The sequence below is a fragment of the Acomys minous genome, assembly GCF_964271855.1.
Source record: "Acomys minous genome assembly, chromosome: 5".
Taxonomy (NCBI): domain Eukaryota; kingdom Metazoa; phylum Chordata; class Mammalia; order Rodentia; family Muridae; genus Acomys; species Acomys minous.
Genome location: NC_140494.1, coordinates 60,259,108 through 60,403,286, shown reverse-complemented (window position 1 = coordinate 60,403,286; position 144,179 = coordinate 60,259,108). Strand labels below are relative to the sequence as shown.

Sequence of the window (144,179 nt, the reverse complement as noted above, 5' to 3'; positions counted from 1 at the left end):
GCCACCATGCCCGGCCATTGATGCTTTCACAGCTGAATGAATTATTCATCAGGTGAGGCCTGGTTGGAGGAAGTAGGTCACTGGAGGAAGCTTCTCAAGGGTGTAGTTTACTCCTGTCCTTCTCTGTGTCTCTCCGCGCCTTAGCTCTCATGAGATGAGCAGTCTTCTTTTGCCAGGATGTTCTTGCCTTGCCGTGGCCCTAAAAGCAAAGGCACTGACTCGCTGATCACAGACTGAAAAACCTTGGAACCTATGAGTCAAAATAAATCTTTCCTTTCAAGTTGTTTCCTCGTTGGTTTGCGGTAGCAATGAAGAGTGGCCCATGCCTAGCACGTGGCGTTAGGGTTTAATAACATGGCACACCTCCCAGGGGCATGTCCACACTGCAAGAGCTGATGCGGATGGGAGAGCACCTTGCTTCAGGCATCTTTTTCTAGACACTTCATTAACATTTAACCCTTCAAAACAGCGATTTTCTGTAAATGTTTTACTATTCTCATTTTCCAGACTGATTAGCTGGGGTCAGAACTTGACCAGGAGTTCAAGATGATTCTCTGACTGTAAGTCACAAAGTGTGAGAGAGAGAGAGAGAGAGAGAGAGAGAGAGAGAGAGAGAGAGAGAGAGAGAGAGAGAGAGAGAGAGAGAGAGAGAGGAGAATGTTAAAAGGGAGAATACAAGACAGGAATTAGGTCAGAAAAACCAAAATATTCAGAAATCTTTCATCAGAGAGTGTTGCGGAGAGGGAGTTGAAAGATATCATGAGCCTGCAAGCTAGTCAAGATTCCAGCAAGAAATTCCTGGGATGTGCGTGTGCCTGTGCGTGTGCGTGTGTGTGTGCGTGTGTGTGTGCGTGTGTGTGTGTGTGTGTGTGTGTGTGACACAGCATTGTGTGTATTCTCTTCTTCCTTCCTTGGTTCTGTATAAATCAGTAAGAATGGAGTATAATTATCAATGGTTCTGGTTTTTTTTTTTCACATTAAATATCTTATTTTGGAGTCATACCAGCCTGTACCAGCTGGAACCTGCCTCTATTTGATAGACAAGTAAAGGACTTAGGATTAGACAGGAAAGCTGGGATCAGAGTACATCTAAAGACATAAGAGAGGGGGGTATCCCTATACTGTGGAGGCGCATGGAGCTCACAGCAGGGATGCTGAAAGAGAAGATAACTGTACTGTGATGACGGCTCTTAGGATCCGAGCCCAGAACAGCAGCTAACTCTGTAATCCAGTCCCCACCAGCGAGAGGCCATTCTTCCAATAATTCAGGTGGAGAGGCAACTATTGAATTACTGCAATAATTATCTCCATTTCCTTTCCTTATTTGGAAAGGGCGAGGGAGAGGGGGTAGGGAGAGAGGAACAGAGGGAGAAGGAGGGAGGGAGGGAGGGAGGAAGAGAGAGAGAGAGAGAGAGAGAGAGAGAGAGAGAGAGAGAGAGAGAGAGAGAGAGATTATTTGGCTGATGCTTCTTCCTAAATTAACTTTTTAAGTAAATATTTTTCTGGGTCTCTATGAACCTTGGCAAGATGTGCTCCTGAAACTGATCCCTTTCACCTGTCTCAGCTACCGTTCCCTCTCAATCGCTGTCTGGATAGATAATAGGGTGGGGATGATTTGAAGAGAAAATGGCTATTTAGTGACTCAGGTCATTTGCAAGTCACAATCCTTCTCTAGATTAGGAGTGATTGTACAGTCTTAACTGATGGCAGAGGGATGAACAAATCTTCCAAATTCTAAATCGACAGGTAGGTTGTGCGATGGATAGGTTTGGCACAGTACTCAGTGCCCTGTGTAAAATGAATATTTACATCTGCCAAATAGGGTTGGGTGTTGGGAACAGACTTTGGAGGAGGGGTCTGATGCTCTCTGGCCAGTTGTTCCTTTGAGAGACACTCACAAAGACCTTCTCTTTCAGGCAGAGTGATTGCTCCAGAGACGTTGGGAGTTTCAAGACAACTGAATGCAAGCTAAGAAAGAGGATACCTTGAAAAAGATAGACTGGTCATCCCCACAGGGGCTCTTCTGTGCTGCACATTATTGACTTCAAGGCAAGAGGCCATGAAAGTGCTTTTCTTCAAGACAGTAAACCCTCTGTTTAGGAAGTGAATGGAAAAAAAAAAGAGGGTGTTTTGGTTTCCCCATATCAGTTTTCAGAAATGAGTAAATTGGACAATGCATTTCAAACTATAATGGTACCAAATCTCACTTACAGGTACCTGGATGGCTTAGAAGCTCCTTTGGGGATCTCATGAAGATAAACAGAAAATCTTCTGTACTGCATCAGGGAGAAAGGGGACATTTCTTGATGACATCAAGCAAACAGAAATAAACAAATTACTTTTCCTGGCCCACAACTATCATAGGGTCACAGCAGATAGGCGGTGGGGGAGGGTAGAAAGGGGCTTACAAATAGTCACCTTACGCAGGATCTTTTCTCATCCCTCAAGGTAAGAAGCCAGTATTTGGGATTAGTTTAGTAGATCTGCCCCCCCCCCCAGTGTCCACCTTACCTGCCTCCTAATATGGCTCTCTGCACTGAGGAGCCTGGAGTGTTGACACCACAGTTCCCAGACTCCCTGCCTTCTTTACCTGGATTGGATTTAAATCTAACTATGACGTTGTTTGAGTACAAGGCTTGGAGGACAGATTGAAGTAGGGGGCCACACTTTTGCTGTTTCTATTATTCTTTTGCTTTAAAAAAAATTAAAGTACAACCAGTCACAGAGGTCTTTGCACCCTGGATACCAAGAGGCAGGCCCTAAGGATCTCATTTTGTAGGTGAGGATACAAGCAGGTCTGGCCTGGTGTGGAGCCAACTTCTTATCCAGGAGAGCTTCCATTCTCTGTGACTTCGTGACTTTGACGGTGAGGCTGTGGCTTAAGAGGTGGCAGATTCATAATCTTGGGGGAGCTAAAAGCTCCCCTTGTGACCCATTTCTGCCATGTAGCTGTGAGAGTTATTTCTGAAATCTCAACCTTAGCCTGTTTCCTTGGCTCTTCCAATTGTTAAGTGAGTTTTTAAAATGCCCTATAGCAAATCACTTCATCCTCAAAATTGCTAGAATAGCTTTTGTTGTTTTCAGTAGAGCTATGATTATACTTCTGTTGGTACCAGAGGGCTGAGAACAACAGACTAAAGAAATTAGAATGCCAAAAAAAAAAAATTAGAATGTCAAATGTGCTATGGATTGTAAATTTACTGTCTTGAGGGTTAATCAGAAGAATGGAGAGAGTAGGGAGCCTTTGTGAGTCCCCAGAAGAATCTTTTCCTTTGATCTATCTGCAAGATGGACGCATTCTAATGACAACCACAGCTTGATTCTATGGGGTTGACAGCTACAAGACAAAGGGAATCCAGGTCTCTGGGTCTCTCATATAAAAGTTTAGGTATTGACTGGGAAAGAACAAGACTCTAAGAGCTGTGATGGGGTCCTTTTGGGTAGGTCCAGTCAAATTGGAGTTCATAAATCAGTAAAATTCCATCAGCTGTCTCTTGCAAGAAGTATCTTCTAGCTAATGGTGATCCTAGTCAATCAGGTGCTTGGAGACTTTTATCATCCTAGATTTGTAATAGAGTAAAACCCTAGCAGGCCTCACTCAGAAGGATAGGGTTTACATACCCAAGGAACTACAGGATCTTGCTCATTTATATCAGCAAACCCCTGGAAAGGCCAGATTATAAGAATATAAAATAGAAAGAAGCAAAAATTTTCATCTAACTTGAGTCATTGGTGTGGGGCCATTTGCAATTGACTGAACTCATTTCTCTAGTTGGTACAACTTGGAAAAATGGTTATGACTCAGCCTGTCTTATTGGCTGGACACAGAAACAAATGAGAGTGTACCTGGAAGGCAACTGTGATATACAGGGAGGATTGCAAACATTTAGAATGGTTATTTGTACACACAGGTCATGCATGGACCAGTAACCCACCACAGTGGCCCTTTCACCAAAGCATTGTGAACGCAAGGCTGAGGTGTGTGTTCTGGGGCGGTGTCGCAGCTAAGTCTGTGCAGTACAGGAGCAAAGATACAAACACTATTGAAATTCAGTGGCTCTGTTGAGATGCTGTGCTGGAGAACAGTGGAAAAGAAGAAATACTCAATGCCAGAAGAAAGCATTTAAGAAATTCAATTCTATCCTCTATGTGAAGGCTTTCTGACACCTCAATTTCCTTCTGACACCAGTGGGTCTTATTTCCAGTGTGTCAGGCAGCTCTGGCAGAAGGACAGATTGTCATTTCATCTTTGTTGGTAGTCAACTGATTATTGAGGCTTTGGAAATTAAGGGATATCCATTTTATCAGGAGGACATACTTGAATTTCATATAATTATATCTATATGCATGTGTGTGTGTACACGTGATTTTTAAAAAATATGTTTTATTAATTTATTCATATTACATCTCAACTCACATAAGTGATTTATAAAAAATACCTTAGATCTGGTAATCATTGTCACAAGTTGAATTGCAAGGGTAAAACTGCAACGGTTTTAATCCAATTTTCAGACCTAAGAAGTTTATAAATAAACTTGGATCCATTGAATGAAGGGGAAGCCAAAGTCTTGAGTCCCTGCCAAGATGAGCCACTGTAAATTTCTCAAATAGCTTGATAACTGAACTCTACCCTGTGAAAAGGGAGAAATCAAGACCCAGAAGAGGATATTGGCAAATTAATGTCCTGAGACCCAGAACAGCACAGAGGTTCTTTAGCAAGTGAAATGTGAGGGACAACGTGTCTTGTAGGTTTATGAAGCCGTTTTGTGATTGTTTTTCCAACTTCTGAATAGTTTAGACATATCAGCTGTGTGGGCACATTGGCGTTGTGGTGTAAAGACTGTTAACAGTTAGGTGACAATTGGTCACAACAGGGAAACACTCACACTATAAAACACTATAACCCCTCGGAAGTGGGAGATCAGGGCCGCCCAGAAGGGTTTGGAAACATGGATAGCTGTTTTTCTCGAATTTGCGTTTAAGCCATCTAGTTGGCCTTTACACGAAAGCTCTGGGCCTTGGGGACTGACAGTGGATCACTTACACTTCATCAGATGGGGACACAATTGTCCTCACTTTTCTACATGTCAAGTCGGTGTAGCTTCTGGGATTCTGTTCCTGGTATGCAGCTATTAAACTGGTAAATATTCTGTTTTTCCTGTTTCATTTGGTACAGAATACTAGAATCGGTTGTTTTTTCACCTCACAGAGACAGTAGTTCATCTTATCATCTCTGGCCTGGGCGAACTATAAGACTTTCAAGGTGATTTTATGTTATTATTTTATTTATTTTCTTTTATATTGATTGATTGATGAGGCATGGCAGGGCAGACATGTGTACATCACTATGTAAGTGTAGTTCTTTGCTTTCACCACGTAGAGCATCCAGTGTGGGTTGTTGGCCTTGGTGGAAGATGTCTTTACCTGCTGAGCCACCTCACTGATCCTTCTCATTTTTATTTGAGCTTGAAGGGGCATTGTCATCACACTGCCATAGAACACAACTTCTTGAACTGTGAGCTGTCATCCTTCATGGGGTCATGGAACTAAATATAAAGTAAAACATTCATTAACCTACAATGGACAAATGCCAATGTAAAATCAAACACAATTAATCCTAGCTGTTTCTGGCAGCACTTTGCCCGTGACGCATCGTGTGGCTTCAGCGAAGCCTTGGTTCTGAGTGCAGAGCATGCGCACTTGGCACTGTGTATGCTACCAAGACGTGGAACGCCAGCGAACACGCCTGAGACGCTGTGGTCAGAGATTGTTGTATGCTATGAACTGACTGTTTTTTAACCATACTTAACAAAGTTTTCTGTTCTTAGAGAAACATTACGGTTAGATTACGAAAAGCAAACAAAGGCTGTTCGTCTACTTGTGTCTTTGGATGTATCGTGTTCTGTGTTTGACTCTAACAGTTGTCATTTGAGTTGCTGGCTTGAGTTCTATAACAAATCGTCATTTTTTTTTTTTGGCTTGAGGAGTGGATAGGTTTTTCAACCATCTCTGAAACTGCCTAGCCATCTATCTACTACTTTATACTTTGTGTAAAGTGATGTCCTGAGCACGGATGATTGTCAGAACACGGCCCACGAATGGAGTTGTGAGAGCAAAATTCTGAGTGCTTGTGCAAAAATCCCAAGAAAACAGACACCATTCTTGTGACCTCAATTTCTTCAAAACACAAAGTTGTTCTTGGAATGTGTTTTTGTGTTCTTCCTAGGTGTAGTGAATAGAAATGAGTTGGCTTTAGGTTACTCAGTACTGCTTGCTGGTGTTTTTGGTTTTCTTTTGTTTCTTTTGTTTTTTTTGTTTTGTTTGGTTTTTGAGACAGGGTTTCTCTGTGCAGCTTTGGCTGTCCTGGACTCCATTTGTAGACCAGGCTGGACTCCAACTCACAGTGGTCTGCCTGCCTCTGCCTCCCAGGTGCTGGAATTAAACGTGTACACTACCACACCAAACTTGTTTGCTGGTGTTAGTAAATTAAAATTTTAAACTATCCTTTATATGCTTCTATGCAAAAACATGTTTGGCAAGGTGCAGCTCAACCTGTGACTGCATACTCTACTCATGTGATTTAACCCTCAGAGTATAAACTGTCTGTTGCTCTGAATTAAGCTGGATAGCGCATGAGACTTTAGTACGCCTCAACTCTGAAAAAATGTGAAGGTATCCTACATGCTTCTGAATCAAATATGCAAGCATGATTTTTACATTAAAACAAAACAGAACTACCTCACTAGTGTGAACATTTACCCTTATTTTTAATAAACTACACGTATATCAACTAATTGTTTAAAAATAATTTTCATTATGATTTAGTATTTGTAGGTGTTAGACCAGTACATCTACTTTACAGACTGATATACCTGGGATCATGTAAGAATTTCTTGGGTGAAAATAAGTTGTGAGTGAAGAAAACTTAAGCTCTGACATAGACCAACAGACCTGCCCACTGTGTTGATAACACAATTGAGTGAAAGACATCTCATGTGCTCTTGGTCCATGATATAAACTTTTTCTACATAGGTTTTCTCTGTGTAGTCCTGGCTCTCCTGGAACTCACTCTATAGACCAGGCTGGCCTTGAACTCAGAGACCCACCTGCCTCTGTCTCCCATGTGCTGGGATTAAAGGTGTGTGCCACCACCACCTGGCATGGCCCATGATTTAGAGTATTTTTTTTTTAATCATAAAAATGTAAGTAAAGCTGATGGAAGTCCCTGCCGGCTTGAGTGACAATGGTCCCCATTAGGTCATATGTTTGACTGCTTAGTCATCAGGGAGGGGATTAGAAGAAGGGTTAGGAGGTGTGGCCTTGTTGGAGGAAGAGTGTCTCTGGGGGTGGGCTTTGAGGGTTAAAAAGCTCAAGTTAGGCCCAGTTCTATCTCCCCTTCCCAGTCCTTTTCTCCCTTCCATCCCCACGCCCCCTCTCCGTCCCTCCCCCTCTCCCTCCCTCAGGACACAACTCAGGTGCTGCCCCAGCACCCAGCACACTGCCATGCTTCTGGACATGGGAATGCACTAATCCTCTGACACTGTGTGCAAGCCTCAGTGAAATGTTTTCTTTTATAAGAGTTGCCTTGGCCTTGGTGCCTCCTCACGGCAGTGACTAAGACACTTGCTCTGTCACATTGCCTGGTGGAGGAGAACTAAGGTTGAAGGTAGAACAGTTGTTAACAAAACAGTTTCCATAGGGAAGACTATCTTCGTGGACACAATGTAACTATGTGATCCATTTTGTTTTGTTTTGCTTTGTTTTAGTTTGTTTTTGAGACCATGTGATCCTTAAACTCAGAAGAGGGAATGTTGTATTGAAATCCTCTGGCAGGCTTTTAAAACACTCAGCCCTAAACAGCACATTCAGAGAATTTGGTGTAGTTCGGCAGCCCAAGAATTCCCCTTTGCCTTATAACCTAGCATGTTCTTAGGTTCCAGGGACTAGGATGTGGCACTATTTTACTTACCCTGAGGAAATAAGAGACGGGCACATGGGGGAACAGACACTTCCTTCACACTTTTTGAATAATAAGAGACAAATGGAGTCTATAGTTCTTAAAGATGGTTGCGCTATTAACTCAGGGGTGGTGGGCTCTCTCTGTACACTGAGTATGGGAAGCAAGGTTGGCTGGGATAGGCCGCTGTGAAATCAGACAACTGTCTCCGGATCGTTTTCTGTTTATATTTCCATCTACTTACAAAGCCATATCACAGTGTTTGGGTGTTTAGACACATCTCTTAGATTCCAGCCATAGGGACAAGGGCAGCACATAAACCTTCCAGTTAGTTCATTTGTTTCCTCCTATTAGATAAAAAAGGAACCCTCTCACAAACAGGCTATCCTAAAAAAAAAAAAAAAAAAAAAAGACTTGCTTTTGTTTTGTTTTGCTGTCTAAAGAGCCATTTGGTACTAAAAGCCTCACCCCAGAGAAGGTCTCCATATGCACTCCAGGCTGGCCTTGAACTCTCTCCACCCTTGGCCTCAGCCTCCAGTGCCAGGATGACAGCTTTGCACCACCACACCTGGCTTAATCATTTTAAAATGAAAACCACTTTCAAACGCCCAACTTCACGGCCAGTCTGCTAGTCCCATCTGCTACAGGCTAACTCACCTAGCTCCTTTGGGGGTTAGTGCACAGTAATCCATCCAGACAGGTTCCCTGGGAAGAGATTGCTCACGAGGGCGCTTCTGAGACTTTTTGTTTTTGTTTTTTACCTTGCAGCATGGCTGGTGACCCGTGCTTTGACCATTGTCTCTGTCAAGAGTGTTAGAGTTAGCAACCGTGATCCAGGATGCCAGGAACTTAGCACTTCATTGCTGATGTGTTAGGTGCTAAGCGGTTCTCCTGGAAATCCCCAGCTTTGCCCACAGAGGTTCTTTTTGTTCTTTTGCCCACCTGATGTCAAACGCATCTGGACCCACCCTTCCCCAGCATCTCTATCAGCACACTGAGCTGCGGCAGATTGGTCCTCTGTACCTGTCTGGAGCCATGTTGAGAACCATAGGGCAGGGTCGAGGTGGGGTGGGGTAGGGGGGTTAGTCTGCAAGGATGGGGGCAAGCCCCACCCCTACACCGCTGTCCTGATGCAGACTCCAGGCCTCCTGGTCTTGTCCTATTGTGTGCACATACTTGCAGTCTTCCCGGCCATCCTGGCCACTCTTGATGTCCCTTGCTCTCCGGTCTGAGGTGGCTTCTTGGGGTCCAGTTCCTGGGTTGCTACTTTCTCTAGTTGAGTTGGAGCACAGTTGTGGCACCATGGACAACCAGAGATTTTCTTCAGTTTTGACGTTCTATTTTTATATCTTGCTGTTTTTTTTTTTAACCACAGCTTACCATCTATCCTACTAGTGCATATGTTATTGTAGAGGAACTCTTTAAATCCTTTGTGGACCAACACATGACACAATGAGTGCTAGGACGTCAGTGGTTAGTGCCCAGCCCCACCCCTGGGAGAAAAATTAGAGATGAACAGCACCTACTTATCTCACTCCACCACACTAACAGGCCAGAATGGGGGGTGACTTAAATGTCACCCATTTCACTGTGAAGATCAAGGGGTGCTTGGTTGCCTCATGAGAAGGGAGAAGCGCTACCGGACCAACCACACTTTCCAAAAATTACAGATAGGTAAATGACCCACGAAACCAGAGTACCAGGATTGAATCTCAGGGGTGAGTGGATGAAAAAGAAAATCACCACCTGGGACTTTCGTTTTTATTAAGGGAAGAAAAATAAACAACACTAATTGCATCTCCAGCCTTAGACTGTGTTTTCTGATCTGAATGAAGAGTATAGCAGTTTTAACTCAGTTTGCGGCATTAAAAGCTAGACAAAAGTGCTCATTCATTTTGGATGGTGCATCCTGGGAGTGAGTTCATACTGAGGAAGCTTGGAAGCCCCGTCTGTGTCTCTCTTATCTGCCGCCTGCTTTCTTCTGCACCCCTCATTGTGCGTTTCTCCCCCTCCCGCCCCTAATTCTGCACGGAGTTGCCATGTGGGCCCCGCTGTCATGCTAATAATAGCGGTAGCTGCTATTAATTAAGCCAGTACTTCTTGCCAAGTGCTACGTGGACACCCTGGCGTCATCAGCTCACTTATTCTTCAATACAGCCTTCCTGGAGTACAGTCTTATCTGTGTAATAAGCCCTGTCTGACGTGTTTAGTTGCTCCATTACGTCTTTCGTCAGCACTGCAAATAATAAAATTATCGGTATTCTTAATGTGTTCATGCTTGGCTTAAAATCTATTGTTCAATGTAATGCTGGCCACCGGGAAAATTAAAAGTGGCAGGCAGGCTATGGGCAATTGGGGTTATGTTTCATTATTGTTTTAAGAAGCCTTCCATTGTGTAACAATTGCTGGTGGCAAACGAAAGCTCTGGAAGTGGTTGTTTCGCATTGAGATGTAACTGATTCCTTCTCTGCAGTAAAACAGATACCAGTGAGTAAGAGCAAGAGGCAGAAAGGTGCTGAGCTGTGAACTCAACTTCTCCTGGTAGGTTTGGTATTAGTCATCGTTTTCAATGCCTCATCTCTTGAGAAAGCAAAACTACCTCTGCTCTGTTCTGAATTCCCCAGGGGAGACCCTCTAGACTGTCTGGGCGAGCCAGCCTTTGGGATGGAGACAAGTGACTCTGGAGAGGATGCAGCCAACAAAAGCTGGGAATTTTGTCCCTTTCTCCCTCCTGGACTGCACGTTACCTTGGCTAGTCCCTACACTTCGTACGTAGGATTCTCCAGAATTGTACTTCTCAGATAGAACTCAGAAGGCTGCTTGCAAAGCCAGGGCTCTGGGGACTTGTGAATGTTCCACAGTCAGGCCACCCAGTTGTCACACAGGGGCACTGAGCCAACTTGCTCAGGCACAGGGCCCCAAGAGCCCGGCCTTGCATCAGCTGGTAAGGAGCTTTCATCAGTTGCTCTGCCATGGAAGCTGGAATCTCTGATGCAATAGGACAGAAGGGGCTGGGAGACTGGGACTTGGGCCCTCTTGCCCATGGGAAAATGAAAGGCAGTGCCTTTTTTTAAAAAAATAATTTCTTTTTATTTTATGTGCATTGGTGTTTACCTGCGTGAAGGTGTCAGATCTTGGAGTTACAGACAGTTGTGAGCTGCCATGTGGGTGCTGGGAATTGAACCCTGCTCCTTTGGAAGAACAGTCAGTGCTCTTAACTGCTGAGCCATCTCTCCAGCCCCAGAAAGGAGGTATTTTGAGGTGCAGGGTTTAACTTGCCAGCTCATATACCTGGGAGCATCCTACACCTTCCAAGATGACCATAAAGGGAACCAGACTAAATGGAGAAAAGTGATGAGGGCTGTTAGAGAAGAGAGAACTGCCAGGATACTTCAATTTGGGTTTGTGTGTGTGTGTGTGTGTGTGTGTGTGTGTGTGTGTGTGAGAGAGATTAATTGTAAGGTGAAAAGCTTCATATTTTTTTGAAACTTAACTCTAATAGGCTAAATTTACAATCCTCAAGGACAACAAGTTTCAAACCTTGGAACTAAGTTTGTCATAGCAGCCACAAAAAAAATTAGTTTAAATAACTTGAACCCCAATGAGTGTGATCGCCACAGAGAAAACAGCAAATAGTTAATAGGCCTCCTGTGTAGGCTGGACAGTAAAGTGAGCTGGGGACGATACTTCTGTGGTCTACTTTGTATGTTTTCCTAGCATTCTATTCATTGCAAAAGGAAAATTCATGTTCTACTGAAAAAAATAATGACACATTATTTACTGCATCTCTTTAGGGTAACTCAGAACAGATAATGGCAGCAGAACCCTAAGGGATTTTTCTAGCATGTTTCTGGGATGCATTATTATGTGTGTGTATGTACATATGTATATGAATGTATGGAGATGAAAGGTCAGCCTTGGGAGGTATTCTTTTTCTTTCTCTTTTCTTTTCTTTTTTTTTTAATTGAGAGAGAGTGTCTGGCCTGGAAATTCGCTGGCTGATGTAGGGTGGCAAGCTAGTGAGCCCTAGGGATGTGTCTGCCTCCACCTCCTCACCACTAGCACTGCACACATGCACCTTTGCACCTAGTGTTTTATGTGGACTCGGGGGACCACACTCAGATTCTATGCTTGAAAGGCAAGCACGTTACCGACTGAGTTTTCTTCCCAGCCCCAGGATGCAGTGTTGATCGAGTCTGATGTTGAAGACTAATGAGGAAGACTGTTGCTCTTCCACAGCAAAACTAGCTGTAACGCCACAATCTGCTGCCAAAGGTTAGGACTGTAACGGACTTGTAAGTCTTACCTGCTCTGACCATTTTTTTTCTGGGTGGATTTTAGATTTCTGATACACAGAAACAACGTCTTTCCAAAGCTAGCATACAACTGTTCTTAATACCATTTGAGGATTTTCTTGCTTTCAAGAAACTTGGGAGCTTGGGAGCTGAGATGAACAAAAAGAGGCAGCAGATGATGTGTTATATATATAAAAAAAAGGTAACTCCGTAAACCTGTTGTATGTGTGATTAAATTGTAAAAGCGTCAAGCGTAGGAAGGAAGGCCTCCTATGGATGCCGTTGACGCAAAGCTGGCGGCGAGTGTAAACAGAAAACACCTTCCGTTATTCCTCCGTGCAAGTGGCTTGAGGTCTCTCTTCTTACCATTTCCAAACCGGTACTGTAAAATCAACTGGCAAATGTGTCTCCTGAACACGAGAAGTGTAAATAGAGACCTACCAGATGACTGTGGCTCTCACTCCAGCTGCAGTGCTGCTATGCTCAGTTCGAGCTGCGTCACATCCACACTCCTTTGTCGCGGGAGAACCCAGCACATGCGCTCTCACCTTGCCAGCAAGGCGGCAGTCAGAAGCCTTTGGGAAATGGAGGGACCCAGTGCCTGCGGAGTATCTATTCTCTGCCAGGCACAGTTAAAATGGTTTCCCTCAGTCTTCATGCTGGGCCACAAAAACAGCTGTCACAGCCCCAGGCCTAGGGCTACGGATGAACTTGGGGGCTTAGAGAAGTTAGGCGAGTCATAAGGCTGGCGCATGGCGGTAAAGCCAGGCCTCAGAACCTGGTCCTGACTCCCAAATTCATGACATCTCATAATCTTAAGAAATAAAGATAAACAGATTTTCGCAAAGGAGCGCTAGGGGGACTAATTAAAAGCAAAATGTAACCAAACAGTGCTTTTGTCGGAACTCTATACACCCTTGCTTGCTTTGCTCTGCCCTGGGCCCCTCTTGTCAGCATTTCTGTTCTCGTAGTTTCCTCCACTCCCTGCCATTTCTCTCCTGGGTTCAATCTACCCATTCATTGATCCCCTCCCTTCACCTTGAGCCACTTAGTGACCGCCTCTCTAATTTCCGTTCATAATGCCCCGAGCTCTTCCATAGCGCTCTCCTGAAGCATCGTGTCTCCCACTGTCCCTTGTATGAAAGGGATTCTGTAATGAGTGTTTCTGGTTCTTCAGTCCTGTTCTGGATTTACCACTATTGATCTTTATTTTTCCGAGGTTTGGTTCAGCGATCAATAGTTATTTCCCCACTTGAGTTCCCTTCTGGCTGTTTTCTAACACCCACTGCGGTCTCCCTTCCCACATCACCACAGAATTCCAACTCTCCTCTCTCCGTATGTTCGTAGAGAACTCAACAAACAAGGCTTTCTGCCATGAAAGCAGTGTTCTACGTAGCATTTGCATTGTCTGACGTTGTAGCCACTGGCCACTTGTCGGCAATTGTGACTGAAGAATCAAGTCGCTTTTGGGGAGTTGGGGAATGGTTTGGAATTAAGAATCAGCTTTTAGAAGACCAGGGATACAGATTGGTAGGGAACATGCTTGCCTCCATGCATGAAGTTTTGGGTTTGCTTCTTCATACCGCATAAAGCCGGAATGGTAAGACAGGAATAGTGGTGTGTCCCTGGCCTCTCAACACTCAAGGCCATCCTCAGTACACAGGGAATTTCAGGTCTGCCTGGGATCTTTCTCGCTCTTTTGTATGAAAAAAAAAAAGATGAAAAGAATCAAATTTAAATTTATTTATTTATTATTTTGTATACAGTGTTCTGCCTGCATGTACACCTGCAGGCCAGAAGAGGGCATCAGATCACATTACAGATGGTTGTGAGCCACCATGTAGTTGCTGGGAATTGAACTCAGGACTTTTGGAAGAGCAGACAGTGCTCTTAACCTCTGAGTCATTTCTCCAGCCCCAATTTATTTATATATTTATGTTTATTTATTTATTTATTTATTTATTTATTTATTTATTTATTTATTTGAGGCAGGGTTTCCTCTGTGTAGCCTTGGCTATCCTGGACTCACTTTATAGACCAGGCTAGCCTCGAACTCACATCGATCTGTCTGTCTCTGCCTCTCTGAGTTCTGGGATTAAAGGCATGTGCCACCACACCGTGGATTTAATTTTCTTTGAAGTAATAGCAACTGTTTAAAAAACTACTGCCTATCGGATAGCACAATTACCCAAATGGATCAACCTAGCCGCTCTGTCTGAAGCCACACACCTAGAGATTAGAAGCTTGCTGAAGGTCCGCAGGAGCACAATGTTGCGTTTGTATGAACCCTGTCTGATAGAACGGCGTACAATTCATCTCCAGGCGAGTCATGGCTCAGGCTTACTCTCAAACTGTTTTGAACAAGTCATCCTACAGTCAGGCTGGGGACTAAACTGTAAGCACTGCCTATTGCCCATAGGGTGGCAACTCCATTAAAATGACATTCACATCTATAAGAGAACGTGACAAGAGGTTGAAGCGGGCTGTTATTGAATTGCCCTAAAATCTCTCCAGAGACATTGAGATGCTAACTGGAAAAAAAATTTCCTTCTCTTTTTCTTCCCCATCATTTCTGTCAAATTTAATTTTCTTATTTTCTTCTTCTGAAACTGTAGTAGCTGTCAAGAACGTATTGCTGGAAGCCAAATTTGTCATTTTATCTCCGGTGCTTGGAGAACTTTGATTTTCCTTTCGAGGAGTAATGTGTCTCCACTTAGAGGGCAGCTAAGTGAAAGCGCTCTCCGGAAACGAGATTTGTTCTGCTGGCTTCCTTCAATTTGTCAAAAAGACAAAAAAACCTCGGCAGCCTCTCTTGGTAATAATGCCTGGAAATTACTTAGAGTCATCTTCTGCCTGCTTTTCGTGTCTCTATTATCTTGCACATGTAGTGGAGAGAAAGAGCCAACGCGATGTTCTGCTTACAGGTAGATTGCCGAAGCTAATTGTTCTCAGTGAGGTGCTTTATTTATAGTGAAGTGATCCAGCGCCTATGAGTCCTGAAGAAATAAAGATAGAGTTTTATGCTTTTTCTGTGGTGGTTACACCTTTCACGTGCTGACATGGAAAAGGGTGATACAAGGCTTTGCATAAGTAGAGGTTGCTCTTCATACTGGAAAGCTCAATGGTCTGCTCATTACAGACCTTTCTACTTAGTTTGAAAAACAGGTATTCAATGAAAACCTCCATTGGCAAAGAAAGACACCAGGGCTACCTATCATTCAAGGATTTCTACTGACTGGGCGCCAGCCATGCTGAATACTCATCAGAACCTTTAAACCCTTTCAAATCCCAGCACAGGCACCACTTTAGGCTGCCCATTTCCTCCCAACCCAAACCTGCTATCTGTAACTGGTGTGTCTAAAGTTCACAGTGACAGTGTGGAATGGAGAATCTTGAAAAAAAGGATTTTTGTTGTTTTCACAAGGTTAGTTAAGAAGAAAAGGGTGGGTCTGGCGATCAGACATTTCTGTCTGTGTGGATTCCTCCTACAATCCTGCCCCTTCCTTGTGGTGGGAAGGCCCCTAATGCCAGCGCTATGCCTGGGCAGGACAATCTCACTAGCACCCAGGAGAGTCTCCAGGAAGTTATAGATGAGGTGTGACTGAAGAAGCTATAGTGTTGGACACGGAATATTAAAAACAAAGCAGAAGCACCATGACCACACCTGACTCTAAAAAAAAGTATAGTCTATCAGAATCAGAGCCACCGTTTAGCTATAGTGGTTCTTGACCTGGGGGGAGATTCTTCCCAGAAAGACAGCTTCACCCCGAATTCCAATAGTCTGTATGCTAAAAGACACTTGTTCTTTCTTTCTTTCTATCTATCTATCTATCTATCTATCTATCTAAATTTTATTCTGTCCATTGTGAAATGAAATACCCTCCCCCAAGAAAAAATTCATGTGTGAATGAGGAGGAATTTTTTTTAATAACTTCCGTAGCAGTAGCCTGGGAAGCCAAGACAGAAAAAGAAACAATCTGGAAATACTTTCTGAGGGATCTGCTGCCCCTGCTGAAGTGAGTGGTCAGGGAGAGCGTGGGCAGCTCTTGGAATGGAACAGACTAGTTGGAGTGGGAAGTGACTTCAGCACAGGTGATCAGGCCTGGGATTCAGAAAGCCCAGTGCCACTGGGGTGAGACAGGAAGTCAAACCTGCTGCCCCTTCAACCTCTACCACGGCAAAGGTTTGGGATAGAGATGAAGAGGGAGGGGTCTGGATGAAGGACGTGGAACTCTGTAGGGATGTGGGCTTTATCCTGGACCTGGGGGAAGCCAATGAGGGGTTTAAGTCAATGGTGACAGAAACCTGTGTCAGTACTGGGCTGCAGCGTTTAGAACTTTACTGACATCAGTATCATCACTGTCTTTACCCAATGGCCAGGGACCAGGTCCTTCCTTGTTTATTACTCCTTAATGTAGGGATGTGGTACAGTCATAGGGCTGGGTGGACCTCTCTTAGTAGCTTGGTCTGATTGTGGCCCATGTCCCCAACTGCCAGGTGACGAAGGAGTTTTTTGTGGACAGACAGTTCAGTCTTCATCACAGCTGGGAGGCTGAAATTGCAGGACTGGCTATGGCCATCAGCCTTTCTTGGATGGAACTCCAAGTTCACCATCTGGTCATTCTACTACTGAGGGCAAGTCCGTTAGCCTCAGCTTTCTCACCTATAGGTGAGAGTAAGGGCTGTGTAACCATCTCATAGGACTTTACGAGGATTTCACAGGAGTATACATGCAAAGAGCCTGGCACTTCACTGGTGCTCTATGAGTGTTGAACAGTGTATGGAACTTGACATTGAAGGAGCCATTGAAGGGTAAATGAAATAAGACACCCTGATTCTCACCATAGATTATTTTCTTCTTAATATGATGTCATGGGGGAAATCTTTCAGAGTTTGAGTAGCTTGCTCAGGAGCACACGACAGTCTGACCCCGTATGTGAGCTTATTGAGCACAGCTGCATGGAGAAGCAAGGTAGTGTAGGAGGAATAAGGACATAAAGAGAGAATTCTGCTGGAGTTGGGGTTGGTACCTTTCCCCTGGATCTGTGCTTTGAGTAGGGCCTTGACCTGCTGGCCTCTCCACAGCCACAGATGTCGGTGCTGGCAGGGGTTGCTCCAGGCTTCTGTCTTAGAATTAGTTCCAGAACGCACTCTGGTCTCCACTGAGCAGATAATGCAAGCCTCTTGGTGGTGACCATATCCCACTTACCAGAGTGTAGGATGCTTTTCATGGGCGTAGACCAGACGACCATACCAACAGAACTCAGGACTGAATCTGCAAAATGTGTGGGAGGAAAGCATTTGGCTTTTTAAAATCCACAACATTTGGGGCTGGTGAGTTGGCTCAGAGGTTAAAAGCACTGACTGCTCTTCCAGGAGTCCTGAGTCTAATTCCCAACAACCACATGGTGGCTCACTACCATCAGAATGGCATCTGATGCTCTCTTCTTGTATGTAGAAGCACATGAAGACAGAGCACTCATATACATAAAATACCTAACTAAATACATCTTTCAAATCCACACGTCTTCTGAACCTGCCTCTAAAAGATGAACCTTTGAAAGCGGTGAGTTCTGGAAACTAAAAGGTCCACAAACTCTTGCGGTTCATAACATGAACAATTATTGATCAGTTATTAGTTACTGATCAGCAAAAGCTTCGATCCAAAGCTTTAAACTTGTGACTTATGAAATGTAACTTAGAGTAGAAGCCTGTGCCTGAAAGTAATTGAACAGTTCTCAAAATGAGGCTCTTGCATGTGTGACTTCATATTCTTTCATTTAAAAGTACTACCTGGGCCGCCTAACCTCAAATCCTATATAATGTTTTCTTCTTCTTCTTCTTCTTCTTCTTCTTCTTCTTCTTCTTCTTCTTCTTCTTCTTCTTCTTCTTTTTTTGTTCTTGTTTTGAGACAGGGTCTCTCTGTGAAGCCTTGGCTGTCCTGGACTCGTTTTGTAGACCAGGCTGGCCTCGAACTCACAGTGATGTACCTGCCTCTGCCTCCCAAGTGCTGGGATTAAAGGTGTGTGCCACCACGCCCAGTCCCTACATAATGTTTTAAATGAAGTCCCGAGTGTGAGGTATTTACCCAGAGTTAGCTTCCAGGGCTAGAGTGGGCCACGACAGGGGAATACTTGCTTTGAGTATAGACATGGTTTAAATAGAAACTTTACCTTGAATAAACTATGTATCCTCTAAGCCTCCACTTTCTCATAGTCAAGTAAATACATTAAGGTCTTTTTACAGGTTTTTTGGTGAGACATTGCTATATAACAAGGCTTTAGCACATGCTTTCCCCTTCCATGTGTGAAGGTTTTTATACTGAACATAACTATAGAACATTATAATTTAACTAAATGAGGACATTTCTGATGTGCAAGGGAGACTGAGTACTAAAACCAGAGCCCAGAGGCACACAGGCATGGAGTAGTCCTGCTGCGGTCCGTATGCCATGGTGCCTGGGGCAGCACACTGCACTAAGCACCTCATAGCGATCTGAAGTGATGAAGACAGACCTGGCTCATACTGTTGTTCCCTGGGATGCCCTGCCCTGCCTCATCCTCTCCTTGTACTTGTTGCATGAATATTATTACTTATTTCTTTCCTTAGTAGGATCTGTGCTTGCTGAACAAGGACTAGGCACACCACATATTGATGAATCGATGCATAATTTTCATGAGCCTGGTTGTGGGTCAGATGTCTTGCCTAGAGGATTATAACTAGGTAGTCTTGGGTGATGGGAAAGATCTGGGAGGACTGACATTAGGAGTCTAGGATTTGTTCATAAGAGTTTATGTGAGGTTTTTGTTTGTTTATATTGTTGTTTTTGTTTTGTTTTTGAGTTTCAAGAGTCTCGTAATTACCGGAGGAAGCAAGGGATTTTGTTGCGTCTGACTCCTTTGAGCCTCATTCTGTGTCACTGTTTTCTCATGATGTATTTATAAATGATCCTCCTCACCGGAGCGTTAATTCCCTGGACCTGTCTTACAGAAATATTCCAACTAAGTAACTCATTTCAACAGACTGATCTGGCTTTAGCGCTGGGGAGCACAGTAGCGACGATTTGCTGCCATCCTGTGGCGGCACTGTTCCCTCTGCAGTCGCAGGAGACCAAACACAGGAAAGAAAACACTTAGTGAGGACACTGATGTCAATAACAGGCAGCAAAGTCTTTTGGGCTGCTGACCTTTCAGAGGTGACATGATCACACAACGCCCTTTGTGGCCAGACTGGTGAACTGATGTTTCATTTAATTACAGCCCTAATAAGGATATACTTATGTGATGCGAGGCATGAGCCAAGAGTGTCTTGATTAAATCTCCATAATCTAATGTGGATTCCCCAGAGGAGGAGGAGGAGGAGGAGAAGGAGGAGGGGGAGGAGGAGGAGGAGGAGGAGGAGGAGGAGGTGGAGGTGGTGCTGGGTATACAGATGGAAAGCTACTAGTGCAGTAGTAGAGTGTGTAAGAAGAGGATGGCGCGGTGGGTAAAGGCAGTGTTGTCAAGCTGCATGACTTGGAACAGAGTAGTGGGAAGAGAGACTCACACACGGCATCCTCTGACCTCCACACATGTCTTTAAAAAAAAAAAAGGGACAATGTGAGTAGGACCCAGTGGACAAGGGAGATTTTCATTCTCCCAAGATGGACCCCCGATTTTCTTCTGCCCAATGGGACTTTGGTTAGAGATGCCACCCACCTCGGCTTTCCCATCCGGGCAGTGCTTACGGGCTTTGCTATCTCAAAGTTTGCCTCCATCTTGGAGAAGACTCCTGTTGGCTTTATGTGAAGCCACCTCCCCTCACGAAGGCTCTTTCATGAGGAAAAACCAGATGAGATTCAGGAGAGATCTGTGCCAGGGCTAGAAGTTGGGGTCAAGCTGCTTCAACACCTGACATCTGGCATGGCCTCTCTCCTTCTCCAGTGAGGACTAGGCCTTTTATCTTATGGGGCCTCTGAAGTGCAGGTAGTCCAGGGTGACCTGGTGGCATAACCTGCAGTGGCCTGTAATTTCAAGGGAGGTATATGTGGAATAAATTATGGAGGCAAATTCAGCCAGACATAAAAGGGCCAAATAGTTTGAGTTTCATTGGCGAATAAATCTTAGAGGAAGAAATAGGAAGCGGGAGATGAGTTTGGAAAAAACTTGTATAAAAAAAAAAAACCAGAGAAGATTTCTTTACTGCCAGGCCTCATTTTTTTCCCCTATAATAATGACATAATATTTGAAGAAGAGCTGATGTAATTTTCTTTTACTTGTCAGAATACACTTTCTGCCAAGCCAGCCAAGGCTACTCATTTGCCTGAAGAAATTGGGATAATTACAGTAGAGAGAAACTGACAGAAATCAGGTTTTGGTTCTCAAAATGGGATCTTGTTTCAAGGCTACAGGCTTGAGAGCGTGTATTACAGAGGAGCCCCATTTGCTAAATCCCCTCATTTCCCGCCTCACTTATCATGCGCCAGACCGCAGGGCTTTCATGCGAAAGGAGAAGCCGTCGATGCAAATGCAGCCTTCTCAGCTGTGGGCACGGCTGGTGCCACAAGGGAATCGCCGAGGAGAGTGCTGTGTGCCCTGACCTCGTTCCCTGCCGACCAACCAAGGGTGCTGTGACTTCCACATCTGAATGTTTATCATTCCTGTGAAATGGGGAGGGCCGGTTAAGAAACAGGAGGTCTCATGGGAGGCTCTCCCTTGATGGTCAAGCAAGACTGCCTGAAAAACGCAGAGAGAAGACGGAGCAGGAAGAGCAGAAGGTGGTGCTGCAAGAGGCCAACCATTTCCATAGAAAATGGTTGAGTTACCCAGAAGATCCCACGTACAAGGGCAAAAACTGGGACTGTCACGCTGGAGGGCAAACAGATAAGTCACATATTATCTTAGTCCCATTTTCTGTAATCAAATACCTGGCACTGGAGAATTTATAAAGAGCAAAGGTTTACTTTCCCACAATGCTAGAGGCTAGAGAACAGACGGGAAAGGCTCGGTTGTCCGGCGAGGAACTCACTGTCTGGGAGGGATGAACGTTGTTCTAACATGGTGGAAGGCTGTGGTGAAAAGCCCAAGGCTGCACTGAGCCTCTTTTCCCAGTCACTGTTTACGAAGGGGAGGCACCTGTGGCCCACTCAGGTCTTAAAGGCCCACTGCTCTCTATCACCAGGCTGTCTATGCGTGGGTTGCCGAGGAGGCCCATGCAAATTTAAGTAAAGGATCTTTTGGTCCGTGTACACTCTCTGAGCCCTTCCCTTCCATGTGGTTTGTAAGACCCTCCCAGGCACATCCTTGGTCCCTGTCTGACTCCATCTCTTTCATCCAGCCACAGTGCCTTCCTAGACAGCCCACACTGTAGCTTGAGGTGCTTTGCCGCCAGTCTTTTCTTCCCTCTGAGTCCGGGCTGAGGCCTTCCTCCAGTAACTCTCTTACACAAGACTTCCCCAAGTAGCTGTTCCTAGAGCTCTCTCCAGGGCCACTCCAGGCCTCATCCTGCGCTGTTGCTCTTCATAACAGTGACCATACTTATCCTGTGTCTTAGTCGGCTTGGGCTGCCATAACAAAACACCCTAAACCGGGCAGCTTAAAGGACACACGTTTATTTGTCACCATCGGAAGCTGAATGTCCTTGGAGTGTCAGCACAGTAGATCTCTGGTGAGCGGCTCTTGCCTGGCTCTCAGACATGTGGTCTTTGCTTTGTGCACACTCTCTTTCCAAATACATGTCTTTGGGGCTTTCAATATATAAACATTGAAGGTGAAAGGTAGTTTAGTCCTCAGAAATCCTTTTTTTTTTTTGGTTTTTTTCGAGACAGGGTCTCTCTGTGTTAACTTTGGCTGTCCTGGACTTGCTTTGTAGACCAGGCTGGCCTCGAACTCACATCGATCCACCTGCCTCTGCCTCCCGAGTGCTGGGATTAAAGGCGTGCGCCACCACGCCCGGCCAGAAATCCATTTTTATACCTGAATTAAATAGAGCTGCACAAAAGGGAGGGGCTTTATCTATAGTGTCCATTGCTGTGCCTGGCCCATGGTAAACACTCCATAAATACTTGTTAAATAAATGAATCAATAAACAAATAAATAAATAAATAAAGGACCGGAGTTTTCTCTGTGGATTGAGCAGTACCGTGAGCAAATTTCTTACCTCAGTATAGCAAGACCCTGAACAAGTAAGCGTGTATACATGCCGGCGACTTTTCCTTTGTTTTGTATCTATTTCTCCAGAACCCTAGGAAATAAACGTGAGCAGAGAGAGGCGTGGGAAGGGTAAGCATAGGGGCCGGAGCTCCCCTGCTGACTCTGGATCAGTGGCTCTAAACAGTCTTGTTAAAGCGGACTGCTGGGTGCTTCTACCTTCCAATGTTTGACCCGGCTCTAGGACGGCACCCGAGAGCTAGCTAGCATTTCTAGTAAGTTCCCAGGGTCGCTTACATCTATCCCGTGGTACACTTTGGGAATCACGCCACAGACACAGACTTCTTCGAGTTCAGTTTTCATTAGGACTTCTGTGCTATTCCTCGCTCCACAGCGTTCCTTAAGCCCATCAATAATGAGTTTCTAGAGAATGCTGGGGTTTTCGATGCCGTGTGGGCAGCTCTGGGCCGGGAAGCCCTTGCCACAGGGTGGCAGCAATATTCCAGGCTCGGGGTGACCTCCCTCTCTGGGCTGCTTTAGCGTCGCATCCCCCTGGTTCCCACCGAGGGAAGGCTTGATTGGCTTTTCCATTTCCACTTGGCTGAGGGGACGGCAGTGGGAGGGGGCCAGCAGAGTGGGGAGGTCACCGGCACACAGAGGGACAGTTTTGTTCTCTGGGAGACTCTGGGAGAGGAAGCTGGGTGGTCTCCTCAGAGTGTCGAATTATGCGCTTCACAAAACCACCATGCAGCGCGGGGCTGCTGAGAGAGCCAGGCCTGACAAAAGCTTCGCAGACACTGGCAGGGGCTTCTGGTCTGCCCCGGTGCACTGCCCGGGGCCCCTCCTGAAGAGTTCTGGCCGATTTTGGAGACTCTGGTTTCCAAGGGTGACGGACTCCTCCCCCACAGCCTCCATCCCAGAAGACGGAGTTTTTGCAGCCTTCTCATGAACTTCCTTCCTGCACATTGCGGACTCAGGTGGAGCCTAGCACCACTCTCTCTCCTCTGTCTGTCACCCTGAAGCCTCTTCTTGCCTTTATTGACCTATTTTGTTATAAACATATAAAGAATCGTCCCAACGGCCAAGAATTGAGCTGGGAATTTGATAAATACTCATGAGTACAAATGATGTATTTGCACTCCATTTACTCCGTCGCTGTCCCTGTAGAAGAAATGATCAATTATATTCATTTAAGATGAAGAAGATGGACTTAAATCATGTGACAATCTTAGATAACCATTTAACTAAGGCTCACTTTATGAGCATCTATTCTGATATACGGTAACCCAATGTGAAAGCTAGTTTGGAGATGATATCTTTATCCGACCCCCACAGGTCCTGACGGGATCACTGAGGTCCAGAGGCTTTCCCAATCCCATTGAGAATTAAGGTATTAGCCGAGCCTGGAGGCACAAGCCTGTAATCCTAGCACTCAGTGAGGCAGAGGCAGGCAGATTCCTGGGAGGCCAGCCTGGTCTACAAAGCAAGTCCAGGACAGCCAGGGCTAGGCAGAGAAATCCTGGAGAGAGGGAGAGAGAGAGAGAGAGAGAGAGAGAGAGAGAGAGAGAGAGAGAGAGAGAGAGAGAGAGAGAGAGGGAGGGATTGATTTTAGGAAATATGAAGGTTTCTCTTTCTTCTTTCTTTCTTTCTTTCTTTCTTTCTTTCTTTCTTTCTTTTTTCTCCCCATCACTTTCCCTCTCTTTGCTTGAGGCACGATCTCATTAGGTAGTCCAGATTGGCTTCAGTTTTGCGATACTCCCAAATGCCAAGGTCATAAGAGGCATAAGCTACCATGCCTAGCATCACGGTTTTCTTAGGGTAGCTGTGTTTTCTGTGAGTTTGGTTCATAGTTTTTCCAGGCTGGAAGGCAAGGCTAGCTTTGGGATTGTGTGACTTCAGCGCAGTGAATCTGGGTGACAATTTTCAGATGAGTGTTGCTAACAGAATCTTGCCTGGTCACATTCTCCCGAAGGCAGGTCATCTGAACTGAGCGGAGCCCTAAATGGTCTCTATTTTCTCTTGCAATGGCTGTATCGAAGCTGCTGGCTGGACACTTTCAGAACTTTTTATGATTTCCCCAAATTGACAGAGTTAGAGAAAGAACTCCTAAGTTGTTACCTGATGCTGTTTTCCAGCATGTTTACTGTCATCTTGAACATGGCAGTATCCCTGCCATCACCGGGAGAATGTCATTCCGTCAATCTGTCCCTTCTTGTTTCTCCTGGTCACCAGGCCTGGCTTAATGTAGGGGCTTTTGTGCAGTAACTGCCATTCACGGAGTCTGGAAAAGCTTTTGGGAAAAAAAATGCCCCATTTCCCTCTTTCCAGCCACTGGAAAATGGTCAGATTTGAATAAAACACTATGTCGGTTACATAGTTTTCTAAAAGTCACCCTCAAGAAAAGAAAAATGCTATCTTTTGGAAGTGACACTAGTGACATTTCTGTATTTTAAAGGATTACCGATAATACTCTATGTTGGAGTTGGGACGGAGAGGGAATAAGGGAAGAGAAGGGAAGGAAAAAATAAGAGGCAAATGTGAGCCTTAAAATAATTCAAGCACGGATAAACTAAACATCAGTTAATTTATTTAAGGCAGTTGTGTGGGGAGCCTCAAACGTGATTCATCAGGCCTTTAAACAGTGACCATGAAATTTACAAGGACATAGTTAGTGATGATATCCCCAGGACAAGTAAAGAGTAGAAAAATCTAGATGTGGGAGTTCTCAAGAATGTTTTTGCTTTCATTTATCAATTAAGATGGAAATGATTATAGTGAAGACCCTTCCCCAACACATGAACTTTCTGCACATAATATGCCCACTGTACTAAGGCAAATTATTCTCCAATTTTCATTTTGCCTATGTGTGGGCTTTCCATTATTACCACCTAATAAGGACTATCCATGTCCCACTTTTCATACTCACTCTGTTATTAGTACTTAACACTAAGACAATATCCCTTACTTATCTAAAGTTCAAGTTTAATGAATGGGGTGTCATATTTTATCTGACAACCCTACTTACAGGGTTAGAATTTAGTGAAACGTGACTTCTAAAACTCAGTTTGGTGGGCAGGATGACTCTGCCCTGCTGTTGGACATGTTTGTGTAAGACAAAGCATGTGAGCCTGAGACTCCTCTAGACTCTACAGTCTTGAGCAGTGATTCTCAACCATCCTAATGCCTGTGACGCCCTCAGGTTGGGGTGACCCCCCCAATCATAAAATTTATTTTTGTTGCTATTTTATAAATGTAGTGCTGCTCCTATTAGAAGTCATAATATCTAAGCAGGGCACACTTGTGATCCCAGCGCTCAGGAAGCCACAGACAGACAGACAGATCTCTGGGAGGTCAAGGCCAGCCTGGTCTACAAAGCGAGGGCAGGCCAGCCAAGGCTACACAGAGAAACCTTGTTTCGAAATAGAAAAGACAGAAAAAGAAATCGGAACACTTGCCCAGTGGTCTTAGGCAACACACAGGCTGAGAACCATAGGTCTAGCGGGTTCTGGGGAAGAATGTTCAAAGACGCCTAATGGGTATAGGTAGTGCTAGGATTCTGCTTCTGTCGCCTACCTGTGATATCACTGTTTACATGCCATGGTGGCGTGGCCCTGCCCAGGGCCAGATAAAAGGACTTCCTCTTACGCTAGTCTCTCTTTTTATGCTTCCTGTCTCTGTCTCTGTTCTGTCTCTGTCTCTTTCTGTCTCTGTCTCTTTCTGGGGGTGCCCCTCCCCCCTTTCCTTCTCTCCCTATGCTCATTTAATAACCCTCATATAACATAGTATCTGGTACCTTGTATTTATCATTATCTTATTCTTATATATAAAAGGTAGGGTGACAGGAAATGACGACATGGGGGCCTTTATGAATTTTAAGCCACTTGATGGCTTTTACAGTTTACCGTCTTTTGTTACTGTAGACTTTAGAATTAGGCATTACTCAGGTAACTTCTCAGGCAGCAGGCCAGCTCCACGGTGGGGGTCCCGGCTGGGCTTCCCCCTCCCCCCCATCGCTACAGTGGACGTACTCCTCACTTCGCCTCTTAGGACACTACTTGCCAGTTCCGTTCCCTCTCCTGGCCCCCTTTTGCGAGCTTATTCATTCAAAGCGTGCCCTAGTCGTGACACCTCTCAGCTGCCCTGGTCCCAAGAGGAGGCCACACAGAGCTAGGCATTGTTGATCCAGATCGGGGACCACCCGGGTGGGAGCGGTGGAAACACATCCTAGAAACACAGAGGCCGGATGACTGACAGCAGCTTCGGGTCAAGTGCCCTGCGGGCTGCCCGGAAAGAGGCCGTGCTCCGGGCCCCCTCAGGGTCTTCCCCACAAAGCACCCCTCCAGGGGAAGCAAACCCTTCCTCCCAAGCTCCCTTCAGACTTGTGCAATCAGCCGTGCTGGAGTCCCCTCAACCCGCCTTAGGAAGGACTGCTGTCGCTTCAGACAGTGAGAATACAAGAAAAAAAAAGAAAAGGAAAACATGGACCCTAACTTCTGACAGAGGGAAGGAGGGAGGGAAGGAGGGAGGGAGGGAGACACGGAGGGGGAGGGGTGGATAGACTAAATATATTTGCTTAAAAACAGTAAAAAATGTTAGCCTGATTTTTTTTTCCATAGTTCTGTTTGTAAACAGATTTATGACTGTTAGGATTCTGCTTCAATTTGCCTGCCTGTGATGTCATTGCCTCCTACCTGCCACAGGGGCGTGGCCCGCCCAGGGCCATATAAAAGGACGGACCCTCCTCCTGGTCCTCCCTCTTACCTCTCTCCTCCCTTTCCCTCTTCCTTCTATCCCTCTCTCCCTCTCTCTCTCTCTCCACCCCGTTTCCTTCCCTCCCATGCTCATTTAATAAACTCCGCTATAACAATATTTAGCATCTGGTACCTTATTATTTTATCATTGCCTTGTCTTATTTATTAATTATAAGAATGACCACCCACGTGGGATCTCTCCCTGTCTCCCTCTGGTTCTGGTCCGACTGGGGCTGAGATAAACTCATGGCTCCGCCACAGACTCGCAGGAACCAGCTACTAAAGATGGCTTCTGTGGCCTTCACAGACTCTGCCTTAGGTTTCAGAGTGAAGAGAAATTGGTTAAAGAGCAAGCTTTTTTTTTTTTTTTTTTTTTTTTAAAGCAGCAAGTTGAGCTGTGGTATTTCCCAGAACAATTTCCAACATCCGGAACATCTCACAGGCTGGCAGGTATCGCTGTCTTTGTGATAAACCAGATTTTGTTCTCTCCTTCCTATTCCCAGATTGGCCAAGGGAACATCCTCTATGCCATGAAAAAAGATTCAAATACAGTGATTTGTGAAAACGTCCTAATAGCCTGTTAAGAAACTGATGATGATGAAGAAAAATTCAACTGTGCGAGACCTCACAATTTCAAGCGCTGTACTTCCTAAGGGTGGCCTAGGCTCCAATGGGCTCTGTTTAGGGAAGATCATAAATCTGTTTACAAACAAAACTATAAATTGTTTTTCTGTAGGTGACTGCCCCCTGCTGGTAGCCGGAGAGATGAAAGGTCATAACAGCTAGAACTTTAAAATGGAGATTAAGGAGATGGAGGGAAAATCTCCCAGACGTGGTGATTAGTACCCAGGGCTGCTTTGGAAATACCCGTTAGGATCTAACTTAGCTCTTTTCCTAAATGCCAGAGGTAATCACAGAGATAAATCTGCTTACTTTGAAGGTCAGGCAAGAAACCCCCTTTTCCAATCCCAGCACAGAAATGATTCCCTTTATCTGAGAAATCCGAACCCGACCTGGGCAACAAGGCTGTGGCGGCCCTGTGCGCCTCATCTCTTCCTCCGTCTCACCTCCTGGTTTAGCAGCTGAGCGCATCATTACATATTGCCTCATGGGTAACTGCGCCAGCTGGTTGTTTACTCTCCAGAACACCGTCTTTCTCCAGCATGCCTTGAGCTCACAATCATTTCCATAAACAGCGGCGGGGGTGGGGGGAGGGTAAGGGGGGGGGGGAGAAAATAACAACAACATGCAAACACATTAATGTAAAACTATTTTTTTCTTTATTGAAAATACATCTACAAAATGATGTTTTCCAGTCCACAGTGGGTACACGTACGTATATGCAGAGCCTGTGATGGACTGGCAAAAGGATCATCCTAGCCGACCTGGTTTTGTAAGAAATGGTTAGTATAAAAATAATATCACACTGGGTAACAGCATTAATTTGACGTGATTAAGTTTTTTTCTACTAGTCTTGCAAAAATGACTGCCACATACATTAACCGTTGTAGTGTGTTTCCCAAATAGAGCTTGTCATTAAACGATCACTCCACCGCAGCCTAGTGTTAACCTTTTATACACATGTAATGCTCAAGATCTCTATAAAATATCTCTAATTATAGATTGGGAGACGCTAGACACTCAGTTTGTTAGCACAATTATGTTCATTCATCATTTTCAGTCTGGAAGTCTAACACAGCTGGGATTCTCTATGGCTCCCACTGGCTGTCTTTGACTGGATATTCCGAAGGGGGTCAAAATAATCTCTTTTGAACCTGGGAGCTGCCTTGCCTGAAAGTAATGCCCCTGCTGCTGTCTTCTCCTCCACTCTCGGTGACGCTATTTTCATGCTGACTCATCTACCACATTTTGTAGGGACACGAACAAAACGAAAGCAAATCCCTGCTCTACACGAGAGTTTTGAATGACTTGCCAACTGGCATTTCTAGATAGAGAAGTAGCTGTTTCTTCCATCCTAAGAACTTCCGCTTAAAAGAGCAAAACAAAACAAATGAACAAACAATTCACAAGTAAGAGCATCCACCAAGCACATAGATCTGTCCCAGAGACCTCATCTGTTTGACTCGAGGCGTGAAAGAAGTAGCATTATATGTTATTTTTGAGGAATTGAAGCAAAGTTTTCAGATTTAAGGAAAAAAAAAAAGCTAAGATGTAGCTCTCCCTTTTATTCTTCTTGGAAGAAGACCAACTATTCCTGATTCTTAAAAACAAACAAACAAACAAACAAACAAACAAACAAAACCCTCCCTTTGAATTGGCCATCCTCTATTCTTTCTCAGTCCTTTAGTGTTCCAAAGTAAGAGCATGAGCAGGCTTTCTAGTTGCCAGTCTCCTGTTTGTTTCCTAAATGTCTAATTGTCAGTTGAGGAGTGGTGGGAGGCTTTCTTAGAGCCATCCCCTGAGATGGGGGCCGGGGGTGGGGGTGGGGCCGGGGGTGGGGGCGGGGCCGGGCCGGGGGGGGGGGTGGGGGCGGGGCCGGGGCGGGGAGGTATGCTTCTAGCATTGGCAAACAAAACAAAAACCAGGTAAAGGGGCCGCACAAACAATCCCACTCCTGGAACGGCCTTCCACCTGTCTATTTATATAACCAACATTTTGGACCCAGGGATCTAAGGAGCCTCACAAAGTGCGTCCCTAGAGAGAATGTCCACTCCCATTAAGTGTCCTTTTTGAGAGCCTCATGTTATACAGGACTCACTCAAGACCATATGGGAACTGCACTTGCTGTTCCTCCTCACAGGTGCTGTGTGCATGTGGGCACACATGACCCTGATGAGTCAGACGGGGCTGGGGAGATCCTCTCTGCTGCCCAATAGGTACCAGCTAATAACTGCTTGTCATGTGGTTGTTTTAAGACTTAAAACTCAGTTGTGTTCTGAAGGGTTTTAAAATTTTGAGTGTTGATTTTAAAGTGTTTTTTTTTAAACATATCATTTGTTTAATGCTTTTTACTTATGAAACAATCGCATAGGATCATCTAAATTTGTAATCTCTAAGCCGCGCTTGATTGCAGTAACTTAACTGGTAAGTAGGATAGGAAATGCTTTAAAATGTTTAAATGTGGGGCTAAAACCTATACATTTTGGCTGCTACAAAGCCCTCCCTTGTGTTTGGACATTTTTTTTTCCCCAATCCTAGCAGAGTAGGGAGGAAAGAGAAGGGCTCACTGCAGGGGTGAGCTCAAGAGATTGAGACACATCGCGGAATAGTTTTCCAACACCTGGTGCTCAAGAGAGCACTTCTGGGCCAGGCTACATCTTGGTCTCACTGTCAGCCACGGGTTTCTCAGGCTCATTGTCCTGGGCAATTAGCTGATACGGCTTTTTCATTTCATTCTCCTCAATCACAGAGTTCCCCATTTCAACATCTCGGCTCTTCAGTTCATGTCGTGACAAGTGCTCAACAATGCCCGCTCCGAGGGAGTCGCCCAGCACGTTGGTGGTGGTTCGGAGGCGGTCCCTGCAGGTGGGCAGGAAGGACGGAAGGAAAAGAGAGGGTCCCATGAGTACCACCAGGTCCTAGCTTCTACTGTGACCTGGCTGGAGCAGGCTTTATTAGCATCTTTTAAGCTCTTCATAGTGGGCCCCAGCAATGAAATGACCTCATACTTGGACACACAACAGTGACTGCCAAAAGCTACAAGGACAAGTAGATGACTAGTTTCCAGTTAGTCTGGCTATAAACAGAAGGTGAACAGTGAGGGTTGACTTTTCTCTTTCTCTCCGTGTGTGTGTGTGTGTGTGTGTGTGTGTGTGTGTGTGTGTCTGTGTCTGTGTGTGTGTAGCAATGTGGAGGCCATCAGTACAGTCTTAATTATTTTCCGCCTTGTCTTTTGAAATAAGATATCTCACTCAGCCTGGAGGTCACAGGTTGATCTGAGTGACCTGGGACCTCACATTCTGTCCCCTGGCCTTGCCACATACCGTTGGACTCTCCCTAGCTCTAGTGATGCCATCACACATGGACTTCAGCATCCCGTGCGTTCTCCTAGGTTTTCTCCTTGAGCATCCCCTGAGCAATTTTCGTTGCTCAGTAGAAGGGAATTTAGTTGAGACAAGGGACAGACAATGTCCCTGGAAGGGTGAAGGAAGAAAGCACAAAGACAGGCTCTACCTGGTGGGTTCTGAGGATGTGGAAGGTACACTTCTTGGGACTTTCCTCAGAGCCCCAAATCTATTTCATTTGATAATAAGGGCTCTCCTCCCACTGTCTGCATGGCTCTCCCTCACCTCCCGGGTCTCAGACACAGACATCTGCCCTGCATTACCCCACTTTAGCAGGAAGCATAGGGAAGAAGGGCCTGAACTGGCATGTGGGGTCTGCAGCTGCAGCTGCCGAGGGGATGTGTTGTGCAACCCAGAGAGGCCTGGCTGACCTATGTCAGCTCTGCAGACAGTAGGTTTCCCAATGCTGAGTGGCTTTATGGAGTGGGAAGGAGAGTTGACAGATGTGTCCTGCAGGCTGAGAGATGGAGGAGTTGGTGTGACACGTCAGGCTGGGACCCTACGTAAGGGTGGGTGGGTGGGGGAATCTGGTGATGAGGGTGATTCCATTACAAGCCAGTGTGTCTTCTGCTCAGTTCTGCAAGCCCACTAGGCTGTGTTATTCTAGAATTATGGGGGTGCTAAGGGGGAATGGGCTCGTAGGTGGGAGCTACAGTGTGAGTCAGAACAGAGTCCCCCGAATACTCACAAAAACCAGTCCACGGCGATGATGAGTGTGATGTCGTCTGTGGGCAGGCCCACAGATGTCAGCACAATGACCATGGTGACCAGACCCGCCTGAGGAATCCCAGCTGCCCCAATGCTTGCAGCTGTGGCTGTGATACTGTTGACAGAAGGATCAAAACAGAGCCGTTTACAAGTCTTTCCCAGAGGAGAGTACCTTGTAAACCTTATGTCCCCATGCTTGAGTAGAGGACCTGCCGTAGAACAATGGAATTAAATGAATAAATAAAAACAATTCACCGAGTTAAAACACTAATTAAAATTGCCCATGCATGTTTATAGTGTGTGTTAGCTGGTAAGTTGAGCATGGTTTTCCTCATTTGACTGTCACAGTGACCCTTGTGAAGTGGGCTTTATTTTTATGACCGTTTTAAAGTGAAGAAACCGGTGGCTATAGTCTTTTCTATGTCTTAAACATCATTTTGCAAGGTACAAAGAGCAACAAAAGGGGATGACTCAGTGGTGGAGCATTTTCCTAGCATGTGTGAAGCCCCGGATTCACCCCAGCGCTGCACATGAACTCGGAGGTGAGTCTGAGCTTTCAAGTGCCGTAGTTACAGTAACAGTTTATTTCTAGTAATTGCCTTTTTCAAGGGACTGAGTTTCTATGATTGATGTGGCTATGAAATTTTATTTATTAATTCAAAAACAGAATGATTTATGAATAAGATCGTGTAGTGTTATAAATCTCTGTGTGTGTTCAGTACAGACCCAGTTTGCATGCATGTTAAGTGTCTAAGACTTATTTGGTAGAGTGATGTGAGAATGTGACACTGTGTCCTCATGAGTGAAAGACCTACAGCGGCGCTGCTAAGGCGGTGAGTCTGCGGGTAGAACACTAAGGAGTCTCCAGTCTCCTTCCCAGGCTATGGCACTACAATGGCTGGTTGGTACAGCCACCTGGAATGAATCTACATTTCCCATCCTCCTTTGGGGCCCGGACTAAATTCTGGCACATGAAACACAGATGGAAGTGACTGGGCGAGCTCTCACTTCCCATCTTCCCACTGTCAAAAATTTGAGCGTGGCGAAAAGCCACGATAGATCACCTGGATGAAAGGGATACCTAGAAACGCTGGAACTGCAGCCTCCATCCCTTACCTCCTGGGTCACCTGCCAGCCTTGGCGGCTTTATGGAGCAAACCTTAAAGGGAAATGTATTTGTACCCTGTTTAGGTCAGTGATACCATTTTTATTAGTGGCTCACACACAGCTGAACCTTTGTCATAACTCGGGGCTCTTCAGCCAATCTGCCAAGGTATGTGTGCGAATGGGTCATAGTGTGCCGAGACACTGCTCTCCAGCCTCCGGTGTGGTTAGACGGGGCCTCCGGGGCCCTGGCCAGCCGTGATGCCTGCTCACGGCACCCTAACCTAATCATTTCACGTGCACTACAGCTATTACCCTTCTAACTACACAGTGCATACACAATATAACACACTGCTAAACAAACATCAGGAAAACGTGGCGTGAGTGATAGAGGTGAAAAGAGACCAAAAAACATGTTAGATTGTAAAATCGAAATCTGATCTTGATCTGAGCAACAACAACAAAACAACAACAACAACAACAAAATGTTAAGGACATGTTAGGGGCATTCTGAAAATAAAATCGGCATTCTGGAAGTACTTTTGAGATTCCATTATCGTGGTGTGTAAAAGAATATCCTTATTCTTAGGAGATGAGTGCTGAATGGTGTACAAGTGAAATACCATTACAGGAATAGGGAGGGAAGAAGAAAAAGAAAGAAGGAGGGAGAGAGGGAGAACACAAAAATAGCAAAATGTTAATTTTTAGATCCAGGTAGAGGATATTGTAATATTGTCCTAACTTTTCTATGTATGTGCCACCATTCTTGGCTCAAAAGTCTGATTTCTAATATTTCTAATATTAGCTAAAGCCAAGCCCACAACAACAAAGGGCGCAGCTGATCTGAACTAGGAGTCTTAAAGCCTCCTGTTGCCCTTGGTCCTGCTGGCTGCTTGCACTTACTCTAGCAGGCAAGAAAAGGCAATGTGTCGATCTGCACGTGTGCATGGACTGTCTTTGCAGGATGCAGGAAAGACTGCTAGGAGCGACAGCAGCAGAGACTTAAGGAAAGCACAAGAAGGGAAATTACTCTTCCCTGGGTATCCTAAACATTAGTTAAATGCATCTGCATCAGATTGAGTTTTCAGCCTTACTTGTATGTACACCGCCTAAAAATTAACCCAAGAGAATAAATTAATCCAGTTTTCAAGTGTATTTTCATTTTCCAATATTGCCTATAGATAGTTTAATGTTTTCAAAATTTCAGTGTAATTTAAAGTTTTAAAAACAGATTTATCCATTCTATATTTTTTGTAGATTTAAAAAAATGAGCTAGATGCATCTGTAAGTTGTGTATTGATTAACAAACCAATCAAGGAGTACACGGTACGTGTAGCATGGTTAATTATAAAAAGAAGTGTGTAAGCATCCTCGCATTGGAAAAGGTCTTTTGGGAATTGGTTATGGACAATGGTTATCTACAGAAAGATTTGCAGTGATGCAGTAATAGGTAAATCACACGTTCCATGACATACATGTCTGCATTATTCGAATGAGTATTCACAGTGAATGAATATGAGACTCACAAGAAATGATTATTAAAAAGCTGAAGAATAGATTCATCTAGATCCAAAACTGCTCCCTCCAAGTCCAGCCTCCTATTTATGCGTGATCCCCCTTCTCCCTGTATCTCTTCACCCAACCTCGCTCATCCTCTCGTCGGTTAGGACCACTGTGCGGAAAGTGATGGCTAGAGACCTTCCCTTATACCTTATTGTAATAATCTGTCCAAAGTTCAAGTCAAAGTTGTTAACTTGAGCAATGAAAATGGCAGCCAGTGCCTCGTAGAGGGCGGTGCCGTCCATGTTAATGGTGGCGCCCACGGGGAGCACAAATCTGGTGATGCGCTTGTCCACACCGTTGTTCTCCTCCAGGCACTTGAAGGTGATGGGCAGCGTGGCCGAGCTGCAGACAGCAAAACAGGTCATGTCAGCAGGTTCCGCCCCCCACCCCCACCCCAAATAGTTCTGTGTTCTGTCTTTGGTCTTTTGCACAGACAGTTCCTTCCTCTCTCATGTCCTAAGTCAGCACTTGTCTAAATAGGGCGTTAGGAGGCGTGTGGTGCCCTCACAGGGCCACTTGGCCTCTCTTCTGTGTCTGGACTCCTGATTATTTCCATACCACAGAAGCCTGGGACACATCCTTTTCTCTCAGGCAGATTGTCAATGAAAGACAGGAAGCCAAGGCATAGGAAAGGACTCTTCCCTTTCCCTTTGCCCCCAAAAGGATTTTATTTATTTATTTATTTTTAATTATTTTTATTTTTATTTATTTATATTAATTTATTCTTGTTACATCTCAATGGTTATCCCATCCCCTGTATCCTCCCATTCTTCCCTCCCTCCCGTTTTCCCCTTATTCTCCTCCCCTATGACTGTTCCTCCGAAAAGGATTTAACGATAGCCATTTCCTGGGTCCCAAGGAGGTACTTTCAATATCAGAGGTGAAACAAAACAAAACAATTCAGTATGCCTGAAATTTAAAACCTAGAACAAAATTTCTCTACATTCCTCCTATCCCGGAAGGCCCAGGTCCAAGGTGAAAGTTTAGATAGACTTTCTTAGAGGAGTAAGCCACGCACATACCTTGAGGAGGTCCCCAGAGCTGTGATGAGCGCTTGCAGCAACCCTCCAATGAAAACCCAGGGGTTCTTCCGGGTTACCAGGAAGTAGAGGAGCGGCAGGACGATGACAGCGTGAATGAGGAGGCCGACAATGACTGTCACCGTGTACATGGCCAGCTGCCCCCCAATCACACCCATGTCCTCCATCTCAACAATTTTCCCTGCGATCAAGAAGAGGATGCCCAGAGGTGCATACCTGCGGCAAAGCAACAGACGCTCAGTTGGAAGTGGGATTTCCTGTCAGTTGTTGTATGTAAATTACCAAGTAGGAGGGAGAAAAGCAAAAAGGGAAAGACCGGAGGTGGGGTGGGGTGGGGATTGGGGGGTAGGGGGTGGGGGCGTGGGGGTGGAAGGGTAGGGGGTGTGGGTGGTGGGAGGAGGGGGGGGGTGGGGAGTTGCCAAACCAAGGCCTGAACCAACTATTGGCCTTCTCTGTCTAAAATACGAAATTCCCTAGGTGTTTCTAAATCAGGCCTTCCTTTTATTCGAATTGCCCTAGGACACCGCACCCTATTTCTTCTGGCCTTAGACCTTAGGAAGGAGAAGTAGTTTTGGTCTTCATCTGCATTTTCCTAGACACAACTGCAAGACCCATTTCCCTCTTGACTCCTGCTAAACACCTGTAAGAAAACACTATAATAATATCACACTTCAGAATAGTTTTCATTCCACAGCCTGCTTCCCAAGCAGAAGCCGGAAGCGGGTTACGGCATGCCAGTATGCTATATATGCAGTCAGCTCCCGTACCCTAGGGCAGTGGTTCTCAACCTGTGGGTTGTGATCCCTGTTGGTGTTGAACAGCCCTTTCGCAGGAGTCACCTAAGACCATCGGAAAGCACAGATATTTACGGCATGATTCATAACAGTAGCAACATTACAGTTACGAAATAGCAATGAAAATAATTTAATGGTTGGGGGGGGTTCGTGTCACCACAACATGAGGAACTATGTTAAAGGGCTAGGTAGGTTGAGAGCCACTGCTGTGGGGCCACTTTTATTGCTTTCTTCCATAGCTGTCTATGGTCCACTTAAACTATTACTTAGTCATTTTTTTTCAAGTCACCTTTTATACTTGACTAAATTTCCCTTCACAGGAAATTTTATGTTACTATGCAAACTAAATACTAGTACCACTTGCCATAAATAGAAGACCATAAAATAAACCCAGAGCTATTAAAATTCATAAAGTGTGTGGATGGACGACTGCAGTCAGGTTATAGGCATTCGAATTAAGTAATTATCTGCAGGCTGTTACTCACAGTCTGCAAGAATGGGCAACTGACCGGACAATGACTCATACATACTGAACCAACCCTTCTTGCTCAAAGGCCGGCTTTCAACTTCCTTTGTGTGATGTGTGTACTAAGCCACAAGGCAAAACACTGCCAAAGACAGAAGCCAATCACCCTTAAAGAGAAGGGTCTTCTGGGAACTGTGGGGGACTTGCTGCAACTCGGGGAAACACAACACTTCTTTCAAAGGCCCTTTAAAAAAAAATGCAGGCCAGGAAATCACAGGAGTTACCCGTTCTCATAAGTGTAATAATTCAATGTTGAGTATGTAGGCAAATGCAGAGCTAGGAGAGCTACATGTGAGGTTCACTCAGTGGCCTTGAATGGGCTCCTTTCATAGAAGAGGAGAAAGGTGGAGGCATTTTAATAAAATGAAGATCAATGTCCACTTTCAGCCCGGCCAGGATTTCAAAGGAGCCTTCCAGTTGAAGGCTCCTGTGGGGACCACATTTTGACCTGTCTCTGTGCCAAGTTCATATTCATCTTGTGCAAACTCCTGAAAAAGTGGATTTCTATGGGCTTTGGGGGCGTCGGAGACAAAGGATATTTTTAATCATGTTGGCGAGTGAACGCTTTTCTTAGCGATTGATGCCTTCCTGCCCCAAGTGCCAAGAAGGACCCTAGATATTAAAAATAAAGAATGAAAGAAAAGTGACTCCCACATAAGGCCTCCGCCAAGCAAGGTGTCTCTCTCCCAGAGGGGGCTGGGAGTTCACTTCCCAAAGGGAATGCTCCCCCACTTGGATTTAGTCTTTCCTTTTGTCTCCTGCTCTGAACTGTTATTAAAGGAAGTTTTTTTTTATAAGTTATGACTTAGCGGTCCATGACACTTCCTTTGAGTCCTCCTGGATGTTGCTACAGCTCTGTCACATATATTTCTCTCTTAGTGTTCAAACAGATGTGGGAACTCATTCCTCCCGCTAATCTGGGTCCTGTGTTTGTTTTGTCTCCTACTGGGACTGCTCTTTTTGTAAGGAATGCCTAGTCATTCTGATCTGAGCAAAAAAAAAAAAAAAAAAAGTCATCTCAAGCCTTTCTGTACCATGGTGTGCCTTCTGCCCCTTTTTGGTTTTTTTTTTTTTAAACCACACTTATGACTCAGAAATCGTTTATGATATTGGTTTGCTTGTTCACTGTTATTTGTCTTCCTTAAAAGCCTCGTGTGTTCTCTTCTGCTACGGCGAGTGCTTGGGCGGTCTGTTCTTATCATAGAGTAAAAACTCAGCAATGTGTGAATGAATAACCAAGTATGTGTAAAATGGGTGCATAGGGTAAGAACCTTTCCCAAAAAAAAAAAAAAAAAGGAAATTAAGGTTTAGGGCCTCTGCAGTGCCGGAAATGCACCGACTTTCTGGCGGCTTCCACAGGAAGAGCACTGCAAGTATCCATCTTGGTGGCATCTTTCTCAGGACAGGACACATCAAGTGCAATAAGGCAGGAAGTACATACCACATTATCACCGCGACCAGTCTCATGATGGCTTCGTTCAGAGAGTCGAAGAACTCTCTGAGAGCTTGTCCCTGCTCCTTCATGTTTCCGATCACAAAGCCGAAGCACATGGAGAAAACAACTAGGCCCAAGGCATTGACCCCATTCACAGAGCCAGGAACTGGCACCATCTCCTCCCTCATCCGGGTCAGAGCCTCCATGGCCTCTGACACGTTGTTGATCACGGCACCCAGGAGTGTCTCGTTGGGCTGGATGGGCACTTTAAAGCTTCTCTTCTCATAGCTGGTTTTAAACTTAAAAATACGAAACACAGTAGGAATTGGGTGATTTTTATGCCTGTTGGCTGTCCACGTTTTCTATCATGATCTATGTTATTTTTGTATTCAAAGGATAGTGTTGTAGACAGATACCCACTTACCTAGGTATGCTCTATCTAATTTGTCCTGTTTCTCAACACAGGCATACACATTGAAATACGTATGAGTCACAACACACACACACACACACACACACACACACACACACACAGATACCCTCAAGTACGTAGCAAATTGCAATAGGGAGGGGGTCTCTGGCTAAAGATGTCAGACTTAACATGGACATGTTCCTTTGCTTTCTTCTGAAATCTTAGTAAAATAACTATAATGAGATTTTTCAAAGAGCCACAAACTCAAATTATTCTTGAGTCCTTTGCCTTCTATGAGATCATGCACACACACACAAAAAAAACAAAAAACAAAAACAAAAAACAAAACAAAAAAGAACCCCTAACATCCTTCATTTCATGCCCCACAGCTATGAAACAGGATAAACACAGATTTTACCTCACAGGATTGTGGAAATGGCCAAATTAAGCTCCACAAGGGACATCATTATGTAAAATGTGAAGTGTATCATTAATGTGGACTAATGGCTGTCAGTGACAATGGCCTTCAGGATTAGCCTGGTTAGAACCTTCAGAGGGTAGAGGGGGAAAGTCCTCAAATGACCGGTCTTCAAGTCATTCCTGGTGTTATAAATACCAGTCCTTTATAGCTCCCTGCTTAGCAGCGGTGATGATAACCTACTTGCTCCAAGTCCACAGTGTCACTTCTCTCCTAAGCCAAGGCAGACCCTCACAGCTCCTGGGTAGAAATTCCAGTCAGCAAATGCTGAGGACTCACCATGGCTGAAATCAAGTCTATCTCCCTTTGATCTCCAGAAAAGTGAGGTTCCCGCCCCAGCCTTGATAGCTTTGGTAGGAAAGCATCCATGTAAACGCTGACTGGGTTTAGAATCCAGGGAGGAAGGCATGGCCACACATGAAGTGCTTGGCTATTTTTGTACCAAGAGTGAGCAGGAGACTTTCTGGTCTACTGGGAAACCACTGTCTCCAAACAAGGAACGTGGTCAGCTGTCAGCACTGTGGACTGCTGGTGACTTTAAAAACACATAAAATTCTATTGCAGTTTGCCCTCAGCCTCTTGGGTGTTTGTGGATGCTGTGGGGGCTCTGGGGCACATTTCCAAGCCTGCTTACTATGTCTTAAGCCTCCTGCTCTTTACCTTTACCCACAGTTTAGAGCCTGCTCAGAAACTGCGGCCTTGCTTGCATTCTAGTCCAAGCCAAATAGATCTTAGGGCATGCATTTGCTTCCCCCACAGGGTCCTGAAAATGTACCCAAACTAAAGGCAGCTCTGTAAAGGTCAGCACATTATCCATCTAAGAGATCTAGAAATCAGCATTTTTTATATCACCCATTGCCAGCTCCTGAGCAGGCAGGCTCATGGTGCTGGGGTGGTTTGTTGGATTGAAAGGGATTTATTATTTATTGTCCCTGTTGTTTTTGAATAAAGAAAATTAGAGTTTTGGCTAACTGCACATTTTTTCACATCTGTGGTTCTGGTTACTAAACTTAGGGTCTTGTAGGTACTCTGTAAGCACGCTATACTTAAACTGTATCCACATCTCTCTTTTTATTATATATTTAATTTAAATGTTATTTATTTTTAATTACTTAAATTCATTAAGAACTTAATTATCATTGAATATATTTAGTTAAAATTTTGTTGCATTTGCCAGGTGTGGTGGCGCATGCCTTTAATGCCAGCACTTGGGAGGCAAAGGCAGGTGGATCGCTTTAAGTTTGAGGCCAGCCTGGTCTACAAAAAGAGTTCCAGGACAGTCAGGACTACAAAGAAAAACCCTGTCTTGAGAACAAGCCCCCCCACTACCAAAAAAAAGTTGCTGCATTCATTTATTTAGTAGGTGTGGGGCACAGACTGTGGTGCACATGTGGTGGTCAGAGAGAAATTTGGGAGTTATTTTTCTCCTTCTAACACATGGGACTCAGGGATTGATTTAAAGTCATCAGGGTTGGGCGTGGTGGCGCATGCCTTTAATCCCAGCACTTGGGAGGCAGAGGCAGGCGGATCACTGTGAGTTCAAGGCCTGCCTGGTCTACAAAGTGAGTCTAGGATAGCCAGGGATACACAGAGAAACCCTGTCTCAAAAAACCAAAAAAATAAAAAATAAAAAAATAAAAAAAGTCATCAGGCTTGGTGGTAAGTACCTTTACAAGGTGAGCCATTTGCCAGGCCTTTGCTTTATACATTGAGACAATGCCTTATTAAATGACCCAGAGTATGCTTGAACTTACTCTGTAGCCCAGGCTAGCCCTGGAACTCTGCTGGCTGGCCTTTCTTTCCTTTCCCTTTCTTTTCCTTTTCTTTCTTTCTTTCTTTCTTTCTTTCTTTCTTTCTTTCTTCTTCTTCTTCTTCTTCTTCTTCTTCTTCTTCTTCTTCTTCTTCTTCTTCTTCTTCTTCTTCTTTTTTTAAAGAAAGGAGTGTGTTTGGATCTTGCAATCTTCTTGTGCATTAGATTTTACAAATAGTCTAAGGGGCGGGGGCGGGGTGAGGGTGGGGTGGGGAAGATGGTATCTTACATGTGTAAAACCCAGTTCTCCATGAGGTCAGGGTTTGACTTTACTTTGTATGTCCTAAACAAAAAGATTAGGTGACTAGACCCCCGCGTGGGGGAGTGTTTGGGAAGTAGCATTTCTTTAATCTGCTGTATGTTTCCCGTTTCACAACGTGGGCAACAGAGCTTTTCTAACCAAGTGAGGATAGAAAAAGACTGCATCTCCCAATACTAAAAGATACTTGAATCCGCCGTGTATCGAGCCAAAAAACTGCTTAGATGTGAGGCTGCAGGGGTTGGACACCACCGCGGCCTCCAAGTGGAGCTTCCGGGTCGCTTTCCCGGAAGCAGGCTGGAGTGGTAGGACGACGACGAGGGAACACAGGGATCTGAATTGTGGGTCTGCCATTTACTACTTGTGAGAGCCTGTGCTCTGCTTATTACACAATCATCACTCTCACAAACGAGCAGCCTCATGGGTGAAATGAAGCTGGTGATACTCATCGCATCCACGTGAGGACTAAATATAACATTGGTGCTTGGCACACAGCGGGCATTCCATAAATGATGACGCCATTCCTTTCCGATATGCTTCTTCTTTAGAATCCCCAAGGCGCTTCAGACACTTAATTAGTAGGTCAATGACTTTTAAATCAAACCCAGAAACTAGAATAGTGTGCCTAACTTTAAAGCAAGTTGTTGATGCATTTATTTATATTTGAATTTGCTTGCTCTGGTGAGTTTTTGCATGGGAACTCAAGGAGGGGAAGAAAGAAGAGGACCTCCCAATTAGTCCTCTTAAAAATAATATAGGCTCAGTGTGCTGTTGGTGTGTAAGATGAGTGTGCCTGACAACAAGGCCACCTTTAATACAAGTAAAGGGCCACTGTCACCAAAGTTCCCCATGTAGCCCTAGTGCCTTCCATATGGGTGGCCAAAGAAGTATTTCTTTTTTTTTTTTTTAAAGATTTATTTATTTATTATGTATACAGTGCTCTGCATGCATGTACACCTGCAGGCCAGAAGAGGGCATCAGATCACATTATAGATGGTTGTGAGCCACCATGTGGTTGCTGGGAATTGAACTCAGGGCCCCTGAAAGAGCAGTCAGTGCTCTTAACCTCTGAGCCATCTCTCCAGCCCCAGAGAAGTATTTCTTACAGGAGAGAGACGAGAAGGCAAGAGAAGAGGGTTCTACTGGCTTGATATGTCCAAGAGGAATTTAAATTTTATTACTATTATGATGATGATGATGATGATGATGATGATGATGATGATGATGATGTGTGTGTAGGTGCCTGAAGAGGCCAGAGGTGTTGTGAGCCACCGGACTTAGTGCTGGAAACTGAGCTGGGGTCCTCTGGAAGGGCCATCAGCGCTCCTAACCACTGAGCCATCTTTACAATCCTCCCCACCCCACCCCAGATTGCAAGAAGAATTTAAAAGGTGACTTGGTAGCTGGAAGGCATTTACCTGTTTAAAGCAGGCTTCCACCAGATTGGGAGGGAACATGTTCCTGCAAGGAAGAGAGCAGTCATTTGCAAAACTTCCCCAATAGTAACTGTGTTTCTTAAATACTGCTTCATTGTGTCAACGGAAAAGAATGCATTGAATCAAGTAGCAAATGGAAAAACAGATATTGTGACTTGAAACTGGATACATGATTGCTCCTAGGTATGGACCACACAGTTCATATATTTCAAGGAAGCCAACAGCTTACAAAGCACTGAGGGGAAAATAAAGTCCTTATGCATATTTTATCAGCATCCTGGTTCAATTGACTGAAGCTCCCTCTCTCTCATTGTAGTTAGAGCTCCTACTCTGAGGCCTGTTTCTTGTGGTTACAGCTCTTTCTCGCCTCAGCTAACAGTTCCCTTGCTGTGGTCTTTCATATCCAGGGACAATGACAAAACAGGTTCCTTCTTGTCTCATTATACGTTGGAGCCTCCCAGAATGTGTTTAGAGGCAGGGGCTTGCTATGTGGCCCATGTGAGGCAGGCCTCAAACTCATGCGTCCCTCCCACAGTCATCCAATGCTGAGATTACAGCATGCACTGCATGCTGACTTCCATGTTCCTTTTGTAGATGCAGTGTGCTTCTTGTTAGGGCTTGACTGATGCAAGGGAAGGTGTGGGGAAGTGAGGTGGGGGAGAGAAAGAGGAAAGGGGGGAGGGGAGAAAAGCCAGGCTCAAACTTTGGGTTACTTTGGTGACCATCAACTCTCCCGCAAATGTTAGATAAGACTCAGTTGTAATCAGTGTCTAGTTTGTTTATTAAACACTACTGCAGAGCATCCTTCCTTCATTGTTTTGAAGATTTATTTATTTATTTATTTATTTATTTATTTATTTATTATACAATGCTCTGCTTGCATGTACACCTGCATGCCAGAAGAGGGCATCAGATCTCATTATAGATGGTTGTGAGCCACCATGTGGTTTCTGGGAATTGAACTCAAGACCTTTGGAAGGGCAGTCAGTGCTCTTAACCTCTGAGCCATCTCTCCAGCCCCCTTCCTTCATTTTTTATTTCTACTCTGCCAACGCTTTCTTGGCAAATAGTGTAAAAGAAGGAGCAGGAGTCAGGAATGGTCAGGTGACCTCTAGAGCAACTGCTGAGCCACGCTGCTGTTTGCAATGGACAATGATAAAGACTACTAATTTTAAACCGGGAGCCTACGAGACAGGCCATACTTTCTAAAAACTAGCCTTACAGAGCAAGACTTAGAAAAGGAACATTAAGAACTATCCAATTAGGCCAGGGCGAACTGCGCAGTGGAGAAAACAGCGCTGAGGTTTCTGACTCCTACAGCAGGGTCATGTGCCTCTTGTCCCTCTCACATCTTTTATATGAGACCAGGAGAGACATCCTCAATATCACATTTCTGCTGGAGGAAAGCAGAGATGCGACTTTCATCTCAACCCTGACAAGGCTGGGTCTGTCAGGTTCTTCTTTGAGAGTTTGGTGGGCTCCCCCACATTTAAGAGGGATTGGATGGTCATAGCGCACCCCAGGGTTGGTCTACCGGGACATACCTGATCAAATCCAGGAAGGCATCTGCAGCCGTCACTTGCACAACTTTACCTTCTCGGTACATGTTTTCCTTCGTGCCCTTTCCAGGATGGATGATGATGACAATGATTATGCCAATCACCACAGCGATGATGGTAGTAGTCATGTAATAGACTACGGCTCGCATCCCCATCTTCCCTGATGCCTTACTATCTAGGGCCGCCATTCCTGGGGAAGGCAAACAGAAGAGTTTCAGCAAGTCAGTCCAATGGGGATTTTCCAGTGGAGGATGATGGGAACAGCATTTCCTTCTACACTTGCTTTCCTTCATCCCTCCCAGAAATACTCACTGTGAGAACTTGTCAGTGAGCATGTGGTCACCCATGTTCTGTCCCAGGGGTTGACACCAACTTCTTAAAAGCTTGGGGTGCAATGAGTTTCTTCCTTCAATTATTACTAATTGGGAAACCTACACATGTAATTAGTATGTGCTTGTGTGTGTATGTGTATAGAACTCCTTGAAAAGATTTCCGTCAGGAGAGTCTAAGGCCACCTAAGTCCAGGCACCGTGGCAAGTGACATACCTGAGTGCCATTGAATTTCTTGCAAAGAATTATTATTTTATATGGGTTTTGTGGATTCTTTTGGGTAGCATTTGTTTTTATTACAAGCACTTGCCAGTCTATTTTCAACTTGTATTTCATGCAAACATTTGGGTCCTAAAAGCTAAAGTTCTCACATTGTTTCTCTGCTGTTTTATTTCATCTCATTTAATGCAGTTGAAAAAAGCATTTTTTTTTTTTTGTGGAGTTCTCCTCTTTTTTGTACCCTGTCTCCCTCTTCCTTATCCTATAGGATGCTCATGATATGTTAAAGAAGAAAACAAAACCAAACCTCTTCTTCTTGTTTTCAAGACATATTTAGTTAAGGTAAAGTCTATAAATGTTAATCAAGGTGTAAAAGGACGTTTAGTTTTTAAGGGCTCCTAATGATGCAAGCTAGTGGGACATACCTCAGGGCATGTGGTCTGTAAAATAATGGGGACAGAAGCTCTTTCTCCTCTTCCTTTCTTTATCCTCTCCAATCCTATTACAACACTGACATCTAATTATTATATAATCTAATCAGACTATTTTATTTACTGCGTTTAGAGATTTATTTATGTGTGTGTGTGAACATGAGTGCTCACGGAGGTCGGAAGAGGGCATCAGATTCCTAGGAGTTAGATTGGCAGGCAGTGGTAAGCTGCCCAATATGGCTGGTGGGAACTTGGGTCCTCTGGATGATCAAAAAGCACTTTTTTTAAAAATTTACTTTTTATATTTTAATATATTTTATTAATTTATTCATATTACATCTCAACTGTTATTCCATCCCTTGTATCCTCCCATTCCTCCCTCCCTCTCATTTTCCCCTTATTCCCCTCCCCTATGACTGTGACTGAGGGGGACCTCCTCCCCCTGTATATGCTCATAGGGTTTCAAGTCTCTTCTTGGTAGCCTGCTATCCTTCCTCTGAGTGCCACCAGGCCTCCCCACTTAACCGCCGACCCATCTGTCCATCCCTATGGTTAACTATTGAAGATGTGTGTTTATAAATGTATTAAACGATAGTAGTGTATTTCTTTTCTAAGTGATTTATTTATTTTTATTTTATGTGCATTGATGTATGGCTGCATGTACATCTGTGGGAATGTGCTGAAATCCCTGGAGCTGGAGTTCCAGACAGTTGTGAGCAGATAGTAATTGAACTTGGGTCTTTTAGAAGAGCTTTTAACTACTAAGCCATCTCTCTCCAGGGTATTTCAGTGGTGTATTTCAATGACAGATACCAGTGTACACGTTTATACAAACATATTTAGGATAAATATTAGAAAAAAGTATTATTGTTAAGTAACTTATTAGATTTGCCTAAAAATGCTGATACAAAGGCATTGAAGTTATCACTTTCAATTTATAATTCAAATAATATTTTATTATATCATTTCCTTAATAGCACCTAAAGTCTAAGATCTTAGTGGATAGTAAGTAGAATGGCCTAAGGACTCTAACTTAGACCTTCTGTTACTAAGTTTGGTAAAGTGCTGCCCCTGAGACAACCAGCAGCAGCTCTGACAGCGAGGAGGCTGCCTGGCTTTAGCGCATGAACTTGACCTCTTATCTTTGAAACCCAGGGTTAATTATCCACTTACTGAGATGACACCACTCAGTGCTTCAACTAATTATAATTGTGCTAATCTGTTCTCAGCAGACGGGGCCATCCCCCATTTTCCTTCTCGGGCCTGATTTCATATGTCAAAAATATTTTACTTTGCTGTAATTGCAATGGTAGCTCCACAAAGGGGCACGTGCTCTAGCAGGATGGCCTGAGTTGACAGCACTGAGCTTCCTCATCCTTCGGGGTCTTCCCCTGCCTACTCGGTGAGTGGGATAAGTGCAGTGCTGATATCTCTGCTAGGAGGTACCAGGCGGCAGGAGTTTCCTCCTCCCAGAGGAGGCTTTCTCTTCCTCTGCCTCCTATCCTGAAGTCCTTCTCAGATGTCTTCTCTGATGCTTCTGCCCATGACTGCCAACCTACGAGCTATTATAGAGAGAACACGGGTGGTCAAGACAGCACTGGGTCCAAAGTTGCAGACAGAGGAGGAGGCGTTCGTATCCCCTCCCCCGCCCGGCCAGAAGGACGGGATGTTGTCATAGTAGTACCCATGGCTACTGGGACAGTAACAGCAGGAAATGGTTTACAGGTTTAAAAAGAATGCTTTTGAATAAAACAACAACAACATGAAAGTATCTTTTCATACTTTCTAATTCTGAAATAATGGGGACAACCATCAGAAGGCATTTTCTTAGCAAGGAGTACAAAATGAATTAATCAAAGGAGACGTCTTGTCCACCTCTGCATATTGGCCCTTTAGTTTTTGAAAGAAGATAAGCTGCTATTGTTTCAACCAGAGAAGATACCTCCATTAACCAATTCTCCAGGGAAGCCCTTCTCCTAAAGGGAGTCTGATGCCCCACACAGGACCTCTTGCTCACTTCTGCTCCAGCTTGTAAAACTAAAAGACACACTACCAAGAGCAAGGTCGTGTGTCATTGCCAGGGAAATGGCCGGGCAGAGGCGTACAATTTGTTCCTCACACAATGGCCTTGAAACTAGTGGGGCCACGGAAAATGAGAAGAGAATTCCGGAAGACAAAACCTCAAGTGAGCAGGGATTGGTCCTCCTGTCCCACACCTGAACTCTGTAACCATCTCTCTCCCCCACGTCATGAAACATGAGAGGCCAAGTGGTCTACAGCAGAGACTAAACACACGTGAGGAGAGTCTGGGGGCGAGGCTATGGCACTAAATCACTGTGAAGAAGACAGAACTTGGCCAAGAATGTCCCAGATGTTTAGAGAGGGAAAGTTTGCATAGATTCTTGTCATTTGGTTTAAAATATAAGGGAGAAAAGGGCACTGAGGCTAGGGGAGGTGGGAGTCACTTGGGGGTGGGGCTATGTTCCAACAGCCGTGTATTCATCTAACATGCCTGAAAACACACAGTCCAGAGTGAGTTGTAAAGAGAGGTTTTTTTTTTTTTTTGCTCCTTGACATCCCAACATCGTTCTTAGCAAAAAGCCTTGCCACCAGAATCCTGGAATCCAAAGAAACCCTATATTGTGTTCTTGCTAAAGGACCATGATGGCTCCTCCAGCTACAATGATGTGCCCGTATGCTTTGTATGCTTTGAATTAACCTCTGTGTCCACCCACAGGCTCATTCATTAAGGTCTGATGGCGTCTGTGTATTTAATTCCATCACATGCCATAATGTAGATATCATCAATACTGTTTAGTAGGTAAAGAAACAAGAGCTCAGAGAAGTGAGTAACTTGCCCAGTGTCTCACAGCTAATAAGCCTCAAGGTTTATTTTATTTTATAAAGTGGCAAGATCAAAACCATGCTTCTGAAAGACCATGCTTCTGAAAGACCATCTTCTGCTTTTCAGACTTGCCCCATAACACTTGCTGCTTACCCATGTTCACTCTCCCCCCAGCTTTCATGCGTTGACTTGAGATAAAATCCTTGGTTCGAGAAACACGCTATTATTTGTTTTTCTTTTTTTTCCCTTTTTTTTTCTTTTTGGTTTTTCGAGACAGGGTCTCTCTGTGTAGCCTTGGCTGTCCTGGACTCGCTTTGTAGACCAGGCTGGCCTCGAACTCACAGCGATCCGCCTGCCTCTGCTTCCCGAGTGCTGTGATTAAAGGCTTTCGCCACCACCACCGGAAGCACGCTATTATAAGGATGTGATTGCGAAAAGGCTCTGTTCAATTCCTCTACATGCCTTAGATCTATCTGAGGGCCGAGCTGAGTACTCCTAGTCACTGGGAACAATAGCTAGAGAGCTGATCTGGCAGTGAAAAACAGTCCCTCCACCCCTAGAAAAGCGACCCAGAGCAGGGAGGCAGGCATGTTGTAATGGAGAATGGAGGGCAATCGATTTTTCTGGCTGTGAGCAGATTTCACGTCTGAAAATCTATTCATCAATAAGCAGTGATCTGAAAACCTTTGATATATTTAAGGCTTAAACCCTGAAAAGAGATCAAACAAGGTGCACTCTAGAATAGCAAAGATTTTAAAAAAATGCTACAAATACCTGCTTGTTTTAGGTGGTAGCCACTTGCAGAAGAAAACTTTTTTGGGGGTGGGGGGACAGGGTTTCTCTGTGTAGCCTTGGCTGTCCTGGACTTGCTTTGCAGACCAGGCTGGCCTTGAACTCACAGCAATCCACCTGTCTCTGCCTCGCGAGTGCTGGGATTAAAGGCGTGTGCCACCACCATACCCGGCGTGAAGAAGAAAACTTCTTGAAACAAATATAGAATATAGAAAAAATTAACTTTTTAAATCATGAAGAAAGTCTTTTAGTAATCAATTTAGCACAATGAATATGCACCAAAATTCGTGGGCTATCTTGGAGGGGGGAAGAGAGGGACCATTTCCTGCATACTATGTGGTATGTGGAACTCTGAATTGTAAATTAAATTTCTTTTGATACAATGTTTTGTATGACTTGGATAAATGAAATATGTCTCCAGCCGAGTTTGAAAGGGGACATAAATAACGTCATGCTCCTGAGGCTCTGTCATTTTCATGGATTCCACTCTCCCATATACTAAAAATTCTATGCCTTACAGAAGAACGTGCTTCAGTCCGCTCCCCCTTACAACGCCTGCCTCCGGTTTTGGAATTAGAAATCCGAAGCAACCTTCTGGTTTGAATTGTCTTTCCACGTATCCTCGTGATACTTCATTGTTCTTCTAAAGCCCCTGGGCCAGGCCCAGGAGGGCTAGGAAGGGGCGATGGCAGCTGCTGGTTCAAGAAGATCATTCTGCTTTGGTTTTGAGTTCTTTTTAGATGTGCTCCATCTCCACAATACACTCTCAAACACTCGTCTAATGAAAGCCGCCTGTTTCCAGCCCTCCTAGAATTTCACGATGGACAAACATACAGCAACGAAATCAAGGATGAACATGTACCATGTTCACGGGAGTACACAGTGCTGTGGGTTTTAACGATAGTGAACTTAAACTCTACAAATAGTTTATTTTGTATTTGTATAGTAGGTAAAGAAAGGAGTCCTAGCGTCTTGAACAGCTTCCCACTGTGGAGTATTCGGCAAACAGTTGCCTACAAGGAGGTTGGAACCAGAGTGCCAAAAGCTCACAGAAAAAGGGGCAGTGTGGTTAGGGAGTGAGCAAGTCATTTTAAAGCCCTGGCTAAAACTATGCAAACATCTTTTGTATTACACCACTTGTCTCTGTAGATTAGACAGTAAAAGAACCACAAAGTTCTCTGATTCTATTTACCTTCGGGTTTTCACATTGTTGGTAAAGAGTGATTGTGCCATGCTGGGCCTGCTGGTATAGAGACTCTAAATTCTATCTACACAGGAGCTCAGGATTGCAAGTTCAAGGTCAGCCTGGGCGTCTGTCTCAAAATGCAAAGGGTAAGGTGGGCTGGGGCTGCAGCTCGGCAGCAGACAGAGCATTTGCACACTCTTGTCTTAGTTTCTCTAGCTGCTGATATTTTTCATTCTTTCAGGTGCACACTGGGGTAATTGCTATTGTCCTATCTTTCCATACTCTGACAGAAGAGTGAGTGAATTAACAAACAAACAAACAAACAACAAAAGAAAAGTAGACAAGAGGGAAAAGGTGAGTTCTAAGGAAGTGCTTACTTCTAGCATTGTGAAGTCAATTTAGTAGGTGGGTCATGACTGCATTAAAAAAAAATTAACAGAAGAGAATAGCACAGAAAATACTAGAACGTATTGCATGTGATAAAGATGAGCAATATTTGCTGGAGATGTTTTTCAGCTTCCTACCCATCGATACGAATGTGCCAGGCCACACTGTAAGATGCGTTTGTCATTCAGGTTGAGATTTACAGCAGGGGCTTTAAAAAGGGACCATAAGCTGTGGCCTTCCCTTCTCTTCATCCTTACTGCCTGTGACTCTGGCCTCTTCCTCAGACCTAAGAACTGGCTTCTTTTCATGAGGGGAGGTCAAGGGAATCGGGTGTTGGTTTCCAGTATCTGGTCAATTCATTTGAACCAAAATCTTACAGACATTTATGATAAAGGGAAATAGGTTTTAGAAAAGTTTCACTTCATGGAATTGTCTATAATTTCTTCTCTGTGTGATATATACATGTATGTGTATATTGGTGTGTGTGTGTGTGTGTGTGTGTGTGTGTGTGTGTGTGAGAGAGAGAGAGAGAGAGAGAGAGAGAGAGAGAGAGAGAGAGAGAGAGAGAGAGAGAGGTGTGTGCTTGAGTGTGTGGAGTCCAAAGACTCGAGTGTCTTGGCTTGTCACTCTCTTTCTTAATCCCCGAAACAGGGTCTCTCACTGAACCTGGAGTTTGTGAAGTTTTGGGGGGCTAGGCTGGTACCACCAAGCCTCAGTGATCTCTCGTCTTTGTCCCTTGCTATCATAGTACATAGCACAAGTACATATAATAGTAAGGTTTTTAAATTAAAAATGTGATTTCATATATTTTGCTCGTAGTCTTTCCTTTCTCCAACTCCTCCCAGATCTTCCCCACTTCACCCACCTGACTTCACATTTAGTCTCTCTGTATCACTTTTTCTCATCATCAAAATAACCCCCCAATCAAAATTAACAAAACAAATAAACAATTAAAAAAAAAGGAAACCAATAAGACAAAAATCTAAAAAGTAAAAGCACTTTTTGATTGGATTTAAGGCACAGTCATGAGACAGAATTCATAGCCGAGAACACTACAGTGACCACGAGCCTGAGGTGAGACGGGTCACGGAGCTCAGGAAAGCCTGATGCTATTATTCCGCTAGACGAACAAAGCAATAAAATGAGAGGTTTTTGGGTTTTTTGTTTGTTTGTTTGGTTGGTTTTTTTTTTTGAGACAGGGTTTCTCTGTGTAGCCTTGGCTCTCCTGGACTCACTTTGTAGACCAGGCTGGCCTCGAACTCACAGCGATCCACTGTGCTGGGATTAAAGGCGTGCGCCACCACGCCCAACTATAAAATGAGGTTTAATGACACATCGCTATACTGTAAGTCAGTCCCCTGATCAACCCTCATCAGAGAAGCTCCCTTTGTGCAGTAGATAGGAATTAATGCAGAGTCCCACAAGTAGACAATGTGCCGAGAGTTAAGAGTTTCTGGAGCGCCCAGCACTTCCTCTCAAAGCTCAGAGACTGATGGAAAAGAGAAGGCAGAAAAACTGTAGGAGCCAGAGGTGAGAGATAACCCCAAGGAAACAGTGTCTTCATGGCCCAACAGAACTGGCAGCATGCACAAGACCTGCGCACGTTCACACCGGACAGAATCCCAGCACTGAGAAAAGGAAGTCCGCTCGGAGCGCCATGCTTAACCGAGAAGTCGTTTGCAATTGGTACCTGCGAAAATCAGTTTTGTCGAGTGGAGTGTCACTAGGTATATCATCCGTACTCCAGGACAGGCCTCATGCCCAGGAGTACTTAGCCAGCTCAGAGCACACCCCCATAGCCAGCTGTAAAGTGAGTGCTGGGGAATCCAAGTTTGGGTCCCCATCCTTATGGTTTGTAGCAAGCTTTCTTAGTAAGTCATTTCCACAGAATTTGCTTTTGCGCTTGTTCTCTGTCTGTCTGTCTGTCTGTCTGTCTGTCTCTCTCTCCCTTTTGATCATGACAGCCCTTCTCTCTCAGCCTCCTGAAACTGCAGGCTTGAGCATTCATGAGAGTTAAATCATCTTCACAAAGGCTGACAAAGATTCTGTAGTTTTCTCTGCCAGGCCAGTTATAAGCATCTTCACGCCAGCCAAAGTTTCCTTCCTAATGACAGCTGGTCATATAAAAAAAAAATCTGACATTTTGTTACCCTGGAATGCCACTTAGCTTTGGGAGGCTGTATACTTGAGAGCCACGGGCGCATGACGCTCTGTTGCGAGTGACCGCATATGATTTGTCAGGAAAATTTATTTTTTAATTTGACCTCGAAAACTTGTTAACACATCTTTGAGCTCCAGCGTTCCCTAGAAAAACGGAGTGCAGAAAAGTAAACGAGAAACACTCTTTTTGAAAGATTGGTCAATGGAAAAGTCAGTGGAGCGGACAGTATTATTAGTGGCAGAAAAAGCCAAATAAATCACTTTTCTCCTCATACTGCGAGGACTAAGCAGACAGTCCTTTTTCTTTTTCTCCTGCTATAGCTGTGGCAAGATTGCTTTCATTTTCTAAAGTACATAGAAGCAGAGAGGGGAAACTGAGGCCATCATTGCCACCTCTAATACAGAGCCAAAGTCCCCTTTGGCTTAAGCTTGGGTTGGAAGTGTCCTCTCTTAGCTATTCAGGCAATGAGGTCCCTCGGGGGCCACACTTTCCCTCTCTGTGGTCTGATCCTGATCCAGTCCTGTAAGGCCGGAGATGCTGTTTACCCTGGAGCCAACCCCAGGGACTTCCTGCCACTCTCGGCAAGGTCACCGGAAATGGTGGAGATGGTCGTAGGGGGCAGCTCTGAAATTCTCGTCTCAGAGGCTCCCAGCTGCGGGGTGCGAGACCCCCTGTGAGGTGATTTAGATACCCATTTACCCTTCACATTAGCCCATCCTTTGCTCACAGTATTGGAATGTGCCACACAATATGCTTTTTTAAAGAGGAACCAGAGGGTAATTCATCTTCTTTATGTGTGCTAAGCAGAGCAAGAGGGAGAGGCGAGTGGCCCCGCGACAGGCAGGGGAATAATGATTAGTAACAGCTGACAGCCTCAATTTCTTTGGTTACCTCATTGTAACAGGCCGGCACAAAGGAATCACTGTCTTCCTGCCAAGATTTAGAAACCCCAGGACCAAGGAAAATAGCAGGAAAAAGACAAGTATATGTTGGCTAGAGGGGACAGCAGGGCGACCAGAGGCTCTCGGTTGTACCTGTAGAACTGCCCTTGAAAAGAATCCTCAGTCTTGTGGGAAGGTGCACCTTCCTCTGCAGGGTAGGCATCTAGTGGCACCCACCAGGAGCCATAGTAGTGGGAAAGTAGGTGAATTCAGTAATAGGAAGAGCCTGCGGAGGCGGTCAATAGCTTTGGGTTAATGAGAGGAAGTCCTTTGAGGGCCAGGGCCCCAGCTGAGGGCCTTCTCTGTCTCTTTCCCCTTCCCAAATCACAACTAGCAACCAACCACTGGATGAGTAGTTTGGGATTTTCAATAAAGTCCTCTTTACAGCTGAGGACTGTACGTGTTTCCTGCTACGGAATGGAACTTCCTGTGTGCCTTTCTTATGAAGATGACCAGGACACCGTGTCTCCTAACTGCCAGAATGCTGAATGGCCGCGAGCAGATTCTACAACTGGGCCCCGCTTGTCCGAAGTTAACCAAAGGATGTCTGCAGTAGAGTGCAGGACATGTCAGGCGTCAAGGGGGGGAAGTGCCTTTTCTTCCCACACAAGGCTTGTCCAACCTCACAGAAGAAAAGGAAACGCAATGAAAGCCCCACAGAAGCTGAAAGCAGCATGGATGCTAAAAAACCAATTTAACCTGGCCCAGTTTCCCAGAAGAACAGCTGAGGCAGGACAATGGAGCAGGCCCAGTCCAGAGCACATCCTCCTGGGGTCAAAAGAGCTGTACGCACCCCTGCAAACCCATTTCCCATCCCCAGCCTCCGGCCCCATTTCTTGACATGGCAAGATTCTGGAACCAGGACCAAATTTGGAATAGACTTAAGGTTCAAGTTCATGGCCTGAGCCTGAAGTTAGAAAAATTTAAAAGATGCATTAAAAAAACAAAAAGCAATCAAAATAAACCTTGCTCTCCTATTTCCTATTAAGATTCAAAGCCAGGACAAGCAGCTGAGGTGCCTAGAGCATCCCTCAGACTCTACCCATTACAGGGGAGGGCTGGCAAATCCTGCCCTCTACCAGGAACTCTTCTGCCCTGAGGCTGGGCTGCCCTTCCTCCAGAGGCTCTTCCCTATATACACCAGATATTTGGTTATCCATCCTTTTTTGCTGGCTGCCGTTCTTGATTCTCCTCTCTCCCTTCTCTTCCCTTCCCCCTCTCTTGACGTGACTCAGGGTCGTGACCACTCTGGATTCCCCTAGATGTGCCTGCCTCTCGCTAATGCTCTCTCACACATCTCCTTCATCATACATAGGTGCTGAACTGTGGGAGACAGGACACTTACTGAGAAGTCGAGAAGTGATGGGTGGTTAGACAGGTGGAAGGAAGAAGCAGCAGAAGAGGGGGACTCTACAATCAAATTTGGTGGGTGGAAAAGCCACACCTTCAGGGGTCCGTCCTGCCTGGGAGCACCAGCACTGTGACCGTGGGCCGTGGGGGACCACGCGACCACATCCGGCAGCAGTTCCAGAGCCAAGGTCTTGGTGACCTCAGACAAAGCACGCCCAAACTTGCCTCAAGGGATTGCCTCCAGGGCTACACAGCCAGTACCTCACGGCCCCGCAGGACTGCTCCCTCTGCTCACGCGGTTCTGAGGAGCTCCGGATGCGGCAATCATGGCTGCCGATGGAGTGCTAAGGAATTCCCTGAGCAGCATCCGCAGCCCCAGCCAGCCATACCCTGCAAATGTAGCGACTGAGGGATGCTGGGAGAACCTGGAGGCCAGGTCTGCTTTTATGTGTTAAATAGGCACCTCAGCTGCTTCTCCTGGGTTTGGAACTTTAAAAGAACATATTTAAAGGCCAAATTTCTGATCAGTTAGAATGTGCCAATTTCAGTCTTTGGGGATAGAATTAATGCTGGGGGACGGCGGCGAGTAAGAGAGTGTAGAGAGAAGATAGTTGACAAGAAGAGACAAAAGAGAAAAAACAGATTGGAAAGGCAAAAAGGAGAGGAGAAAAGTTGAGTAGGTGCCTTTATCTTGGTGTTGTTTCTTGGCTGTAGCCAACATAACTCCCTTTTGGTTTTGATTAGCTTTCTCAGCATTTAAAAGCTCATTGATTGCTCTTATCTAATCTATAAAGGAATAGACCCACCCAGGGAGCCAGAGATTATATTCTCCCAGCTACCTGAGACAAACAATAAAGCAATCTCAGTCACAGTGTAAAACAGTCCTCAGGTCTGGACCCAGTCGGCTGTTGCAATCTCTCTCTGTCTTTGGCACAGTATGGTCATTTCCCCTCTGGTAACAGAAAAAGCACAGGGCGACAATGCATTGACTGCTTCTGGATATGTTGCCCAAGCCGTGGCCAACACTTTCACACCTTCTTGCTTTCTACAGAAGCGAGCTAGTTCCCTGACTTCTACAGAATTCCTTTTGCTACTTTAAAGGGTTTTCAAGGGGTGATTAGGATTCTTTAAAAATTCTCCAGGAAAATTGGACGGTTTCTTACATTAAAATACATTTATTACCTATGGACCAGGATCCTAGGAGTGACTGAAGAACACCTTGCAGCCTTGGCTGTTCTGAATTCACTATGTAGCATAGGCTGGCCTTACACAGGCCTCCATAAACTACATTTATTACCAACAGACCAGGGATCTACGAGTGTGTACAAAGAGAAAAGATAGAAATGACATTTGGTTGACTTGAGAGTGATAATGTCTGGGGCTGGTTGGTAGAACAATTTAATTTAACTTAGAATTCAGCAATTGGGTGGATGTTGATGTAGCCGCCGGAAGTGCATTGGGGACATTGTTGCTAAAAAGGAATATGGGCCTTAAAAACAAGGTAAAGAAAAACAAGATGTGGACATGGACTTTACATGCAGATTCAGGGCTGTGGCTGCCCATTACAATAATGAAATGAGTTGGAGAAGTGGCAAAGTTATATTAATAATATCTTTCTCTTTCTTTAGTGGTGTTCATTGTTGAAACAATTTCTTCACATTAATTCATGCCTGAATTAATCATGAAGACTCTCCTTAATGTTCAGGCTGGGGTCTATCTGTGGTGGTACTAACACTCAAGCCCTGAAGTCCACTTCACCTGGGCAGATAAAAAACAAAATATCAAACCAGTGCTTAGGAGCATTTGAAATCCTCTGAGACCATTTTTCCCCCCTCTTCTGGAAGTACCTAAAGCAAGTTGACCCACATGCACCAGAGCAATTTGGCCATCTTCCCTCTTGACTAAATACCCTTCTCTAAGGGTCGTTATGTGTCACTATTTCCCAGGGCTCATTAATCGCAATGTCTTTTCCACTCCCGCCCGTGTCCTCATGCTCGGTCCCTAAGCTTTTCTCAGGTCACGTTGCTCCTCGGGCTTACCCTGCTCTTCCAGCCAACCTAGACTGCTCAGTATTCTTCAGCGACACCATGAGTTTTCCTGTCTCTGCATCTTTGCTTTCAAGGCTTCCTCATTTCCTGTACAAACCCTACAGCCAGCCCAGCCCCCAAATTCCCACAGCACAGCCTTTGTGCAGCTTGTTTCCCTCGTCTGCTTTGTTTCACCTTCATGTGCCCACCTGTCTGGCTCTCCGCTTATATTTCCAAGTGCTTGAGGTTAGAGACCACCGATGTCTCTTCTGAGCTTTATTGCCTGCACGAGTTAGCACATTGCAGGCTTGAAACAGGAGCCCCATAAATGTATCTTGGACTGGATTCAACACCCTCTTAATAGCTTCTCTGCATTGTCAAAGTCCCTCTTGAATGTGCTTGGAGCCCGGCACGTTACTCCCAAGTCAGTGTGACCGCTGCAGAGTAAAGTGAACTATTAATATTTCTACCGAGGAAGCACTCAACTATATTCATTCTTTTTTCGGCCATCACTTCCTACTGTTGGTTCATATTAAGCTTTTAGTCACAGGAACCGCTGCCAAGCTCAGTTGCTCCCATCCTGGGATTGCGCAACTGCCTTTTGAATCTAAAAGTAGAAGTGCACATCTCTTGCCTGCTCCACTTGGTCTTGTTGGTTTCCATCCAGCACTGCAGCCCGTTGAAGTAATTTTCATTGTGAGCACAGGCATTTGCTGTGAAAGCCATCTTTTTGGGGAGGGGGATTATGCTGTCTGGAACACCAGTAGGTGCTTTCCAGGTCTTTTGAGTTGTTGGTAAAAAATGGAACAGGATAGGCTTTTCTGAGAAAAGTACACCCAGGGCATTTCACAAGGGATGTTTCCAGGCTAACGTGAAACCTCAAACACTAGAGATACAAATGTCCACCCAAATTAAAATCTAGCTCACTGCTTTCGTTATTGTTTATTTCCTTATTTGTCAGAGACAGGGGCTCAGTATCTAGCCCTGGCTGTCCTGGACTCACTATGTAGCCTAGGCTGGCCTTAAGTGTGCCTCAGCTGTCCTGTGTCTACTTCCTGATTGCTGGGATTACACGTATGAGCCAACACATCTGGCCATGTCACTGTTTTTTTTTTAAAATCAAACCCCATCTTACTGATAAAGGTATCGGGGAAGAATCTACATGTTTCAGAATAACTGAAATAAATTTTATCAGGAGTCCCACAACCAAACATCACTATAGTAAAGGAGTATTTTTTTTTAAAGATGAAAGAATCCTCATAGTACACATACCTATTACAAGATGTTTTGTGGGGGCAAAAACATTAACGCCGAGCTTATAGCTTTAGGAAATAACTTTTGTGGAAGCATCTTAGTGTATACACTAAGAATTCAAGTTCAGTAGCTTGTATGCTTTTCAGTATGTACCCAGTAGGTGCTAGCAGTTGTGCCAGGTTAAAATACGATGCCATCCGTCAATCAGAATGAGCCACAGTGAAGAAAACCATTTTATTGGAGTGATCTGCGGAGATCTGAATGAACTGAATGACAGTAACACAGGCCTCAACCCTGGAGGCTTCAGCTACAAGCTCCAGATCACGTAAGGACTCAGAGCTATCGGTATCCAGGCTGTTCTATCTTAAGTCAGCCACACGGTATGGTTAACTTGCTCGAAACTATTTTATTTTAGGTGCTGGGGATTGAGCTGAGAACAAGTTGAAACAAGTGCTATCATAGAGGCACATTCCTAGTCCTGCCCTCATTTTGATGCAGGAGGAGCTGAGTTACAGAGAGTGTAAACCCGCAGGGAATCCACAAACACCCTTGGAAACCGAGTCTGTCATCAGAAAGCCAAAATTAGCCATCTAAAATCACGGCTAAGTATGAGCAGAGGACCTCCTGGTTTGGCAAAGCAGTACCAATGACCCCAAAAAGGCTCATCGGGGTACAAAAATGACACCATTTGTTCCTGGTTCAGCCAGGACTGAGTGAAAGCTTCATGGCCTTTGCTAACACAAGGTAGCTTAAGGGCTGTTTTAAAGAGTACTAGTGTGAGCCTGGCGCACACTTTTAATCCCAGCACTCAGGAGGCAAAGGCAGGCGGATCTCTGAGGACAGCCTGGACTACAAAGTGAGTCTAGAGAGGACAGGGCTGTTACACAGAGAAATCTTGTCTTGAAAAGCAAACACAAAAAACAATAAATAAATAAATAAATAAATAAATAAATAAATAAATACTGCTAGTGTGTAACTGATTACACTAACAACGTCAAAATAAAACAACTGGAAATGTTCCCTGTCTTGCTTTCCCCATTTCATATTTCTCTTCTTTCTTTTTCTTTAACCAAATACAAATGTAGAAATAGAGAGGTACTGCTTGCTTACTTCGGGGGGGTCACAAGAAGTAGCTTTCCAGTGAGCAGCATCCACAGGCTGCAGTCAGCAGGACTCGCTAGCTGAAAGCAATGGAGAAATACAGAGAAATACACACACTGGCATCTCTGAAACTGGCCAGCAGTGGCCAGTGGGGATGCCAGGAGGACCCGGGCCACAGCTAAAGAGATAGCGCTCTCTCTGCTGACTCTACATATGAGTGAAAAAAGAGATTATGTCTGACACTTTTCACTAAGGAAGACAAAAAGGGTTTTGAAGTTGATAGTAATGATGCTTGCTGGCTTTCAAACCTGGAACTCCTAAGCCTGACCCTGTTAGTATACAGGCATTTCCCCTGGCCTGCTCTCAGGGAACCAGCAACTGCTTACATCATCAGTGGTGTGCCAGGTAAAAGGACCCACCAGCTCAGATCTCTGTCTCTGTCTCTGTCTCCCCCTCCCTCCAAGCCTCCCTCCCTCCCTCCCTCCCTCTCCCCCTCCCTGTTCCTCCCCCCCCCCCTGCCCATCCCCTCGCCTCCCTCCCCTATCTCTCTCTGCATGCACTCTCTCACTTCTCTCTCTGCTCTGCACCCCTCTCTGTATGGTGATTTCCTTTGTTCTCTGAGACCAGTGAACCCACCTAAGAGCTGCCCCCCATAAACCTTCTTTTATACTTTTAATTCAGCTTGAATTAACTCATTTCATCGGCAGAGAAAAGCCTATTAGTGCTCAGACAGATGCTAAGAGTGGTGATTATAAATGACACTAGGCCAGGCTCTGGTAAGGAGGCTTTATAGCCAAGGTCTCCACCCGGTCCACCCGGTCCGCCCGGTCCACCTCGCGGTGCAGCGAGTCTTTTCATTCTTCTCACTGCTAATATGGTTTCCATTGCACAAAGGAGCCCCAAATGTAAAAATGGCTTCCTCGGCCAGCCACGGCTCAGTCTAGTATAGAAACTAGTCTGGTAGCCCCTAAATTTATTTTCTTTACAACCAAGCAGGAACCACAAATAAGCCATGGTAAGCGTGCATGTTCTCTGTACCTCTCACTGGGGCCTAGTTCAACTCTTGCCGCGGATGAGGGCGATGAAGAGGCTGGAGGCTGAGGTTAGCAGCACAATGCCTTCCCCCATCAGCGTCTGCCTGAGGAGTTCAGTATCGCACAACCCCAGCCAGGCAGTTGCTGCTGTGCAAGCCTTGGAGCACAAATGCGATGGGGACCAGGAAGAATGAAGCGTGAACACACATGCTGTCGAAACTGCATCAGCCGACACCGACACCGACACCGACACCGACACCCAAAGCCCAGAGCTCTATAAGGTTTGACAGGGCAATAAGGGGAAGGCGGCAGTCCAGGCGTCAAGCATAGCAGCTAGCTGTCTTTGGGAAGCCACAGTACTTTGTAAAACCTCCTGAGTGCTCCGGGATATCTTTTAAAAGAGGATGAACACAAACTATTTTAAATTGGGAGGTAGAAGAAAGGTAAATGGGACGTATATGACCGAGGAATCACCATAGACGGGCAGATGGGCCTTAAGCTTTGTTTTGCAGCGTAAGAACACTCGCACCTGCGCAGACAACCCACAGGGCGCTTTCTGCGCACCCGAGCAATCTGGGGTGTGCTTCTCAGCAGCTCCGGGAGGGGACCCAGGTCCCCTTTAGAAGGGATTCTGTGTCTTCTGATGCTAAGTGGATGAGGAAGAAGGGCCTTAACACTTGTCATATTCTTAGCTAACCCTCCTTGGCTCGTCTGAGGTACATGTATTGAGTGCTTACTGTATGCTCGCTGTAGGGGAGTAGCCAGAAATACAGCATAGCGTGATCTCAAAGCTCAGTCTCGCAGGGGAGTGCAGTGTCTTGTCTGATCTGCCTTATAGATGTCAGGGTGAGAAAGGAGGAGTCTGCGTGTGGCAGAAAAAGAGGGGGAAGGGAAAAAGAGGGGACCAAGGGGAAGGGAAAAAGAGAAAGCACACAGGGGAAGGGAAAAAGAGAAAGCACACAGGAGAAGGGAAAAAGAGGGGATCCAGGGGAAGGGAAAAAGAGAGGGGGATCCAGGGGAAGGGAAAGAGAGAGGGAACCCAGGGGAGGGGAACTTGGAACTAATAAACAGAAAGTTGGTGTTCTGGCAACACCCCTGGGGCCGCTAGAGAAGCTCAGCTCAGGAGGAATGATTTAAATGCCAAGTCAGATCAGTTCATGAGTGTTTACCAGATTTGACGGGGAGCCAAGGATTTAGCAGTGGTCTTGTCAGAGCCAATGACTAGGTTAGGAGCGTTAGTAAGAAGAGGAACACGGAGCTAGCGGATAGTGTTTTTTGAGAATATGCGAACATGGGAACACATGGAAAGCCTAAATGGTGTTGAAATTCTAAATATGAGACATGAGATAAGCCACCTTTTGAGGGCTAGCATCTCGCACAACCCCTAGCGTCTGTTCAAGCTATCTCCTTGGGGAGGAGCATGAAGGGATGGAGAACAGCTGCAGAGAAGTGTGAGGAAGTGTTTCCTTACTGCAAACTTATCTGCAAACAGCACATGTGCGCAGTCAGCATCAAGGTTCTATGAGGAACGGGGAAACTTAAGGAGCCCATCTCGGGAAGTGCATCTTTGGAAATGAGATTTCAACCTGAGTTCTCACACAGCTTTTCCAAAGCTGCCCCTGTGTTCTCCAGCAGAGGCGCTGCGGGTCCCTGCACTTTAACCCGGACCACTTCACAGGACGTAGTGCAGCCATATTAATCTCTTCAGCTCAACTTTCGGAGGTAGTAACTTTATTCTGGGGTCTGGAAAACGCATGCATATAAGATTTCTAAGAGCTGATCCTGGTAAAAGCTTCTCGCATTGTGCACATCCACCCTATGATGACTCTGGAAGAAGCCATGCGCCGTACTGCAATGTTGCTAACACGTAGCCAGATCAGGTTACTTCCTTTTTATTTTACTGAACATTCAGGCCCAGTTCTTGCTCTGTGGGGAACTATGGGAATTTTCCGGAGGGCTACAGAAGACATGAATCTGGCGCTTTGTGTCTGTAACTGTATGCCTGTTATTGATGCAGAGGATGAAAAGAGCACACCAATCACACTTTGTTCTATTTTTAAACAATTGTACTCGGCTCTGGGAGAGGGAAAGATGACCCTTCTCCCCTTGAAAGTTACTGAGAGGTAGCTACTATGTTGTAGGGTAAATGCAACTTCCAAACTTTGAGGACATGTAGTCTTAGGTACTGAGGGTGAGCAAATGATGTGTGTATGTGTGTGTGTGTGTGGGGGGGAGCAGCATGCACGCACATGTGTCCTCATGCCCGTTCTAGTTGGAGCTGCGATGCCAAAATATATCTTTCTTCACATCAATAAATGCCCGTCAAGCAGGCGAGCTCATTGGCAAGCAGAAAACTCCCATGCCATGCTTACCGTCTTTCATGGCAGGCTGACACACTCACATATCCTAGGGCGGATTGCGTGCCATGGCTTTAAGCAGACATTCCACCAATATTAACTAAAAGATTGAGTCAGTGAATCTTTCCAGGAAAAGCACTACAAAGCTCTCTGCCTGTTGGAAGGAAGGGAGAAAAGAAGGAAGGAAATCCAACTGGGTAAATTGGCAGTAGGACGCAAAATATCTCTTAAGGTCTCTCCTGGCCCCCTTCCCCGCCCCATCTCTATCTCTGTCTCTCTCCCTCTCTGTCTCTCCATCTCTTTCTCTCTGTCTCTCTCTCCTTCTCGGTCTAATGCCACTCAAGGAAACAGTACCAGACCTGAAACATTAATCCCTTCTCCTCCTTCCAAAAGAACCTCTGTAAACCGCAATGCAGTGTAGACGGCTTTCGAAAGTGAAAGTGGAGACATTTACAACACTGTAAAACAACTTAAGACTCTTAAGAATCTCAAAAAACAACAGTTGCTAGTTCTTAGGGATGGAATGTTGAACAAAGTGGTTCTTGCCTTCAGGCCACGGGTGGTTGGAAGAGGTGAAGACAGACCTCGGGACCACCTAATTACAACGCAAAAGTAGAAGGGGATTCCTGGAGCAGGTGCCAGGTAAAAGCTGAGAGTGAGGTAAAGGTGCAGGGGAAGAGGCACTGTCAGGAGTGCGGCGAGGCTGCCTGCAGTGAGAACTGAAATGGGAAGGCACAGACAGGACCCATACCAAACACGGTCAGAACTTTGGACTTTATTCCAGAAGCAATGTGAGGAATATCCCCAGGGCTAAGCCTTGGAAAGATCGTCCTGGCTTCATGTAACAGAAGTTGTCAGCAGAAGAGCCAGACCCTGGAGAGAGGGGCTGGGAGACCCTGGAGAGAAGGGCGGATGAGGGTGCAGGAGGCCGCCACAGAACTCAGAAGCCAACAATAGAAGTAGCCTCAGCTAGCTCGGCCAACCAGGAAGTAACCCAAGGATGGACCAACTTCCTGCCTTCACCCTGAGTTTCTGTATTGACTTTTTCTTTCTTTCTTTCTAAACAAACTTTTCAATAGTTCTCTCTTTTTTCTTTCAAAATCTAAAATAGGTGACTTATCCTACATGTTTATGTTCTTTTGTAAACGCACACGCACATACACACACACACACACACAATACACACACATACACACACACACACACACACACACACACACACACACACACACACACGAGAGAGGGGGGGGGGAGGGAGAGAAGGAGGGAGGACTGGGCATGCTGCCTCATGCCTTTAACCCAGGAAGCAAAGTTAAGTGAATTTCTGTGAGTCTGAGGCAAGCCTGGTATACATAGTGGGTTCTAGACAGAGCTACACAGTGAAACCCTGTTTAATAAAATAAAATTTAAAAAGAAAGGAAGGAAGGAAGGAAGGAAGGAAGGAAGGAAGGAAGGAAATGGGTGTGTGTGTCTTTTTTTCTGTTTTGTTTCATTTTTGTTTGTTTGTTTGTTGACAGGGCTTCACTATGTAAGTCAAGGTGCTCTCAAACTCAGTATGTAGACCAGGCTAGCCTGAACTCAAGAACTGCCTGATGATTATAGATAGATTCCATTGTGCTAGGCCTAGAGATGGAGATTTTTTAAACTGGACTGGCTGATAATAATAAAGGTTTATCAGTAAAATTAAAAAACCAATATAAATATTATAATACATTTAGGGAAAAAGAAAACATCCTTAAAATTTTTTTTTTAGCTTTGGAGGAAGGGAAGTGATTCCAGGAACAGTCTTTCCACCAGACCCTGGCAGGACTGTTCTACGTTCGGGAGAGGAGGCCCCCCCCCCCCCAGACTCAGCAAGTACACTCTTACCAACATTTGTTCTTGCTCCCCCAGAGGCCAACAGGTGGAGCAGCAGTTGGCTTCCTAACTGTAAAACGCACAGGCATCTCCAAGCTCAGCTTTCACAACTGCGCAGCAATATTTTCCTCAAGGTAGAACACTAATGTTCCGGGAACTTCTAAGTTCCTTAATGTGATTGTGAAGGAACCTCATTACTCTCGGGGAGCTAACACCGACAGCTGGCGCAGGGGCGGGGGGGGCAGGTGTCACCCCAGGTGTCACCCAAGTGTTGAGAGGAGGATATTAGAGTAACTGCCGAAGTCTTTAAGACCTGCGTCTGCACAGCCCATCCTGTTTCCTCCACGCCATCAGTAGACACGGAATGAGGGGCTACATTACTGTCAGTAACTGAGAAAAGGAAAGGTGAGCCGTCCTGTCCTGTCCGTGTCTTGGGACTGGCACGTTTTTGAGATGCACTGATCTGGACTTTTCCTTAGGCAATTTTCTCAAAGTGGACTATTCCTTGTCCTTTCAACATAGTTAGGGGTTATTTCAGAATAAGTCTATTGGAATGAAGCTCCTGTAGACAGAAATACTGTCCTTTATAACAGGTATCAAATTATAGAAAAGGTGCATCCCTCTTTTTTATGCCTTTAAAAAAAATCCTAAATGCCTCCATCTCACAGCGCTGTCCCACCATGCCCACTCTTGTGCTGTCCTGAGGATCAAACCCAGGGCTCTGTGGATGCTAAGCAAGTACTGCGTGACCACTGAGCCACTCCCCTAGGAGACGGTGACACTTAAGGAACCTCCTGTATAAGCATCTAGAAGAACAGAACACTATTCTCTGCATCTCTCTATGTGCATCTCTCTTTGGCCCTCAAAGAATCTCACCTGTACGAACCAAATAGTCAGCTTAATGCCAGTGTGTGTCTTCATCAGATGAAACACTTAAATGGTCACGTGAGGCATTTTCAAGTCCGGTGCTGCAGGAAAGTACTAATGATCCAAATAACAGGGCTCCATAGCCTTTTCCCAGTCTCCGCGGGGAATGAAAGAAAAGCCACGGAGTTACTGGGATAAGTGGGCATGAAGGAAACTGCTATAGATGAACATAATTGTAGCACTGATGCCTTTTCTAAAAACAAAAAACAAAAAACAAAAAACAACTCTAGCTATTAAATAAAACAAAACATCTCTGAAGTCTGGATTCTTAAGAGATTGTCCTTCATTTAAGAGACATTTATAAAAATATATAGAATATAATTTAAGAATATGTATAGAGTATAACATATATAGACTGTAAATCTTCCCTTTTTCTGGAGCTAAAAAAATCATGATTAGGAGAGTCACTGACATGTCTTCTATCTGTCTGTCTAACATGGTTTCACGTCACTCATGCTGGCCTTGAACTCCTGATCCTTTCGGGTCTTTCTCCCAAGCATTGGGATTATGGGTATTACCACCACAGCAGGCTTTGTCTTAAGTTTACAGTGGGTAGAAAGGCAGAATTTGCTTGCCAAGGAAGATTTTACTTTCATTGATGCTTTTGCTCTCCTGATCTCTTCTTTCTTTCTGAAAATTCCTTTGGGCAATGTTTGGAGTAATTTTGAATGCCAAAGGAAATATTATTTCCTTTAGTGAGCAGCCCATCTGAACTTGAGTCTGTCTTGATGGGATGTCAAAAGTGAAAACATTTGTTTGGAAGGATCAAGGATACTTTGCTCCAGTGAAATCCATGGCAGCTAATTTTGCCCTTTGTACATAGAAAATAGGCAAATTATTTCATTTAACTTATCTTAATAGGTTGCATTGGGAATGGTATGTGGCTGAAAATGGAAATTGGTCAACAGTGAGTGTTTGCTGAGAACTTGCAGAAACCAGAGGTGTTTTAAAAGGAAAATGATCAAATTTTAACTCTTATTTGAAGAGAGAGAGAGAGAGAGAGAGAGAGAGAGAGAGAGAGAGAGAGAGAGAAGCAGTTCACATTTCCAATAGAGTAATTAAAGGAAAACAAATGAAAACGTATTTCACAATAGATAAATGTCCCCAAGCCCCTACATTTTACTGGCACAGATAGATAGAGTGCTCTTGACAATGACCTGAGGGCTTTGGAATGGAGATCATTTAAACTAGAAACATCCCATGAAACAGTTCTACGCCTTTGCACTCCAATAGCACAATCAATACAGGTGAGTATAGTGTGCTTTTAAATTCCTGCCAGCCCCCTGCCTCCGCCCATACCTGCCACTCTCTGTTCTCCACTGAGGCACGATTAACTTGCACCTGTGGCCTTCAAGATATACTTTTTTAAAAAAATCAGAAATAGCCCTTTCAATATTGTTTTTAGGACCAGTTGAAAGAGAAAAAATTCAAAGACTTAGGGGAAACATGGAATTTCCTCCTCTGGAAGCCACAAAATGAAACTGAGAAGTATTTCCCCCCTTTTGCACTAGGAAGGTGAGGCAGCCGAATGAGCCTTTACGGGGGTGAGGGGGGGGGCAGCAGGGGTGGGGGGGCAGCGGGGGTGGGGTGGGCAGCGGGGGTGGGGTGGGGTGTGTTGCTGGGTACCCAGCCATGGTTGCAGGTTGCAAGGCCAGGCTGGCTGCAAAGCTCAGAGCAGAGTCACTTCTCTGCCTTCCAGGGGCTTGTGCTTGAAGAAGCAACTGGTGCTGAGCCAGTAAAAGCAAAGCACAGGGCAGAAGAACAAAGCCAATGCACACACCAGAGAGTGGCTTTGTCCCACCTCAGCGGCGGACAGTTGAAACAATGCCTAACATGCAGATTTCAGAAAAGTTTGGGTTTGGGATAGTGCCCCCTCCCCCAGCTCACGCTCACCCTCTCTCTCTCTCTCTCTCTCTCTCTCTCTCTCAGGGTTTGTATTTTATTATGCCCCCATGTAGATTTCAGCACAGAAAAGAGAATCTACAGAAGCAAAGTAAAAGAGGAAACCAATTGTTAGCGAAACAGACGTCCCTTGTCATCGAGGACAGCATGCAAGATACCGTCAGAGTGTTGGGTGGTGGTGGTGCACACACCTTTAATCCCAGTACTTGGGAGGCAGAGGCAGGTGGATCTCTGTGAGTGTGAGGACAGCCTGGTCTCCAGAGTGAGTTCCAGGACAGCTAGGGCTACACAGAGAAATCCTGCCTTGAAAAAACAAAAACCAAAATAGGCGATACAATCAGTGGTTTCCCCCACCCCCCATCCCTGAGACAGGTCTCTCTGTGTAGCCTTGGCTGTCCTGGATTCGCTGTGTACACCAGGCTGGCCTCGGACTCACAGCAATCTGCCTGCCTCTGACTCCCGAGTTCTGGGATTAAAGGTGTGCACCGCCATGCCGGCAGTGTTCTTAATATTCCAGTACATCCTTGGTCTCACTGATGATCCATCTTTTTTCCTGGCAACTGCACCAGCAGAGGGTTTACAGGTGACAATGTGGCCCTCCTTGACACCAACTTTGGAAGACGCAACCATCTCTCATTTTCCCCTACTGGCACAGCTCTGTGTCTTTAAAGATCATTTGGCAGCTTACATTTCAGTTTTACTAGGGGTTCCTCCGGGGTGTTTCCTTGAATGGATATAGTGGAATGACCTGTTATCTACACATGCACTACAGTCAAGCTTCTATATCTATGAATTTCATACCAGTGGATTCAACCATCACGTATAGAAAACATTTGGAAAACACTTTAATTTTTCAGGAACATGTACAAACCTTTATAAAAGTCTCCCTGAATTAACAGTGCTTAAATATTAGGTCCGTCACAGGAATTATAATCTACAAGAAAGAAGGGCTGTTTAGGTTGCACGCAAACGCTAGACTATTTTGTCACCAGCTAAAGTAAACACTGAAGACTGATTGGCTTAGACGGGTGCAGCGGCACACACATGTAATCCCAGCACTCAGGGAGGCAGAGGCATGTGTATCTCTGTGAGGTCAGCTTGGCCTACAAAGTAAGTCCAGGACAGCCAAGGCTACAAAGAGAAACCCTGTCTCAAAACACCAAAATCAAAAAAGACTGGCTTCGTGAGGCAGGGTAGAAAAACAGACAAAATGGTAAAGACACGAGAAGGGAGAGAGGCTCCTCGCTCCAGAGTCTGATTGAAGCCTCTTGGTACCTGAGAATCAAGAATTCTAAAACAGTTCATGGCATATGCTTAAGGCCTCTTTGCCTTCCAGCTAGCTTACACTTTCCTAGGACTCTTACCAGACTCCCCCTCCCGTGTGTGTGTGTGTGTGTGTGTGTGTGTGTGTGTGTGTGTGTGTGTGTTTGTGTGCGCGCGCGCATGTGTGCATGTGCGGTTTGGTCTCCAGTATCTATACCATGAGTCACAACTAAGTTTTAGGGGATTGGACACCCCTTCTCACCTCTGTGGGCACAAGGCATGGGCACAGTGTACCTACAGCCAATCAATTGCAGAGCTGTGGAGCCCAGTCCCTACGGACTCATCTACAAAGCGACTCTCAAGCCAAAGGCTAGGATATCACTCTGTAAGAGGGAGTGGAAAGCCTGCGAAAGCCAGAAGATCAGGGAGTTTGCTGTGAGATTGTGTCTCCTAATAATGTCCGAAGCTCATAGGGTATCAAGTCTCTTCTTGGTGACCTGTTATCCTTCCTCTGAGTGCCACCAGGCCTCCCCATCAAGGGGATGTGGTCAAAAATGGGGCACCAGAATTTGTATGAAAGTCAGACCCCACTCTCCACCCAACGGTGGAGAATGTCCTGTCCATCGGCTAGGTCTCGGTAGGGGTTCGAAGTTTACTGCGCGTATTGTCCTTGGCTGGTGCCATAGTTTAAGCAGGACCCCAGGTACCCTATGAGCATATACAGGGCGAGGAGGTCTCCCTCAGTCACAGACATAGGGGACAGGAGTAGAGGGAAAGCAGGAGGGAGGGAGGAATGGGAGGATACAAGGGATGGGCTAACAATTGAGATGTAATATGAATAAATTAATAAAATATTAAAAAAATAAATAAAATTGAATAGGCTTTGTGCTGAGTCAAACAAACAAAAAATAATGTCAGAAGCAATGTTCATAGTCTCACCGACATGGCTGCCTAAAGAGCCAAACAAAGACAACAGCCAACACCACGTTAAAACGGGGACAACCCTCTGGGAGGCCTCAACCCTAGACAGAACCACGGGTAGCTATGGAATGCTGACAGTAGGAAAAATAGTTTGCCCTCAGGGAAGAGCGCACTAATTGGTAACCCAATATCAATGGTCAACTCCGCGAACACACGGGCAAGTAACAGAAGGCACACTGGGCAGGTTGTGTTTATCTGGGAATATATGTGTGTATATGGATGTAACAAACAATGAAAAAGGAGGCCGTGAATTTGAGAGAAAGCAAGGAAGGGTACATGAGAGGGTTTAGAAGGAGGAAAGGGGGAAATGATGTAACTATATTATGATTTCAAAAATGAAACAAGTAATTTAAAAAAGGGAGGAAGATATCAGATGTTGACATCTGCTCTCCACATGCATGCACAAACAGTAGATACATGTGTGTGCATACTTTCTCACACGTGTGTGTGCACATACACATAAATGCACAGGGCTTTGGAGGTCATCTATTTAAGATGCACAGTATAAGATTTGGGTTTGAAGTGTTATTTATGTTTTCAAACGAGAAAGATGATAGAAGAATACCAATTGAGGATCTTTTCTGGCAGACACTTAAAACAGAGACCTCCAGAAAACAAATGCGTACTTTCTGAATTGAAAAACAACAGATCTTAAGCTGTACCTCATCAGAAACAGAATTTTACAGACTATTAATTCAATCGATTTTCAATGACCCAAACAGAACTTGGGGCAGCAGAGTCATTCTATAAGTTGAGCTGTACCAGGAGAACAGGCAGCCTGCAACATCCCCTTCATACCAATGAGAGCTGCGTCAGCGCTCTGCTCTTAGCATCCACAGTCCTTGGTGGGAACGCCTGTATAATCCCGGGGTTTTTATGCCAAATGCTGTGCCTTTCCCCACACCTACTCTGACCCCCAACCAGCTCCTTAGGTCAATCACGGGGGCAGCAGAAGAATGTTGTAACTAAGAGACAGCAATTGATCACTGCCTCCAGCACTTACTCTGGGCAACTCAAGTATTTGAATGACTCATCTCAGAAAGTAAAACCAGACTGGGGAGAGCTATCTAGCTCAAGGCAGCAAGTGAAGAGCTTTGAAAGCTTTTGAAAAAAAAAAATGAAGACTAAACAAAACACAGAAACAGTAGTAACAAAACTAACTGTAGTACATTATATTGATAGGCTGCGTGAAGTTTTCTTTGGCCACAAAAATTAAAATTGCCAAGTGTGATGGTGCATAGCTGTAATCCCAGGATTGCCAAGTGTGATGGTGCACAGCTATAATCCCAGGATTGCCAAGTGTGATGGTGCAAGGCTGTAATCCCAGGACTGGGAGGCAGAGGCGGCTTGTGTCTGTGAGTACACACAAAATGAATTCCAGGCCAGCTGGGACTACACAGTAAGATCTTGTCAGAAAGAAGGAAAGGAAGGAAGGAAGGAAGGAAGAAAGCAAGAAAGGGAAGGAAAGGGAAAAAGGAAAAAAGGAAATGGAGAAGAATCAAACTACAGTTGTTGTTTGCTGGAAAACATACGTAACTGGATAGAGATCATCATATTAAGGGAAAACAAGACAGGCATCATCTTTTTTCCCCTTTGCAGATCCTAGATTGCCTATAGACACAACACAACACATACACACACACATACACACACCCTTGCACACATAGTAATTGCTATGTAATTTAGTGTAGTCAACATTTATTTATGTATTTATTTAGTATTTTTGTTTTGTTTTGTTTTCCAAGACAAGGTTTCTCTGTGTAACAGCCCTGGCGATTCTGGAACTCTCTTTGTAGACCAGGATGGCCTCAAATCCATAGAGATCCTCCTGCCTCTGCCTCCCTAGTGCTAGGATTAAAGGCGTGCGCCACCACCCCTGGCTCATGTATTCAACTTGTAAGATGCAGTTTTAACATGGAAAGAAACGACTACAGTTCATTAATAGGAAAAAATATGACTAAAAATGGATATGGAATCTGAACAGACATTCTTCCAATGGAGCTTTAAAATGACCAACACAGATGTACAGCTATGTACATGAGACATGAGGGCGGCTGCAGGCTGGGAATCAATGCGAATAGCTAGTGGGGAAGTTAAGGGAGGACGGGCATACATAATATGCCCCTATGAAAACGTGCTTATGTGACCCATCACCATGTGTGACAGTGAAGCTTACATTTAAATTATAGCCTTTCCATTCTTTATTTTTGAAATTAAAATATAGTTACATCATTTTCTCTCTCCTTCCTCTAATCCTTCCTGCGTACTTCTTGTTCTCTCTCAGATTCATGGCTTCTTTTTCTTTCAGTTGTTACACACACACACACACACACACACACACACACACACACACACACATTTCTAGGTAAATAAACACAAACTGCTCCATTTGTATGATGTGACGTGCACATATTTGATTTCAGGGCTGACTACGTGGCACTGAATAACCAATTAGAGGGGCTCTTCCCTGAGGAAGGTTGTTTTTCCTTCTCCCAAAATCCCTTAGTTGCCCATGGTTCTTTGCCTAGAGTTTTGGCTTTTAAACTTTAGCTGTATAAAGTGGTATAGCACATTCACCCACCTTAGTCTTCTTAAGGCATATAGTTCAGTAGACTTAAATGCATTCAAGCTGCTGTGCTATGGGCATCATTTTAAAATTAACTGCCCCCCATTTATTTATTTATTTTTAATCTATCTATCTATCTATTTATCTATTTATTTATTATTGGAGACAGGGTTTCTCTGTGTAACAAGCCTTGGCTGACCTGAACTCACTTTATACACCAAGGTGGCCTCGAATTCACAGAGATCTTCCTGCCTCTGCTTCCTGAGTGCTGGGATTAAAGGCGTGCACCACCACTGCCTAGAGACACACTCATTTTTGTTAACTGTAACTGAAGAAGGCAACACATGCTGTATTATAACATAAAAACATGCAATTGACAAGCTTAGAATCTATATTTCAAAGGAGTTCAGCAAAGTGTACATGTACCAAGACTCCTATCCAACAGGTGCCGAGGGCTTAGCTAAAACACAATACACATAAAACCGTGAGTCTCCCTGCGCTTTAGATGAACAAAATGTAGTTTAAATCACATGTCACCATACTGGACAAAGGTGTCCAGTTACGTACTTTTCTAATGGAAGAGATAAGTTTTGTTTCAAAAGTAAGTGCTTATTAGCATAAGCCCACTAACTTTAGCAAATATTTTCTTCTTTCTATCATGTTTGGTATTTGGTATTTAGGAGAGTTTATATACACCGTTAACTAAAAAATCCTTCTCAAGAATAGTCATGACCATCTTATGACAAATTATGCACATATTAATTGCTATTATCATCTAGCATATGGAGCATTTTTAAAACATACTTGTAACACAGAAGGAGCGTACAAGTCAGTACTTAGCAGAAAGGACCTGAAGGGGCATCTCTCTGAGGGGACCCAATGGACAATGAGACAACATTCAATATCACCTTCTGGAAATCCGAATTAAAGCACAGGGACATGGCCTTTTGCACTGGCTTTGATAAAAATATATATGTCAGCAAAATCCTAGTTTCTCACAAGTATTGGCAAGAAAGCGGCAAAAGACAAAACAGTCCTACTCTTGGTGGATAAAATAGTGAAGCCATTTGAAAAAAATAGCTTGGATTTTTTAAAAGGCAAAGGAAAGTTACTATAAAGGTCAGTAATTCCATTTTTAGATACTCAGGAGGAAAAGATATGCCTATAAATATTCATAGCAGCTTTAAAAAAATAATAGTTACAACCAAAAAATGAAAACCAAAAATGAGAGCTATTCAAATGTCTACTGATGAATTGAAAACAAAGTGTGGTATATCCATCAATGGAATATCAATCATCTATAAAAAGGAACAAAATACTGACATACAAAAAAAAAAGACATCAATGAACCTTGAAAGCATGCTAACGTTAAAGAAACCAGTCATAAAGGAATATGCACTGCAGCATCTTCTATCCCCATGATGTGTCTAGAGCATCGTGTGACATGTAGATGTGTGAAGAGTAAATGATTACTATGTGACATAGCGCTGAGAAAAATGGAGAGATTTGAAGGTGTTGGTCATAGAATACAGAGCTTCTTTCTGAGTTGATGAAAATTGTTCTAAAATCAATTGTGATTATGACTCAGTTTTGTAAACCTAATAAAGGTTACAACCTTATAGACTTTCAAGTGTATGTATCAATAAATTAAATGCAAACCTAAAAAATATGTGTGATCAAAAGAGATCTGAGTTTACCAATACCAAGAAATAATCTTAGAGAATACATATAAATGAAGGGACTTGGCTTTTAACTTTGAAGTAAGTTTTATATCATTCAAAGAGTAGAGGGAAAACACGCGGCTGACAATTTTGGCAACAAAGTATGTTCTAACAATAGAAGGTCTGACACAATTTGATACAGTCACATCTGTCACATAAGGAAAATGCGCTCACTGGGCATACATGGCACTTTCCAAGCACCTGATCGCATTCACTAAAGTTCAGAAGTTTATTTAATGGTAAATTATATAGTGACTGCAAGACATGCACCTATAGACATCAGTGCGCTATAAGCTACATGCAAGTTTTCTGGTAAAATAAAATAATGAGACCCTGTGGCCACTTCAGAGGAGAAAAATAATAGATTAAAGGTAATATATCAAATTGTCTCAATCTCAAGAGGTTTTTTTCACTATGGAATTTTTCCTTCCCTTTTGTCCTTCTAATTTTTTAAAAAAATCCTAATAGAAAAGGACTTGACAGATCTGAAGCATTATACTCAATGACACCAGAATATTTGAAATTGTCAACCACACTTAGATTTAATAGCTTTACAATCATGGAAATACAGCTTTGTTCTTGTGCTGCATAGGAGTTACACGTTCCTGTGACAAAGACTTCTTCATATAGAATTCAGTATATAAACATTTTTAATTGTTTTCACAACAATGTAATAAATTTTTATTGTGATTAAGTATTTCTACATTAAAGTTTGGTCTGGGGGCTGGAGAGATGGCTCAGAGGTTAAGAACACTGACTGCTCTTCCAGGGGTCCTGAGTTCAATTCCCAGCAACCACATAGTGGCTTGCAGCCATCTATAATGTGGTCTAATGCCCTCTTCTGGTATGCAGGCACACATGCAGGCAGAGCACTGTATACATAACAAATCAATGACACTTAAAATAATAAATAAAGTTTGGCTCGGGGGAGGTCCAAGTCAAAGGAATGAATGTGGATGAATATGGCGCATCGAGTCCTGGGTCCCAGACATGACTCAAACTCTAGTCTCAAGGGAAAAGAAGCCAAGAGGAAATATAATGTAGAAGCTGCTGATGCTTCTGGGTTTCGTTTTGTTTTGTTTTTCATAAATACTCAATGTGTGGTATAGGAATGGTGACACTTAGCGCTTGTGTTTTATATATACTCTGATATTTCAATTTTGGAAATTTCTGTAATATAGTCCAAGCTTTAAGATGATGACAGACCAGCTGGTAGCACACCCTTAAAACTGTGTTCAGATCGCAGTTCACCTAGAAAGCATTCGCTGCTAACAAAGTGAAGTTGGGTTTTACTTGTGTTATCTGTTTACTCATCATTATTTCAAACACAGAAGCTATTTGATTAACTAAATGCATTAGAATCACTTGTAATTCTCTGCACTAGAATTTCCAAAACTAAGTTTAGCGCGCGTGCACACGCGCACGCACACACGCAAGCACGCGCACACACGCGCGCGCACACACACACCCACACACGCAGTAGTTACTCCAGGGAGAGAATCCTTGCTTTCAGTGGGAGCCAGGAAGGACATCTTTGTGCAAGTTCTGAAGGCTGAGCTGGGTCTTGGGGGGACAGTCAGAGGTCTTCAGTGGGGGCTGAGGAAGAAGTTGTGTCAGAAGGCAAAACCCACAAGGAGGAAGGATAAAGTGCTGAGGGTACTAAACATCGAAAGAGGAATCTGTGTCTGTCCAGGCAGCCGTGGGCCACAAAGCTGGCACAGTGGCTCTTGAAGTCTGTCAAGGGTCCTGTTTGCCTTGCCAAGAAATCAATCTTTAGGCAGCACGAAGAACATACAGGGCAAAGACACAGCACTCTCCTGACGTTTCTGTTGAGAGGAGGAGGCAGATGGTGCTGTGGTAACTATGAAACAGAAACAAAGCCGTGCCTCTGGGAACTAGGAACTCTGCTAGGGCGGAGGTCACCGGAAGCCAAAATGGCTTCCTGGAAGAGGGAGCAGCTAAACTAACTAGGGCTGGAACTGAATGGCCGCGCTGGGGACCCCAGCCCTAAAAACCAGAGGGCAATTCTAGAGAAGTGATAACACGGTAGCTCTCCATCCTGAGTCCACAGGAGAACCACCTGAGAACTAACTATTAAGAAACCACTAATTTCCGGGCTCCATTTTGAACCAATCAATTGAAGGACTCTTATGGGAAGAGGGGTTTGTGGCTGAGTGTCACCTCCAGATGGTGAGACAGATCTACCTGGGACAGTCAGCCTTCTCAGATGGCGAGCTTGGGACGCCAGAGGATCTACGACAGTTATGATGGCTGCTTTTCTCAGCCACACGATACATCCCAGAACCATCTGGCAAGAGCCTCATCGAGGGACTGTGTACATGGGTTGACTGTTGACACACCTGTGGGGGTTTGTCTTGACTGCCATAATGGATATAGAAAGTCCTACCTTAAATGTGGGTGCCACGCTCTGATGGCTGCCCAGACAAAAGGACATGGGAGAAAAAAACCTTTTGCTTTTTGCTCGCTTAGCTTTTCCCTCCATGCCCCAGTCTATTTGTTACTGACACTTCTGATTCCTTTGCTGGTACCAGGATAAGCTTCACCACACTTTCAAATGGACTGAAGGCTCTCCAGGAAGATTCCATATTGGGACTCCTGAGGCACCCAGGCTCCCGGACAGGCCAACTACTGCCTTCTTGGCCTCTCAGGAATGAGATGCCATCATTGGACTAATTGGACGATCTTGTATAAGCCAACCCAACAAGTCGGCTTTACTACATAGTCACTTTGGTGGTGTTTCTGCTGGACAGTCGCGACTAACACATGGCGTCTCACTTTAGGAACATCCTGCCCTCTTTGTCTCTACCACTACATGCAGGGCTCAAGCACAGAGCTCTATGACAGGGTTCGGTCAGCTCGTATTTGCTTCAGAACTGTCACAGCATCAACTGCTCGGAGTCTTCTCTTCCTCATGTATCCACAGACCCATGTGGATACCCTCTTAGAGAGGAAAATAGGAGGCATTTACAAATTCAACAATGTTTTCTAAACCGGAAATGACCTGAGCCACAGGCTAACTTGGCATTACTTAAGATCACAGACAGGAATTTCCAACTCACACAGTATCCCACTCTGAACCTTCAGCCTCTGGCCTCTAGGTTTTCAAATGAAGAATTGTTTCAGATTCATCATGAAAAAAATAAATCTATCCACATCATCCAGTTCTGTGGGACTGACTAGGCTGTTGGAGCTGGGCCAGATCACTGTCCCCCACTGTGTCACCCCGCAGTTGGAGCAGCAGGGTCAGTTCTGGGTACGCTGGGTGTGGTAGGTGGGCAGGAGGGTGGAGAACACGGGAGGGGGGAGGCAGGCCCATCAGAAGTGCTGGGACACCTTTCAGAGGCTCAGGTACACAAGAGACGCCGTGTGAAAACTCCTCTCTATTCTCCACATGGCACAGTTAGGGTCAGCGGGCAGCGTTTGACAGAAGCAAGCTTCGGCCCAGGACCCAGAACATGAGCAAAAGTTGGACAGCCCCTCCCACGGTGCTGGGTCAGGGGACTGCCTCTCCAAGTAAGACAGCCAACATTGTCTCTAGTCCCTTTTTAGCTCAAGGGTTCCCATCTCCTACCTCCCCCGTGAGAGGGACAGTTTCTGTCGTAGAGACCTCGTCGGGACCCCCTTCTCCCTGACTTCCTGTTTGTGAAGCCACATTTCCCATGGTGACTTTTGGTGGGACTCCAAACTCCTTTCTTCTTCAGGACTCATAGGGCGCCAGCCCTGGCTCTCATTTGCATTTTATAGTGAGTGACTCAGGTAACCAACAGAGCAAGCCCTTTTCCCTACTCAGAACTATTTGCTGGTGGGGAAAGCGAAATGCTAGAGAGGAAAAAGAGAGTTGGTAGCACTGTGCCTCCTCCACAATGTCCCCCACTGGGGTCACTATCACCCTCCACATCCCAGCTGTGAACTAAGTTCCACAAACCAGACTAAGAGTTCCAGGGGACGGGACCTTGCCTTCCCCACTTGGGTATCCGTAGGTCCTGGTGATGTAACATCTGGCATATACAAAGACGCAGCAACTGCTTACTGAGGGAAATTCTCATAGTGGAAAAAGCATTTCTGTGACAACCAGCTTTCAACTACTGTCTATACCTCACCTCTACCTAAACTCATGGACAAAAACATCACCCTTATTTCCTTTCTACCTGATGCAAGAAGTCAGGAGGTTGCCTTTTGCCTTGGATGCCATCCTCTTAATGTATATATATCCGAGGACCTCCTCCTCCAGATAGGCACTGCCCAGCTTTCCTACATCTGTGAAGAACTTCCAGGAGACACACAGGAACAGCCTGCGGGACTCACATAAAGCGCCTTTATGGCGAACTCCTTCCAGGTCTCCATGAGTGGGGTTTGAATGTTAAGGTAGAAGCTGGGTTTGCCCCAAGAGGTGAGCCAGGAAGACTCTGCTCCTAAGGGTGGTGGTATTCATGCCCCAGTGGAACCAGGGAGCTGGACACGGCATGAGTTCCTCAGGAAGACCGGGAAGTTGTATAACCAATGATAATATTTAGAATTATGCAGCTGTGATCAAGGAAATCGAATCGCATGCTGCAGGGCAGAAACCAATCGCCTCCAGTGGTGAGGGAAGGAATTCTCTGTGGCCCTGTGCTGTTTCTGGATTAACTTGACGGGTTATTTAATTTACTTTAAGAAGAGAGTGGTCACTGCAAGGGTCATGGACAAAGGAGGCCTGTGGAAGCTGCAGCCGTCATTCCAAGCCCGCAAGCTTGAGTTCTCGGAACTTGTGGAGTTTTCATGTATGCAATGAGCATATGGCTCTTGCTGTTGCTGCTCTTACTGTCAACAGCTACCGCTAGCTGAGCACATCCCAGGGGTCAGGCTGAACCCTCATACCGAGCCCACAACGTACATGGTCTTTAGAGTGGTATCTTTTATTCCAACTAATGGAAATGAGTAGCCTGCCTGAATTATTGTCCGTAAATGCCCAGAGTATTCAAATTGGCCTTAGAGACACACCAGACGCTTGGCAAACGAATAGTTCAAAATATTAAATTTCCCTTAACTGACCCTGGCTCTCATTTTTGCAAGCACTCAATGTTTCAAAAGGCCGAGAATTAAGAACTGTGTAGCTCAGGTTTTTGGTTTTGATCCCTTGTGTTAAATGACAAAATTCAAGTTTGCTTTGGTTGTAGCTGTCATTTTCCTGAAGCCAGAGTGCCACAATTTGAGGCAAATCACTTACTGCTTTCCTTTTCATTGTTTTCTCTGCTAGAAGAATCCTTTGCTGGCAATTCCAGCTTGTCTGCTTTGCGCATTGTCAGTTCTTACTCCCCGCAGGATTCGTTGGTCTATGCGTTTGAAAGGAAAATGTCTAAGCAATATTTGACCACAAAAGAGCTTGTCATAGGGGGCATGGGATTACAGGCAAGTGGGTGTTTTGTTTTCCTGGTTTCTTAAATCTCTGCTTGTTTTATTTTGGGTACAAGAGAACCATTAGTTTTACAAGTACAAGTGAGTTCCAAGGATCTCCTGTTCCTGGAAGTGTCTGGGCTGAGGCTGGACAATCATTTGGAAGGGAAACTGTAGTCATGGGTGAACAACACCAGTGTTTCCCAATGAGGGCTAAGTGAGGATTCTGCAGGGAGAGAAAAGCTTTCCTCACCGGTGTGAAATCACATAGCAGGTGAGAAAGCTGTTCTTTCAAACCCTTCTGTACTTTGGGTTAGAGGAAAGAGAAAGCCCTCAGGGCCAGGCTATACTTAGCGTCTTATGGACACTGGCTAATTATCTCTCTTTTCCTTCTGAAAATATGACAGTGAGGGGCTCACAAAAGACAGGATGGCTCCATTATTAGTAGTGATTTGAAGCCATGTAAAAACTGTATTGACTTGAAGGAATATGTAGGAGCAATGACATCTCTGTGGTAAACGCTGGACTAGTTCACGTCAGGAGGGAGATGCCTCAGATGCAGAAACTCAGACTCCAAATCATGTTCTCAAGACTGAACGGAGGGGAGGGGAGGATGGAAGTGATCTAAATACATTGTATACAAAGATGAAATTGACAAAAAAAATTTTTTTTAAAGAGTCAACTTAAACGGTTTCTTTCTTTTTGGTCTTGGAGAGAACCAGTGAAATTGGTTTTCTGAGAATTTGCACGTGTATGTTGTATTGTAATGAGCTGAGGAATTTGGGGAGCCTCCCTCCGTCTAAGGAGATGGACACATTGTACACAGTATATACAATATGTACGTCTACTTAGGGACTTTTCATTTGTATTCAGGTACCTCCAATGCCTAGCCTAGTATCCGACACAGAATATAGCTGTGAGTGATGAATGAGTGATGAATGGATGAATGTTAACAAGATGAGCTTCATCTACTGCTGTATGTCCCAACATAGGTTTCAAACTGCTGCTTTAAAAAATGTGCCTCATGGGCTGGAGAGATGGCTCAGCGGTTAAGAGCACTGCCTGCTCTTCCAAAGGACCTGGGTTCAATTCCCAGCACCCACATGGCAGCTCACAACTGTCTGTAACTCCAAGATCTGACACCCCTCCCACCAACACACATAACTTAAAATTAAATAAAAATATTTTTTTAAGTGTGCCTCATGCACCTTTCACTTAGAGTATGCCCCACTCTGCAGAGACTACCAAAAGTGTTTCCCTTCCAGAAAACTGGGGTTGACAGGAAAGCTTTCTTGGGTGGAAAAGGCACACTTAGAGCAATAACCCAAGAAAGCACCACTTTTTGAAAAAGATCCAGAAGTGAGGCTAGTTAGGTCCACTCAGTATAACTAGACATGGCATTTAATTATTATCCTGTGCATTAAATCAGGCTAAGCCAGCCAAACCAACTCATATTTCTGGCATGAAATAGCTAGTTTGGCTGCTTATCCTGACCAAACTAATAGAAATGGGTGCCAAATCCTTGTTTTATTGTGTGGTGTGTTGGCACAGACATATTCTTCTTGTTCAAGAAAAGAAAAAAAAAAGGTACTTGAGTACAAATGTAGTCATTGGGCTTCCTCCCAGATTCTCCCTGAAGCTTCTGGAATGCTAACACACACCAGGGATGCTTAGGAAGACTGGATTTCAACTCAGGACAAGAACGTGGCTTAGGGAAGTCTAAGGCCTCGGCTCACAATCACTAGTGTTTCAAGTACAAAAGAGTGTTTCAGATCTCCTTGCGTTAGTCTGAGAATGTTGCTCAGGGGTAGAACATTTGCTTGGCATTAACTTTGATTACTAGCACCACAGCAGCCTATCAACCAACCAACCAACCAACCAACCAAAAACCAACCAACCAACCAACCAAAAACCAACCAACCAACCAACCAACAACCAACCAACCAACCAACCAAAAACCAACCAACCAACCAACCAACCAAAAACCAACCAACCAACCAACCAACCAAAAACCAACCAACCAACCAACCAAAAACCAACCAACCAACCAACCAACCAACCAACCAAAAACAAACCAACCAACCAACCAACCAACCAACCAACCAAAAATCAACCAACCAACCAAATAAATTAAAAAAAAAAAAAAGCAAGCATGACTTTCATGCTTCTAAGTGTTATAGTATATTCTCTAGAATCTTTTAAAACTAAGTGCAATGATGATTTTATTCAACTTAATTTCTATCTGCACGGACCCCACGGCTTTTGAACTTGAGAGAGCTAAGGTTGGAAAGCATTTTCCCATAGGAGAAGAAGTTATTGTATGGCGGCGTGACCTCTGACTTCCTACTATGATGTTAAACATAGAATTACTAAACAGCTATGACGCAATATGACCATACTCAGAAGATGGAGGGGCGAGCCTTCCCAGTCACATCTACACAGCAATGAACACGGTGCCCAGTAGCTCATTCCACAGGAGGTAAGCTGTGTTTCACTTAGTATTCTCACTGGTGAGTCAGGTAATTTGAAAACCAGTAAAAGCCTCACAGATGATCTCTTAAAACACTGGATAACTAAATTCTATTAAAAAAAAAAAGGTCACATTTTGCTGCTATGGATGCGTGGCAGCCACTGGTTGGGAGGGGTTAATTTTGTATTTCTTATGTCTCAACAGCCTCCTTGCCCCACTTTTGTCCACATTATTCTGTAGTGCGGGTCACTCTTCTCTTAATCACCTCACTTAGCCCTGTTCCTTCTTCTGCTGAAGAAAAATATTTCTCTGTATCCATGACTATCAAAAGTGGGAAAACAAAAAGTAGCTTGAAAGGGCATCTTCATATGTTCACGTCACCCACTTGGTGACTGCAAGCTTTTGGGGTTACTTTTTTTTCATTCTTGAATAATGGAGCCTCCCACTGTCACCTCCCAGGGCGACATCTTTCCTTGGTGACATCTCCTAGTCCTCCTAGGGACCTTCTAGAGGTCTGTGTGATTTGCAAACATTTCCTCCTCTACACTCCCACTTTCAGAGTGTTTTGTATTTAAAACCACAAAGGAAAAGTCATTTTAATCAATCGTAAGTATCTAAATTACCGTGTAGCTTGGGGATTACTCCTTGGAGACAAGTACGGTAAAACAACAACAACAACAACAACAAAAAACGTGTTTGGCTCAGCTAAACTCTGCCCTCATGCCCCCTGCCTTGACCCAGTCCTGAACGAGAGATAAAATTCTCTTAATGACCTCATGAGACAGCCACTCCCAACTAGATTGTGTTATGCTCTCATTTAATATTGGTTGCTTGTAACTTGCTGCTGTGGTTGTCTTGTTTGGTGTTTTTAACAGCCATATTATAAGTGTTGCTAATTTCTCCAAAGTTTGACCAAAACTTTCTTTTTAACCACTGAAAGGGATGATCAGAGTAATTTTTTTTTTCTGAAAATTTGTTCAACCAAAGCTTTTGTTCCTTAAATAAACTTGGTTATTAAGTATTTAAAACACCAGAAAATTCCACTTCAGGGGAGAGGTCAACTAGGGCTGTTTCTAAAGGGAAGCAATGCTTTTTCTAGCTGTGTTGTACAAGGGGTTTCTCTGTGTACGCCCTGCCTCCCCAGGGGGAGGGAAAGTTTTTAGCACAATTGTGAAAAAATCAAAACAGATTCCACTATAGAAGAGACAGCAGAAAAGAATCCGGGAGCCATGAGAGGGTGTCCAGAGGAGCAGCAGGTTCTCAGCCTAGAAGGTAGCTGCTGAGGGTGATGCAGAGGGTTCTGTGTTTCACTCAATAAAATGTTGCATGGGCTCTGACCTGTAAGTGACTTCTGCAAAGATTTCCCTTTTGAGAAAAATAGTTAACAAAATGAAAATGTGCCCCATGCCAACATTTAATGCAGCTTCTGTGGTAAGGATTGTAGCGTCTATAATTACCCCTGGTGAGCAACTGACCAGTCCAGTACCCCCAAAGGGCTAGGAGACTGGTTTGTGGGAGGTTTATCCTTCCCTCGGAGCTTGTGTACATGCCATTACTTGTTTAAGGCCCCAGACAAGTGGAAGCTGGCGCAGATCTGCAAGGCAGTGAGGAGCCATCTGACATAGTTTCTCTGCATGTAATGGCCAGCCCTCGAAGGCATGTGGTAGTCAGAAAGCTGCCCCATGGCCTTTGAGTTGTTCTAGGAGGTTCTTGTTACACAGAAAGTCGGCAAGAGTCTAACTCTCTTTGAACGCTCTTGGCGCAAGGCGGAGAGACACAGCTCACACAGCGGTGAACTGGCCTGCCCAATGACAGTGACCACAGGCAGAAAAAGAGGCCAGGGTCTGGGGCTTTAGCTACAAACCCGGAAACCATCCTGTCGGGGCAGTGTCTATGGAAATTCTCCAAGTCAGAGATGTGCTATGGGGAAAGAGAAGAGGGGGCAGAAAGGAATTTCCGGTAACATTTTCCCCGGCAACTTCTTGCCCCTGTCTGTATTCGTCAACCACATAACTAATGACTCCTCCACCTGTACCCGTGCAGGAGTAAGCTGAGGCCTCACTGTCTCAGTAAAGAGATCCAATCCTGCGAAGCTTCCACTGGTTAAAACTCAGAGTGTCCATGGGTCGAGTAACCAATGGGGATATCTCCCACCCCCTCCCCGTTCTCCCACCAGCATAAAAGGCAACGGGGGTGGGCGGGGAAACTGGAGAAGGAAACAAAATCATGCGGGTACACCAGGAAAAGATAAGTGTTGGTGGCAGCGGAGTTGGTGAGTGTGTTGCAGGCATTACCTCTTGATGAGGCTTCCAAGAAGGCTCCCGCTCATGTCCTGGCGGCTCTGAGAACAAGCATTCTGGCATCAATAGCTAATAGGCTGTCCAACCAGATGTTATCTGGGTGGGATAAGAGGGTGAGAAAACAGACCTGTTGTACGCTGTTGTCAACTACATCACTGTGGTCAGAGAAGGCTGTTGGTGTGGTGTTTATCAGGGCACCTCCTTTCATGGAGAGGCCGACCAGGTTACGAGGCTGTTTAAATCCATTTCCTCTTGTGATCAGTACAAAAATACTGGAGTCATAATCATTCATGCGTTAGTGAAGCCTCCTTGCCATTGAAGGGACTTTTTCTTATTTATTTATTTATTTATTTTTCTAGAACAGAGCATGCATCCAGCAGAAACCTAAAGCGTTGGTTTTTCTAAGCATTCTTTAGCAGTAAGCACACTTAAAAAAAAAAGCAACAACAACAAACCAAACCAAAAACAAAGCACACAGCGGAAGCCATATATGACAAGTACCTGTGACGAGACTGGAGATGATCAGAGGCAGAACCAGCATCTGCAGCATCCTCATCAAAAGCTCCCCAGGAAAGGAGAAGTATTTGACTTCCCGGTAGCTCATTTTATATGGTCGGAGGGCAAATCCAAGGATTGTACCTGAAGGGAGAGAAAAGAAAGAAAAATGACAATTGAGTCTTTTAAAAACTAAGGCAACAACCTCTGAAAAGTGAGCAAGTATCTGGCTGGTGGTTCCTCAAGTCTGACAAGAGTAATTTATTTAAGCAGCAAATATTTACACAGCGTTGGGAGCAAGGGATGGAACTGTCTACGCAGTCATTATGTGGAAGGCTTTGTTGAGTCCGGGCCTTCAAGTAGCATTCGCAGAAAGAAGCAGATCTGAGCTGAATAAATGAAAAAAAATGTCTTTGTCTAACTCGGGTGCAGTGAAACCCATTTTGACCCAACTTGGTGTAGGTATGAAGACTCAAGACAAATCAAATGGTCCCCAGCAAGGAGCTGTGGAGAGAAAAGGCCTCAGGAGAAAGTGCCACAAGGACAGATGGCAGAACTGCTAGTGTAACCACTTACAAAAACAATGAGACTTTCTAATTAAAAAACCCTGGTGCTCACATTGTTAATTTGTTTCTCCATCTCCCTGTCTGTACACACCACATTTTCTCTCTCTTGTTAATGGTCTTGACATTGCCTTGGCAACTATATTGTACAGACTTGCTAGTTGTTGGCAAGAGAAGACTTCAAAATGAGAAAAAAAAAATCCTGCTGAAAACTCAATGAGGAGTGGGTACAGAGAAAAGAAAGTTATTCCGTCCTTAGTTTTCCTTCTGTCTTGAAACTTCAATGTATTCTTTTGGGATAAGACATTTATATATAAACTGGGTGATGCATGACACAGGCTGACAAGTGTCAGATACATTTATTCCCTCTTTTCATTCTCCTACTTGCTTTTTTTTTGCCCCCAAACTTTAGTCATTCCAATATTATAAATAGTTTCAAACATTTGCCTTGCATTGCAATTTCACTTTTTTTAAAAACCTGAGTAAATTAGAGAGAAAATAAAATACCTAATACTGAGCATTTGTGTGTGTGTGTGTGTGTGTGTGTGTGTGTGTGTGTGTGTGTGTGTGTGTGTTTTAAGCCAGAGGTCAAGGGTAGGAATGGGGAGGAGTGAACCCAAGGTTTTCCTAGGAATGCAAGAAGTCCTTACAGAAACCAAACTTTCCCAATTTCTTATGAAATGGCTTCTCTGTCTTATGAAATGGAACACAAAGTTCATTTCAACCGCCACTGCAACTCCAATTTCAGTTCTTGGGTCTCAGCAACCAAGACTGTCCATTCTCTAACTTAGGCTGTGATGTTGCAATAAAAAGTACTTCAGCATATGCGACTAGAAAATCCAGTTGACCCAGGTCTCCAATCTTCAGGAAAATACTTCACGGTTTGCTGAAACGTAAGAGTCATAGGCCAGAGAGGAGAGAGACTTGGAAATCACAGAGAGCTGGGAGCAAAAGCTGCCTGCATTGCTTCTACCACTTGCATAAAAAGGAAGTAACTGATGCCCCTGAGCTCCAAATGCCAGGCATCGTTGTCAGTGCTTTTATTCCTGTTAACGATTTAATTCTCACAACAACCCCAGGACGCAGATGCCATTTCACAAGGAAAGCTGATCACAGTCAATGTAATATTTGTCCAAAGTCTATATATATATATATATATCCAGGCAGAGCCAGGACTTAAGCCCAGGGCATTTCCATTCAGGTCTCATGTCTTGCCCCATCTCTAACACTTCCTGCCTCTCATTACAAACACTGTTAGTGGTTCAGAGTGAGCTTATTTCTAGAATATTCTGGCACATAGTATCTCATAGGGTCAGTATGCAACTGACAAAGTCCCTTCGTTCTCCACTACATATTGAGCAACGCACAAGGACAAGCAGGGAGGCGTGCTTCAGAGGTGATGCTCTGCGTGTCTCCTTCCAGCCAATGAACTGTCCTGCTGGGCGGTGCAGCCTGGACCCCTGCTCCTCAAGAGTGTGCCTCGGTTGCTTTATGGGTTAGCATTCACAGCAACAGGCTCAGCTCGGCATTTTCACACATAGTCTCATTTCCTCCTCTCCTGCTCTGAGCCCCAAGCCCTGCTCGGGCCCGTTCCCTGCTTCCCTCACGTCCCACCACCTGCTTCCTGATATATGTATCCCGTTTCCCTCTCCTCTTCCTTCCGGACTCTGAGGATCTCTTCCTTCCCTTCCTGATCTCTTTTCTAGTTTCATGACCTCTAGACTCACACTGTAAACACACACACACACACACACACACACACACACACACACACACACACGCACGCACTTCAATTTCACATATTAAGAGAAAAGCATGGAATTTTTCTTTCTGAATATGGCTTATTGCACCCAACAGAATAATTTCTCTGAGTGCAGTGGTGCATGCCAATAATCCCAGCACTCAGGAAGGCAGAGGCAGAAGGATCTCTGTGAGTTGGAAGCCAGCCTCGCCTTTAAAGCTCCAGGACAGCCAAGGCTACACAGAGAAACCCTGTCTCAAAACAAAAACAAAAAGACACAAAACAAAACAGAACCCATAATTTCATTTTGATTCATTTTCCGAAAATAATTTCATTTTTCTTTACAGATGAATATAATCCCATTGTATGTATATATATATATATACATACAATATATATATATACTATGTTTTCATTATTCATCTGTTGTTGGATAGATAGTACAACAAATATGGATGTACAATTGTCTCTGTGATACGAGGCCTTTTTAAAATCTCATTTTTAAAACCCTCTTCCTCCTCCTCGAGGTTGGGGGTTGGACTAGGGCCTCACACATGCTAGGTTTGCACAGTGAGCTGCAACCTTAGCCCTGCAGTCTGATCTGAAAGCTCCTTTGTGCTGGGAGCAGCAGAGGTGACGCGGCATTCCTTTGTAAGGTAATGGCATCGGGACTAATTCGTTAAAGAGTTGAGTTGTGTGGGATGGAAGCAGACTGCAGACACACTGTGATCAGTTTGCGTGGGATGGAAGCCGACTGCAGACACGCTATGATCAGTTTGCGTGGGACGGAAGCAGATTGCAGACACACTGTTATCAGTTTTGCCCTGGTTTATGTTTTGTTCCTTCTCCCTGCTTTGCCAAGTGAGTCATCCCTACCGTTGGGAAAGAGACACTTATATTGGGGAAGGGGGGGTGTTTATTGAGCCCTTATTATGTGTTAATGGTATTCCTTAGTTCTCACCGTACATTTAGTAGGTAGATATTATCATGTCTATCTTAAAAAGTAATAAACAGATGCTAAGAAGTCAGTTAACTTGCCCGAGCTTAAACGGCTGACAGTGGCTGACCTGGAAGTCTGCAAACACAAGCCAGTGCTTTTCCTACTATATGTCGATGAGAGTCTCTCCAGTGCAAGTGTGTCATTGTAGCCTGGATCTGAGGGTAGGTTCAGACAAACTTATGGCCAGGTTCTCGGCATTGCTAAGTGCCATGTTGCTCATAGCCTTGGGTAATGCTGGATAGCCCAGCCATGCCACAGGAGCACCTGGCGCTCTGTGAAACACTGGTCTTCCACCTGCTGGTTTGGAACTCACTACGTAACCAAGGAAACTTGTGATCCTCCTGTCTCAGCCTCCCAAGTGCTAAGATCACAGGCATAGGCCACCGGACTTACCTTGCCAAAGCTTCAAGTGATCTTATTAAATAAAATGAAACCCATCTGTTTGTTTTTTGTTTGTTTGTTTGTTTTTTGAGACAGGATTTCTCTGTGTAGCCCTGGCTGTCCTGGACTCACTTTGTAGACCATGCTGGCTTCAAACTCACAGAGATCTATCTGCCCCTGCCTCCCCAAGTGCTGGAATTAGACAGGCCTGTGCCACCGTGCCCGGCTCTAAGTCTGTCTTAAACATGGTATGTACTCACTTATAAGTGGATATTAACCATAAGGTACAGGATAACCATGCTACCATCCACAGACCCAGAGAAGCTGGGTAACAAGGAGGGCCCAGGCTGGAGACTCATGAATCTCACTGTGAGGGGGGGGAGACATGTTGGAGGGGGGTCTTGTGCAGTGTGTTTTCAGATGCTGATTCCAGAGCCCTGAGATCTGGTTACAGCCCGGCCATGGGCATTGTTAGGATGTGGATGGAGGAGGCTATGGGAACAGTAGGGATCTGGTCCAGCAAGGATAGAGGAAGAGAGTACTGGGAGAGACAACCGGAACTGGGAGGGGGAGGGGGGAGGGGGGAGGGGGGGCGGAGGACATCTCCGGGATGAGCTAGAAACCCAGGGCCATGGGAACTCCCAGGAATCTGTGAGGGTGACCCTCGCTAAAATCCCTAACAGCGAGGGAGCCTGAACTGGCCGTCTCCTGGAACCATGCAAGACTTCCAGTGGAGGCGTTGGGACACAAACTCAGCCACCAAAACCTTTGGCTTACATTTGTCCTATCTACAAAACGTGCTGGGGTAAAGGTGGCACAGAATTGGTGGGAGTGGCCAATCAGTGACTGGTCTGGATGGATTGAGACCCATGCCATGAGAAGGAGCCCACTCCTGTCCCTGACTGGAGGGCCAAGATCCAGAGTCTGGATAGCCACAGACCTAATGGTAGTCTGCTAAATGCATACATACACTGGCCGTCTAGTCTAGCCCAAATGTCATCAGAGAGGCTTCACCCAGCAACTGATGGAAACAGATACACAGACCCACAGCCAAACATTAGGTGGACCTTGGGGAATCCTGTGGAGGAGGCGGAGGAAGGATTGTAGGAGCCAGAGGGGACAAGGACACTACAAGACAACCTACAGATTCAACTAACCTGGGTGCAAAGGGCCTGAACCGCCAACCAAGGAGCCTGCACAGGAGGGACCCGGGCCCTCTGCACACGTACATGTTACAGATGTACAGCTTGGTCTTCGTGTGGGACGCCTAACAGTGGGAACAGAAGCTGTCTCCACCTCCGTTGCCTGCCTTTGGGACCCTTTCCTCCTACTGGGCTGCCTCCTACTGGAGGTGCCTAGTCTTACAACTTGATATGCCCTGGCTGGTCGGCACTCTTGGGAGGCCTGCCCTTTACTGAAGAGAAATGGAGGAGGAGTGGATGGGGGATAAAGGGAAAGAGGGGAAGTGGGAGGGACTGGGAGGAGAAGAGGGAGGGGAAATGGCGGTAGAGATAAAAGGAAGAAAGGAAGAAAAGGAGAAAGGAAGGAAGCAAGCCTGTCTTTATTTCCCCCTCCACTGTATTCTTTTTAATTACTAGGAAGCATTATGAGTGGGAGGGGCATTAAGTAAAAAAAAAAAGTTTCAGAGTTCACAGCCGCCCCTTACTGAAAATAGATTCTCTGCTCGTACAATATATCCTTGTTACGTTTTTGTTTCTCTGTTTCTTCCAGTTCCTCCCCACCTCCCCTGCTCTACAGATAGATTCCTTTCTATCTCTCATTAGGAAATAACCAGGCTTACAAGAGATAACAACCAAACATGACAAAATAAAACATAAGAAGAGAAAACAAAAACCGTCACATTGAGGCTGCATCAGGCAACCCAACAGAAGCAAAAGAGCCCCAAGAGGAGGCACAAGAATCAGAGACGCACTCATTTGCACACCCGGGAACTCCATAAAAATACTGAAGCTGAAAGATATAATGTATACACGGAAGACCTGGGGCCGACCATTGTAGTCTCTGTCCTTGTCGCGTCAGTTTCTGTGAGCTTGGAGCACACAGAAGGCTTGGAGCAGAAAACTGAAGAAAAATGCGTTTTGTTTACTCTCTTACCATGTGAGCACGAGGGAAGCTTCCTTAAGCAAAGCCATCGGCACTGTATCATAAGGAAATGCTCTGAATGGGAAAACTGCCTCTCCCTCCCTCCCTCCCCCCCCTGTAGTTAAGGTTTTCTGTTTTATGATTTTATTTCTATCCCAACAATAAAAAAACCTGAAAAACCAACACTTGTCGGAAACACAGTCTGATGCAGGTTTCTGAGAGCCCTGGTCACTCTGCCCATCCACCAGTGCAGGGCAGCCAGGTGAGGTCTTGCAAGGAGCTCAGTAACCTGGCTTTCCTTTGTCCAGCAGCTGAGTCCCTGAGAAACTGATCTCTATCTGTAGACACTGGCTGATGGCTCCAGAGCCGACACAAAGCTTTGTGGTGGCCACCAGAGTGTCAGCGCAAAGGGTCACATCTTTATTCTTGCTTAATCTGCAGAGAGACTGCTAGAGCCAAAGCACACTCTATGTCACATAAACACGGATGACACCATGTTCGTGCCCAGGCTTCAGTCTTCCAGTTTTCTTGCTCAAGTCTTTTTATGAGGAGTCTGGAATCTAGGACGTGTCTTATCTGCAATGTTTAAGGTGGTGAAAACTCACTGTGTGGTTGGATCCCAAGAACAGTGGTGCATGTTCGCTTAAGAGTGGCTCTTGCTTATGAAAAGACTGAAATGGGGTGTTTAACATTTCCCCCAGGAAGCACACACAAGCACTTCCTCAGAAGGCTGAGATTGGCTCCCTTCTCAGACAAAATGGGGCTGTCCTTTAAGGCTGAAAGTGCACAACAAGGTAAAAGTGTTAAGAACTCACTAATGTGTCAACTGACAAAATCATGGAAAACACAAAAATGACGAAAATTAAGAGTGAGAGTATGAGACACCGTTAAAATAAGATTTGGACCAAATCATCGCATTTAGCTTTTTGATGGATGTTGGTGTTTGGAATAGCAACATTTTGTTAAAGTTCTTTTTTAACCCACAAACTCTTGCATTGAGTGGACTAAAGCCTTCTAGTGTCCTTCCTCCCAATGCATATATGCCCCAAGGTAAGGGACAAGACAGGACAGGTGGAGCTAGAACGCCCAAAGGAAATCTGCCTTGCTGGGACCTGTTGCATAGAAACAAGTCCTGGGCAGTTACATATCCCAGTCTGGGTTTCTCGGACATGCACATGCCCATGGTCCTCCTTGCTACACTGCTTCTAGTGTGTAGGAGCACTCACAGAGAATGCTTTACAGATGGCAATGCGCTCCTGATGGTGAGGGAATGATGCTGGGATACCTTTACTTTCCTCCATGGCCTTAACTACACCTGTGTTTTGATTAAAAAATAATAAAAATGTACATAGTATATATTACATATACACTCATATACATATATACACAGACATACATATATGTCTGTATCATCTATCTATTAATCGATCTACACACACATATATATGCATACATAGACACACACACACACACTCACTCACTCACTCTATCTACGTGAATACTCCACACTCCTCTTTGCCTGGGCTGCTGGAGTAAGTAGCCTTCCAGCTGGCTTTCCTGCTCCTACTTAGCTTCTCTAATAACAGAGGGAGCACTTTCAAGAAGGATGTCACTGATGCCTTCTTCTGTTGGCATCAGACCTAGTAGACAGATGGAGCTACAGCACTAAGAAGGTACCATCTCCCCTCCCCTCCCCTCCCCTCCCCTCCCCTCCCCTCCCCTCCCTTGCTTCCACTTCTGCTTTTGCCCCTTCATCAGTCTCCCATCACTTTGGATTGATCCTATCGTATGCTTTTTGTGAGGAAAGTTTAGAAAGGTGGAAAATTATGGGGACATGGAAAGAGAGAAGATTCCCTCATCTTGGAGTCAAAGCTAAGAATGGAGAGTTCCAGAATGATTGGCTTTCCTGAAGGTTCTTCTCCATTTCCTAGGCTACAAACCTACAGTCTTCCAGAAATTCCATTTACAAAGTAATGCCCTAAACCCCTTGTGCAAATCTAGTGGCTCCTGACTTTACTCCATTAGATTATAACCCCACCCAAGTCACTTCCTGAAACATCCTATAACCTTCCTCATCAAATAGAGAAGGAAGAAAGTCTTAGCAACTCTTTGAGATGTAACTCGAAAGCCACCAAAACAGTGGCTAATGCTAAAATACATGGTGGTGTCTCTCCCTTAAGAAGTTGATATTCTGCCAGGCATGGTGGCACACACCTTTAATCCCAGCACTCAGGGAGGCGGAGGCAGGCAGATTTCTGTGGGTTCGAGGCCAGTCTGGTCTACAAAGCAAGTCCAGGACGGCTGGGACTACAAGAGAAATCTTGTCTCAAAAAACAAAAACAAACAAACAAACAAACAAACAACGTCGATATTCGGTGGGCAGTGATGTCACACACCTTTAATGTCAGCACTTGGGAGGCAGAGGCATGCAGATCTCTTGAGTTCGAGGCCAGCCTGGTCTAAAAAGGGAGTTCCAGGACAGTTCAGGTCACACAGAGAGAGACTGTCTCAATAAAAACCAAAACCGAACAAACAGAAGAAGGAGGAAGAGAAGAAGATGTTCATAGCTACACTTGAGTACTTCTTAGTCTTCCTCTATGTTAAAATGTCTTTAATAAACTATAGAGCCCCTTTGGGAAGCTTGCCCCACGGTGCTGTCTCCCTGACAACTTTCTAGTTAAATGAAAGTCCACCTCTGCTCCATGCCGAAGCCCTGAATCTCGGCTTTAACCTGAGCTGAGGTCTTCCAAAGCGAGGTGAACTCTTCAACTTCTGCTGGTGACAGCATAGGACTATGCCTCCATCCTGCAGCTGACACTGCTGGTGACAGCGTGGGACTGTGCCTCCATCCTGCGGCTGACACTGCTGGCCTCCTTGACCTTCTAATGCACTGTCCCCAGATTGTCACAGACTGTACCTCCTTCCAGGTTTAGCTTATGTGTCTCCGTCACAGCGAGTCCTCTCTGCTTTGCTCCCCGTGAGCCAGCTTCACTCACTGCAGAAGTTCTTACCCATGCTCCTCTCTGCTTACCATATTTATTATTTTCTGTTTCCTAAAACTATACGTGCTTTTTGAGGTGTTAGTTTTGTCCAGTGGCATATAGTAAGTCTCTAGAACAATTCTTGGCCCATAATAGGTGTTGGGTATATTGTTCAGTGAGTGACTGAATGAAGAACAAGACTGATTTTCTGTTTGCTGATGGTGTGGGACACACTCCCTGAAGGCAGGGATCTCTTTGGTCTGTGGTCCAGGAAAATCCTATTTCCTATTACACTTTGTGAGCACAGCCCTACCTCAAGGACCAGCTCTTCCATTCAAAACTGTGTGACTCCTCCCTGCACTGTTCATCCAGACCGTGAATAACTTATGAAACCTTATATACCTAAGTGTTTAGATTCTCAAATGAAGACCCATATGATGGTCCAGAACCCTAATTCTCTTGCATGGTAGGTTTTCAGGCAGACAGAGAACCAGTGTAATTGTGTAGAAAGATCATGTATTCAGAGATGAGGCTTTGGGGGCTGAACCACCAGCAAGTTAGGCTACAAGATACGATCTGCAAATGATTTAATCCCCACATGAAAGCCACAGGATTTATCATTTCTCCCTGATGAGGAGACGGGGTATGGAAGAATTAGCTGTTTGAGTTGTGGTAAGTATGAGCTTTCTGTTTCCCTGGAAGCCTTCAAATTAGTTAATCTCACCAGTTATTTTTTTTTTTAACCTACAACATGGGGTAGATTGGAACAGGTGATATCTAAGATCCTTTTGATCTTTCAAATTTCAGCTAAATATTCTGAGTTTATAAGAGCCATGCAAGCCCAAGCATTATAAATCTTAGATATTTCACTGTAATTCAGCTTATCTCTTCTTATGAACTTTCTCTTTCATATGCATGCAAAAAATGCTTCATCAGTTTGACTGCTACAGTTTGTTTTATTTTTAAATTTTATATGTACAGGCATTTTGCCTGCATGTTGTTAGTTCACAAAGTGGATCCCAATAGCCGGCTTCTAGGTTGCCTAGCAACCTGACATCATCACCCACCACTGCCAGGGGCTTAGGATAAAAGACTGGACAGCTATCCCTCTTACTCTCTCTCTGTCGCTCTCTCTTACTTTGTGCGTGCACTCTCTCCTTCCATCTGTCCCTCTGTCTCTCTACCTCTCTTTCTCCCTGCACTTATGTGTGACATCTCTTTATTATATATTATAACACACATATGTGTGTGTACCCCTTGAATGTCTGGTGCCTGTGGAGGGCAGAGGAGAGCATCAGGTGTCCTGGAACTGGAGGCACAGATGCCTTGTGGGTGCTGGGAACTGAACCAGGTCCTCTTGAGGAGCAGTCAATGCGCCTAACCACTGGGCCATCCCTTCAGTCCTCTCTTCTAGTTCTTATAGCAATAATGCAGTAAATGATTATTGAAGAGGAACCTGGTTGGCTTCACTTTTCACTAGCTGTTTTTTAAAAAAAATATATATTTATTTATATGAATGGTCTGTTTGCATGTATAACAGAAGATGACATCAGATCCCATTATAGATGATTGTGAGGCACCATGTGGTTGCTGGGAATTGAACTCAGGACCTCTGGAAGAGCAGAGACTGTGGAGTCATCTCTCCAGCCCTCACTAGCTGGTTTTTTACAAACAGGTCAAGGGCATGATGGTGAATTTACCTGCCTAAGAGTTCTGCTGGGCCCTTGTCCCTGGTCTTTCTTTTTTCAAACCCCTTAAGACACTTCTTTGGGTTGAAGACAACTTCTCAGCTCTCCCCCACATCCTTTGGTATTTCCTGTTACTGAGGTGGGAAATACCTGCTCCCCGCCTCGCTTCACCCTCAGAGTGCAGAGGAACCAGCTCAGGGTGACTGGTGGATGACCAGAGTGCAGGCATCAGTGTGCATGGGGTGCTTAGAACAGTGGCAGGACCTTTCAGTTCTGAAAAAAGCCACGAGTTCTCTTCCTAAAAGCATACTAATAGCTCCATGTGAGGTTGGGTGCAGCTCTCTGGGAATGGAAACAGGTGCTGACTCTGGGTTCAAGTCCCAGCATCACCCCAACCTTTCTCCCTCCCCATCCCAAGAAACACCCTGTGTAAAGTGAAAATTTAATTTACAAATAATCAGAAGGGTTTTTTTTTTTAAAAAAACCTGTGCAACATATTGTGGTTAAAAAACAAACACACAAACAAAAAGTAATTTTTACTCTAAAGAGCCCAGCAAACACCATCAGAATCTGTTGACTTCCTTTCTTGAAAAAGACATTGTTTTGAGTGAGTGGAAATTCAAAATGAGGTACAGGCAAACATTTCTAGTCCCCATTGCACCCTTCCGCACCCCTGTCCTAGGCTTGTACAGTTAACGAGCCCTTTCTACCCACTTCTGTTGCTTCAGAGCCTCCGCTCACTTTGTGTGCGGCTCTGCATAGTACAAATTGCACAGCTTAGGCCTACTGCCGGAGGTTAGCTTCTCCGACCCTCAGGGAGCCCCTCTTGCAGTCAGATTTTCAGGCTATGATTTCAAGGATTCTGGGAGTCTGTTCACGGGCTGGATGCCTCATCTAAGAGCTGGCTGGCTGAGGAGAGCCTTTAGAGTCTGATTCCCTACCTTTCTCTTATTTCTAATGTCCTTTCTGGGCAACATATCAGCTTCTGAACTGCTAAACTGAAGAGAGGTTTGAGGCAGAAAGAGTAAAAAGCGAAACCCGGCCCCACCCCTTTTAGTTTGGTGTGAAGACTGTCAATGGTGGGGGATAAGAAAATGCTTTAAGGCCGGGCGTGGTGGCGCACGCCTTTAATCCCAGCACTTGGGAGGCAGAGGCGGGCGGATTGCTGTGAGTTCAAGGCCAGCCTGGTCTACAAAGTGAGTCCAGGACAGCCAAGGCTACACAGAGACCCTGTCTCGAAAAACCAAGAAAAAAAAATGCTTTAAAAGTTGAATGACTCGTACAAAGAAAAGCTTTTGGGCATCTTGTCTGAGGTAAATTCAAACTTTGGAAGAAGACAGAATACCAGAATTTGCTTATTCCTAGTCCCCAAATTGTGTTATCTTTTAAAGGGTTTCTGTAGTTTCCTTATCTTACCTGGCCAGCAGCCACACACACTTCTTAAATCTGGCAGTGGTAGCAGCAAAGAACTTAAAACAAAAACAAAGACCTACAATTCAGAGAAGCAGATTGCTACAGCCTCTGTGGGACAGAAATTATGTGTACTTATCAAGAAGACCCCTTCAGACTCATTAATCTTATTTCTAAGGATATAACTCACAGATCCATTTTACCAGTATAAAATAATGATAAATTATTTAACGAATACAATGTTATGTGCCACATTGTTTCACATGATATATAAAGGCTAAAAGAACTCAAATGTCCACCAACTAGGAATTGCTTAAATAAATTATGGTACCTAAAGACACTGTAGTTTAGAGATAATGAAGAACTTCTGTGGCAATAAGAAATAGCATCCAAGTTATAGGGGGAGACAGATAGGAAGAAAACAAAGTGTTTATACATCCTATTACTTGTGTGCAAGAGGGGGAAAAAATCACTCAAGAATTATCAAAAAAAGAATAAATGTATTCTTGTTTTTATGTTGACTAAATAAAGACATACATGAAATGGCTAAGCCATCAACACTCTCAACTTAAAAAAAAAATCTTGTCGGGCGTGGTGGCACACGCCTTTAATCCCAGCACTCAGGAAGCAGAGGCAGGCGAATTGCTGTGAGTTCAAGGCCAGCCTGGTCTACAAAGTGAGTCCAGGACAGCCAAGGCTACACAGAGAAACCCTGTCTCGAAAAAAAAAAAATCTTACTTTTTTTCAATTTGTTTCAACATTGTCTTTTACTTCTTCTAAGAAGTTGCCTTTTCATTCTGAGTTGGTTTCTCCTAAATTCTGCTTTAAGCTGCTTGAGTGAAGCTTCTCCTCAGTCTGGACAGTGGAGAGAAAGGCCTATAGCTATCACTTTGTATGGGGGCTTCTCTGACCAGCAGCTCTATTTTTCTGGCGACGGGGAACGAATCTAGAACAACTCTGAATCTAGTTGTCATTGTTGGCACACGTCCTGCTTCACTCACTTAGCCCTTAGAATAGAGGTACCCTGCACCTCAACACCTCACCCAGCACAAGTGGGATGCTCCCCACACCCTAATACCCCACCCAGCACAGGTGGAATGCTTCCTGCACCCCAATACCTCACCCAGCACAGGTGGAATGCTTCCTGCACCCCAATACCTCACCCAGCACAGGTGGAATGCTTCCTGCACCCCAATACCCCACCCAGCACAGGTGGGATGCTCCCCACACCCTGTGCCTTGTGAGAAGCACTGCAGCCATAGAACTAGTAATGTAGTAGTAGTTTTACTTGAATAAAGTAGCATTAGGTTTTTTGACAGTGTTGTTTCATTTTCCTTAAACCTAAAATGAAACTCTAGGAAAGCAAAGATGAATCAGCAACAACAACAAAAAGTCCACTTTGGTCATAGGCTATCTCTTAGGAGATTCGTTAAGTTCCGTCTTGATGCCTTTACTTTCACCTTCATGGACAAGAACAGAGGCGACACTGGTCACAGGCCACCTCTCCACAGACTTCAGTCTTTCATATCTATCAGCGAGCTGCGAACAGCAGCAAGCCCGTCAAACCCAGGATCCCTGGGGCTTCCCCTTCTTGCAGTAACGATGGGTTTAAGCCATGCAAGGTGAACAACGCGGGCCACCCTTTCTGAGCGAGAAGGTCAGGGACTTGCCCATCTCTACCCTCATTAGGGATAATTGAGCCTCTTCTTTACGAGGTTCTCTCACTAACAGCACCGTGCTTTCTCTGGGAAGGGCAGCAGTTGTGGCCCGGAAGCCTAAGTAGGAGAACCGAAGACGTCTCTTGGGGAGAAGGAAAATGGAGTTGCTTCTCCAGAGACCAGGACTCAGCCTTGAAATTTAAACCTTGATTGTGCTTTTCAATTTGCTGCTTCTAATTTTACTTTCAAGTCTTAGATACACTACATCTAAAAGAGGGAGTGCCTTAACCTGCCTGTGGTGTGTTTTTCTCATCTAAGCCTCCTTATTTGGCACTTTTCCCCTTTTTTTTTTTTTTACATTAAAACTTCTCTTGAATATTTCTTTTCTCTTTCTTTCTTTCTTTCTTTTCTTTTCTTTCCTTTCCTTTTTCAAGACAGGGTTTCTCTGTGTAGCCCTGGCTGTCCTGGACTCACTCTGTAGACCAGGCTGGCCTCGAACTCACACTGATTCGCCTGCCTCTGCCTTCCAAGTGCTGGGATTAAAAGCGTGCGCCACCACGCCCAGCTAGTATTTGCTTTTTATTCTTTAGTATGTGAATAGTTTTTTAAAATAATATTTTTCAGGACTTTAAGAACTAAGAGAATACATTTTTACTGAGTGTATCTTTCTAGCCACAAATGGTTTACATATATGAAAGGAAGGCATGCGTGCTGTCTAAATCTGAGTGGTTCACACTCTTCCCTGACCTGAGCAATCATGTTCTGGTTGGTCATAGAGACGTGGCCTAGGAAATAAGCTCTGGGCAATTTCTATGGCTCTAAACATTGATATAAACTCATAATTCTTCTTCTTCTTTTTTTTTTTTTCGAGACAGGGTTTCTCTGTGTAACCTTGGCTGTTATGGACTTGCTTTGTAGTCCAGGCTAGCCTCGAACTCACAGTGATCTGCCCGCCTCTGCCTCCCGAGTGCTGGGATTAAAAGTGTGCACCGGCACGGCCAGCAAAACTCATAATTCTTACATTTAATGAGCACAAGGGCTAAACTTGGTGCCCTGAAATGTGTGGTGTGTTTCCTCATCTCCTAGCACTAATGCAGCATTGCAGATGCTGGGCCAAATTCCTGCTGCATGATAGCATCCTCGTGCTGTATAAATACAGTTCACTCTCACACCTGGAGTGTGCAACTGGAAAAGAGGGTGCTTAAGCCCTGGCTGCCTCCCCTACACAAACGGACCCTTTAAAATCTTGCTTATATGAGTACAAAAACAATGACTCCCTGTGTTCTGGGGCTGATCCTCGACAGAACGCTGAATTGGCTTCTACAGTGTGCTCCCTCCCCTGTGTCCTTAATCCCTGGATAGGAACAGCCTATCGTCAGACACAAGGCCAGAGGCATGCTGGCCTTTGAAGAGTCACCAGGAGATAAAGCTTGTTTCATTGGAGACACTGGCTCAAAGGAGTAGGAGATCAGCAGGCCCAAGAGAAGGGTCCTGCTGTGGTCCGTGTTGACATGGAAATAAACATTATTCCAAACATCCTGATAATTTAGAGAAAGGCAAAGCATGCGTCAAATATTGGAATGTAGGGGCTGGAGAGATAGCTCAGAGGTTAAGGGCACTGACTGCTCCTCCAGAGGTCCTGAGTTCAATTCCCAGCAACCACATGGTGGCTCACAACCATCTACTATGTGATCTGATACCTCGTCTGGCCTGCAGGTGTACATGCAGGCAGGGCACTGTATACATAATAAATAAATAAATAAATAAATAAATAAATAAATAAGTAAGTGTGTCTACAGCAACGGCAGTAACCAGGACCTGAAAGTTGCCGGTGCTTTTGAGCTGCATTCCAGATAGCCATAGCTGCAGAACCAGGCGGTGGGTGGGCTGGCTGTGGCTTACACCGCTACAGAGAGCGGGCACTCCATAAACTGTAACCTCGTGAAGACGGCAGGCACTGTTACTGTAGGTAATTGTTCTGAACAATTTGATCACCCAATCAAAAGAAAAATTAGAAATGGCTTGTTTGGTTTTCTCTGTATCTGAATTAACATCGAGGAAAACCAAGAAAAGTAAAATGCAGTGAGAATCTAAGAACATCAGGTCTTCAGTCAGCTTCGAAACAACCTGAGCAACAAGGCAGCAGCTCCCCTCCTTGTCAGGTGCTCCCTCCCCTGGAGCATCTGTGCGCTGACAATGACAAAGGCTGCCTGGGGATTCTCCCTGTTTCTGCTCAAGAGGACATGGCTAAAAGGGTCAGAAAAATGGCCGTATAACTCCCTGGCTATCATTTCTGTCCCTCAAAGCCCTGTACAACTATCAAGTCTCTTCCTACAACTCTCTTGGGGCTCTTCTCCAGCCAAGGAAACACAAGCTCCATCTCTCGAGCCTAAACCAGGTTAAGTATCTTTTCTCATCCCCACCCTTGTTCTCCTCAACCCCTGGCTCTGGCTTTTCTAGCCCAGGAGAAGCACCAAATCAGTGCGTAATAAGGATTTCTGCCATGGCAGCAAGTAAGGCCGTTTCCTGTGGTCCAATTCCTGAAGCCAGAGCTCTGCTCCCCATTATTCTGCATGGGACCATTGGTGCAAAGGTGGTGGCTCCTGAGCCGAGTGCAGTGGCACATGCCTTTAATCCCAGCACTTGGGAGGCAGAGGCAGGTGGATCTCTGTGAGTTCGAGGCCAGCCTAGTCTACAAAGTGAGTTCAGGACAGCCAGGGCTACACAGAGAGACCCTGTCTCAAGAAACAAAAAACCAAAAAATCAAACAAAAAGGTGGTGGCTCCCTGAAATGCTTTAGCTGGCATATGTACCAGATAATTGCCCTGATAACCTCCCTGCACTGCTGCTGCTGTGTGTGCTGGTGGTAGTGATGGTGGTGGTGATGGTGATGGTGTTGGTGCTGCTGCTGGTGGTGGTGGTGGTGGTAGTGGTGCTGGTGTTGGTGCTGGTGGTGGTGGTCATGGTGGTGGTGGTGTTGGTGATGGTGATGGCGGTGTTGGTGATGGTGGTGTTGGTGCTGGTGCTGGTGCTGGTGGTGGTGGTGGTGGGGCACGGACACTCCCTCCTTATTCCCTATCCTTGTGTTACTTCTCCAGAGCAAGGAGTGTACATTGATGGCTCCCCCCTCACCCTGCACCCGTCTTCTGCCTGAGAAGCCTGGGATGAATGGCAGCACGGGTGCCTCTAATAATGCCAGGGGAGGGCTTGCCAGCCTTATCACTTCTCCCAGCTTTCTGAAGTTCTTTTCTCATCTTCCAGAAATATTGAAGAAACCATGGAGCCTCAAAACCCATCTACTAGTCTCTGGGATCCTGTTGTTCAGCCTGCGTGGAGATGCCCACTGCCATGGCTTCAGGAGGCAGAGTGACATCACCATTGGTGTCCAACGGTGCCCACTCCATGACATAGCAGGTGACTGTGTGGTCTCACTAGCGGTCTCCTCAGCCCTTTAGCAGAGAGTAGCCCATATTATACCCATGTGGCTTTTAATCTACTTGGCTATCTCAGGCAGCTGGAGAGGCGCATGAGGGACTAAGCTTCTGCAGGGTGATGATGGCCTGATGCATTCATTACTCACTCATAATCCAAAGCCATCCTTGTGCTCTGCAGTGTGGTAACAATGCCCCTCTGAATGTTCATGGCAGTGAACCCCTTTCACTCTCTCGCCACAGTGGGAGTCCACACAGCTCATTACTGGAACACACTCTGGGTCTTGGGGATCTTTCTCCTACATTCTAACTCTTGTGTTCAACTGCTTGGTCATAGAAGAACTGGGCCACCACCCTCTTTCATTTGGTCATCAAGGCTCACAGACACCCTCCCTAATAATCTCGGTTCTTCCTCATTTCTCACATGGAGGACTCAGCGCAGGTCTTTAGGTAACAAAGCATTGAAGACAATCCCTGGGACCAGCATGCAGAGAGTGGTGTGAATGTCAGTATGAAGCTGTAGCTAGAGTGGGGTGAGTGTGTGCGTGTGTGTGTGTGTGTGTGTGTGTGTGCGTGTGTGTGTGTGTGTGTGTGTGTGTGTGTGTGTGTGTGTGTGTGATGGGCTCTCACTCTGATTCTTGGGTTCAAATGATCTTTTGGCTCCAACATTCTGAATGCTATGTTTCACTGTGTCTGCCTAGAATCCTCCTTAGTATGCACCAACACTGTCTGTGCCTTAGTTTCCTAATCTACAAGACAAGAGGCATAACGGCATTTCTCTCGCTGGGCTGTTGTAAGGTTGAAGCAAAGTTAATGCAGAGGAGTAAGTGGCACCCAGCATGAGAGAGAGAGGTGGCTGACATTGCTTAGCTGAATATACCTGATGAAAGATGAGGAAACCAAGCCTCAGAGAGATGAAATGCTTTGTTTAGAATCACGAAGATATAGAATAACACAACCGATGTAGGAGTCCAGGCATATTCTTTATCAAAAGCCTAAACTCAGTTATTATTAATACAATACACTTAGGGTTCCCAACTCTATGAAAAAAAAATAGGAACCCCTGGGGTGCCAGCAAACAGAGAGGCATTACTGTAACGAAGTGTGCATATTACCTTGTTTTTTGTTTTTGTTTTTGTTTTTCATTTTTCGAGACAGGGTTTCTCTGTGTAGCATTGGCTGTCCTAGACTCACTTTGTAGACCAGGCTGGCCTCGAACTCACAGCGATCCACCTACCTCTGCCTCCCGAGTGCTGGGATTAAAGGCGTGTGCCACCACGCCCGGCTCCATATTACCTTGTTTTAAAGGTTCAGATCACAAACTTCTCTATTACAACTTTGGCTCCTGTACATTCCTTTTTCATCTAGCTTTTTAAGCCATCTCTCTCAATAAATTACCTGAAACCAGGAAGAGTCACCACAAAGCACAGAACCAAATACCCAGCAGTCAGTAATTGCTAAATCGGTGGATGGCATTGCATTTTGTCTAAGTACTCTAACAGAGAGAAGGGAACAGTAGATAGCATATAATGAGATAGAACATTCAAACTATATAGAAACTCCATCAGAGGACAGTAACACCCCATTAGTCTAACTCCCCAGATGACACCTTTCTTCTGTCCCAAGAGGTATCCACAATGGCCACTTTCTTGAGATACTATTGAATTACACTGAATTTTAGTCCACTGAAGTTTACTGTCAAGAGAAGTTAGAGAAAGGGAGGAGATGATTTATTAAGATGTATTTTCTTTCCCGAGAGCCCAGCTTCTTTCGAACTCAGGCAAAAGCTACACAGATGCCAGCTTTCTTTGTGTGCGTATCAGCAGCAACAAGAACCGTAAGTAAAGATGCGACCTGTGCCGAGCTCCCGCAAATGAAACCGCTCTGCTGACCGGCTACTTCTATGTTCATATTGCCATCCATCCCCTCACAGTTGAGCTCATGACCCTCTGACTCCTGGTGAATCCGGTGTGCAAACACACTGTCTCGGCAGGGACACATTCTGTGTCATCAATAAGACAAAGAGCTTTCCCTTTCTTTTAGCAAGATGTGAGGCGGCTTTAACACGATTAAGTGCAGTTGGGAATGCGGAAGTGCTTTCTGGAGGACGCAAATAGCGACCTCTCTTCTTCCCATGCTCTTTTTATCAAATGTCTGCAGCAACAAGGAAGATACATGCTGCCTAAGGCTTTCCTCACACTCTCTTCCAAAGGGACTTGGAGCATGCTACTGTCTTCCATCACACTGCCAACTTCTCCTAGTTATGTGAGGCTTTGTCATAGCTCAGTGTGTTCACACCTTGCCCCTGCTTAGAAATGGCACCCAACTGCACGTGTCTGTACGTGTGGAGGACACGATGCTGAAAATAACTGGAATTCCCTGCTTTACTCTGGAGCTACGGATTCACATGATTCTATCCCTGGTCCACAGTATTTTTGTCTAGTTTCCATTTTAACATTAAATGCATATTAACCTCATTTGGAAAAAAAACAAAACCAAAATGAATTGGATAAGCTTTTAGGCATCTTTTCCTAAGTGCTGACAATTTCTAAAAATTTGGAAACTATGATTCTCAATCAGATTTGGGGGAGATAATTTCTTCTTCTTCTTCTTCTTCTTCTTCTTCTTCTTCTTCTTCTTCTTCTTCTTCTTCTTCTTCTTCTTCTTCTTCATTTGCTGGTATCTATCTTGACTCCTTCCCCCATTTATGTCCTGACACTACCTCCCCCATTACTTTGTTAAGAGCTAATGTAGACATGGACTCCAGTGACAAATGGAGCCTTTGTTCCAGCTGAGCTCTCAATGGCAGACATACCAACAGATAACAAAAGGCATCTTCCTTTTCTCCTAAGTCTGTTTGCTTAGAAGTTGTCTGTTTGCTATGCAGGACCCTTGGCGTGGCGTAAGCTCGGTGGTCTCTTTGACTGCCAATGAGCTCTTTTTTGTGTTTCTTCTTCATACCACTTCTGACTCCTCAGTTTCCATCAGTAAAGCCAACCGGGAGGGCATCCAGCCAACCTATCCATTCCGGCTCCGCCAGCTTTGACTGCACTTCTCACAAATGTGAGGAAAGACCCCACTGGGCTAGGAAGCGGGAGCCCTAGAGAAAACAGGCCCTTAATTCCTGGCATTTTCTTCTTGTTAGGAGCGATACTGTGTCTCTGTAATTAGCAACTTCCTTCTCTATTAATCCGATGTCCCATCTCCTGAGCTACTCCTTTCCAGTCCTCTGTTCTTTAATGGAAATAGTTCTGTCTCACAGACTGAGCTCTGTTGGTGTTTAGAACACCATTTTGAATAGCTGATTCTGTCTCTTTTTCCAAACATACCGCGCTCCATACATATAGTAGTGCAAAGCAAATGGGTGTTTACTAAATGGGTGTGAGGAATGAGACCTAAGTGTAAAAGAATGATCATTTTTCCCCCCTTGAGTTTAACAGAATCAATCAAATGGTAGAGTGCTAATGCTGTACGGCTGCACCTAGCAGTGTCGCCTCGCTGGCCTCCACACATGACATTTCCCTTAGCATTTCTCACGAAGGTCAGCAGAGCGAGATGTTAGGGGAACAGCGTCTGGCACTGGCTTTGCTCCAGCATAGTGACTGTGGACAAGCTGCTCAATCTCTTTGTGTGACCAGTTTCATCCATAAAATGAGAGTTTTTTTAGTACCACTCCAAGTGAGAGCACATAGAACCCTCCCGGAAGGTAGTTGGACTAGTCTTACGTAAAGACTAGCAAAAACATATAGAAAAACTTCTTTCATATCATCTCTTGGCTTGACAACTATACTTCAGAGCATAACACAAGGCAAGACCACTGCAGTTTGCACCGACTCTCAGGAAAAGGACGGTGTCAACTCTTTCTCCTTGAATGGATTCAAAGCTGGAACCTACTTAAGAAAGCCGTCGTTGCCTTGGCCCAATCAGGACATATCACCTTTGAGTCTTTCTACAATGAGCTGGAGACTCATTAATCAGCCATTACTAAAAAGGGCCAAAGGTGTTAAAATGGGATAAATCTAAAGTCTATGACCCACTTTTCTCCTGCTGTGTTTCTCTCTGTTGGCCATATGTAAAGTGAACATGCTTGACAAAGTTATATTTATATGCTACACAAGTTCCTTAATTTTTAAAATGAAGTCATTAATCCTTTAAAATGTATGAATACCAATGGGAGGATACAAGTGGTGGGATAACAATTGAGTTGTAATCTGAATAAATTAAAAAAATAAAAAAATTTATGGCTATCTTGGCTAATTACAAAGCAGTGATTAAAATGCTACATGAATGCCTTTTGGTGGCAAATTGGTAGAAATTTATCTTAGGACTTGTTATTAGTTTACACGTCTTCAGCATGAGGATGTCTCACTGGTTTGATAAAAAATTACAAACACTTAGTTTTTTTTCATCGGTAATTTAAGGTAAGATCTGTGTTGTCTATAAGGAATAAACTAAAACTTCAAATAGCTATAAACCAAGCAAACAAAAGTTTTATTAATACAGATTGCTGTCAACCCTGCTAAATTAGTAAGGGACTGGAATATTTAAAAAATGACGTAGCTAGCTATGGTAGGCTCCATGAGGCAACGAATGAAAGAGTCCTGTGTTAGCATTTTCCCAGTTTACCTTCGAGTCGCTGCATGAGAGCGTGCAAACACAGGACAGGGTTGGCCTCCATTTTTAAGTACCGATATTCAGCTTCAAGTTGGCTCTAGCCAGGATATAATCCTTACTAGAGGCTCGTGATTCATCTTGGGCACGCTAATTGTATATATTGATTTTAAGTAAAAGTGTCATTGTAGAACGATAATATTTTGGCCAGGCCTAGCCTCCCTAATGGTTCAGTTACCACCTTTATCCTCCCGTGACATGGGAAAGCATTTGATTTACTCCTGTTCTCCACCCAAGCAATGCAAGCATACAATGTTTACCAACAATTCTGATTGTTACGTGTCTAGCATATCTGGTTCCCAACAAACTGGCTTGTTTGTTTTTTTTTCCCCTGGAGGAGTAAAAAACTTCTAAATGCAGAGGACACCCTGACCTATCAACTTGAATACCTACAATCAGCTCTCTGATAACACTCCCAGGCATGCAAATGGCCTACAGAAAAGAGGATACAGGCTTTTGTAATTTGGGTCACATGACTCACCCACAATGACAGCCGTGATAGTGAGCAGCACAAAAGCGTTCCGAAACAGGTAGCTTTTAACATCCTCTTTTGTGATGTTCTGTACTTTCTTCTTGGCCAGAAGTGTGCGCTTGCGGACTCCTTGCTGGAACCTCTCCATGCGGCGCCCCATCCTGGGCTCATCTCCAGTGCTTTTAGTCATGTTTTATCTCTCTGGGAATACCACCTCCCTGGACGTCAGTGTCTTGAAATTGTCCTCGGAAAGTGAAATCTCCTCTTCGGTGTCAGATAACACAACTAGATGGGGACAGAAAAGGGACAAGCGTTATAGCCTCCTGGGCTGAGAAATCAACCTTCTACTTCTAGCTAACAGTTTCAGGCTAGATTGTATGTATTTTACTGAACCATGTGCACAACGTGGACATCAAGTTAGAATAGATGAGCAGAAACTGTGTTCCAATGTCCAGCTTGCTCTTTCTCCTCAGTGAGTAAAGGGTTCTTCAGGGTTGGATGAGACGGAGCACTCACTTGCCCACTCTGGTCCTCAGAGCCTCGCCAAGTGCCTTGTACCACCCACACAGTCAGAAAACTCCATTGATAACTCATGTGTTGTATGTGGCTAAAGACACAACTATGTCAATAAAAAGAACTGAGGTAACAGATATTGACATGTGGCCATGGGCACGTGTAGTGAGTCTTTGGTTTTATTTACTTATTTCACTAAGAAAGAAACATGAGCAGATTAATTTGTAAATACGGTCATAAAAAGAACACAAGTGCCCAGGCCACAGTAGAAATGCATTTGAGGCTTTTACGGGGTAACTTTTTCTGTGAAATAAGCACACTGCCCTAGGCACATCTATAAATTATCTGAAATCATAATCCACTTTTGTATCATTAGAAGGAGGGAGCATAAAACAACATTTGGGTTTATGGCAACACACGAGTCACACGAGCCTTCCGAGGAAACCATCACTGCCTCTGTATTTTGAAATTTAGGATTTCTGCAAACAGATGAGGAGAGAATCCAATTTTCATTCCAAACATTATAGCGTGTGGTTTCTGGTTTCTTTAAAGTGCTCCTAGGTTGCTCAGATACAAACCATTTTCCTTGCTGGAAATCATCGGCTTCCTCCTGTGCCTGTAAGCGAGTCCTAATCCCTAGTCTTTGGCGGTGATCAGTCCTGCCTGTGGACGTGTGTATCTGGCAAAGCCAAAGCCAGCGTGTGCGTCTGTGAGGGAGGTCGCTGCAACCCAGGCACTCGCAGGCTTTCGGCAGATCCAAGGGTGCAAAAGACTTTAACAGTTTGACTTTTAAATAAAATTGTAGGTTGAGGTCATTGATAGTAAGACTTGCAATGTGTTTAAGACTTTACACTAGATTTAAAGCTAGAGAGTGGGGGAGAGAGACAGGAGAATCCAGATTTTTTTTTTTAAACTAATAGTTCAGATGTCCTTAACCCGTCAGTTCCCCTTAAATCACACGAGTTCAATTTTGATCTATTCTACATCTCGGACCTCCATCTACCCTCCAGTCCACCTTGAACGACTGAATTTCAATTGCAAAAAGGATTGGGCTTGGAAGGTTAGCATACGCAGGCGGCACTCAGTCCTAACAGGACCTTACCTTACCAATATGGCTAGCTTTACTCCGCCCGCTCAGCGAACCGAAAAGTGGGACGCGAAACTGAGTCCCCCGGGATATTGGAGGCTACGCTTACCTTTTCTGATTCTGTGACCGGTGGACGACACCCCAGGCAATGTCGAGGTGAATTCCTCAGCAGGTAACAGCTCAGGGAGCGGCGGGGCAGGCTAGCCTTGACACATGCATGTGCTCTGAAACCGCCACTTACTATCAGGCAACTTAAGAAAAGAGGCGGAGCCTGGGCTGGGGAAAGGGGGAGTGGGGAAATGAAAACAGCAGGCGGAGGGCGGGGGAGCCAGAGCTCTCCGGAATATTGATTAAACTTGGCACACCAGAAGCGTGCTGTATGGCGTTGTTTTGCTCCTTGGACCACTTTCACGCTTTGCCAGTTCACTTTTATTAGAAACGCAAAATCAGGACCTGGAAGAATGGCAAACGAAAGCGCGCACACACTCGGACGCTGGAAGTTCTGATTAGGACGTTTGGAAGACTTCTCCAAGGCCACGTTTAATTACTTCACTTTACTTTAGCTTTCCTCCCCTTAAGAGGACGTCAGAGGGTGGGTTTTTTGTTTTTGTTTTTTGTTTGTTTTTTTTGCCTGCTCGTACAACTGTTGTGACCCCCCCTACCCCACCCCACCCCTTTAGCAACGGGGACATAACTGAAATTTCTTGGAAGGATCCTGAATATAATTAAGAATGCAGAGAGGGGAATGCTTACTGCCGCCCTCTCAACGTGTATAAAGTTACTCAAAACACAAGGTGAGACATGCCCCTGTTTAAGACTCCAATATAACAAATCTAATTGAGCTCTGGCTGCCTGCTCTGCTGACAGAAAAAGGTAAGTAACACAAAAAGACCAGGATTGCTGCCAACTATACAGTAAATGGCGTTTTAAGACCAAGAGTGCGTGCAAATACACACTCATGATTTCCCATGATAAGTTACTGTTCAACTCCTTCAGTTTTAAAGGATGCTGAATGCCTGCATCCTTTTTTCTTTTTTTCATTTTTGGTTTTTCAAGACAGGGTTTCTCCATGTAGCCTTGCCTGTCCTGGATTCACTTTGTAGACGAGAGGGGCCTCCCAATTAAAGGCTGCTATTTTTCTTAAAAGGAAATGGACTACAAAACAAACAACCTATAAATTGAAAATGAAAGTCGGGCATGACAGCGCGCTCTCATAATCCCAGTATCCTGGGAGGCAGAGGCAAACAGATCTCTGCGTTCAAGGGCAGCCTGGTCTACAAAGTGAGTCCAGGACAGCCAAAGCTACACAGAAAAATCCTGTCTCAGAATGCCCCTCCTCCCGACACACACACACACACACACACACACACACACACTATTGAAAATGAACTGTTGAGAGTGACTTATTCTTCCCTCCCCCAATTTTTTAAATAGGTTTTTAGAGACAGGGTTTCTCTGTGTAACAGCCCTGGCTGTCCTAGACTCACCTTGTAAACCAGGCTGGCCTTGAACTTACAGTGATCCACCTGCCTCTGCCTCTCGAGTGCTGGAATTAAAGGCGTGCACCACCACACCTCTCCAAATTAAAAGAATTGTTGAGGTGAAAGAAAATGGCTCATTTGAAACCGGAACACTTACCTAAGAGCCCAGCACCACTCTACTTGCTTGTTCACTAAGTTCCCTGTGTAAACTTTGCTCAGTTTTTGTGTCTGGCATCCAACACCAAAGTATGTATTTTTGTTCCTCATTAGCAAACCCAGGGCGCTATTAAAAAAAAATGTTTCCTGGCAGCTTCAATCGTTCATGTATGTGCTGTGGAACGGCTACTGGTTGAGAGCAATGGAGAGGTGTGTGAGTGCCCAACATGACAAATTAACAGCAGTTATTATAGCTTCCTAATCTCACACCACCTTAATAATTTCGTGAAAATTCGGTCTCTTGTCAGTTTCAGCCCTCGGTAATCTTTCCTCTGGTCCCTCAAATCCCTTAACATCAGCACCCCATTGTTTAACCAACCCTTAATTATACACTGCCTTGCCCTGTGCCCTTCATTTTAAGATCATGTCAAGTCTGGGCTTCTTAACTAAATGAAAAGTTCTTTGAGGGCAAGAGACTGACCTGTGCCTGATAAATGGAGAGTATTAAGCAATTCTTACGAATGACTGATACAATCTAAGAGATTCTGTGCCTTATTCGCCACTTCCTGTGTTAAATCAAAGCAACTTGTTTTTCTGTTGCTACCTTGGATGCATAGCATAGACTTGAGTCATGCATTTGGAACTATGTTCACTTCCCCCCCCACACACACACACTCTAGATGATTTATATTTTAAGGGAACTTGAAAAAGAAATGGGATGCTTTTAAGTGGTGTTTCAAATCATTAGCATTTCTGTTTCACCTTGTCCACCTTCCAAACCCAGCAAGAAAGGGGCTGGGAAGATCACTCTGACCAGCACAGAGGAGAAACTGTGTGGTTTTCCCCACTCCCGCCCCTGCCCTTTCCAAATCCCTAAAGCTTGGCTAAAACAATTTTACTGTTTTAATTTGTGCAAACAGTATAGGAGTCTGGTGTTCATAGAGAAAGGAAGTAATTCACCCTTGAAAATTTTGTTGGTTGTAATAAAACCTAATGAGTAAATGAAATGCCAAGAATCTTAGTTCAGAGCTCATATGAACTGCAAGGTCTGGGTCTGGGCCAGATATTGGGAATAACTTCTTCTGGGTGTTACAAAACAAACAAAACAAAACAAAGCCCTTATAGCAATAATATCCAAGACAACCTCGATTTGCTCTGGGTATTTCTCCACTGCCTCCTCCACTTTATAATCGGGAGTGTTGAATTTTAAGAGGATTTCCCCCTTCATAGAAGCACCAAATAAACGAAAGACCAAGACCTTGTGAGCAAACCTTCATGTGTTGAATTACATTGAAAGCTACTTAGATACTGGACACAGAACCCAGGAAACACTAACATTGGAGTTCCAAAATGAAAGCAAATAAAACCCCCAAACAAACACACACGGGTGGCAAATGCTGTCCTTTTTCTTTCTTTCTTTCTTTTTTTTTTTTTTAGAAAATTGGCCAAATTTTTCTTTTGGGCAGGCAATGACCACCTGTGGCTTAGGTAAATTCTTTCTCTTGGGGAAAACAGGACAATGTAACAACAGAGCAATTGTCTGTAAAGGAAGCGCTTCTGCCTCACCTGGCTTGCAGTGTGAGTGATGGGGACCAGTGATGGGGACCAGGCATGCTGATCTTAACACTTAGAGGACTTCAGACTGAAGAGCTCATAGTCTCACTAGGGAAATGGGGGGGCCTGACTTGTCCCCCAGTGCCTAGCTGTAGCCGAGCTAGTGAGAGCAGGAGCAGATGTGTGGCCGATAGGGATAGGCAGACAGCCTCTTATTCTGTCATGTCCTTATCCCAGACATGTCTGTAGTGAACCCCTGGGTTGCTGTGTTTTTAATTGACTTGATTTTATTTTAAAATCATATCAAGAGTGAAAAATGCAACAATTCTAACAGTGGAGTTTGATAGGTTTATCCATTCATGTGTTCGTTTGACCAACATGAAGCAAGCGCTGTGGTCCAGATGTTGGCTTATTTCATAACCACACATCCACAAGCCGACCAGAGAGTGTTGTGGGAATTCCAGGGGGAGCCCCATTAGCCAGGTAGTTTGCTAATGAGAGTGAGGACAAGATGAGAGTTGGGGCTGTGTGGACTCCTGCTGCATGTGTAGTCCTGGAGCTGGCATTGGCAGATAACGTGCAGCACTGAGGGGAGGGTGGGGATTTTGTCTGGAGAAGAGGAAAGTATGGCTCAACGCATCACATTCAAGACCTTAAACTAGCCGGGCATGGTAGCTCACACCTCTAATCCCAGCACTCGGAAGCAGAGGCAGGTGGATCGCTGTGAGTTTGAGGCCAGCCTGGTCTCATGGTGGCCCGTGGCCCATGCCTGTAGTTCGGGTACTAGGGAGACTGAGGCAAGGTAACAGCCCAGAATTTACGGCCAGACTGGATACATAGTGACTTCCAGGCTAGCCCAGACCAGAGAATAAGGCCCAGTCTCAACTCTGCCCTCTCAAAAGAAGAGTTTGAACTACACTTTTAAGTAATGGGAGCCATAAGAAATAAATACAGAGCCAGGCTTGGTGACACACACCTGTAATCCCAGCGCTCTGGGAGGCAGAGGCAGGTGGATCTTTGTGAGTTCAAGGCCAGCCTGATCTACAAAGTGAGTCCAGGACAGCCAAGGCTACATAGAGAAACCCTGTCTCAAAAAGCAATAAATAAATAAATAAATAAATAAATAATAGCAATAATAAATGAAGAGGTCAGAAAGGCAGGAAAGGTGGCTCAGTGGTTAAGAGCACGTACTACTCTTTGAGAGGACCAGGTTTAGATCCAATCACCCACATGGTGGCTCACAACCATCTGTAACTCCAGTTCAAGAGGATCCAACACCCTCCTTCTTGGGCACGTATATGCATGCAGACAAGATACTCTGATATAGCCGGGTGGTGGTGGCTCAAGCCTTTAACCCCAGCACTCGGAAGGTAGAGGCAGGCAGATCTCTATGAGTTCGAGGCTAGCCTGGTCTACAAAGGACTCCAGGACAGCCAAGGCTACACAGAGAGACCCTGTCTCGAAGGAAAAAAAAAAAACCAAACAAACAAACAAAAAAGAAAACCCAATGGATTTCCTTTATATGAAAGCTAAAAGGGCTCTGCTTTGTAGTACAGATTCCATCGCTGCTATTAATATTATTCACATAGTAAAGTGCATTCTCTCAGTTTCTTTTTTTTTCTTTTTCTTTTCTTTCTTTTTTTTTTGGTTTTTCGAGACAGGGTTTCTCTGTGTAGCTTTGGCCATCCTGGACTCACTTTGTAGACCAGGCTGGCCTTGAACTCACAGCGATCCGCCTGCCTCTGCCTCCCGAGTGCTGGGATTAAAGGCGTGCACCACCACGCCTGGCTTCTTCTTCTTCTTCTTTTTTTTTTTTTTAACATGGAAACCCTTTTTAATTTGGCTGGTACTCATTTAACTAAATATGTCAGAATAATAATCCATGAAGAAATACAAGATATTATTTACTTTTTTTTTTTTTTGGTTTTTCAAGACAGGGTTTCTCTGTGTAACCTTGGCTGTCCTGGAACTCACTTTGTAGGCCAGGCTGGCCTTGAACTCACAGTGATCCGCCTGCCTCTGCTTCTCAAGTGCTGGGATTAAAGGCGTGCGCCACCATGCCCAGCCTGTTTTTGGGTTTTCAAGATAGAGTTTCTCTGTGTAACAGCCTTGGCTGTCCTAGACTCTCTTTGTAGACCAGGCCAGCCTCAAACTCACAGCAATCCAATCCACCTGCCTCTGCCTCCTGAATGCTGGGATTAAAGGCATGCACCACCATGCCCAGTGTTTTCCCAGTTTCCTAACACAAACCAAGCTTCTATAGTACTGAAGTCTTGGTTTACTGAAAAACAGCATGAAATAGCAAATATCCACCACAGCAGCAGTGTTTCCCCGCCTAGAGGCTTCTACCTTTGCTAGTAGTTTAACAAGAAAACTGGTTTATTTTATTTTTGCTTTATGTGCGTGTGGGTGCTGTGGTGGTTAGAAGGCATTGGATCCCCTGGAGTTGGTGTTACAGGCAGTTGTGAGCCACCTGATGTGAGTGCTGGAACTCACTTCTGGTCCTCTGGAGGAATAGCAAGAGCTTTTTAACCATTGAGCCACCCCCACCCTTTTATTAGTATTTTTATCCACACTATGGTTTGAATGAAAATGCCCCCCTCCACAGGCTCAGAGAGAGTGGCACTATTAGGAGGTGTGGCCTTGTTGGAGAAAGAGTGACACCGGGGATAGGCTTTGAGGTTTCAGATGCTTATGCCAGGCCCCATAGCTCCCTTTCTGCCTGTTACCTGCCAATTTAGATGTAGGATTCTTGGTCCCCTCTCCAGCACCATATCTGCCTGTGTGCCATCACGATTCCTGCTGTCATAGTGATGTGCTAAACCCAATTAAATGTGTAAGCCTTTCTAAGAGATGCTGTGGCTGTGGCTTCATGGCAACAAAACCCTAAGACACCTTCATATTTGATCTACACTATGATACTTTGAGATACTGTCCGTTCATACTAGTCCTGTGGGCACAGATGCTGAAATGGAGATTTGTAAAGATTAAGCAATTTCCCCAGGATTATAGTGAAAGAAGGGCTCTGCTTAAATAGTTCTTAGAACTTCAATTTCTAATCTTTTCTCATCTCCTTCCAAAAGAAGCCTTCAGTAGCTTTTATTAACAATGCATAGGAAGGAAAGTAAATTAAACTGAAGCTTCTTCATCTGTGTTTCAGCTCCTCCCACCCCCGCCCTCACATCCACCCCCAGATCCAGCAGGGTCCACCCCCAGATCCAGCAGGGTCGCTGTCCCTCCCTTGTGCTCTCTCAGCCCTCGGGCTAGTTTCTGAAGTCATCACCACTCACTGTGTTTTAGCTCTCTCTCTCTCAGTCCATCCGTGACGCCAACACATCAGTAAACACCAGCCTTCAAGGAGGAAAGAGGCAAAGTCTTCCTCTCTCAATCATCACCATATAAAATACACGCTGTTCCCTCCCTTAACCCTTTCTCCTTCTGCCAAGTACCTCCTGAGTCTGTGGGTCGATTCTGCACCTCACAGTTTGGAAGCAGAAATGAACGAGGAAGTCAAGTCAACATATGTCATAATTCTTCAATGTCAAGTTCAGGTTTAGAATTCGGGTCCATTGATCCTGGCCCCACTATGTTTTATTTTGCTTTTTGTTTTTGTTTTTCGAGGCAGGGTTTCTCTGTGGAATAATAGCCTTGGCTGCCCTAGACTCGCTTTGTAGACCAGGCTGGCCTCGAACTCACAGCGATCCACTTGCCTCTGCCTCCCGAGTGCTGGGATTAAAGGTGTGCGCCACCACGCCCAGCTATGTTTTCACTCACCCAACTGCATGCTCCCGTTTCCAGTTTTGAGTGTCATCCATAAAGTTAGATTCCATTAGATTGTTTGTCTCAAGTCCCTTTTACAATTGTAAATCACATCATGCAAATAATAGGCTTGCCACCTCCCCTTTGGTCTGTTTAGCTAAGGACACACATTTTTATATACATTCGATGAGCAATAGCTGCTCATTAGGTTCCCTCGGCCACAAATTAAACACAAACATAGTACAGTCACCAGAGGCCGCCTACCGAAAAGCACGGGTTTCATGAAGCTCGGTGAGGACATGAGTCTTTTATAACTGTTTGCGGATATAGAATCATAATTACAGCAATCAAGGCAGATACACATCTTTTGTAAGGGAAAAAAAAGTAATTATAATTTAAAAGCACGCAGCTCAAAGTTGCCATCACAAAAACGACTATTATAGCAACTGTTTCGCGTTTGGACATTTTTTTGGCAGGATATCTGAGCATTGTTTATTGTGAATCAGAAACAGGCACTGAGAAAATATGCAAATTTTTGAGCAACAGAAAGTGCAGCTTTGAGCTGAGAAAGCAGGGGGGATGGGAGAAGCTGTCTGGGCCTTGGTCACAAATCAGCCTCCACGGCTGAAATAATTTTTGGTCACTGGAGGCTGTTATAGCAACGCAGGGTTAAGGTCAGAATAAAGTTAGCTTATGCGTTATAACATACATTTAATATTTATGCTGTGGTTCTGAGCAAAGGCCCCATCTTTTGCCAAATCTAGATGATGCTAAACTAGGAGACTCAGGAGGAAAGGATGTTCTGGGCTGCGTCAGGAAAGCAGTGACTTCACGACACAGTTCACTTCCGGGTTATTGAAGATGCAAAAGAGAGCCCTATCCAGCTGCCTCCCCACCAAGGAGAGGCCATAAGTTGCTGATGTAAAATTAATGCAGATAAACAGTCACTCATAGCATAAGAGCAATGGGTGATAATAAAACAGATCAGTTTGAGAGACTGATCATATGTTTCTATGGCCTTGTGATCCAGTTAAATCCCAGGATGAAGGTGAGAAATGAAACAAACAAAACATTAGTTTGCTCAAAGTCAACCAAGTGCGTGGCAGCACCAAGGACAGGATACAAGTTTGGTGGCCCAGCGGCAATCATTTCCAGAGAAACACACAGCTGCATTTGCAGATGTCGGCTACCACAGGACTTCTTATAAGGCAGGAGTTTTCCGTGTAACGCTATGGAGTTTTGTTGTCGGATATGACAGCTACCAGTCACTTAGAACTTGAATTCCGTTGGTTACTGAGATACTCCCTTTATCTGTACAGCACACAATGGGTTTTGAGACAGGGTCCTCCCCCAGATGCACAGTGTTGTATTAACAACCATTTATATTAACTTTACATCCTAATAATACTATTTTATCGTGCTGGGTTAAACAAAACATGTCACCTTTCCCTTCGACACCCGTGGCTGGAGCAAAGTAATGTTCAGTCTCACAGTGATGCCTGGCTGAGGCAAGAGCCCAGAAAAGCATTTCAGCACACCATTCTCACATTCACAGGGCAGGAGGGCTGTGCTCTGCTCTCCTTCTGGAGACTTGTGACACCCAACCAAAAGAATGAAGCTCTGCCCGCGAGAGGACCCTTAGCGGTCAGCAAAGCAGGCCAGGCTTCCAGGAAATAAAATGTCCTTTACATTGAAGGAGAACAGCAGGAAAAGGTGACAGGCACGACTATCCATGTGGCTCTTCACCTTGGCAAGGTGGCTGCTAGCAGGCAAAGCTGGGCAAAGGTAGAAAAGAGCACTGGAACGCCAGCTGCACCAAAATACGGAAGGAAAGCAGCAACTAAGAGGAAAAGATCATTAAGATGATTCAAGAGCAGAATGATCATAAACACACCGTTTTATTGAAAACAGGTTAAATTAAAAAAAAAAAGTATGTTGCGATTACCCTCACCTGGCTCCCTTGCTTCTATTAAAATAACTAGTAGACATTTCAAGCTACGAGTGTGACACACGCTCTCCTTATTTGGCAGCACGCCTATAAAGTGATCACTCTTCAGAGAGCAGTATTAGAAGATGGAATTGGCAGGACTCGTGAAATTTCCTCTCCAGACCAATTTATTTAAATAGGTTAGCATGTGGTAAGAATATTTTGGTTTCTGTACAGAGGTTTAATGTTAAAAAATACTGTCATAACCGTAGACATATCTACCACTCATTAAGTTTCTTTTATGCTAGGCACCGTGCCAAAGTCCTTTAAATTTGCCTCATTTGCTTGTCACAACAATCTCATTGTTAGCAAAATTCTACTATTTCCACTTTACCAATGGAGGAACTGGGATTTCTAGAATTAGCAACCCCCAAGGTTAGAAGCTGGTTGAGGGGTGTAGCTGGGACCACACACCCCAAGCCCCTGAATGCTCAGGAGCATTGGTGCCCTACAATTTTACTTTCGTTGAGATAAAATTCCCAGTGAAAATACTGCCCCCAGCATTCTGAAAATTCCCACAACACTTGAAAGCAGTGGAGGGAAGATGGGGTGTAAAGGAGCCCCAAAATACTTGCAGTCATCCTCTAGCTGGGGGGTGGGGTGGGGACATGTCCATTGAGGTACAGGCAGGGAAAGACCTGAGGGGAGAGACTGACCCATAAGTTCCCCGGGAAACTGTTGCACAAGCCGGTGATCACAGGTAGGAACAGTAACAATGATGCACCTTTCAGAAGCCCAGGAGAAAGGATTTGGAGTTTTCACTGTAAAGAAACAATCCATGTTTGAGGAGTAAATATATCTAGCCCAATTTAAACACGATTCAACGCATAGAAACATCACATGGCCCCTAATTAACGTGCACAGCATTTGTATTGGCATAAACAAGTTAATAAAGAAAACATTGGCATCCTAAAATAAAATTTCCCAGGCAAGTAGGAGAAAGATTAATTCTACTCACGGAGGAAAAGGGTTCATAGAAAAGGCAGCATTTCAGATGGAACTCACAGGGTTTCTCTGTACAGCCTTGGCTGTTCTGGACTCACTTTGTAGACCAGGCTGGCCTTGAACTCACATGCTCTGCCTCCTGAATGCTGGGATTAAAGGCGTGCACCACCACGCCTGACTTGGAAAAGCAGTTCTGATGGGGAAAAAGAAATGTCTGGAGCAAAGATAGAGGGAGCCCAGCAGAAGCCTTAGAATGTGCTCTGTTTGCAAACCAAAAGAAGAGAGAAAAGGTGAGTGCGTGATATATGGAATGCGGTGAGAGAAGGAGAAAAAGAGTGAGAAATACTGTATTATATACAGGATGGAAAGTAACAACAACAAAAAGCAACAAATATACCAAATGCACCCTAGTAGACAATTATAACGTTTAGAAGATCAAGAGCAGGGCTGGAGAGATGGCTCAGAGGTTAGGAGCACTGACTGCTCTTCCAAAGGTCATGAGTTCAATTCCCAGCAACCACATGGTGGCTCACAACCATCTATAATGAGATCTGTATACATAATAAAGGCCTTACCAAGGACGAACAATCACTAACATTTCAGGCTCAGGCAGAAAAGATCACACCAAAGTCTTCTGCAAGCCAGAACAGTAATTTTGTCATTTGCAATGTGGTTTTATTGTTGGTTATGTTTTGTTTTTTACTTGCTTGTTGTTTGCTTTGCTTTCTTGTTTTAATTTTAGGGTTTTTGTTTTTGTTTTTCTTTTTGAGGCAGGGTTTTTCTGTGTAGCCCCGGCTGTCCTGGAACTCTGTAGATCAGGCTGGCCTCAGACTCAGAGATCCACCTGCCTCTGCCTCCGAAGTGCTGGTATTAAAAGCATGTGCCACCACTGCCGGCCCTGAGATGTGTTTTAGATGTAACACTTGATTTAAAATGAGCTTGCCCTCATAGCCTGCATGCAGTGAGTACAGTCTGCCCCTTTAAGATAGATGGAGGCTTGGACTTGTGTCTTTTGCCTAAATCTGTTTGGATTTAGAGCTTTTTCTTCTATCTGGTTTTGGGTGCCTCAGGGGCTCTTTCTCCTGCTTCCTTAGAGAAATGCCATACATTCAATGCAGTATCAGTGTGACCTCGCCTGGACCTGGCTCTTGAAGTTGTATGGGATGTGTATGGAAAGAAGGCCCACAGAGCTGGGTGTGGTGGCGCACGCCTTTAATCCCAGCACTCGGGAGGCAGAGGCTGGCAGATCACTGTGAGTTCGAGGCCAGCCTGGTCTACAAAAAGAATCCACGAAAGCCAAGGCTACACAGAGAAAGCCTGTCTTGAAAAACAAACAAACAAACAAAAACAACAACAACAACAAAAGCCCACAGAAGAAAACTTGCTGTTCCTTGTCTTTTCTGGGCAAATTCCACTTTTTCCAGAACTGGCACCAACAAGAAGCCATTCACTAGAGCCAGGCGTGGTGGTGCACGCCTTTAATCCCAGCACTCAGGAGGCAGAGGCAGGCGATTGCTGTGAGTTCGAGGCCAGCCTGGTCTACAAAGTGAGTCTAGGACAGCCAAGGCTACACAGAGAAACCCTGTCTTGAAAAATCAAAAACCAAACCAAACCAAACCAAACCCAAAACAACAACAACAAGAAGCCATTCACTGAGGGGCATGGTTGTGCCAGCACTTGGGAGGCAGAGGCAAGAGGATTGCCACAGCTCAAGGCCAGCCTGGTTAGCAAGTTTTAGGCCAACTAGGTCTTGGGGGGGGGGAGGGGAAGAGGCCAAAGTCTAAAAGCAACAACCAAAGCTACAAATAAATAGAAACCTCAAATACTTTACAGTCAACAGTCAATGTTGCACTTTTGAAAAAACAAAACAAAACAAAGCCAAAAACCAAACCAAACCAAAACAAAACAAAAAACCCTAGAACAACAACAACAACAGCCAGATCCAAACCTCACCACAGATCAAGTCCTCAGTGCCTGGCACTCTGGCCTAACAGACTCCGTTGCCTCTGTCGTGGAGAATGGGCGTAGAGAGGCAACCTTGAGGGCTGAAGCTGAGGTCTGAGGAGAAGCTGAGGGGCTCAGCTGTGAGGAGTCCTGTCCTGAGTCCTCTCACATCTCCACATGGAGATGTCCAGGTGGCAACGCCATTCTAGAGAGCTGGCACTCCACATTTGGGACTTGTCACTCACATGGAATTCGAAGCTCTGCGTAGCCGTGCCAAGAAAGCCTGAGAATGTCTGGCATTCGAGACAGTTCATAAACGGGACGGAAAAACGGGACAGGAAATGGTGTTATTTGAACACTGTGCGCGCAAATTTACCAGGAAGCTACAGAAACGGATAATATCTTGTCAGAGCTCTGCTGTTTATTCTGCCCCACGTTGTTGCCAAAGTGTCTTAAGCATTTCGTGGCTCAAAGGATTTTTGGCCTGAGCAACTGGAGGAATGTAGTTGCAATTTACTGATTTGGGGAGGACAGGGAACGGGTTATGTAGGGTGTGCTCAGAAAGTTCAAACAAGGCAATCAAACAGGCGAGTCCGATAGGCCGCAGTTACAGAAGATAGAATTCAGGAGGGAGGCGTGGCTAGAGATTAGCTTTGGTTTTATCATCGTAGCCATAGGGGTTAAATGGGATGTGGATGTAGGAACGGATGGTCAAGGGTTGGGTCCTCACCTGGCTCTACAAGTGGAGGCAATACAGGGCCAGGGGAAGACAGTGAGGTCAGGAAAGGAGATGAGGTGGTGTCTAAAATGCCAATTATCTTAACCATAAAAGAACTTAAAATGCTGAACGTGGTGGCAGCGGTAGCAGTGGCGCCAGCTGCTGCGGTGGCGGTGGCGCCCGCCTTAATCCCAGCACTCAGAAGGCAGAGGCAGGCAGATCTCAGAGTTCAAGGTCAGCCTGGTCTACAAAGTGACTCCAGGGCTGTTACACGGAGAAGTCTTGTCTCAAACAAACAAACAAACAACCCAAACCACCAAAACAACAGCAAAAACAAAACCCACCACCAACAAGAAAAAACTCCCAAACCAAAACACAACAAACAACAACAAAAAACCCTTCAAAAAACCCAACCCCCCCAAAAAAATACAGCGTGCACACACACATACACAGAACAAAACAAACAAACAAACAAAAACCAACCTGTAAAATGTCAGCATCTCCTCCTCCTCCTCCTTCTCCTCTTCTTTCTCCTCTTCTTCTTGGGGAGGGGGCAAGGCGCGGCGTAGGAGACAGGGTCTTTCTGGGTTGGCCTTGACTATCTTGGACTCTTTGTAGACCAGACTGGCCTTGAACTCACAACAATCCGCCTGCCTCTGCCTCCCGAGTGCTGGGATTAAAGGCGTGTGCCACCACACCCGGCTTCCGATGCTTGCTAAATCAGAAGCGCAGAGTGTAGTAGGTTTGATTTCTGCCGTACCTGCCTTTAATTTTAAATCTCCCAGGAGTTTAGATACACACCCGATAAGAATGTCATCACATCACTCAAGTCATCCTTTGAGTTGTTTTCTCAAGGCAATAGTTGGCATTTATGTTCATTTACAGTGATGTCCACTGTGTAGGTCTTGGGCCATGTGAAGATGTGAGGGACTACCGCGCTAAATCACTCTTACAACTTTCTTTGCTCTGCATTTGAGGGATACGTGCTGGGCGATCCCATAAGCCAACGCCTAGGGGGTTTGTTTCTTTATCTTTATCTTTATCTTTATCTTTATCTTTATCTTTATCAAGCAACCTGGCTGATAACAACTTGACTAGAGTTGGCGTTTGCAATTTGCTGTTCCCCATCCTTCTATACTTAGGTCAGGATCTTTCCCAGGAGCGCTGAACCTGTCCCAGAATCCTTCCAGACTATATGGCTAGGGCACATGGGGCTGTGAACGTGCGTCGGAAAAGCATTGCATGACCCTTTCAATACAACGCAGCATATTCCTTCCTGGACGGATGGAGACAGCGTATCACACCCGTTTCTGGACTTTGTCATCAACTGAAAACCGTAGCCATCTTCACACCATCCTTCTCTTATTCCAGATATTTCCAAGGTCTTTTAGGCTCACCATTACTTCAGAGTTGCAGCATTCCTTAGACATGATGCTATCTCTTTTGTCTGTTTTGTTTTTCCAAGGCAGGATTTCTCTGTATAGCCCTGGTTGTCCTGGAACTCACTCTGTAGTCCAGGCTGGTCTTGAACTCACAGAGATCTGCCTGTAAAAGTGTGCACAACTACCATCTCTTGTATATTGGGTTGCAACAAAGTATAAGGCCGGAGAGATGGCATCTTGCTTAAGAACACTTGCTGGTCCGGTGTGGTGGTGTGCACCTTTGGTCCCAGCACTTGGAAGGTAGAGGCAGGCAGATCGCTGTGAGTTCGAGGCCAGCCTGGTCTACAAAGAACACTTGCTGCTCTTCCAGAGAATCCGAGTTTGATTCCTAGCATTCACACCAAGTGGCTCACTACCAGCTATGACTCCAGCCCCAGGGATCTGATGCCTCTTTCTTTCTGGGACACCCACATGCAGACACACATTCATATACACATAAATAAAAATAAGACGTAAAAAGTACAAAGTACACTCATCATTATTTGAAGGTGACTGGGCCCCTCGGTGATCTTTTGGATTTGGTTTTATGCTAATATGCAATTCTTCATGATCTGAGAAGGAGTTTCATTGGTCTTGATAGGGGCAGTAAGGCAGATAGGCCAAGGACCCCGATACCTATAAATTCAGTCTTCACATATGTACTTTCCTTTCAGAGGCGTCTCACTAGGATTGGTATAGTACAGGTAATACTATCAGGGACATCAGCATTATTGATGAGATTTCTTCTTTTTCTTGTCAGAAGTCTGATTTGTTAGATGGTAAATCTAATCTTCCTTGTTTCTCTGTGGCTTCCGGTCTGTAGTATTTCTTGGCAAGGCTTCCTTCATTCCAAAGTTAAATGCATGAAGTATGTGCATATAGAATATACATTATCAGAAAGCAGTCTGGGAGAGGAATTTTGTGGTTAAAAGATGTCTGCATGAGGCTGGAGAGATGGCTCAATGGTTAAGAGCACTGTTTGCTCTTCCAGAGGTCCTGAGTTCAATTCCCAGCAACCACATTCGTGGCTCACAACCATCTATACTGTGATCTGATGCCTTCTTCTGGCTTGCAGGTGTATATGCAGATAGAGCACTCATCGATGTAAACAAATGAATCTTTAAAAAAAAATCTGTGCACATGAAAAGTTTGACTAATGTAGTCCAGTTATTCTCAGTAGAAGTTATTTATTGGTCTTATTTTTAGAAACTTCATGTAATAAGACATTTTTTTCATCTGTGATTTGTTCCTAATGTTTATTCAATTTGTCAGTTGTTTTTGATTATTATTTCTGTGGGTTTGGTATTCTTAGTTTTCATTTTTATGTAGCTGAAATGATCAGTCTTTTTTTTTAAAAAAAGATTTATTTATTAATTATTTGTACAGTATTCTTCCTGTACATGAGCCAGGAGGCCAGAAGAGAGCACCAGATCTCATTACAGATGGTTGAGTCACTATGTGTTTGCTGGGTATTGAACCCAGGACCATTGGAAGAACAGACAGTGCTCTTAACCTCTGAGCCATCTCTCCAGGTCCCAAAATGATCAGTCTTTACCTTTATAATTTCTGAGAATTTTTATGGTACTCTGAAAACCCTTTTCCTTTCTTTTATAAAAAAGAAGTCAATGATATTTTCTTTGAATTTTAGTATTTAATTTAAAAAATTTAAATGTTTATCATAACTGGAATTATCTTGCCATAAAGAATAAAGTATGACTACAACTTGTTTTTTCCAGGTGGCTTATCACATACAATATGATTAATAGGTTTCACTTTTTCTACTGATTTACAGTCTATGTTTATAGCTAGTACATTTCTTCAAGTATAGGCCTATTTATGGACTTTCTAATCAAACCCACTGCCTGTTTGCATACTCACTGTGTGATTACTAATACAGTTTTAATCTTTATAGATTTACAATGGAAAGACCTTACCATTCTGTTCTTTACAACTGTCTTTGCTACTCTTTCATTGTTGTTGTTGTTTTTATTATTATTAATTTTGGTTTTTCAAGATAGGGTTTCTCTATGTGTATCCCTGGCTGTCCTGGAGTCTCTCTGTAGACCAGGCTGGCCTGGAACTCACAGAAATCCACCTGCCTCTGCCTTCCAAGTGCTGAGATTAAAGGCGTGTGCTACCACTGCCCGGCTGCATTATTATTATTTTTTTGGTGTGTACATATGGAGTGGAGAGATGGCTCATTGGTGAAGAGCATTTGCTTTGCAATAATGAGGGTTACAGTTTGGACTCCAGAACCAACATATCCAGTGGGACCTTTCCACAAATACCTACAAGCCCAGTTCTGGAAGGTACAAACAGGATGATCACTGGGATTTGCTGGCTTCTGACTGACATGAGAACATGTGTCTCTCAGGTTCAGAATGAAATCCTGTCCCAAAGGAATAGGTGAAGAATGACAGAAGGGGACACCCAGCTCCCTCTTGTGGCTTTTCTATGTACACACAGATATATGTACCTGTATACACACATGCATATATGCTCAAACAAACCCATAAATATAGCTCAAAAATAAATTTGTGTTTATAATTAGCTGCTGTATTCTAATATTTGGTAAAGATTTCCAAGCTTGCCTAATATGTGCCCAATTATTCATATACATTGTTTTCTTCCCTGGAGATTTATAAGTAATGACTGTTAGAATACCATAGATATTGAATTGTCAGTCTTCCCCAAGAGTTCAACTCTTCTACTGGTCCATGTTTCAAAATAGCATCACTCATTTTTCTTGGAATCTGGGCCATGATCTGGCTCTGTCTGAATGGTACTGTGCTGGCTACCTAGTGCCCCCTTCATTCTCTTAAAGGAGTCCATAAGATCATAAATATGGACCTTGAGATGTAGCTGATGGGCAGCTCTGTGTGCCCTAGTAAGGGGACAGGGGGCTCTTTTTGACATGGCCTCTCTTGACAGCTTTTCAATTACTGCCCCCTGATGGGGACTGCCTTGCCAGGCCACAGGGGAAGAGGCCACGCTCAGGCCTGATTTGACTTGATGAGCTGGAGTGGATGGGAAGGGGGGCTCCCCTTTTCTGAGGAATAGGGGAGGGGAAGGGAGTGAAAGGGGGAGGGGGAGGGGAGAGGGAGGGGAGGGGGAGGGGGAGGGGGGAGGAGGAGGTGGGAATGGCCAGCGAATGAATAAGGAAATAAATAAATATGGATCCTGAGTCTGGAGGAAAAGACCTAACGTTCACTGTGGCGAGGTGAACTCGAAACTAAAATTACCCAGAACTTATCACCCAACACCCACCCACTCCTCTCCTCTCCCATGGGATTTGGCTGGACCCAAACTGACTAGCACGTCTGTATTCCTCCTAGCACATTCATTCCTCTGGGTGGTCAGTCCCTCTAACCGCTGCACCTTATCCTGAGACACAGGGTTCTATGGAGTCCTGAGACTTAGACATTGTCACCCAATTTATGTTTTGTAACAAAATGATGCTTACTTTTGAATTGATCCTAACCATATATTAGCAGGAGGTTGAAAGCGAAGAATGGATTTATTTGGACTTTACTAATGAAATAAGAATTAAGCTTTACTGCATAACATTCTGAAGAATTACATTATTTAAAACTATTTATTTATTTATTATGCACACAGTACTATGCCTGCATGCACCATTATAGAGGGTTGTGAGTCACCATGTGATTGCTGGGAACTGAACTCACAACCTTCAGAAGAGCATCCAGGGCTCACATCATTTTTTAACGGTCTTTCTCTGTGTGTTTTGTTTTAAAATTTTCAGTTTCAAAAATCACCCTCTGTTGGCACTACGCTGAAGGGCTCTCCAGCGAAGGGCCTGCTAGCACTCCTTGTGCCATGTGTGTTGTATTTTGGGAGGTCCCTGGAACTTAATTAGAAAGAAAGTTGGCTCCATTTTCTTCTTTTAGTCTCCCTACTTGAAAAAACAAAGCCTGACTGTTTGACGAGGACCCCTTAAAAAAATTCTTCAGCTTCCTCTTGATTTGTGTTTGCAGCTAGGTTTTCCCAGGAGAAGGTTGAAGGCAACCCTAAAACAGCTCAGGCAGACTGCTCTATCTGCATGCCATCTTGGGGCTCCAGATAAGATCTCCAAGGACAAGAACACATTCAACCCTCACGGCAGGACACAGGCACTTTATAGTAACCTCTGCCACAGTCCAAAGGCCACAGCACTATTCAGTTTGTTCCAGTACCCTTAACACAAAGGAAGACTTTGAAAGTCCCTGGACCCCACATCCCTGCTGAGAGCCCAGGCTGCAGGATCCCGCACAGCAGTCATCAAAAAGCCCCCTAATTTTATTTCCATCTCTGGTTTCTGGGCCACAGTCTTCTGCTTGAACAAGGGAAAGTACAGCTGTGTAAATAAATAGAGATGGTTATGACAGGTTACACGCTTTCCGCAGCCATTGCTTGGAGACTCTCTGCTGCTTGTGTTTTAAGATGGATAGTGCGTGCCTGTATATATGGTGCTTTCTGATGATATATTTGTCAGTTATTAGGCATCTAGAAGAGTGTCCTATGTGAAATAAGGCTACCATGCTGCTGGATGCTGAGAAGCAATTGCGTCATGCTGGAGTCAGGAGCTTAAAAAACAAACAAACAAATAACAAAGCAAAAACAAACCCCTACAAAACAAATTTTATAATCTAAAACCGACCAACCACCCATTCAACAAATGGTTACTGACAGAATTTGTAAAGACTTTTCCCAAGCTTAAATATGCTGTGTCAGCCGGGTGTGGTGGCGAGCGCCTTTAATCCCAGCACTCGGGAGGCAGAGGCAGGTGTATCTCTGAGTTTGAGGCCAGCCTGCTGTACAAAGCGAGTCCAGGACAGCCAAGGCTGTTACACAGAGAAACCCTGTCTTGAAAAATAAACAAAACAAATCAAATATGCTGTGTCTATTTTGGCTATGGAACAAAATAAAGATACAGGAAGTCATTAACAGTTTAGCCTCTAAGTCAATTTGACAGCAGTTTAACTCCTTTCCTTACTAGCTGTGTGGCCTTGGGCAAGTTGCAAAACATTCCTGTGTTTATTTCTTATCTAATATTACTTTTCCCATAATGTCATTATGAGCATTAAATGATATGATGTGCAGTGTCTATTCAATAATAAATCTTCAATATAAAGGTTATTATATTCAGCTAGGGTACAAGTAAGTTGCAGTATCCAAGAGTGCTCAAAGTCAAGTAGATAGTACCACAGTGCTGTGCAGATGTAAGAGGTTTTGGAGCTATACAGACTTTCCTGTGCAGCATGTGGCTTCCACCTTTCACACCAAGGTGGTACCTGCATCCCTTGCCACACCTAAGATGTCAAGAAAGGGAGTCAATCAGAGGAGACATGCTTGGTCTTCTTAGTGGTCTGACCTACAAGTAGCACATGCCATTTCAGGCTGCAGCCCGTTTGCTAGAACTGAGACATAATGGTGTTAAGCTGCGTTGGAAGGATGGAACTTAGCTGGCCATGCACTTAGCTAAGACTCCTAAACCTGTTGTATGGGAGGGTGGGTCAGAGCCATGTTAGCTGTAGCTATTAGTGTTAGCCTGTTGTAAAACTGACGACAATCACGGCTGTGCATGCCTTAGAAGGCCATAGGAAAAAATCCGATACAAGGGCAAAGAAAAATCTTTAGGTAGAGGGACAAAGAACTTGGAGTCATTGAAAGAAGGCATGTTCAGAACATATGCACCGAGAGACAGGAGCTACAGCTCAGTTGGTTAAGCGCCTGCCTTATACATATGAGGAGCCGAGTGTAATTCCCAGAGCCTAAATTTAAAAAGCCAGATATGGAGATAAGTACTTGTAATCCTAGTGGTGGGGAAGCAGAGACAGGCCGATCCCCAGGGCGTGCTGGCCAGTTAGGCTGGTCTACTTGGTGGGATCCAGGCCAGTGAGAAGCCTTGTTTGAAAAATAATCTTCGCTTCTGTGATGCTTTCTCTTCACCCTCAGTTTGATAGGGTTTAGAATCACCTTGGAAACGCACCCTTGGATATGTCTGAGGATGTCTCCTGAGAGGCTTAATTATTGAAGAAGATATACCCTGAACGTGGGCTGGAAACTGATAAGGAATAAAAAAGAACACGGGGCCGAACTCCAGGGTTCGTATCTTTCCGTTTCCGGGCTGCAGACGTCGGCAGGTCCCATCTGTCTCGTGCTCAGCCTACTGTCGCCATGTTTCCCACTAGGATGTGCTTGTGAGCTATAGCAAGGCCTCCCTTCTTTCCTTAATTCTCTTTTGCCAGGTATAGTGTCACAGCAGCGAGAAAAGGAACGACATAATTTCTTTAGCTGTGAGTCACAGGAACTGCTGGTGAGGCCAGAGGTGCAGTGGAACGTGGGCGACATCTCCAGGCTTGAGCTCCGGCGACAGGCTGTGTGTCCTCCCCCCACACCTCATGCCCCCCACCCCTCTTGGTGCGCCTTTTCAGGGGCTTCAGTTCCTTCCCAGGATAAAGCTGGACAAAGATATAAAGAAGTTTCCTGTACTTGCTATTGGGGACATTTAGGGTGGAGGAGTGCTAGGAAATGTAGTGTGGCAAGGGGGCACCTTTGGCTGGCCCATGTCAAGGCGTGACCCTGAGTAATTACACCATGCAACAGAGCTGGTATAAAAGAGATGTATTGGGGGAGGAGAGAGGCCTTGGGGTCGAGGAAAGGGAAGGAGGGAGGCAAGTAGACATGAGGACAGGCAGACAGATGGAGAGCAGAGCCATGGGGGCACAGAGAAAACTGGCAGGGGGCACAGAGAACACACAGAGGAGACTCTGGGGACAGAGACTGCTGGGTGGGTCCTTTTATACACAGCACACACGTGTTGCGCCTGTCAGCAGCAGGCCATGGCTTAAGCAATTACTAGGTCCCTGAGGGGGAGCGGGCAAATTTTAATGTACTTTAAAAGAAAATAAACTTGGCAGCAAAATGATCCAATCCAACAACTTGAGTTTGATCCTTGGAACCCACAAGGTAGAAGGAGAGAGCAGACTCCACACATGTCATGGTATGATTGTGTTCCCTCACTTCATGGTATGGAGGGGACTGTGTTCCCTCACCAATGTCAAAAAATAAATAAGTAGAGATGATTAGCATAATATATGACTTTATTTTTATTACACATAATCATGATCACGACACAAAACTTATTTCTGCTAAATGTATTTCAACTCTCTCAAGTGTCTTTGAAAAGTATTTTAAAGCACATTTCTGCCCCCTCTCTCCCTTTAAAAATCTATTTGTACTTTGTTTGTTTTTTCAAGGCAGGGTTTCTCAGTGTAACAGCTTTGGGTGTCCTGGAACTCACTTTGTAGACCAGACTGGTCTCGAACTCACAGAGATCCAGCTACCTCTGCCTCCCAAGTTCTGGGATTGAAGGTGTGCACCACCACACCTAGCCTATTTGTGCATTTTGAAAGATTTGATGGAGAGAGTTTTGCTTTCCTAGGTAAAATGGGAGGGGCCAACAAGTAGACATTTTTGACTTGTAAGAGTTATCTAGAAATACACATTTGGGGGCTGCCAGCTTATTCTCTGACTTCATTGGTGTCATTCAGTGGAGGAAGAGAAATGGGACACAGTTCTTAAGTGGAAGAAAAAGAGTCAGCAAAGGAGTATTAGAAAATAGCCCTGGGGCTGGAGAGATGGCTCAGAGGTTAAGAGCATTGACTGTTCTTCCAGAAGTCTTGAGTTCAATTCCCAGCAACCTCATGGTGGTACACAACCATCTAAAATGAGATCTGGTGCCCTCTTCTGGCAGGCAGGCACACATGCAGGGAGAACATTGATTTTATACACAATAAATAAATAAATAAATCTTTTTTGTTTGTTTGTTTTTTGTTTTTGAGACAAGATTTCTCTGTGTAGCCTTGGCTGACCTAGACTCACTTTGTAGACCAGGCTGGCCTCGAACTCACAGAGATCCACCTGCCTCTGCCTCCTGAATGCTGGGATTAAAAGTGTGCGCCACCACTAAATAAATAAATCTTAAAAAAAAAAAAAGAAAGAAAGAAAGTAGCCTTGTAGATGCTTGCCTGCTGCCTACCTTCCTTCTTATCCAAGAATCATGTCTAGGTGTGACCTGCTTGTGAATGTGCGGGTAACTACGGTTGCTGTTCTGTCTGCGAGCGCCTGTGTGTGCATGCTCCCGGAAGGCAATGGCTGTGGGAAACCGGGGCTGTTTCTAAAGAAAGTAAGCAGTAATGTCCCAGTGAGCCGGTGATGCAGTGTTGGGCAATGGTCAAGCTGGGTGACGTGGAAGCCAGATTCATTTCAAAGTGTTGATTTTCTACTCATTCTCCCACTTTCATGTCATGCTGGGAAAATTCCAGATCGAGTGAACCAGGAGAAGGAACTCAGCAAGGGACTCTTGTGTTCACCCCTGGCCGCCTTTTCCACAGACTGCTGTGACATCATCTGAAATCCCCAGCACAGAGTCTGGAGGTCTGAGGCTGCATGGAAGTTTCTTTATTTCTGAGGGAAATCTCAGCTCTGCACAGAGGGGTCAGAATTTCTACTTGAGGTCTTTCTGGAGAGATCCTTGGAGAGCTGGCTAGGTTAGCACCGTCCTTATTGATATTGTGAGGTAAATAGTTCTGGGCCTTTTACTTTGGGAAACTCCTTACTGGGAAAGGCAGGATTTGTGCGAGGCCTCGTTCTAGGCTTAGAGAAGGGGAAAGTGGAAGTATATGTAGCTGATGAGTCAGCTTCCTTCACTCCCCCAGTTTTCTAAGGTATTCACTGGTGTGGCTTGAAGGTCTCCTCGAATCTCTTGTTGGAAACCTCATTCTTGTCTTAGTTACATTCTCACTGCTGTAACAAAATGCCAGACGCGAATACAGTTAAGGACAGAAAAGTTCATTCTCGCTTACAGTTTAAAGGATACATTCTATTGTGGCAGGAGAAGGCACCGCATCTGATGAATAGTTGGAAAGCAGAAAGTGAACAGGAAGTGTGGTGTGGGGTATAAAACTTCAAGGTGGCAGCTGGGTGTGGTGGTGCACGTCTGTAATCCCAGCCGTCAGCAGGCAGAGGTTAGTGGATCCTGTGAGTTTGAGGCCAGTTTGGTCTACAGAAATGAATCCAGGACAGACAAGATGACACAGAGAAACCCTGTCTTGATAAACTAAAGCAAACAAAAAGCAAAACAAACAAACAAACAAAAAACCCAAAACGCTTCAAGATGGCACTTGAGAGATGGCTCTGTAGGTGACATGCTTGCTGTGCAAGCCTGATGACCAAAATTCTATCACTGGAAGCCAAGTAAATGTATAAGGAAATGTTTGACTACATAGAGCTGTCCTCTGACCATTATATACAAGACTTGGGTCACACTCACAAGTCATACAGACAAAAATAAATAAAACAGAGAAAAACAAACAACGTCAAGGTCAGCTCTCAATGACCTTCCTCCTCCAATAAGGTGGTACTATTTCCTAAGGGTTTGATGACCAACACAGACAGTATCGCCAGCTGGGGACCAACTGTTCAAACACATGAGTCTGTGGGGAGCAGTTTGCATTCAAACACACGAACCATCAAGTTCATGATATGGATTTAGAATTGGGGCCTTTGGGCAGTCATTCTGATTAGACAGGGTAGATTCAAAGTCAGGCTCAGTAAGAAAGGGAGAGAGACAGGAGTTGGCATGTTTGCTCTGTCTTCTCATGTGATGCCCTCTGCCATGCTGTGACATGGCAAGAAAACCCTCACCAGCTGCCATGGTGCTGCTGCTTTAATCTCCCAGGCTCTGGCACCATGAACAGAATAATCCTCTATTCTGTGTAAATTACTCAGCCTTCGTTATTCAGTGACAGCCAAAGATGATGGACTAAGATGAACCTCTTTCCTTTTTAAAATTCTGTAAGGGAATACCAATAGCTTAAAAAAAAAAAGCTTTGCTTGTCTCCCTAAATGAGCATATAAGCAAAAAGTAAGTAAATTAAGAAGAATATTTATCCATTATAGAACTTTGAAAAACATTGAGTATTCTTAGAAAACAAAGCTGTACTGGTTTCCAGTGTCTGTGAGTGCACGTCTTAAGTTTGTGTTGCCTTTGGATAGAACACAGATAGTTGGAATGCTGTAATGTATAAGGTTGTGCCTCTGGTTTCTAAAACTTGATATTATAAACATTTTCCCTACATTTCTAATTCCCCCTTTATTTGTATCATTTTGGGTGAGTTTCTCAGCTTCTCTTGGCCTCACTGTTATTATGTAGAAAATGGAGATCATAGTAGCACCTCCTTTTCCAGGCCCATCAGAACTAAGAATGCATATATGTGTGTGTGTGTGTGTGTGTGTGTGTGTGTGTGTTGTAAATAGGTAAGTTATTGTTTCTACGTTAAATAATACTATAAATTATTATAGCAGCAGCCTTCTTTAACCATTTGGTCCCCTAATGATTGACACAGAAAGACTATGATTTATTATTAAGCTGTAAACACTATGCTGGGCAGATTCTGAGCTACTCTAATCCTACTAACTTTTGTTTTTTTGTTTTTTCGAGACAGGGTCTCTCTGTGTTAGCCTTCCCTGTGTCCTGGACTCACTTTGTAGATCAGGCTGGCCTCGAACTCACAGCGATCTGCCTGCCTCTGCCTCCCGAGTGCTGGGATTAAAGGCCACCACACCCGGCCCCTAGTAACTTTAAAACCCACATAAAAGCCAATCGCTTGCCAATTTGATTACGCCTGTGGCAGCTTCCGTTCCATCAGTCTGTTCCTATTGCTACATGCTCAGCCTTATCACGATGTTTTCTCTCTGGCTTCCTCCCCTCCTGACGCTCTGACGTTTTCTCCTCCCTGGAACCCAAATCCGGGCACCTAAAGCTCCACCCCATGTCTTCTACCCAGTCATAGGCTTCAGTGTCTTTATTTAGCCAATCAGTGATAACTGAGGAACATTCCATCACATGGCTACAGGAGACAGCTCAGCATTCATAACAACGCCCATGGCAGATCTCAAAGCACTGAAATCAGCGTTTGAAAACACAGACCCCTAACAGATTGATATAGGGTAAATTTCATTAAATGTTAGCTAATACTGTTGATTTCATTATTCTCTTATCAAAATACAGTCTAACGAGTTGTTGAATAGCTGTTATGTACAACAGGTGTCATTGCATGGACATTCTATGATTTGCTTCAATGGTTTCCTGATTTTAGAAATTTATATTGCTTGAAAATTTCACCATTAAGGAACCTAGCAGTGAAAGCCCTTCATAATAAAACTGCCCAGCTCTCAGATGAAGGCGCATTCCAAGTGGGAGCAACTGTTGAGAGAAACCACTGGTGCAGTTCAAGTGTGCTCATTCACGCCAGGCCAAAGGTCTCCTAATTCCCGTAGGGGTTCTGGAGGAGGGGAACAGCTTGAGGACCCTTTCCTGGGGTAATGGAGAAAGGGGAAGATTTTGGAAGGAATTGCCTCTCCTGTTTGTCTCAAATTCTCCAAGGGGTGAGAGTCCTGCACTTGGAACCAGAAGATGGAAGGTCCGAATTCTGGCTCAGTGGCTACGGCCTTGCAGGCTGCTTCCCTTCTCTAGCTTCTCCCTTGAAAACGAGGGAGCCAGGCTTCTACTCTAAAGTGTCTCTGGACATTGGTAGATGCAAGACATGGACACGCTTAGAGCCAACACTGCACTGCCTCACTGTTTGTGGACCGTTTTAGTCAATGCTGTGCTCACCCATTGCAGAGGCATCTGCTACACAGGAATCACAGAGATGCATTACTCAGGCTCCCATCCTTGAGGACCTCCCAGTCTAGACAGCACAAAGAAAACACTATACTGATACATTGTGAGCAATGCTATAACGGAAGTTATTACTATGCCCAATGGAAGGGCAGGAGAAGAAAACATCTGCTGCTGCTGCTGCTGCTACTGTTGTTGTTGTTGGGTTTTTTAAATTTAATTTAATTTTATTTAATTTAATTAATTAATTTATTTATTTAGGTTTTTTAAACAATGCTGGGTAGGCAGATTTTGAGAATTTTCTTTTGGAGTCATCTTTGTATATGAACCCAAACTTAAGTGTTAATAAACACCTCTTGTCTCTCTCTCTCCCTCCCCCCCCCCTCTCTCTCTCTCTCTCTCTCTCTCTCTCTATATATATATATATATATATAAAATGATTATCTTAAAATATCTCTACATAGCAATCACTATGGAGCATCTGTGAGGTGGGAGAGAGGGAGTTGATTATAAATGTGAGCACGATGTTAGCTTTACCCTGGGGGGTAGTGATGGAGAAAGGCCTATGCCATAATTAGAGGGGTGGGAGGTGGGAGTAATTTACATAAGATTCACTGGATGCTCAGAGAAGGGAGCAGTGGTACCCCTTCAGAAACCTAGGGATTCATGTTCTGACCCCTGTGGCAGAAAGGGTAATGGTTTTCGGAGTCCGAGGTCCTAGGGTAGGTGTCTGTTACCCGTGGCATCCGTGGCATCCGTAAACAGTCTCAGAGTACTTTGAGGTGATGCGTGTAAGCCTGGAGGGTATTCAGCGCTGCACACTGAAGCTGTCTTTTCTCCAGCTACCCAACCTCAGCTTATGGGCTCTAAGAGAGAATGCTGGATTTCCCCCTAAATGACTGTAGATGAAAACGATTTGTATGGAGACATTTAGTGAGCAACAGTGCATTGACTATGGTTCCGGATGAGGAAGGATATGAGCTACCTCTTAAAGAACTGACCACCCAGCAGGCTTTTTGAGGAAGAACCTGGCAGCCGTCATGGGTTGTGTCTCTTAGCAGAAGGGCACTGTCCGGTAGCGAGTTCTGGAACAGTGCCTGGTAGTGATGAAAATGCTTAGGAAGAAGAAATGGAACAAAGGAGTCGGGAGTTGGGGTGGGGTAATCACGTGACACTTAGACCTGGTCCAGAGGGCAGCAGGAAGAGGGGGTGTTCATTTCCGGTCCTGGTTGGAGACGTGCAGGCCGCCTAGCGTTGTGGAGAACGTGGTAAGACGTGGCTGCTGCTTCTGTTTTACTTTTGCCCCTCTTTCTAATATTCCAAAGGGAAAAGCTGTGATGAAAGAAAGAGCTTTAAAAGCAAACAAAATAGAGGAAGGGAAAGATGAGCCGGGCTGGCTTGCCAGAGCAATAGCGAACAGGACTTCTGGGGAGGGCGCTTTCGATTGTGTAGTGAGGGAGAGACAGCGTTAAGTACAGTGTTTTTCCAACATCCAAACGTAATGTGTAAGGCAGCATAGCCCTCCACACCGCCCCTAATCCTGAGGACCCCAAAGTCCACCAGACAGAGAAGGAGAAGGAATTCATTTTTTGTGTAGGGTGCTTTGAACACAGTGCAGAGAGGGAGAAATTTGTCTTTGAGAGAGAAAAATGAAGGATCTCACATATCTCACACGAGGTTACGAGACAGGGTTTCTCTGTACAACGGCCCTGGCTGTCCTGGAGCTCACTCTGTAGACCAGGCTGGCCTAGAACTCACAGAGTTCTAGCTCCCTAGTGGTGGCATTAAAGGCCTGCACCACCACACCCAGCCAGGTGGCACTCTTACATGCAGCAGGATTCACACAGCCCTTGGGGTGTGTTATCTTAGAATATGTTTCCAGTAGTGAGTTCTGTCCCAGAGTGCCCTGTGGGAGAGCAAGCAGATGCCTGGAGAGGTGACTGCGTGCGGTCTTTAGTGCTTTCTGCACGCAGAGTTGGGGTTAGAGCACAAAGCAAGACAGTGCTATCTCCTCTGGGTTTATAACCCAGTTATGACACTCAGATAAGTATTAATACATGCCATTGCTGGGGCTTGGTCTCTCCCCTTTGTAAGTATGAAAGCAGCGTCAACTGCAGATTGTTAAAGGGTTAAATACGTTTATCCAGTGAGAAGACTGCTGATATCATAAAGTGCCAGGCTGATGAACCTGTCATCACTATTAAACATCCATACTTAAGAGGTATTTAATGAGTGTTGGTACCATTGGAACACACTTCCTGACTCCCATGGGTACATGATGGTATACTTTGAGTTTATCCAGTGTGCTAAATTGAAGATATGTTTTCTGCTCAGGGGTTTGGTATTTGAGGTAGACACACTGATGCACACAAGGACATACACAAGGAGTTGAAGACTAGCATTGGGATTGAGGCACAAAAATAATGCATACAAAAAAGTGGTACAGCCGATCATGGTGCACGCCGGTAACCCCAGCACTTGGGAGGCAGAGGCAGGCAGGTCTGGGTGCAAAGAGTCAAGCAAAATTGCACTGACATTTAGTATAGGTAATTTCATTCACACAGGTAGAATTTCAAAATTGAGTCCTTGTGAATTTGTAGCTGTTAAATCTCTCATGTGCCTACCTACCTAGAAAGAGGTCTTTCCCCCTTTTCTGTGGGTAGTGTTGGGTCTCAGGCATGTTAAACCCACTCTAACTGAGCTAAATCCCCATCTCTGAAGGAGGTCTTTATTGGAAATTCAAAGGATCACTTTCATTATGATAAAGACCACAACATTTAAAAATTATTATAAAAAAGTACTATTGGGTATGTGTTAATATTGAATGCTATGTTGTATATAATAAACATTATTCTTAAGTAAACATTTTACAGCATTATTTTATTTATATAATGATGTATTGGAAAAGATATCAGTTATAATATTTAACTATCTCAAGACTCCTACGATGTGAAATATTTACTATGATTTCCCCTTGACAGGAGAAGAGAATTAAATTTATGTGGTCCAAAAGCACACAGTTAGTGAACAGCAGTGCTGACACTCAGGCCTACAATTATTAAATTCAGATGTGTTGTCTGTGTAACAAATAATCCAAAACCAGTGATTTTAATGATTAATAAAAGGCCTTAAGAAGTAGAACAGTAGCCAGGTGGTGGTGGTGGTGGCAGTGGTGGTGGCGGTGGCGGCGCACGCCTTTAATCCCAGCACTTGGGAGGCAGAGGCAGGCGGATCTCCATGAGTTCGAAGCCAGCCTGGACTGCAAAGCGAGTTGCAGGACAGCCAGAGCTGTTACACAGAGAAATCCTGTCTCAAAAAAAAAAAAAAAAAAAAAAAAAAAAAAAAAGAAAAGAAAAGTAGAGCAATGGGATGAAGCCGACAATGACAAGATGGGATGGAAAAGTGTAGATGAGAGCCTGGCTGCACCTTCAGGAATGCAACTGACCTGGGAATGAGTCATGGACTAAGACACAGGTCACTTGAGACACTTTTGAATGTTCTTTTCCTTTTCCTTTGGATTTTTAGTATGAGGCATGGCTGCCTAATGAGCAAGTTGATAAAAATGTAGCAATAAAATTATCACCTGCAGAAACATAACTGTGAAGGCACCGGAAGTGACAAATGGGATGTTTTGAGAATACTAGCCATGGTGGAGGATTTGGAAGAGGTGCTGGTTTCTGGCAATTTCACCAATGAGGATTTGTTGAAAAAAAAAATACAGTGCCACCCCTCCCCAAAGCAGTGATAATTACTAGAACACGTAATCCTGCATCTTTGGATGCAGCCCTGTTAATATGCATCAAGTCTTCCAGTGCCTGTAACGCTGGACCACAGTTATTATTCCTCTTTTTATAGATGAAGAAAATGTGGGTTTTGTTTTTGTTTTTGTTTTTCCAAGACAGGGTTTCTCTGTTATCTTGGCTGTCCTGGACTTGCTTTGTAGACCAGGCTGGCCTCAAACTCACAGTGATCGGCCTGCCTCTGCCTCCAAAGTGCTGGGATTAAAGGTGTGCGTCACCATGTTCGGCAGACAAATGTGTTTTACGCACAGAAAACTAATATAGCATTCCTGTATCCTTTTCTTTTGGGTCTGTCACTGCCACATGTAATGAACATTCACAGCGCAGGCAGAATTTGTACTCCAATGTGGCTAAGTATGAAAAGGACCAATAATAATATTCCTCTCAATGTTATCATTGAAATATATCTTAAAGCTGGGCGTGGTGGCACACACCTTTAATCCCAGCACTCGGGAGGCAGAGGCAGGTGGATTGCTGTGAGTTTGAGGCCAGCCTGGTCTACAGAGCGAGTCTAGGATAGCCAAGGCTACACAGAGAAACTCTGTCTCGAAAATCCAAAAACAAAGCAAAACGAAATATATCTTAAATTGATACATACTAGCTATTCCTACTACAAGAGACTGTGACATAAAAAAAAAAAGTCAATACAGTGCAAATCTGTTCCTAGCTCATCCTATGGGTGACATACTTTAGCCTACATTTTAGACAGCGTGCAGGAGGTTAGCTATTTGGAGGATCTGCTTCTTGAGTGAACAATTGCAGCTCACTCCTTCTTCCTCTCACTCTGCTTTTGAGACAGGGTCTCTCTGTATAGCACTGGACTCCCTATGTAGACCAGTCTGCTTCTGCTTGCCTCATACTGAGATTAAAGGCTCACACCACCCTCATCATCTTCTTCCTCTTTGACACTACTTTTTTTTTTTTTAGCCTTTCCTCTTTCTATTCAATTATGTCTTGTTATGTGCTGATCCATAACTAGGAATGTACTGAAAGCCCCAAGATTCAGCTTATCCACCAGTGAGAAACACGGTATAGGGGTTAGACTGTGAATATACTTAACAATATTGGAAAAGAGATGTACTCAAAGAAGCATTTACATCTTCTTGTTATAATGGTGTTGCTATTTGCTACTTGGTAACTCAAAAATTTGTAGCAATTTCAGCAGCAACAGAGCTAAATAAGAGGCAAACCCCAAAACAAAAACGATGACAATAAAACAAAAGTGATGAAAAATTATATTTTAGGATGTAGCTTCTCAAGACAGTTGATGGTTGTCCTGTTTTAGATCCGGAATGTTTCCCCAAGAGCCTGCAGTTTGATCACCAGCTGACACTCAGGAGGTGCTGTGGAGTCTTTAGGAGACGAGCAGAGTGGAGTCTCTCAGGTCACCGGAAGTGTTTCCTTGACTTTCCCTCTGTTTTATACACTAGCTATGAGTTGAGTGGCTTCTCTCTACCACACACTCCCCACCTACTTGTCCTGTCTTGCCTCAGGACTCATACAGTCAGGACAATCAATCATGGGCTGAAATCTACAAAACTGTGAGCCAAGATAAACCCTTGGTCTTTGTAAAGGCATTTATCCCAGTTATTTGTTACTGTAATGGAAAGTGGCTAAGACAACAGTGAAGCAAGGATGTGCGTCAAATGTTTGCCGACATTTGCCATCCATCTGGGGATTTTAGTGACATCACTAACATACAAAGCAGAAGGTACACATATGCCAAAGAAGCAACAGCACCTACTTCAAAGTTAGAAGCTATTATAAGGGGACTTTGCTCAAATTGAACAATTTGGCACAGGCAGCTGTGCAAACATTTGTTTGCACAATCATGCTTTGAAGTGACTTTTCACTTAGATGTCTGTTTTCCTAAATTAATTTCAGTCATTTTTAATACCCCTGGTAGAAATAATCTTCAGTTGTTGGTTCCATGAGCCACTGAAGAATTTTTGCAAGCAGTTAACTGGTTCTGGTTTTACATTAAGGTCATCTGGTTCTCTGGTTCTCAAACTAGGAAGTCATTCCAGTCCGTTCCAGGTCACAGATTGATTTAGTTCCACCTGTCACTTAATGAATGCAAAAGTTAAGCTTCCAGAGTTTATTTGATGGAGGAGTAACATCTGATATAGTTGTAAATACCATGGCAAACTAAATTAAAAACTCAACATTGAAAATGAAATCATGAGTGTCTTTGGAAGCATTATGAAAAGAAATTTTGGTAGAACATAGCACCCTTATTAAAAATTATATTCTAGCTGGGCAGTGGCAGTGCACGCCTTTAATCCCAGCACTTGGGAGGCAGAGGCAGGCGGATTGCTGTGAGTTCAAGGCTAGCATGGTCTACAAAGTGAGGCCAGGACAGTCAAGGCTACACAGAGAAACCCTGCCTTGAAACACCAAAACAAACAAACAAACAAAACAAAACAAAAAACTATATTCTATGGTTGGGGAGATAACTCAGTAACAAGCTGGGTTTGATCTTAGAACTCATGTTTTAAAAAATAAAAAGCCAAGTATGATGGCAAATGCAATCCCCCTGGGGGGCAAGTGCGTTCTTGAAGTTTACCAATCCCATTGCAGGGTAGCTGCGCTCTGGTGCATTCGGGCCAATCACCTTTGTCTACTTAACCAGGTCCAGGCCAATAAGAAACTGTCTCACAAAAGGGGCAATGGTCCTGGATGAAAGGCAGCTGAGATTCCCCCCCTCTGTCTTCCAGTTATATGTGTATACACGTGCATGTGTGCCATATACACATAGGCATCTATGGATTATAAATGTCTCAGATTGATTATGGCATACACAAAGTTGTCCCCAAGTTACTGTACTGTTTTACCCCCCCTACTCTCTCTTTCTCTCTCTGTCTCTTCCTTCCTCCCCTCCCCCCCACATTTTCTTTGTGGTTGTGGAGATTGAATCCAGGGCTTTTTGGGTACAAATATTTTGTATGTATTTGAGTAGCTGGATGTTTTGTGGTGATGAAGTTGATGTTATAACACAAACAAAAAGTTCAGCGTGACAGTGTACATTTTTTTGTTATGCATCGTTAATTAGAGCTTGTGAATGTTTGAGATTTTTTAATTACTTGGCAAGTCATTAAATGCCAACTATGTTCAAGAAGCCTCATTTGTTTTGGTTGCATTTTGTTTAATATCAGCTGAAAGCGTTTAGTCAAATCAGACAATGAAAGGACCAGCCAAACTCGCTAGCTTCCTTAGCTTTGTGTCAGATTCCTTAGCTTTTAAAGCATGTAAGTTGCAGTAATTAAAAACATGGCCTGTAAACACAGGAAACTAATATCTATCCATATAAAAATCAAGGGTGGAAACACACCAATTAATTTATGGAAGTAACTCATCATGTGGGGAAACTCTAGTGATACAAAGTTTACTTTTAATTTGAAAAGTTTACACTCCAGTGTGTAATAGGCTGCAATTGAGAAGGTCTATCATTTTGTAAAGTCTACATTTGATTAAGTACTTAGAAGGGTCATAAAAAGAACTTGTTTTAAGAGGAGTTTCATTTCAGAAAGGAAAGCTACTGTTGCATTTGCCTTCCCTGTCAAGGCCCTGCTTTGATTCCCAGCACCAAACAGTAAACAAACACCAGACCAGCCAAGGCTGCATGTGTCAGCGGGTGCTCCCAGTGCTTGGAAGGCAGAAGCTACAGGCAGAAGCGGGAGGATGTACAGATGCAGAGTTCAAGGCCTGCTGGGACTAGGTAGTAAGACCCTGAAAACAAACAAAATGATTGTTGAAGAAAGTACCTGAGTGAGGACAAAACATATATGTGAAAATATTCGCACACTGCTCTCAAATATTACAGATTTCAATTTTAAAGTTAAAACTTTAAAATGCTGTCTATTTAGCAGACCCACAGAGTGCTCATCACCTGTAAATAGAGAAGCTTCCTCAGTATTTTTATATAGTCAAAATTAAATATGGTTCAAGTAAAACTGTCAGGAATTTCAACTTATTAATCATGAGTTCAACCATAAAGAACACTACAGGAAACCTTATGGCTAAGTTTATAAAAAAATCCATAGTAAGAAGTAAAGATTGCAAGTGATGTGATATTATATATTTATATGGCTAAGGAACTGTTCAAGTGCACACAAATATGTTGTTTGTAACACAATTTCAAGCGTTCAATTTTTCGAATAAAGACTTGGGAGCCAGATATTGGGGTGAAAGCTTGATAGCTCAGAGAGGCAGGGAAAGCACCCAGCTGACCTTCCTACTCAGCCTATGTGTAAAAGAAGTCTCTTTCCCCACACTATCTAAACAAACAAACAAACAAACAAACAAAACCAAAACAAGATAAAAAACCCCCAAACTGAATGTCCCTTTCTTCTATTCCCATGTGTCTCTCTATCTGTCCTCCTGACTTCCTCTTACTCTCTCTCTCTCTGTTTTTTTCTCTGTATGTTTTTTCCCTGTCAGCTGGTTGATTGCTTTGCCTCTTGACCTACGGTTGACTTTCTTTAATCCTGTTTACAAAATTCAAACAGAAAGTTTCTGGATTAAAGGTGTATGCTAGGGCTGAGCCACACCACAACTAGAAACAGGTTTTCTTCAGTAAACAACACAGTCCTGGGGTTCACAGTGTGATCAAATATCCTGCAGCACACAAACACACACATGCACATGTACACATATACATTTATACACATATGCACATACACAAACACACACATACATACACACACATATGTGTGTCAGGGATAATTTATAATCAACTTTCTTAGCTAATTAATTAAGTTTAAAAATTATGCTAATGCATTCTTATATATTATTTTAATTTTAAAGAAATTATTTAAAGACAAATGTGTTATAGGTTCAGGAATAGACTCACACATTGATCACTCAAACACCAGACTCAGACTGATGGAAGTATTGAATATTAAACAAAACTGACCTGTCAGGGACACAATCTGGACTCAGGAGCCAAACTGTGATGCTGGTGTAATAACCAAGTTGTGAAACCTCCAAAGGCCACCAGGAATCAGAGGGATGCAAATCACAAAGGGTCTCATTTTTTAGTCAAGCTCAGAGCCTGGACCATCAGCCAGTTGTGGGAAGGGAAGATGGTGGCTCCTAGTGCTGGGGACACAGGTTTTTTGTTTGTTTGTTTTTGTTTTTGTTTTTGTTTTTTTGAGACAGGGTTTCTCTATGTAACCTTGGCTGTTCTAGACTTGCTTTGTAGATCAGGCTGGCCTCGAACTCACAGTCATCCACCTGCCTCTGGCTCCCGAGTGCTGGGAGTCTGGCTCAGGGAACACAGTTTTTAAAGGAAAAAACTACAGGGAGGGGTTTTCCAAGCTGTACAAGATAGGTAAGAGGGGTGCAGGAAAGCTGCCCTTTAAGCTGATTTGCTGGGGGACGAGGGTTAAGCGGGGACCAGGGCCAGACCACAGGGGGCGATTTTCATTTGTTCTGGTCCCTGTGACCTGTAGCTCTGATTGGTTGGCCCCGGGTGCAAGGTCCTAGGAATGGTTGTTAGCTGTACATTTGTGGCTTTCCCTGGAAACTCCGGGGGGGGGGGGCAGGGGGAGAGGATGTCAAATTTTCAGGCCCTAGACACAAAACTGTGTTGGTTTGGTCTCTATACTGGTACATTTCTAAGGCAGCTTTTTATATAAGAAAAACTAACTAGGTAGCAACCAGGTAACTGTAAGACTGACACCTCTAGAGAGATCTCTAGGCTATTCCCGGAGTCCCTAGTGAGAGGCAGAGTACGCTGTCGATGCAAATGCATAGGAATTTATTGAGCTGACGCAAAGGGGTCTGCCAAGCTCTTTCGAGTTGGAGAACCTGAGAAGCAGAGGCATGGGGCCTTTTATAGGTTTTAGACAAAGAAATGAGTTTTACAGTATGTGATTGGTTGAAGCAGTCACAGGGGCGTTAGGAACTTTATTAGTTGGGAGGGGTAAGTACATTCCCGGGAAAGTGGAAGTTTTAAACACAAGTTGTAACACAAACTTGCTGTCCTTGAGTCAGGCTGGGCCCTCAGCACAGGTGGGCTGTCCTTGGGACAAACTGGGCTCTCTCAGCATATAAGATTTACAGACTTTGGCCTTAATAGGGGTCCTTAAGGAGGCGGGGGCTGGTTCCTTTATAACCAGGTGGGAAAAAAGAGGGAGGCAGCATTATATCCTTTTTTGTTTGTTTGTTTGTTTGTTTTTTGTTTTTTTCAAGACAGGGTTTCTCTGTGTTAGCCTTGGCTGTATTGGACTACCTTTGTAGACCAGACTGGCCTCAAACTCACATTTTAACTAGCTAAACATAATCTATTTTGTTTTGAGTATTTTGTATCTAGGTAGCTACACAAAGCATTTTAAGCTGATTGACTAGGATATTGGCTTGGGGACTCTCTGGGAAGAAAGGAACATATAATAATATTGTGGTTTTGTTTATGTAGAACATATGCCATTAATTCAGGCAGAACATTCAACAAGTATT

At 44.5% G+C, this 144,179-nt stretch overlaps 1 protein-coding gene and 2 long non-coding RNA genes across 4 annotated transcripts in view; 1 reads left to right on the top strand and 2 right to left on the bottom strand.

Annotated features, from left to right (window-relative positions):
* Nucleotides 1-2,641, bottom strand: part of LOC311597348 — a 12,452-nt gene extending 9,811 nt beyond the window's left edge. Inside the window, exon 1 of the long non-coding RNA XR_014779195.1 lies at nt 2,512-2,641. This is a non-coding gene — a long non-coding RNA (uncharacterized lncRNA). The remainder of the gene's footprint in view (nt 1-2,511) is intronic.
* A 25,746-nt stretch (nt 2,642-28,387) lies between these two features.
* On the bottom strand, nt 28,388-121,459 carry SLC1A3 (solute carrier family 1 member 3). Of its 2 annotated transcripts, none has more exons than XM_084781111.1 (10): nt 121,297-121,459; nt 106,679-106,954; nt 84,577-84,714; nt 44,265-44,469; nt 42,703-42,745; nt 38,332-38,624; nt 35,553-35,786; nt 34,678-34,872; nt 31,844-31,978; nt 28,388-30,610 (listed from the first exon to the last, which is right to left on the bottom strand). In XM_084781111.1, exons 2-10 carry the CDS (start codon nt 106,857-106,859, stop codon nt 30,403-30,405), a joined length of 1,632 nt encoding a protein of 543 aa, XP_084637237.1. In that variant the 5' UTR covers nt 106,860-106,954; nt 121,297-121,459; the 3' UTR covers nt 28,388-30,402. The 2 variants fall into 2 exon arrangements, with proteins under 2 accessions (XP_084637237.1, XP_084637236.1); XM_084781110.1 differs by lacking the exon at nt 121,297-121,459 and adding an exon at nt 108,379-108,522.
* Nucleotides 76,048-81,414, top strand: LOC311597065. Its single transcript, XR_014779080.1, has 2 exons — nt 76,048-76,698; nt 76,893-81,414. It is a non-coding gene; the product is annotated as an uncharacterized lncRNA (long non-coding RNA).
* Nucleotides 121,460-144,179: the final 22,720 nt, after the last annotated feature.

Bases quoted from the DNA above. Each gene is read 5' to 3' on its own strand.
- SLC1A3 (XM_084781111.1), bottom strand. From the start codon at position 106,859: ATGACTAAAAGCACTGGAGATGAGCCCAGGATGGGGCGCCGCATGGAG. The intron at 44,470-84,576 runs GTACTTGTCATA...TGCCTTCCCCAG, and splicing joins CATCTCCAGTCTCGTCACAG to GAATGGCGGCCCTAGATAGT. The intron at 30,611-31,843 runs GTGAGTATTCGG...GCCCACCTGCAG, and splicing joins ATCGCCGTGGACTGGTTTTT to GGACCGCCTCCGAACCACCA.